The sequence below is a fragment of the Bos javanicus genome, chromosome 11, assembly GCF_032452875.1.
Source record: "Bos javanicus breed banteng chromosome 11, ARS-OSU_banteng_1.0, whole genome shotgun sequence".
Classification (NCBI taxonomy): domain Eukaryota; kingdom Metazoa; phylum Chordata; class Mammalia; order Artiodactyla; family Bovidae; genus Bos; species Bos javanicus.
Window position 1 is genome coordinate 2489873 of NC_083878.1, and position 111698 is coordinate 2601570.

Sequence of the window (111698 nt, forward strand, 5' to 3'; positions counted from 1 at the left end):
CTCCTTGATTCATAGGTCTTGATGCCAGTGAAGGCTCTGGGGCGGGGGTGGGGATGCCCAAGGAGACCACAGTGAACCTTCGGCGGTTTTGATGGGCTTCCAGCAGCCACGGGTGGCCTGAGAGCGAGCTCCAGCAGGCGGTGCAGCCCTGCCCCCTGCTGCCACCACAGTGAAGTGCAGGGCAGGTGACCCGGGCCAGGCAGGGCAGTCGCTCTGGAGGCCCTAAGGGGCCATTGCTTTTGCATGGGTTGTATTTGTTTAAGATTTTCTTTTCTTGATGTGGACCATTTTAAAAGACTTGTTGAATTTTTTACAATATTGCTTCTGCTTTATGTTTCGGTTTTGTGGCCCTGAGGCATGTAGGACCTTAGTTTCCCGACCAGGGATCGAACCCACACCCCCTGCATTGGAAGGCCCTGGACCACCAGCGAAGTCCCGGGAGGGCCAGTGCTTTTGAAAAGTCATTCTGAAGTTGAGTTCTCTGCAATCTTCCCTTGTTTTGGGTTGAATCGCGGCTCCCCAAGGTTCCGATGTTGAAGTCCTAACCCCCAGCACCAGGGAAGGTGATCTCATGTGGAAATAGTGCCATTGAGATGTCCTTTCTTAGGTTAAGATGAGATTATACTGAAATAGAATGGGCCTGTCACCAATACGACCGGTGTCCTTACAAAAAGGGAAAATCTGGACCTAGACACACACACAGGGGAAGAGGCCACATGAGCATGAAGGCCAAGCGTGGCGGGGGGTGGGGGGGTTACATCTTCAAGCCAAGGGAGGCCAGAGAGGGCCACTGACCACCAGTACCTGGGAGAGGCCCACCCTCCTGACACCTTGCTCCCAGACTTCTAGCCTCTTGAACTGGGAGACCATGCGTTTTTGTTGTTTAAGCCACCAGTTCGTGATACTTTTTTTTCTGCGGGGGGCGGGGGGTGTTTAGGATTTTCTTTTTTAGATTTATTTATTTATTCTTTGGCTACGGTGGGTCTTCATTGCTATACACGAGCCTTCTCTAGTTGCCGTGAGTGAGGACTACTTTCTAGCTGGGTGCTCAGGCTTCTCATTGTGGTGGCTTCTCTTGCTGCGGAACACAGTCTGTAGGCCCTCGGGCTTCACCAGTTGTGGCACATGGGCCTAACTGCCCCGCGGCATGTGGGATCTTCCCAGACCAGGGATCGAACCCTTGTCCCTTGCATTGTAAGGCAGATTCTTAAACACTGGACCACCAGGGAGGCCCTGATACTTTGCTTATTTGCTTTGCTTTGGTTTGTTTTTTTGGCCATGCTGCAAGGCATGCAGGACCTCAGTGCCCTGGGATCTTGTGAGAATAAACAAGGATGGCTCCAATTCTTTTGTGTGGCAAAAGGATCTTAGTTCCCCAACCAGGGATCAAACCGGGGTCCCTTGCAGTGGAAGCACAGAGTCCTAACGGCTGGACTGCCGGGGGATTTCCATGGTAGCCTTAGCAAACTAGAATACCTCCTACCATTACTGCCTTTTTAACGAAGTCCTGAGTCTTGGAAGTGACTGTAGCTCTATTTGAGCTATAAATTGGCAAAGCCTGCCAAATGCCCCCACTTCCGCTCTCTCCTTCTTCCTCACCAAAATGCCCTCTGAATTTTTACTGGGCACTTGTCAGCAGTGGGGCATGGTCTTTGGCCTAAGTTCTGGTCCCCAGCCTGTAAGTAGAAATGGTGCGCCACCCTGCCAAGTGTCCTCAGGGAAAAAATAGTCTCTTTTCCCCCTGCTGCCTCCTGCTGGCAGAGCACAGACACGATGGCGGGAGGAGGAATGGGCCTATGGGCAGTGAGCGAGTGAGCAGAGGCAGCCCCCTGCTCTAGTGACGCTCCTCTGCTAGGGAAGAGACTAGCGCCATTCTGGACTTCACCTTTTAGGATGAGCACTGACAAACTATAATACATCCTGAAGCGTAACGCAATACTCACGTCTCACCCTCCAGATTCTGATGTAACTGATTTCAACCCCCTGTGAGGCAGGAGCCTGGGTCTGGGAGGACCCACGGGACTCATGGGGAGCCGCCGTGTCTGGACCAGAGACATTCAGAAAAGAATATCAACGTCAGTCTTGTCCCTCAAAGCTGAACATAATCCTAATTCATGTGCTCAGCAGAGTTTTAAGATATGATAAAATGTGTTAACCATAAAAACACCCAAACACTACTGCTTTCAAACAGCCATGCTATCTTTTTAGGTGTGGTTAGGAGAAGGAAATGGCAACCCACCCCAGTGTTCTTGCCTGGAGAATCCCAGGGATGGGGGAGCCTGGTAGGCTGCCGTCTATGGGGTTGCACAGAGCCGGACACGACTGAAACGACTTAGCAGCAGCAGCAGCAGGCTCTTTAAAAATTGGGCTTACCTGGTGGCTCAGATGATAAAGAATCTGTCTGCAATGCAGGAGATCCAGGTTCAATCCCTGGGTGGGGAAGATCCCCTGAAGAAGGGAATACCAACCCACTCCAACATTCTTGCCTGGAGAATTCGGAGAGAGGAGCCTGGGGGGCTACAGTCCATGGCGTCACAAAGAGTTGGACACAACTGAGTGACGAACACTTTTCACTTTCAGGCTCTTTAAAAATAGATGATAAAGTTAGATCATTTGTAACTTATCTGTCTGAAAAAGTTTTTAAGTTCATCTATGGGCCAGAATCAACTAGAACGAGGTCATTAAAGCAACTGTGAGTGTGTATAGCCTAGGAGTTCCTTTGAAATGACACTCTTTCAAGTACTACTGAGGTTTATAGAAATAAGCACATTTTACATCAAAATCACTTCCATCGAGTTTAATTTTTTTGATTGATTTCAGGCTACACTGGGTCTTAATCGCTGCACACAGGCTTCTCATTGCAGTGACTTCTCTCGTCGTGGGCCACGGGCTCTCAGTGGGGCTTCAGTAGCTGCGGCCCACAGACTCAGTTGCTCCAAGGCATGTGAGATCTTCCCCAACCAGGAATCAAACCTGTGTCCCCCGCACTGGCCGGTGGATTCTCAACCACTGGACCACCAGGAAGTCCCTATAGTTTAAGATACTTCTCAAGGTTATTTGTTAGAAATCAGAGTTCTCACGTTTTCTGAAGGATGTTTTCATTTTAAAAAGAATTTCCAAACTCCTGTCCTACTATGCTGTGTTCAGAGACTAGTTTCTTTGTGAGTAAACATTTTTAGAAAATGCTACCTCACAAGGAGCCCAAGGAAACTGCCCCAGCTCTTCATATTAATCCATGTGTCACGCTAGTGGCGTATGTCCTGAAATTTTCAGAAGAGGTTATATTTATTGCTTCTAATACTCGTAGAAAGAGCACCAAGTACTGGTAACTGGATAATGGAGCTAGGCAGCAGAGCAAGACTAAAACCACATAATATTGAACACGGGGGATGAAAAGAAAGCCCACAATCCAGGTTCCAAGGTAAGTCAACAGCCCTGGGAAGGATTCCAACATGCCACCTATGAGAAACTGGCCCAGCTTGAAGCCATTTGCCCAAGGAGTCTTTGTAGGGTCAAAATTAGGTCCGCACCCTGGCTCGACTGTCACTTCCTGTGTGACTCTGAGTAGGAAAATTACTTAACCTCTGATGCCATTTCCTGCTTATAAAACAGGGAGAGCTACATTCTCGCAGAGCTGTCGTAGGTAGGATTATAAGAGACCTTGCACGAAAGCATGGAGCAGAGTGCTGGGCACAGCAGATGCTCAGTGACTGTGCCATCAAGCACAACAGAAGCCAACAGTGTGACGAGACAGGCGACAAATTAACGGCACTTTAGCTTATGTTAGCAGTATGCAGATCAAGGGGGCTGCCGCCTGTTGTATCCTTTAGGTTGCGGGACAGTGTACCGCTGTCAGCACCTGCGGTGCTGGAGTAAGTAGCCTGGGGTGGGGGCCAGCTATGGGAGTTCCCAGTTTGAAAACTACATTTCACTAAGGATTTCCCAGGTGGCGCAGTGGTAAAGAATCCGCCTGCCAGTGCGGAAGACACAAGAGACACGGGTTCGGTCCCTGGGTCGGGAAGATCCCCTGGAGGAGGAAATGGCAACCCTCTCCAGTATTCTTGCCTGAAAAATTTTCCAGGACAGAGGAGCCTGGGGGGTCTATAGTCCAAAGGGTCACAAAAAGTTGGACATAACTGAGCACGGGACAGGCAGGCACTAAATTATCTTAAGCACCCATGAAGCTACATTACAAAGGGCAGGCTGCCAACTTAGCTACTTGGCTGCTCTTGACAACGGACACAAATGCAACATATACTTAACAGGATATTAATTTGGGGGATGGGTTGCTAGTCATTTAGGGAGCAACCAAGGAAGTTTTAATATGAGCTATTAGATATTATGTGCGACAGCTTATCTGTATGCTATTTGCAGTGTAGTTTACACAGAATATCTTTATTATTTAAAAAAAAAAAAAAAAAGCGTGCTCAGGCACTTCCCGGGCAGTCCAGTGGCTAGGACTCCATGCTTCCACTGCATGGGCACAGGTTCGATCCCTGGTCAGGAACTAAGACACGGCATGCTGCACAGCAAGGCCAAAAAAAAACCATGGTCAAGTATTTAATGAAATATGTTTGCAATTTACTTTCAGATGGTCATGAAAAAGTATATTAGTCTAATCGGGGCACTGTAATGAAATGCCACAGACAAGAGTGACTTAAACAACAGATTTCTCACAATTCTGGAGGCTCAACAACCGAGGTTGAGATGCTGGTCTATTCTGTCCCTGATTAGAGTGCTCTGGCTTTTCATGTTCCTCCTGTGGTGGAGAGGGAGATCAACTTCTGCAGCAATTAGTATAAAGGGCACTAATCCCATCATGGGGCCCACCCTCAAGACCTCATCTAATCACTTCCCAAAGACCTATCTCCATCACGTTGAGGGTTAGGGCCCCAGCATGCATACACATTTGAGGACACAGTCCAGTCATAGCAGTGTATACAGCGAAGATAAAGCACACACGACAACAGGTTAACAGCCAGCAAAGGCAGGGGAAGGGTATACCAGGTTTTATTAGTACTCTTTCAACTTTTCTATATGTATAGAATTGTTCAAAATAAAAAGTTGAATTTTTTAAAACATTTTTTTGATGTGGACCATTTTCAAAGTCTCTATTGAATTGTTACAAAACTGCTTCTGCCTCTGTTTCACGTTTTTTGGTTACAAGGCATGGGGGATCTTAGCTCCCCACCAGGCATCAAATCCACACGCCCTGCATTGGAAGGCAGAGTCTTGACCACTGGACCGCCAGAGAAGTACTCAAAAAGTTGGAGGATTTTTAAAAGTTGCTGGTGACATAAAGCCTGGGAAAAGCTCTCACACGAGCACCGCCTTCAAGAAAATGAAGGGTTCTTCCACGGCAGAGTTTTCCAGTGTTGCGTCAAGCTCAGGGCTTTGACCCTTCAGTAGACAGGATGAGGCCCACCTGGCGTCAATGTAAAGAACTTCCTGAAAGCTGGAGCTGTCTGGCAGCACAAACGCTGCTCTGTTAGGAACCCAACTGCTTCTCCATGCAAGTGTTCACGTGTAGCCTGGACAGTGGCCAAGGTGCCAAGCAGGGCGAAGGCCAGCACCCAGCTCCCCAGTGAGGGGTTACGCAGACCCACGTGTACCCACAGTCCACGACCTCTAACAGGAGGTCTGCCAGCTGAGAGGACTTCACAGCAATGTGGAGGAGCCACCATAGTCTTGGGTGTGCATTTGTGTTCACCTCGTGTCTCCCACAGGCAACATCACACATACACTCAGAACTCATCGTGAGCTCGGAGTCTTCAATGGATCTTTCACCCGGCACCAACCTGCACCCCAGCAGAACTGCCTGTGTGACCTCACTTCCCGCCACACCCTGGGTTTTGGGGCTCACCCCACTCTCCAGCTCCAGACCCAGGCCAGAGGCCCTGCCGCTCTTCTAATGCTGCTCCCACCAAGTCCATCCTTTTAAAGCAAAGGGTGTGGGTTACCAGTGCATCCAGACAAGGAAGTGGAAATGGTGGTTTGTTTTCAATCGCCAATCTGGTTCCCTGGAAAGGCCTTATAGTCTGTAGGCAAGGTGGTGGGTGGTGTTTCAGTCACCGCCAGGGAAGACCAAACCTCGCTGCTTTCATGTGCCAACTCTGCTGGCGGGAATATGCTTTTTGATCAGGAAGAAGTAATAATCCCAATATGCAAGACTTCCTTGACAACGTACGTCCAAAGACACATTCCTTCATACCAATCCTTATGTATTTATTCACGCATTTGGTAAAAACATCACGGTCAGGAGTGAAATCATTACAATGACGTAAGTAACTATACAGACCAACACCAAGTGCAGAGTCAAACTGCCAAAAAGCACACGAGCAACGCACAGCTCCTCTGCTCGAGTGTCCTCACGGCACTCGCCCACACCACCCGTCCCAACAGTCACAGGCGCTCAGCTCCAATGCAACCCAGGGACTCATCCCTGGGGAAGAGGAGGGAGACACAACCGATGAAGAGAAGCGGGACTGTCTGAGGCACCCCTCTGGTCTGCCAACGACGCAGAGACTGCAAGACGTCAAAGAGTGGGGCAGGCATTTCTTTGGCACAAAACTTAGGCCATAAAAAGGTTAAGGGGCTTAATCTCAGCTTTTGCTCCTCTTTCAGCAACACAAAAGGGTAGCAAGTGGGGGTGGGGAAAATCTCGTCATTCATATTCTAAGAAATAAGGGGGAGGAGGAGGATCTGAAGCCCTGAAGCCTGTCCCGATACTCCCAGTCAGAGTGCAGCATGACCATAAGCCCCATTAGCCAGGCCAGGCTGATCCCATCTGATTGTGACTTTATCCAAACAGTGTGGTTTGCCTTAATTTTAGCTCAGAAGACGACGAAGTTTTTCACAGGGTCACATGAGTCACCTCCCCCTTATATGAGCATTTGGGACCGACTGCACCTGCCTGCTCACAAAGCTTGTCTGCAGCTCTGAGAGCTTCCAGGGAGGTGCCCGACCCCTACCCCTCTGCCTTCAGCCTTCCAAGATGGCCAATTTGCGGGCATCAAATCAAACCCAAAGTGTGATAATAATGCCTGAATCAAAACGGTGCTGTCTATACAGTCCAGACTATGGAACAAAAATCCTATTCCATTCCCTAATTCCACCCCCCATTTTTAACACAAAAGTTAAAAAAAACACAACACACAAAACTAAACTGGATAATGTTTTGAGCATCTCCACTGATGCTATCAAAAACACTGATGATAGAGTTACTGTCTGACAGCGTTAGTTTCCCGGTTCTTGGTAAATGGGCTACAGGGACGCAGTGGCCCAGATGGACACAGCACATGAATACCGAAGAACTGGCTGACTCAGGGAAACGGCTTTGCGTGGGGAAAGGAAACGGGAGGCGGAGACTGACATTTCTTGATACAAACTATGTCCCTAGAGACGGGAAGGTGAGGACAAGGCACTTACGCTGCCAAGCAACAGTTCACACCCCCTCAACACCAGGACTGTGACCAAGAGTGCCCCCGGCCATGACCCCTCATTGGAGACTCAACCGTCCACATGGTCCAGCTGGACCTTCAGAACCGAAGGAAACCCACCCAAAGTGCTGCAGAACCGAGGCTGAGAACGGAATGTGGGCAGAGAAAGCAAAGGATGCTGTCCCCTCTGGCCTGAGGCGAGGCTGGCTCCAGAGGAGCTCCAGGAAACACCAGTTTCAAAACGCTTGGCCCGAGAACGTGCCCAGGGTCTTCGAATGCCTCCTCCTCCTGTTCCAACACTGAGCAGCAGGGCTCTGAGTGCAGTACCGAATCAGCCTGCAGTGGTGTTCCGCAGCAGAGGGCGTGGCGACGCCGAGACAGGGCTGGAACCCGCCTGGCCCCGCTTCCCCCAGGGCCTGTCAAGCGTACTCGATGCGGGCAGGCCCACAGCTGCCCTCGCTCTTGCGCTCAGAAGATGGGGTGGCGGCTTTGGCCTCACTCCCCACTTCCAAAGGCTTAGATGAGATATAGTCCTTCACTTTGATCTCCATGTTCTTGGCTTTCAGAGTGGCCGTGTGCAGCTTCTCCAGGAAATCTGGCATGCCTGTCGGGAGAGAGGGCAGTCTGGGTGGGCGGGCACACCAGCCAGCAGGCTCAACATGTTTTCACTGTTTTACTTACTCAGTCGTGTCCGACTCTTTGCGACCTCATGGACTGTAAGTCTGTCCATGGGATTTCCATGCAAGAACATTGGAGTGAGTTACCGTTTCCCCATTTCCTTCTCTAGGCAATCTTCCAGACCCAGGGATCAAACCTGAGTCTCCTGCATCGGCAGGTGGATTCTCTACCGCTGAGCCACCAGGCTCAAAATTAGCAGGGCCTGTTTCTTTCCAGGCAGGAAGTCAATGCCTCCTTATAGAGATCACAGCCTCACGGACAGACAACAGACTTATAGGGAGTGAAAACCACCCAGGACCTCCGGGATCCTTTGAAAAGGGGCATTGATCAAACCACCTAAGTCCCCAAAGGCTCTCTTTTATGTGATTCAAATATCACTTATCAGTGGCACAGCCAATTTTGCTGAAAAATGTCTAACAGTAGAAACACCTAACCTCCTCTCCATACCCCCTGAAGGGTAAGACACCGCTTACAGAGAACAAGAGAGAAAATCTCATGAAGCTGTTTCTAAGGGAAGAGACTGGCCAGGAAAAATGCAGTCAATCACAGCAGTGATGTGCTGCTGCCTTTCTTAAGAAGGGTGGCGGCCCCTTTCTCCAGTGGACTGTCCTATAACCACATGTTTTAAGGCTTCCGACACGATCTAAGAAGAAAATCTGTAAATGCATTAATGTACACAGTGTGTATTAAGCAAACGTTCTTTGATTCACCTCTGGGCATAGGCTTCGTTTTGGGACCAGAATGCTCATCCCTCCCAACTGCAGCCGGAGGCTTCACTACCTTCCAGACAGTATTCAATAATGAACTCGGAAGGCCTCCCATGAAACAAGTGTTAACCTCCCTGAAGCCACTGAGAAGCTAGAGAAAAATAAAACGTTCAGCCCAAGTACCCAGCCCCGTGCACAAGCACCCACTCACCACTGGAAACCATCCAACTAACGCAGTAGCGAGGAAACACGGTCTGGGGGTTGTCACTATATGTCAGCAAGTAGTCAAAGCCGTTCTGGAAAAGAAAAACAGCAAAGATGAAGGTACCCAAATTACCCCTCACAGCCTCCGTACCCAGTGCCACAGAATAACCAAGATCGGACTCTGGGGTGGAGAGCGGCATTTTTTTTTACCCTGAGCAGAAAAGAGTTAACGCTGAAGACCTGAGAGGTTACTACCTAGTGAGGCTGGCCCAGTGGTGTCCAGGAACTTGGTGCCTGCCTGACCTCTGTCAATAGTTAAGTCCTCCAGGGCTCCCTGCGCCTCCTCTGTGCAAACAATGTGCTTCCTGCTGAGCCCCCGCTCTCCCCCTGGGGTCTGGGGTTGTAGGACGTGCTAGGCAGAGGGTGCCTGTGTGACCAGCCCCCAGTACAGACACTGGGCTTCTCCAGGCAGAATCATCACACGTGTTGCTGCTTTTCTGTGGCTGGGACAGGATGTGTTCCAAGAGCCCTCACGGGACAGGGAGTGTGGGGAGCCTGCAGGGATTCCTCCAGACCCCGCCTGCATCTCCACCTTTTGATCCAGCTGTGCATCCTCCCATCACTGTGATAAATCTTAGCTGTGAGTAGATTGTCAGCTGGGTCCTATGCGTCTTTCTAGTCAATCTTAGAATGTGGGAGTGGACCTCAACACATACCCCACCATGTTTAAATATTTTAATCGTTATTGAAATGATATTAACTCTTACTACTATCACTATTAACACTAGCATCAAACATTTACAGGGCACTTACAACTATGTGTCAGGAACTGCTTCAGCTCCTCACAACAATCCTATAATGTAGACGCTGCTAATCCCCATTTTACAGATGAAGAAACTGAGCACAAAAAGGTGAAGGGCTTTGCTCGAGCTCACCCACATATTCAACCAGAGCCAAGATGAACCCAGAATCCTGACCACAGGCCCAGGCACCCATTCTCGCTGACTCAGCCCTCTCACTGGTACACTGAAGACAAAGATTAAAGAGATTTACAGGGATCCCGATCCTCGGAGAGGTCTGAAGCAAATATGCTTCACCCAAAGGGTAAGAGAGAACCACTTTTAAAAACTTCTTATTGAATTTGTTATTGTTTCTATTTTATGTTCTGGGTTTTTGGCTACAGGATCTTAGCTCTACAATCAGGGATTAAACCCAAACCCCCTACACTGGAAGGCAAAATCTTAACCAATGGACTGCCACAAAGGCCCTAAGTCTGCACTTTTCAAAGCAAACTGGCCACAGCTGTAGACAGCAGCACTGTGACTCTCACGCCTTTCCACCAAAGCCCACCTTCTTCACTCCCTGGGTGAAATGTTGAGTCCTTTATTCATCTACTTAACAGTTCTCTGAACATCTGCTATGTGTTTGGGGACTGTGCTAGGCACTATACGGGAAATAAGAACATGCCAGTCCTTGCCCTCAGGAGCTTCCAATTAGCAGGACAGACAGGTGCTGTAACAGAGATATAGCCTGAATACCACGAAGTAAAGGAGAGGTGAAGCCTGCACAGCGGGAACAGTGACACCACAAAGGCTTGCCAGGAGGCTGCCTGAGCTAACACGTATAGAAAACTTGAAATGACCCTTCCCATTAAACACTTGGACTGAGAAGTCGAAGTCCTGGGTTCTCATAGACTACTGCCTATACTGAAAAAACTCAAAACTGAAAACAATTGCCGTCAGGAAGAAGAAATTAAATGGGTAGAAAGAACAGGGATGTAAGCTAAATTACTCTTAAGAGTGAACAGGCCCAGAAATATGAGAACTTCTAGATGCCAAAGGGTGGTATTAAGGCTCCTAGAAGAAATGCTCATTTTCAGATTCACACCTAAAATTATAGAAGGTGAACCTGAAACGTAGCACCAGAAGACAGGAGAGTTTCTGAGGTTAAGTCAAAAGGACTCTGGTCAATAAGAGGATCCTAGATAAAAGTGATTGCAAAACAAACCAAATATGCTTAAATTTTTGAGTTTCTAATAGCATGTCTTTTTTCTTTTGGCCGTACCACACAGCATGCGGGACTGAATCCAGGCCTCCTGTACTGGAAGTATGAGTCTTCCAATGAGACTTACCACCAGGTAAGTCCCATCATTTCTTTAAAAAATAAAAACTTTAACCTTTGGAGGATTGTTTGTTGAAAGAACTAATTCAACATTTTAAAAACTAGTAAATGAAGGAAACAAATCAGCATCTTTCTTATTTCCCTTTCCTCTGTGAACTATAGGAAATAAAACAGTCCATGTATAAACTTTCAAGTACTGGCTTCCCCGGTGGCTCAGCTGGTCAAGAATCCGCCTGCAATGCAGGAAACCTGCATTCGATCTCTGGGTTGGGAAGATCCCCTGGAGAAGGGAACGGCTACCCATTCCAGTCTTTTGGCCTGGAGAATTCCATGGACTGCATAGGCCATGCGGTTGCAAAGAGTTGGACATGACTAAGCAACTTTCAAGTATGTCATCTAATAAATGGAAATAAGAGAAGAAAGAATGAAGAGTTCATACAAATAGTATTTTGTAACTTCTAATAAAATAGTTGAGCTGAGTAATATTCATCAATCACCTCCAAATTCACAAAGAAAGGGATCAGAGCCTTGTCGTGGCGAAGGGGCTTGATAACTCCTTGAAGCTATGAACCATGCCACGCAGGGCCACGCAAGACCATTTGTTCATAGTGGAGAGTTCCGACAAAATGTGATCCACTGGAGGAGGGAACGGCAGGACAGGCCAGTGCACTTGCCGTGAGCACCCCATGAACCGTATAAAAAGGCAGTATCAGACATTATATACCTCTTAATAAAGCAGTCTTGCTCCAAGCAAATAACCTAAATCTGTTCAAGCCTCTAAGTACCCACATATAGGGAACACAGGGGACAGAAAAACACGTTAGATGACACTGTGATAACATAACCAGCAAAATCTAGAACAAAGAAACTGCTTCTTCAATAAATACAATTCCAAGGGGGAAAAAAGGAGGGAGAACTCAAGATATAGATGCAAAGCTACAGTGTGAACACATTTCAATACCTGGATCTCACCTGAAATCAGGAATCAAATAAATACAAAAAAATTCATGGATGATCAGGAAAGCTTAAACACTACAGATAATAGATATTAGGGAATACGATATTATGTTTTCAAAAAATCTCTTCTTTTTGAGATAAACACTAAAATATGTATAGAGGAATTCTTCGGTTCTTCTATAGCAAAACCAGAATCTGCTTCAAAAAAATCAGGGTTGTGGGAAAGTGACCAGAAAGAGTGCAGATAAAACAAGCCTGGCCAAGAGGGTGGTCACTGCCAGAGTCAAGGGAGGACAGAGTCCACGCCTGTTACTTTCTCTACTTGTCCATCTTTCGTCTACATCTCAAATTTTCCATAATAAAAAGGGAAACTGGGGAGTTCCACGATGGCCTGGCGGCGAGCATTCCAGGCTTTCACTGTCGTGGCCTGGGTTCAACCCCGGTCAGGGAACTGAGGTCCTGTAATCTGGCAGCACAGCCACAATAGAACAGAATACCACACCCTGGCTCAGGATCTACCTTCCATCTGGCAAATCCAAACTCAGCTGCCTGGCTTTCAGGCATCTTCTGTACACGGTCAAGGTAATCACCACTCCTCCCCAGACTCCGCCTTCCTTTCTAAGCACTGAGTCTCTCAACACCCACGTTCCCTCCTTCGTCTGCGGCTGAATCACGGAATCATGTCTTCTACCTCCAGGTCCTTCCTGTTTTCCTCTACCTAGAGGCTGCTTTTTTACAAGAACCAACTCCAGTCTTACCTTTCTCCTAAGAGCTTGCCACAACGTGCTGCAATACTTACAATTCATACTGTCCCCCACCTCAGCTGAAAGAAGCTACTTCCTGGTACAACACGCTCTGCTGGTGGCCCAACTCTGCCTTAGCTATCTCACGGTCAGGGTCTCCAAAGGCAGTAACGCTGGGACTCGAGCCACTTTTCCCCCCAAAGAGGAAATACGCGGACAAGGTTCAGACTTCAGAAGCAACATCAAAGCAAAGCAGGAGGCATAATTCCAACTCCCACAGGCCCAGCCTGCCCAGGCGATCGCAACATTCTTGCTTCTAATGCGAGGACTTTGAAACATGTTTAACTGTACTAACTTACAACACACTGGAAACAATACTTTCTACATTGCCAACCAAGTTCTTTCTTTCTCAGCCTCTCTCTCACATATACTTGTACATGTGTAATCAAACAAAAGTTTCATAAAATATGCTTACATTCAGTTTCTATTTATTCCTTTTCTAGCACTAATTAAGCCTGTCTTCCACTAGCGGGTAGCAACTCATGGTTTGAAGAACACTCTCTGGGACTTCACCAGTGGTCCACTGGTTAAGACTCTGAGCTTCCACTGCAGGGGTTCGATCCCTGGTGGTGAAGATCCCACGTGCAAAAAAAAACACAAAACCATCGCTCTAAAATGGGACAAACGTCAACATACAGCTCCCCCAAAACCACCACTGAGGCAAACCCCGGTTTCTGTCATGCTTAGAAGAGTCCCATTATGTAGGTGGTGTAAATAAAACAACTTGCAAAAACAAAAGCTCGGCTAAGAGAACAGTCATACAGCTCTAAAACACAGGTGACGGGGAGAAACAGTGATTTCAAAGTGAACAGGGCTAAAAACAGCAACCACCGCAATCAGTATGTACGCTCAACAGAGGTTTGGCTAAAACATCAAAACTAAAACACCACACTAAGTTGAAGAAAATATTCTTTGCAAAGAAAGGTCATAAAATGTTCAAGGAAGCAGACAGCATTGATAAGGAAACAGGAGTCCTTAAATGTGTTACGTGTTCTGCCCACTGTGGGGAAATTCTGATGGGAAGGAACAGTAGCTCGCTCTGGCTCCTAAGAACGCTGCCAACAAGCCTGTATGAGTCAGGGCCGCTGTCTTCCCATCACTGCCCCTCAGGTAACAGGAGCCAAGGGGTCATCACTGCTTTGTCTCAAGGGTCTTCCAGGTACACCACTTTAGGTGGGGTCCTGAAGTGTGGGTCGCAGGCCAGTAGCACCAGCCTCCCCTGGGAGCTTAAGACATGCAAATTCTCAGGCCACAGCCCAGCACTATTTAAGCAGGCTCCAGTGGATTCGATGCAAGCCAAACTAGAGAACCAGAATGCCCTCCCTAGTTCAGACAAAAGGCATACCTTGAGAAAATTCATAAACCACTAACCCATCACATCTCGGATGACATACAACTCACCTCATCAAATGACTTGTGTGGACGGATAACCATTTGGGACTCATATGATCGGACCCTGACGAATTCCGGAGACTCTGGCACACTCGGGTGCTCCACAGCACTGGCAAGGAAAGAAGCAAAAGAAACTGAGGACTGTCTACACACAGGACCACCGGAGCTGGAGTTACGGAGTAAAGGCAGCCTCTTAACTTTTAAATGACTACATCAGAAAAGTCATGAATGAATATACACTAACTTCTAAAAACAGAGTGAGTTAACTCGGTGTCTCTTTAATTATCACCATTAAGGAACTGAAGGATTATTCTGATGAAAGGTTTGCATCCCTTCAACCCTCTGAAATAGTCACATTCTCGCTGGGACGCACGGCGCCCTGGCTTCACTCACAAGACAAGCAGACTCCCACCAGACACGTGTGAATGAAGGCCAAGCTGCTCAGCATGCGTACCGTGACACCAACACCATCACGTTGTTTTCCTCATCCACGCTGTACCGCCGAACGTACACATAATCCCGTGAGTACATCGGGTACTAAAGAAGAGCAAGGGTGGGAGGATCAGGGCTCTGTCTCATGTGGACGTGATCAAAGCAAAACCAGAGGTACAATACTCACGGGAAAATGGGTCACCCAGTGAAGAACCTCAGAGCCACTGACCACATCCCTCTCGATCACTTCCAGCTTGATCACCAGGGCGTCCCACTTTTTCCTATATTCTGTATCCAGCTATAGAAAGAGCAAAGACCATGAAGACCCAAGAAATCCAGAACAAAGCTACAGAAGACTTCTCCAGAGGAGTGGGCCTCTTACCCAAGAGCCTTCTGAAACAGTGATCTGACCTAAGGACAGTGCCCAAGTGTCAAAGACACAGCTGTGTTACTACAGATGAGTCCTTTAATAAAATCCCTTCCTGTAGGCCAATCCCATTACTTTGAAAGTGAATCTTAAAAAAAAAACCCCACAAGTGTAAGAAAAAAATATTGTCATAGACATGTCTAGAGAAAATACAGTAGACAGTGATAGAAATTTGTAAGGGTGAAATAATTCCAAAAGGTTTTAAACAGACAAAACGTCCAAAAGTACGGGCAGACACCTCACACAAGTTGCTTTATTTTAAAAATTTCTAACATCATTAAGAACTAAGGAATCTCAAAGAAAGACACATATCATACACATTCAAATCAACAAAAATTCAATACAGATTGACAGAATTCAGTGCTTAGAGGAAAGCGTGCACTTGTGTGTTAGCAGTGGGTGTTATAATCACCAAACTAGTTACTCAAAGTCCAGTAAACCATGAGAACTCCAGGAAGGAAAAAACAATTTCTGTAGAACTCTAGGTGATCCCAGCTCCCCTTTTCTGTATTTCCCCGCAAGGAGGAGCAGTCTCTAAACACATACTCTTATCTTTATAACACCTTTACTGTGGACAAGTTCCAGATAGCGAAGTCCTGACTGCATCTGTATACTGCAGAGGAAGGACATCGCGAAGCCAACAAACAGGCAAAACTGGAATGCAAAGATTCTATCAGAGTTGCATCAGTTACATTTGCTGACTTTGATACTGGTACCATGGCTAGTTAGGAGAATATGTCCAGTTTTTTAGGAAATACACACTGAAGGGTTTTGGAACAAAGGGCATGTAACTTACCCTCAAATTGTTTAGGGGGAAAAAACTATGAAGTCTTATAAAATATATTAAAGCACTCAAATCCTTCCTCTATTTGCTCTTCCCAAAAGTCTTAAAAAGAGCAGAACTGGCCTCATCCCCAGAAGGCAAACTGTAAGTCAAAGGCTCACCCAGAGGCTAGCTGACGTGAAGTGTGGGGCAGAGAGATGGATGGACTGAAGCCAACATCTTGTAAGTCAGAGAAATCACTCATGTGGATGATGGCAAGAGGACTTCTAGGCTTAGCAGCTCCTGATCTGGGAGGAGAAACGTACTCACCTGAACATTGAAGAACTGCCGCGGTGTCACGTCCGTGTAGGTTCCAAACACTAGAACAAAGGATAAGCAATGTTTGCCACACTCATCTCCCACTCTATTCCTATCACTTAACTGCATTTGAACTGCAGAGTACTGACGTACAGATCTTAAAGGCAGATTCAGAAACAGAAGTCACACTGGGGCAGCAAAGTATGACAGAGACAACCTATAGCAGAGTAACAAAGACAATGAGACTCTTGTCATCAGTTCAGTTGCTCAGCTGTGTCTGACTCTTTGCAACCCCATGAACCGCAGCACGCCAGGCCTCCCTGTCCATCACCAACTCCCAGAGTCCACCCGAACCCATGTCCATCGAGTCGGTGATGCCATCCAACCATCTCATCCTCTGTCGTCCCCTTGTCCTCCTGCCCTCAATCTTTCCCAGCATCAGGGTCTTTTCCAGTGAGTCAGCTCTTCGCATCAGGTGGCCAAATTATTGGAGTCTCAGCTTCAACGTCAGTCCCTCCAATGAACACCCAGGACTGATCTCCTTTAGGATGGACTGGTTGGATCTCCTTGCAGTCCAAGGGACTCTCAAGACTCTTCTCCAACACCACAGTTCAAAAGCATCAATTCTTTGGGGCTCAGCTTTCTTTATAGTCCAACTCTCACATCCATACATGACCACTGGAAAAACCATAGCCTTGACTAGACGGACCTTTGTTGGCAAAGTAATGTCTCTGCTTTTTAACATGCTGTCTAGGTTGGTCATAACTTTCCTTTCAAGGAGCAAGCGTCTTTTAAATTCATGGCTGCAGTCACCATCTGCAGTGATTTTGGAGCCCAGAAAAATAAAGTCAGCCACTGTGTCCACTGTTTCCCCATCTATTTGCCATGAAGTGATGGGACCGGATGCCATGATCCCTTATTATCAGGGAGAGGAAAAACAACAGCACAGCAGGGCAGTGTTCCCGGAACAAAACCAGAATGGAGAGTATAAGAGAACAGAGTGCCATGTACCTGCCGGGGCGAAACACACCCCCAGCAGCCAGGTGGGACTCACCTCGGTACTGGTAAAGGGGGGTGCCTGAAATGGGACGCCGCCACAGCTTGAAGTGTTTCTTATCCATCACCATCTCCCATGGCTGCTCGGTGCCTCCTGAATCTTCAACCCCTTCTGTCTGGGATTTTGGTTCTGGGGGGTGGCGCTCAACTCCAGAGCTCCGAAACATACCTGACATTTCCTCCAACCGTTTCATCTCATCAATGGATCTGGAGAGGAGAAAAACAACAGGCATGGTGGGGTGGTTGGAGTCAGCCCTGAAAAATGAACTGGCCACACAAAGACTTACACAGAGCGGAGCGGGTTTAAAACGGTATAAAGTGTAGGGAATAAAAATATGAGTTCCTGAGTCTGAATCCCAGTCTAACATTCATCAATGAGAATATTAAATTACTTAACAATCCCTATTTCTTAACCTGTAAATTGGGGATGATAATAGTACCTACTTCAAAGGTTGATTATAAAAATTAAATTTACATGTAAAGTGCTTAATACTAGCCATATAATTAGCCCTCATATTTTATGCCTATGAAATGTCATTTGATATCGTTTGCCCATTTTTTAATTCGGTTGTCTTCCTACCATATTTTAAGAGTACTCACGTATTTTTCCTCCTTTATTTTAAAGAGAGATAATTCACTTGCTATAAAAATTTATACTTTTACTATATACAAATCAGTGCTTTTTAGTATAGTCCCAAGGTTGTACAACCATCACCACCAATTCCAGAACATTGTCACCAACCCCCAAAGAAATCTTTACCCACAGCAGTTACTTTCTATAGCCCCTGACAACTACTAACCTACTTCTGTCTCCATGAGTTTGCCTCACTGGACAATTCATATAAATGAAATCTTACAAAATATGGCCTCTTGGGTCTGGCTCTTTTCACTTAGTAGTATATACAATTTCACTCACGCTCTGGTGTATTGCTTTTACGGCTGAATGATACTCCACTGTACGGATACACCATATGGGTGTATCACGCTTTGTTTACCCATTCATCAGGTAATGGACATGCAGGGGTTTCCTACTTTTTGGCTATCATGCATAATATTGCTACAGATATCTGCATACAACTTGTGTACAGATGAAAGCTTTCAGTTTCCTTGGTAAATTCCTAGCGTGGACTTACTGGGCCTGGGAAACTAACTTTTTTGATTCCAGCAATCCTAGCGGGTATAATGACTAATGACGTTGAGCATATTTTTATGTGCTTATGAGCTATTTGTGTATCTTCTCTGGAGAAAAGATGTATTGAAATCTTTGTTTTAAATTGGGTTGTCTTTACTGTCAAGTTTTAAAAGTTCTTCATATATTCTGAACTAAAGTCTCCTGTTAAATATTTACAAATATTTTCTCTGAAACTGTGGGCCGTCTTCCCACTTTATTGATAGTAACTTTTGCTGTACAGAAGTTTTCAATTTTGATGAAGTCAAATTAATCTATTTTTTCTTTGACTGCTCATGTTTTTGGTGTTCTAGCTAAGAAACCACTGCCTAACCCAGTATCGTAAGAACTTATGCCTATATTTTCTTCTACAAGTTTTAGTTTACACTTAGGTCTCTGACCCATTTTAATTTTTGTGTACAGTGTGAGGTGTGGGGTGTAAATTCACTATTTTACAAATGCATCTCCAGTTGTCCCAGCACCATTTAAAAAAAACAAAACAAAACACGATTTTCCCTTTAATCTTTAAAGAGCAGTTAGCAAAGCAAGACTGCTAGCTGACTCTGTCACTTTTACAGTTCAAGACTGAAGATACCACCTACTGATATGTTCTGTTTGAAATGCCCTTTCTTACTCCTCTTTAACCTTCAGAAACTGCACAAAGGGATTTGCCTGGTGGTGCAGCGGCTAAGTCTCTGTGCTCCCAATGCCAAGGGACACGGTTCAATCCCTGGTCAGGGAACTAGGTCCCACATGTAAGAGTTCATATGGCACAACTAAAGATCCCATGTGCTGTAACCGAGACACAGTGCAGTCAATAAATAAAAATATAAATTAAAAAAAACCCATAAAGTTCAAGGTTAACTCCAAGAAAGGGTTAACCAGACACATTTACTTTTATTCCTCTACAGAAACATACTGCACTATATTATAATTAATCTACCTTTATGCCTATCCTCCTTACTAAAATGGCTCTTAGCAAGTACCTGGTAAACATTACATGCTCAGTAAGTGTTCACAGAATAAACTGAGTAAAATAAATATGGGGGTAGGCCTCAATAATTCAAATTCTTACTAAAAGATTACATTAATACTAGTTTAGAAGTCGAAAATTCAAAATCATACCAGTAACCCCCGATTAAAAGTTTAGAGCCATCCAAACGATAGTGCAGAGATCTGGGTTCTAGTCCCAGCTCTGCCAACATGAGCTGTGATTACAAGTCATTTTACCTCAAAGGCTCCCTAGTTCCACCTGTAACATGAGCACATTATTTCTTTTTTTTTTTTTTTTTGAGCACATTATTTCTTGAAGGTCTATTCCAATTCTATTATTTTTAAACTTTGAACTTCAATGAAAGTATTTATGTACGAGGACATTCATGTTTTGACCACCTGAAATCTTTTCCTATTGAGGAGAACCCCCAAATAGGTGAGATACAGCCCAGTCCCCCTCTTGCGCCCTAGCAGTGATCAAATGACGTTAATCAGAGACTTCTGGTAGAGGAAATAGGTCCGAGGCACAGGACCTTTCAGATTTCCTCACCTATCTGGAGGGAAAAATGCAACAGATCTGGGGAAACTAAACCAGCAACACTGTCCGAAGCAGAGCATTCCTGTAGCGGCCGTGGCTGTCCTCCCAGCCAACCTGGGGTCTCCCTGGCCTTCAATGCTCTGTGTGTCCTAACACCTTTCTGATTACACCCTTTTTGAAGAAAGTTAACCAGTATCAGTTTCTCTGTTTGCAACTGATAACCCTAGCCAGTCAATTTATATTGATGTTCTGATGAAAAATGTTTAACCTTTTAAAAGTTTCAGTGTGAATTAAACATTGCAAAACGGGATTGACTGCTACCATTGCAAAAACCATAGAGAAATAGGGAAGGAAATTTAGAGTAGGCAATAGGTCTTGCAGAGGAGAAAGCAAAAGTAAAGACACAGCTAGCTGTGGCTGTGAGAACAACAATGCAGGCATCATGCAGACCAGTCATGGCCTGCTGAGGACTAGTAAAGCACCCTTCAAAAAAAATTAAGCCGGACTCTTCAATGTCCTTATCACATAATGAAGAGGGGCAGGAACGTCTTGAGAAAAATACATCAGAGGCTCACAAAATTATATAGTAATATGGTTTTAAGAAAATTAAACTATATGACTATAGGCAATATTTTTAATGGCCTTCTAAGACTCAAAGTGGTACAGAGTTTCTGACCCACTGCTTAATCAGCCTCTTAAGATTAAAGGTCACTGGGTGAGACTGAGTGCCTTCGGGGGACAGCAATGCCCTGTGAAGGCGTGACACTCACTCTTTGTACAGCACAGTATGAATGCTAGAAGGAGACTGCATCATGAAAATGCCAATGAGCACTGTCCCAGGTTTAAGAATCCAGAAGGGTCTCAATTTCTAAATGCTGACATGACAGACATCATCAGCTCAGTCACTATTATTTGTGTGAAGAAAAAAAAAACTTCTCACTATGTATCCCATTATTCTGCTGTGTCAAATCTTATCTGGAGGGGATGGTTGCCTACACCTTGTTATCTGACAGACAAGTAACAAGGGAGAAAGAAGGACAAAAGAGATTAAACCCAAAATAGCAGCACAACCAGATTAGTAAGAGGATCAAAGAAAGACAGTCAATGCTTTCCTTTCTTCAAAACTAAAGTCATCTCAACATTTAAGAAAAGCTGTATGGAAAGCTATGGAAATTGAAGGCATAAAATCATGAAAACAGAAAGTATTATCATATTAGGCTCATCTAGGGGAATCCTACCCTAAGTGCAGAGCTTAATATAAGGCCCCAAAGAGTCAAATGAAGCCATTCCTGTAATGAGTAATTTAACAAAGTAACACTGCTTTGTTTCAATGATCCCCTCCTCAAATTCCCAATTACTGTCAAAGTTAAAGACTTTGAAGAACAACTGTCATAGGACATACCCAAAAATGAGACATCAACAGCTCCCTGCAATTCTGAGCCAACTGGTTAACCATCAAATAATGAAGACAATCTCAAAAAAAAAAAAAAAAACCCTCAGTTTTTACATAGTTCTGATTATCTAAGAATGTATGAGAGTAAAAACATCGTTAAGTGACGGGGGGGAAAAAAAAGTCCCTTTAAGTCAAAAGGACTTTTTGTTGATCATTTATCTAATTAATAGCACAGTGAAAAGTTTAAAGGCTGAAATAGGAAAATGGCCAATTTTCTTCATGCAACTTTATTGGTACATATTTATTCAAATTTCGAGCAATGAATTGTAAGTTTTTTTTAAAAGAGGAGGGAAATTAATGGAACACTTTCCGCTAGTCTTTCATATTTCTTAACTTCCTTTTTGTTCCTGTAATTTTTTTTAATGTTCCAAAATAATAATAATTAAAAAAATTACTATTAGTATTTTTCCATAAGATTTGCCCTGCACTCACAGAATGCCAGTCAGCACCAAAAACAGTGGTTAAAAGTTATTTTGTCTGGTCATTTAATTAAAGTCAATCAGGTAAGAAAGCTAGACTAAGCATTAAAATACCTGATTTCTATACCTGGACCATCAATGAGTACAATTTACTTCTTTCCTCAAATGTCCGTGCTGATTCTCAATTAATGATGTTCACATCTATTTAAGATGTTCACATTCCAAAAGGGAGCCTTACGGCCCATCACTGTGTGGCAACAGCCATATGAGAATGAGCGTGTACCAGGACAAGCTGGTACAGGAATGGCACAGAAGACCCAAAGGCTGTGATTCAGGGGCCACGGGACAATCACGCTCTTCTTCCACGAACAATGAAAGAAATGCACATGTCCCGAGGCACAGGCACTATGCTCATTCTGGAAGCTACCCCAAATCATCCAACCAGTGCCAACAGAATCTAAGATCTTCTAACCTCAGCAGTGCATCCTGTAAAGCAAACAAAATAAAGCACCAAGCCTAAGCTTGGATGGGAAGGGAGTCTGGGGGGAGAATGGATACGTGTACATGTATGTCTGAGTCCCTTTGCTGTTCACCTGAAACTACCACAACATTGTTAATTGGCTACACACCAATATAAAAGTTTAAAATATACATAAAACCCACCAAACCTAAAAAGGCTAACCTGTACCCGGAACACCTTATTTAATAAAATACTGGCAATTCCCTAGTAGTCCAGTAGTTAAGATCCCTTGCTTTCGTTGCCATTGGATCCCCAGCCAGGAAACTAAGACCCAGCAAGCGGCACACAGTGCGACCAGAATTAATTAATTAATAATAAAATACAAACAGGACCAGCTAGGAGAACAAAGACCTTTGAAATCACCGTACAACCTACATACAGCTGACAGCATATCACCTGCCCCCCCATCAAGGTAACATTTCTAAAAATCCTCAAAATGGACTTGATCAAATTTTAAGTGTATGACTGAACTCAAGCATGAACTGGACATGGAGAGTCAAATGAGGGCCTTTGCTGGAACAACAAGGCTGGAGAGGGTCAAAAAGGGCACCTTAAGTGCTCTTACTGGCCTTTGTCTAAGCTTCTGTATTAACCCCAAGTGGGTTAATACAGAACAATACCTCTTTAGGAGCTGGATTAGAATCAAGTGCTTCAACTGTCTGATTTCTTTCTCCCACGGCAGGTAGTTGACTATGGACTCAAATGTTTACCACATCTATTTCTTATCCTATTTTCCCCCTCCAGTTCCTGGAAAGGGGAGACCTACTGAACAGAGGTTCTAGAACATATCATCAATAAAAATACATGACCAAAAAGTATGAAATCTATCACCCGGGCCTCAACACTACTCAACTCCTATTCCCAGCAGGGCACCCAGAGGCCCTTTCCTGGTCTTTCTCTTTCCCAAACCAAATCCAACTAGGAATTTTCCCCTCAAACTTCATGACTGTGGAACATGGGTATTCCATCATCATCAAAAAACAGAATGCAAATTCAAACAGTCGACTGGTAATTTTACAACTAAAAAGTTACCTTTCCATATTTCTTACACCTGAGAACAAAATACCCCAAAACACTAACAGAAACTAGGCAGACCACCTCTCATGCTTTGATACCTTAACGTTTTTGAGTAAGGTTGTTCATGGTTATGAGTTTAAAGTGCATTTGTAAAACAGTCCTTTTTACTGCTAGGAAAATTATTACCAGCTCTAAAGATACACTTTGCGTTTACCGACAACTCACAATGTTGCCTGGCATCTGGGTCCTACACTTCCAGAGAGATCACAGTATTAACTTCACTGAAATATTTCCACTTTCACCCAATCAAAAGTGTGAAATAACAGAAGAAATGACCAGAACAGACTTGTATTGGAATTTATGTGAGGTAGGGGGACTATCGGAGGTTCTTGAAATCAGTTTCAGAGTTCGGGGGCAGAATATGTGGAGAGACACATTTTGTCAAAAAAAAAAAAAATACAGCGACACTGTAAAGCAAGACCCAAAGCAAGGTTTCCTCATATTGCATGAAAACTGTAAGGGCTCAGTTTAGAACCACAGATGAGCGGATTCCACTAATGGTACTATACTTCTCACAGAAGTTTTTGATGATGACAACATGATTACAGAGCCTAATGAAACTCTCGGAGTTCTAGTGGAAGTAGCAAGAAAAACTGACCTAATTCTTCCAGGTTAAAATGTGTGGGCTACTAGTTTGTCCCCGGAGGGCAAAATCTCCAGTCTCATAATCCTGCCATGAGTCACAATGACAAAAGAGCTCTTCTGGCATATCTCACGAAATCCCATTTGGAACAATGTAACTTTGTAAATTGCATATCTACATCCTCAGGTCCATTTTAAAACCTGTTTGGTTTTTGGACCTTCTATGCGTGCGTGCTTGCTCAGCAGTCTTAATCTCTGCGACCCTAGGCCCCTCTATCCATGGAATTTTCCAGGCAAGAATACTGGAGTGGGATGCCATTTCCTTCTCCAGGGGATCTTCCCCAACCAGGGATCGAACCCACGTCTCCTGCATTGGTAGGCGGATCCTTTACCACTGTGCCACCTGAGCAGCCTTTGCATCTTCCTGAAACAATGTAAGATGACATGAGCAATAGCTTACATGTCTTCAATACCAACTTCCCACGTTATTTTTTTTAATTAGTCAAAAAAAAAAAAAAAAAATTGGCCGCACCCTGCGGCATATGAGATTTTAGTTCCCTGACCAGGGATGGAACCTAAGCCTCCTGCATTAGAAACGCATTCTTTTTAATCACTGGACCACCAGGGGAGTCCCCAAAACGTTATTTCTATAGTGGCACGCTCCCCCAAAGTCCCCCTCTCCACTAGCCTACACCTGCAGTTATTTCTAATTCAACAAATCAAGTTAACCCGCAGAAGCAACGTAGAAACGTGGGTTTGCTACAACATGATCGAACTACTTGCATCGTCACTTCCAGTACCACAGGGTCAACAGGAGACAGTGATCACCAAGGCCGGCCCCAGGTTTTAAGGTTTCCACCTCCCAGCCCCACCGCCCCGACCCTCCCCCCACCCCAGAGAGGAAGCACGACCTCGCCACCATGCCCACCTCTGCAACTCCTCCTCCCGGATCCTCTCCTCGTCCCACACGAACACGCCGGCGAGCGCCGCCATCAAGGCAGATGCATGGCCCGGGCGTCCGCGCAGCCGGCGCCAGAGGCGACCGAGGAGGACGCGGCGCGAGCTCTCCGAGTACAGGCGGCCGTAGAGCTGCGCGATCTGCTGCGCGCGCCGCACGCGCAGGCCCGTCACGAAGCGGCACTGATTGGCCAGCAAGGCGAGCAGGCCCCCGCCCCGCGCGCCCGCGCGCCCGGCCGCCGCCGCCGCGCCCACCAGCCAGGCAGCCAGGCCGGTCGGCGGCCTGCGCGGAAACATGCCGCCCGATCGCCCCGCCGGGGCCGCGTGCACACGCCGCGCGCCCGGAGGAGAGCGACACCTCGCTCACGGCGCCAAAGGAACAAGGCCGGGAGGGTGCGGGCGCCCTCTCGCCGAGTCCTCCTAGTTGGCCGACCCCGAAGTCGCCTCACGGTCTAACAGGTCCTTCATCTCCCTGGGCAGCAACCGCTGAGGAGAAGTCTCCTTTAAGAGAGTCGGTCAAGGCACCGGCCGCGGCGGTGGGCCTGCGACCACTGCAGCAGGCTCTCCGCGGTTCCGGCCGCAACGCCGGAGGGCCGACCGCCCTTTCGGCCACCTGCCTCCTCGGCCTCCTCAGGCCGGCGACAGGGGCCGGGGTACAGAACGCGCGAAAAGCGGCGAAGCTGGCGCAGAGATCCCGAGCGTTCCGCGTCCACCACATGCGCTGCCAACTTGCACCCTATACCCCCAAGTCTCCGCCTCCCGGCCCTGATTGGGCGCGGTCGAGACTCCGGGTTCTGATTGGTGGCGCCAGGTGCTCGTCACTGCCCCCTCGCGCGGCGAGCCTGGAACCCTCGCTAGCAAGGTAGGTGGCGCGGCGGCGAGAACTAGTCAAGGGCGGCTCGGAGAGTGACCGGCGGACCCCGCCGCCACCGCCATCTTCCGGCCGCCCGACCCCGCCCCGCTAGGGTCGGTGGCCAGGTGCCTTAGAACCCGGCTCAGTGCCCTCTCGATTGTTTTAAGAGGCTTGTGATCGTCGCCTCTAATTTGAGTCGAGGGTGAGGGTGGGATCTTGGCTTTGCGTCCGCGAGGCGCTGGGGATATCCAGATTGGGGACTGGGGGCGGGACAGCGTAGATGCCTTTGGTGAATGGAGACCCTGCCGAGCCTTCCTCGGCCTCCCCGCTAGCTTTCCCGGAAGCGCTGTACGAGCCAAGACCCCTGAGCACCGACCCTCTCTCTGCGACACCTCGACCGAGAGCGGGCCAGCGGGACATCCTTAGAGCCTAGGACACGGTCAAGAGAGCTGCTTGGGCAGGTGACCCACCTCAATGTGGAAATGCGGTAGCCCTTTCGTAAAAGGGCAGCAGAATGGAGTTATCTGGGGCAGATGGCCCTGGTCGCTTAGTAGCTGTCCTTCTGCCTTTGACCCGAAGGTGACAGCGTGAGAAGGTAAACAAGTTTCCTAAAACCTACTTGGCAGTATCCAAGAACAGCCTGGCTAAATGATCTTGAAGAGTATTTAATGACCATTCTGTGCACAACCTCGTTAAAACGAAAGGGCTGGATGTCCAGTAGGAAAACCTACACGAAATTGTTTTATTTTTTAAACTTATATTAAGCTTATATGTTACAGTACTGTAAAAGGAAGTCTTCATGTGAGAAACTGCTCATTCCAAGGCAGTGAGTGCATTTAGAAATTTCACACTTAATGCACCTACGTGAGCAGTTTTATGTGGTCTTAATAAAAGATATTTCTCCAAAAAGAAAAAAATTGCTTTACTGGGAGCTGAAATTTAGATCTATCCAGACTGTCTGCTTTGACTCTGGGGATGTTTATTTTCCATTGAAATAAGGAGAAATGGGTATATAATAGAAAATGGTATTTGATGCTTTGTGGAGCCAAGCTTTTCTCACTGGTGGTAGGATAGCTGGAAGCGGATGTGAGGGTGTATGGTCAGGCCACTCAGGATGGTGGTTGACCTCTCTGTGCATGCTCTGCGAGACCTGTACCTGCTTCACCTACACCCTACTCACATGATTGACCTTGCTACACACCTCCTAGGTACTTGCCCCAGGCCCCAGCTAGTGATAGCTTATCAAAGGGGTGGTGAACGGCATGTCCCTTTGCTGTTTTCCCTGGTAACTAATGAGCCCACCTGAAATCAGTTCCCCTACAACTGGCCATCTCCCCTTCCCTGCGACAGCCAAGCCTGCCACCATGTCCTGTCTGCCCTGCACTTCACAGGGTGGGGTGTCACTTCAGAACCTTGCTTCAGACGTGTAAGCTCCCCCGTCCATTAAACCAATGATGTCTCTGTTGCTGACTCCGTGCTCTTCCGTTTGGAAGCTGGGCAAGCACAGAAGCAGTCCAACAAAGGGGGAAAGGTTGGATTTTCCTTCTCTCCGGCTTCCTTTGATTTTAAGGAGCTTAGGGCTTCTGCTTTTGTTCTTTTTTTTTTTTTTTTTTTTCTGTTTACCAAAATGAGTTCTCAGCAATGCCAGCTGCGCAGCTCCGATCCAGCCATTTTCCGTCCTTTGTTGCCTCTTTCTGCCCAGTACATAAACACTGTCAAGTTCACTGTGAAGAAGGAGACCTGAACTCTTCCTTTTTTCAGACACCACCCCTCTCCTTCCTTTTGCAGCTGTGGTTTGTTTTTGAAAGTGATGCCAAGCTGGACCCTGTGGGGCTCCCGGGTGAGTAGGCTTTGCAACCCCACGGACTGTAGCCTATCGGCCTCCTCCATCCATGGGATTTTCCAGGCAAGAGTGCTGGAGTGGATTGCCATTTCCTTCTTCAGGGGATCTTCCCAACCCAGGAATCGAACCCAGGTCTCCCGCATTGCAGGCAGATGCTTTACTGTCTGAGCCACCAGGGAAGCCCAAAGGGCAAAAGACTTGCTAATCAAGGGAGGAGCAGTCACAAAAGGACCCGGGGCAAAATTAAAGGGACCAGAGAGATTCAACAAGATTAGCAGACTAGACCACCTATGACCTTGCGTTGTGTTCAGTTGCTAAATCCGACTCTTTATAACCCCATGTGGACTGCACCGTGCCAGGCTTCCCTGTCCTTCACTATCTCCCCAAGTTTGCTCAAATTCACGCCCAATGAGTCAGGGATGCTATCTGACCATCTCATCCTCTGCCACCCTCTTCTCCTTTTGCCTTCAATCTTTCCTAGCACAGACCCTAATTTGTCAACAACCTCGCCCTTTTTGAAACTTCCAGAAGGATGGGTTAGGGTTAGATCCCGATCACATACCCTGCCTGACTGTATAAGCTCTCCCTGTTCACCAGGGAGGGGAGCACAGTTCTTGAAGGGCTAGCCTACTGTGTTCCCCCTTTGCCTGGCAAAGCAATAAAGCCACTTTTCCTTCTCCTCCCCATAACTCTTTCTCCGTATTTCTGTTTGGTCTTGGTGCACAGAGAGCCAAGATTTTGGCATTAAAAGGACGACCTGAACATGCTTGCTGTCTCCATTGCTGTACCTACCTATCCATTCAGCTTCAGAAGTTTCAAAATCCATTTCTTCTCTACCATCTTCTCTACCACTTTGTTGTTCAGACCCTAACAGTACTCTCTAGCCTAACCTCTCTTCCAGTCCATCAGCAAACTTTGTTTTGCTTGTGTATTCCCAGAACAACATTGAAAAAACGTATTCCCTTTGTATAATTTTGACTTGATCCAAAATTCTTAATCATTAGCTTGTCTTATATAAGTTAGGTCCTGCCTATTAGACCCACTAAAACATAAAGCTGAGTAGGCATAATAATCCATAGTAAGTGGTGCATGCAGAATTGGGATGAGAGGCCAGGGGCACAGTAAGCCACACAAACAGATGCCCTGGACGTCCGTGTCACCTAGCATTTATGCACTGAAAACAGGAAGACGCAGGGTACAGCCTTCCAAAGAGCGGCATAGCCGTTGAGGACACAACATAAACTGGTTAGAACTGACTAGATCCAACACAGCAGACAAGTCGACTTCTACTTGAGCCTCAGTATACGCTCCTAATACATCAGCTACATGACACACCCGTAAGTGCCATGACAGCTCCAAGGCCCAGCACAGAAGACCAGAAAGTGGGTGGTGACCCAATTCTGGGGCCCCTCTCCAGAAATAGTAGGAATAATCCTCCCACCTCATTAGCCTATGAAATTACCCAGCCCATAAACCGCCCCCCCATATTTCAGGGCCTCTCACCTGAGATGGCCCACCCTCTTGTCTATGGAGTATCTCCCTGAACAAACCTGCTTTCACTTTACTATGACTTGATCTTGAATTCTTGCCTGCACGAAGCCAAAAACCCACCCTTGTCGGCCATCCCAAGGACTCGCCTGATATCTGGGACGTGAGCATCCTTTCACCTACACATTCTCTTTCCTGGTACACATTGATGCCTCTCCCTCAGCCCTGCCTATGGCTGCATAGAAGGTGGAGTCTCTTTATGACCATCTGGCCAAGGAGGAAAAAAAGCAAAGCTTGGACTTCTCTGGTAGTACAGGGGTTAGGACTCTATGCTTCCACTGCAGGGAGTGCAGGTTTGATCCCTGGTCCAGGAAGTTCCACATGCCACTTGATGTGGCAAAAAAAAAAAGCTTGATTTGCTTATGACACTTTGCTTTTTACAAAGGTCAAAGTGGTGTGTGGGTGCAAGCTGAAAAAGAACCGCAGCTGCACTACAGCCCCACCCTAGGGTGATCTTGAAAGATGGTGCCAAGGGAAATTGTCCCAGTGAATAATTCCTCTCACACTTGGTGTAAACAGAAATGTAGGCAAGGTTGGAATATATATGGATTTAAGGCAGTAGCAATAACCTCAGCTATGCAGAAGACACCACCCTTATGTCAGAAAGCAAAGAAGAACTAAAGAGCCTCTTGATGAAAGTGAAAGAGGAGAGTGAAAAAGCTGGCTTAAAATTCAACATTCATAAAATGAAGATCATAGCAAATAGATGGGGAAACAATGGAAACAGTGACAGACTTTATTTTCTTGGGCTCCAAAATCACTGCAGAGGGTGACTGCAGCCATGAAATTAAAAGATGCTCCTTGGAAGAAAAGCTATGACCAACCTAGACAGCATATTAAAAAGCAGAGACATTGCTTTGCCAATGGAGGTCTGTCTAGTCAAAGCTGTGGTTTTTCCAGTAGTCATGTATGGATGTGAGAGCCAGACTATAAAGAAAGCTGAGAACCAAAGAATTGATGCTTTTGAACTGTGGTGTTGGAGAAGACTCTTGAGAGTGCCTTGTACTGCAAGGAGATCAAACCAGTCGATCCTAAAGAAAATCAGTCCTGAATATTCATTGGAAGGACTGATGTTGAAGCTGAAGCTCCAGTACTTTGGCCACCTGATGTGAAGGACTGACTCATTGGAAAAGATCCTGAAGCTGGAAAAGATTGAAGACAGGAGGGGAATGGGACAAGAGAGGATGAGATGGTTGGATGGCATCACCAACTCGATGGACATGAGTTTGAGTAAGCTCCGGGAGTTGGTGAAGGACAGGGAAGCCTGGCATGCTGTGTGGTCCATGGGGTCGCAAAGAGTCAGACAGGACCGAGCGACTGAACTGAACTGAACTGATGGTACTAGCATGGCTTGGCTGGTTGCACAGGAGCCCGGGAGGAGAGAGAAGACCAAGGACGAGGAGGTGTTGGATACAGGCATGCGGTTGGATTATGTGTTTGGGCAAGAAATGAGCAGATGCCCAGCAGAGGGCACCTACTGTGCAAGAGGCAGTAAATAGCCAAATAGAAAGAATGACTCACCAATCGATATCAGCCAGATGCTGTGACCACCTCGTACTGGCAATGAATGGAGTAGCCACAGTGGCAGGGATGGGAGCAACATGTGGACCCAAGAACATGGGCTCCCATTCACAAAGGCTGATAAAGTTCCTGCCATTGCTGAACGTCCAGTCTACCAGCAACGAAATCAATGCCGAGCCCCTAGAATCAGTATTCCTCATAGAACACAGTCAGCTGCTTGATGCCAAGTTGACTACAATAGATAACTTCCATCCTGGGAACGGGCAGCAATTGATTTTGATTGGAGTTGCTGTGTTCTGGGTATGGTTGGCCTTTTTTGCCTGCCAGGTGTCAGCCAGCACTGCTATCTTGAGTGTTTACGGAGTGTCTGACACATTGTCACAGGGTCCCACATATCATCAAATCAAGACCAAAGGACCCACTGCACAGCCAAGGAGGTATGTGACAGTGACACATGACCATGGAATCCACTGGCCCTACCACATTCTATACCACCCAAAAGACACCAGCCTGAACAGAGAGGAGGAGTAGCCTGTGAGGGCATAGCTGGGTGCCAGCACAGAGATGCTGCAAACTAAGGATGGAGCAGCACCTTCCAGGACATAGTTTGCGCTCTGTCAGTCAGTCAGCATGGCGCTGTGTCCCAACAGGAAGGATAGAGAGGTTCAGGAACCAAGGGGTCGAAGCAGGAGTGGCTCCATTTCCCATTAGTCCCATTATTCCATTTGGGTATTTATGTCACCAGAACTCTGAACTTTGAGGATTTTGAGGTCCTGTTTCCCAAAGAGGAAGTATTTCCATCAGGAGATACAGCAAAAGTCCCATGGAACTCATTCACAGTTGGCACCAGGCACTTTGAGCCAAAGGACCAGCAGGCAAGAAGCAGCAGTCACCATCCTGACAGCAATGCTAAATAGGCAAGTGCAGCAGCCGTGGCCTAGAACGGGCATGGTGACCAGGAGCTCAGCAGAGGTGCTTCCTGCCAGTGAGAACAGAAAATGGGGAGTAGGGGAGGGAGACGATGAGTATTAGTTGGGGCCTCAAGCTCAGCTGCAGGGGTGGGGGCTGTGGTTCGTCCCATTAACCATCCGTTTCTGCTCCCAGAACTTACACAAAATGGGCCTAAGAGGCATGAGGAGCAGCAGACACGAGGACGCGCGACCCGGGTTGCCCTTCACGGGGGAAGGTCTTCTGCCCCTTGCTGCTGAGAAGGGGCTGGCTTCTAGGCCCCAGTTATCAGCCCTCTCCAGGAATTCCCCTCAAGTGAAAGGAGAACTTCACCCAAAGTCACAACCTCCACCCTGGGGATAGCATGCATCAAATGACTGGCTGAAGCTGGAATCTAAAGGCCTGGGCCCCTCACCCCAACTCAGGACAACTCAAAAAGCCATCCCAGGACTTCCCTGGAGGTCCAGTGGTTAAGAATCCGCACTTCTATTGCAGGGGTCACAGGTTTGATCCCTGGGTCAAGGAACTATGATCCTACAAGCTGTGGGTGTGGCCAAAAAGAGAAAAAAAAGGTGATCCCAGCTTCAGAACTCCCACCTTCTCCACCTGACAAAAGCTGTGTATGAAACTCCCAATCCACATGCTAGTCTCTGTCTCGAAGCCTGCTGCCCAGGGAACCCTGCCTGAATCAGGCTATGTCATGGAGCTCAATAGAGTACTCCTCTCCAGAGAGTGGGCTTCCTAGGTGGCTCAGTGGTAATAGAATCCGCCTGCCAATGCAGGAGACACAGGAGATGTGGGCTCAATCCCTAGGTCAGGAAGATCCCCTGGAGAAGGTGATGGCAACCCACTCCAGTATTCTTGCTGGGAAATCCCGTGGGCAGAGGAGCCTGGTGGGCTACAGTCTGTGGGGTCACAAAAGAGTCAGACAACTGAGCACGCACCACGCACGGACGTCCTGAGAGCTGGCATGGGGAGTTAGGTCGTGGGCCCTCTCTCTGCCTGGTTGGGGCGCTGAAACGCCCATCCAGCGGTCCCTCCGTGCTGTCCCTTAGCACACGCCCTTACCCCCTGTTCTGTGCTTCCTTAGGGCCTGCAGGTTTCAGGTCCTAAACTGGGCATCATCCTAATTTCAGGATGTGGCAGAGAGACAGAAAGCACCTATTTATTGGCTTAGTGATGGTGTGTAGAATTTAGTTACAGCATTACACCTGAGGATAGGCATTCCTGAAGGTTAAATGGACCCACTCTAAGTGAATTAGGGTTGTTGTTGTTCAGTCACTAAGTCGTGTCTGACTCTTTGCGACCCCATGAACTGCAACACACCAGGCCTCCCTGTCCATCACCAACTCCTGGAGTTTACCCAAACTCATGACCATTGAGTCGGTGATGCCATCCAACCATCTCATCCTTTGTCGTCCCCTTCTCCTCCTGCCCTCAATCTTTCCCAGCATCGGGGTCTTTTCAAATGAGTCAGCTCTTCGTATCAGGTGGTCAAAGGATTGGAGCTTCAGCTTCATCATCAGTCCTTCCAATGAATATTCAGGGTTTATTTCCTTTAGGATGGACTGGTTTGATCTCCTTGCTGTCCAAGGGACTCTCAAGAGTCTTCTCCAGCACCACAATTGGAAAGCATCACTTCTTCGGCACGCAGCCTTCTTTATGGTCCAACTCTCATATCTTTACATGACTACTGGAAAAACCATAACTTTGACTAGAAGGACCTTTGTCCCAAAGTGATGTCTCTGCTTTTTACTATGCTGTCCAGGTTTGTCATAGCTTTTCTTCCAAGGAGCAAGCGTCTTTTAATTTCATGGCTGCAGTCAACCTCTGCAGTGATTTTGGAGCCCAAGAAAATAAAATCTGTCACTTTTCCCTCATCTGTTTGCCATGCGGTGATGGGACCAGATGCCACGATCTTAGTTTTTTGAATGTTGAGTTTTAAGCCAGATTTTTCACTGTCCTCTTTCACCCTCATCAAGAGGCTCTTAGTTCCTCTTCACTTTCTGCCATTAGAGTGGTATCATTTGCATATCTAGAGTTAGCTTTTTTTTTTTTTTGGCTGTGCCGGGTCTCAGTTGCAGCATGCAGGATCATGGGTCTTCATGGCAGCATGCAGGATCTCTTAATTGTATCATATAGGATCTAGTTCCATGACTAGGCATGGAGCCCAGGCCCCCTGCATTGGGAACTCGGAGTCTTAGCCACTGGATCACCAGGGAAGTTCTGAGGGTTAGCTTTGATGCCTATGGCTTTAGTCCCTTTCCCCCAAGAACTTGGAAATTAATCTGCTTGAATCTGATGCAACCCCTGGGCTCCAACTGTCAGGCCAAAAGATAGCAGTAATTACCTTCTTTCCCTTCAAAATGATACACAACCCAAAGCTCTATTCATCTATTGTTTAGAATGGGAAGAGTTTGCAGTATTCACCCACTTATTCATCAGTATGTGAAATCTTTTCAGAGCAGGCAATTTCCCCCTAATTCATAACCTAGAAGCAGTGCATGAAAGCATCTCTTTGTGTCATCAAGATGGGCTGCACATGTACTGCAAGACCAAAGACATCTCGGATCAACTCGTCCCAGAAGCACATCAAAATCCCTGATGAGTACCATGTTCAGGCAACCTCCAGGAAGCCTGCCTTTGGAGCAAGCGCTCCCTGCCTCGTGGAGGCAAGAATTGTTCCCCTTTTCCCAGCTGGACAGTGGAGGGCCTGGAGCCCAGGGCGTGAAGTGGCACATGACTCCTACTGCTAGGCCTTCCCTCCTAGCAACCAGTGCGTTTCTGGCTCAGCTCAGGTTGCCCGCATCTTCAGCCTGGCCCAGGTCACAGCGGGAAGAAACCCAACTACAGGGGCCGCTGCACCTGGGAATGGACTGCTCATTGCATTGTAGGCTGGGACAGGACCAGAGATGCACAACTGTGCAGGCAAGTCAAGACCCGAGGAGCCCAGCTGGAAGGCAAGCAGGAGAGCAGTCATTTAGGACCATGAGACAGAGCGGTGACTAGAAACTGCATCTTAACTTCCCTGGTGGTCCAGGGGCTAAGATTGCCCCCTCCCAGTGCAGGGGGCCCCGGGTTTGCTCCCTGGTCGGGAACTAGAGCCCACATGCTGCAACTGCGAGTCTGCATGCCACAGTTAAAGATCCTGCGTGCTGCAGCGAGGGCCTGGTGCAACCAAAGAAATACATGTGAAAGAAAGAAACTGCAGCTAAGAGTGTCGGCCTGAAGCCTCTTCAGTGCCTCCTGCTTGGAACCCAGTAGACCATCTTAAGTACCACCTTCCGTAAGGCCATTTCCACCTTAGGAAACCTTACCTGTTTCCTTCCATGTGCAAGGAACTCCACGAGGGGTCATACTCCTGTCCTGTCTCTACCCCTTTTTTACTTTCAATTCTGAGGACTTCCCTGGCAGTCCAGTGGTTAAGACTCCGACCTTCCAATGCAGGGGGGTAAGTTTGATCCCTAGTCAGGGAACTAACCAGAGAAGGCAATGGCACCCCACTCCAGTACTCTTGCCTGGGAAATCCCAAGGATGGAGGAGCCTGGTAGGCTGCAGTCCATGAGGTCGCTAAGAGTCAGGCACGACTGAATGACTTCACTTTGACTTTTCACTTTCATGCACTGGAGAAGGACATGGCAACCCACTCCAGTGTTCTTGCCTGGAGAATCCCAGGGACAGGGGAGCCTGGTGGGCTGCTGTCTATGGGGTCGCACACGGTCGGACACAACTGAAGTGACTTAGCAGCTTAGCAGCAGAGAACTAAGATCCCACAGGCTGCACAGCACAGCCAAAAAACTAATGACAAGTTTTCAAAGTCTGTAAAGCTGCCCGTTCTGGTGGAGGTGTGGGGTAAAGAGGGGCACTGGCCATGCATAGGGCAGCTCCACCCCTCCTTGGTCTTGGCAGTGAGCTGCCTGCATGGTACAGCACCCTGCTGCTCTTGCTGATATAGCTCTACCCTCTAGAGCTCAAGGGCCAGGCAGGCTTTCTCTCGGTCTCCTGTTGCCGTGACTGAGTGGGTTCAGATCAGATCAGATCAGATCAGTCGCTCAGTCGTGCCCGACTCTTTGCGACCCCATGAATCGCAGCACGCCAGGCCTCCCTGTCCATCACCAACTCCCGGAGTTCACTGAGACTCACGTCCATCGACTCAGTGATGCCATCCAGCCATCTCATCCTCTGTCGTCCCCTTCTCCTCCTGCCCTCAATCCCTCCCAGCATCAGAATCTTTTCCAATGAGTCAACTCTTTGCATGAAGTGGCCAAAGTACTGGAGTTTCAGCTTTAGCATCATTCCTTCCAAAGAAATCCCAGGGCTGATCTCCTTTAGAATGGACTGGTTGGATCTCCTTGCAGTCCAAGGGACTCTCAAGAGTCTTCTCCAACACCACAGTTCAAAAGCATCAATTCTTCAGCGCTCAGCCTTCTTCAGAGTCCAACTCTCACATCCATACATGACCACAGGAAAAACCATAGCCTTGACTAGACGAACCTTTGTTGGCAAAGTAATGTCTCTGCTTTTGAATATGCTATCTAGGTTGGTCATAACTTTCTGAGTGGGTTAGTCAGCCTCATTATGGGATCTGTAGTAACAGCCCACTTAGTGAACAAACCTAAAACCATATCCTCCAACTCAGCCTCTCTGCCAGTAATAAAGGAGATATTTTGACCTCTGTTGGCCACTCCTTTATTTCTTAGACCCACAGAGACACCTTAGTATAGCTTTCCTGACCCCATCATCTTGCCCTTCTCTGAATTCCCACTGCACTTTTTTGTTGGAACTCTAGAATGACCTTCCATCACTTGGGTTTCCCTTCCCTTCTCAGCTGAGAAGATCTCAGAGAAGACACTGGAGATCAGCTGGGGAAACAAAGATGAATAAAATGAAAAGCTTGAGGCAGACATGGAAACAAACGATGACAAGGCCATGTCATGAGGGTGCTCAAGGGGATTTTGGACAAGGGTCCCTCAGGGGTGCTGGGGAACGGAGCCTGACCCTGCAGGGGAGGGAAAGTTCAGCATGTAGATTCACCAGTTCAGCATCCTCTCCATTTCTGGGAACCACCGTGTCTCAGCTGCTCAGCCTCCATCCCACCTTCTCTTAGTGAAATACTTTGGTTTCCTTTTCATGGAACCATCCCTCCCTACCCCTCCTTCCTTTCATCCATATGATCCTATTCCCAGGATCAGGGCTTGACGAGTGACCCTCGACCAAGCCAGTCAGGTCATCCAATCCTCCTGGCCAGGAGTGTGAACCCTGGGTCCTGAAGCGTGAACCCTGAGGTATTTGGAAACGGCAAGAAAGAAAAGTTTGCTGTGTCTTCAGCTGGACCTGGTGCTCGGAGGAAAGTCTGAAGCTAGCCGGTCCCTGTATCACCATCAGGGAAGAGCCTGGCTGGGGAATGAGTGGGGCCGAGAGAGATAGAGGTGGTCCAGGGAGCACCCGTGGAGCCCCAAATTCACTGCATTACTTGACTTTCCTGGTCCTCAGCCAGTAAATTCCTTTCTTGCATGACCAATTTGAATTTTGAGTCATTTTTCAACTTCGGTAATATCAGAAAAGATGTTTCAACATGAATAAGGAAAAACAAGTATTGGTGAGAATGTGGAGACATTAGAAACCTCGTATGTTGCTGATAGGAACATGAAATGGTGTGGCTACTTTAGAAAACAGCCTGGCAGTTCCTCAAAGTCTTAAGCATGAGAGTCACCATGACCCAGCAGTTCCTCTCTTAGGCATGTATGCAAGAGGACTGAGAACATGTTCACAATAAGGCTTGGACAGAAATGTTCATGGCAGCATTATTTACAGTAGCCAAAAAACAGAAACATGTGTCACTTGCCTGATTGATGGATAAACAAAGTGCAGTATGTAACTATGGTGGAATAGTCCCCACACAAATCAGTGAAGGATTGACATATGTTACAACATGGATGACCCTTGAAAGCATTATGCTAAGTGATAGAGACAGTGAGTGAAGTTGCTCAGTCGTGTCCAACTCTTTGCAACCCCATGGACTGTAGCCGGCCAGGTCCCTCCATCCATGGGATTTTCCAGACAAGCATACTGAAGTGGGTTGCCGTTTCCTTCTCCAGGGGATCTTCCCGACCAGATACAAAAGGACACACAGTCCATTTACACTAAATGTCCAGAACAGGCAAATCCACTGAGACAGAAAATAGATTAGTGGTTGTAAAGGGCTGGGGCAGGGACAGGAATGGGAAGTGACTGCTGATAGCCACAGGTTTCTTGGGGGGGGGGTGTGATAAAAATGTTCTGGAATTAGTGGTGATGATTGCATAACCTTGTGAATATATTAAAAAGTACTGAATTATACGTCACAAGGGTGCATTTCACGGTACGTGAATTATGTTACCATTTAAGTCACTTCAGTCGTGTCTGACTCTTTGCGACTCCACAGACTGTAGCCCACCAGGCTCCTCTGTCCATGGGATTCTCCAGGCAAGAATACTGGAGTGGGTTGCCATCCCCTTCTCCAGGGGATCTCTCCGACCCAGGGACTGAACCCATGTCTCTTGCATCTCCTGCACTGGCAGGTGGATTCTTTATCACTGGGCTACCTGGGAGGTCAGGTGTGTGAATTTTATCTTAATAAAAATTAAATGTGACAAGAATGTTGCCATTTGGTACATCTAGCTGAAAGGTATATGCGAATTCCTCATCCCATCCTTGCAACTTTTCAGCAAGTACACATTTTTTTTCAAAACTTTTTTTTTTTAATGTACATTTTTTTAAATGTACATACTTTTTTAAAAAGTAAATTCAAAGTCATTCTGTCTTGCTTCCCCCAGAGTGGATATAGAAGGTGGCACCTCCTTCTGAGGAAGCTGGAGATTAGGATGACAAGAACATTAAAGTTATTCAGTTCTGCTCCTCATTTACAGATAAGGAAACTGAGTCCCAGAGGGCAGTGCTGACTCTGTGCGACCCCATGGACTGTAGCCCACCAGGCCCTGTCCATGGACTTCTCCAGGCAAGAATACTGGCGTAGGTTGCCTTTCCCTCCTCCAGGGGATCTTCCTGACCTTAGGGATCAAACCCCAGGTCTCTGGCACTGCAAACAGATTCTTAAACTGTCTGAGCCACCAGGGAAACCCTTTTAAGGTCCCACATCTTTTTTTTAATTGGCTACAAGATGTGGCATGTGAGTCTTAGTTCCCTGACCAGGGATGGAACCTGCGCCCCCTGCAGTAGAAGGCAAAGACTTAACCACTGGACTGCCGAGGAAGTCCCAAAGGGCACACATCTCATTGGTAACTATCTCCTCACACATTTCAGATTGTTATTGCATCCTTTTCTCTAGAGATGTTTATTTTTCTCCTAGTCTTTCATCCATGTAGAATGCTTACCTTGACTCTCTCCAATTTCTCATCATCTTTCTGAAATACGTAGGTCCCACATTAGGGGATGGAAACCCACCTTACAGACATGGGTATTAGCTGTTGAACATGTGTCAAAGAAGGCATCGTTCCTTCAGATGGCATTTCAGGAGCTCTGGTGTCAGCCCCTGCCTGTGCCCTGGAGCCTGCTCCCTCCCCACCCCACTGGGCTGACTAGCAGTGGGACTGGGGTGAGGTAGGTGGTTTCCCCAAACAGCTGGATGCACGCAGGCTGTGTGTGTCTTCAGGGGTGCCAGGCACTACTCAAGCAGAGCACTGAGCTCAAAGTAGACAAGAACAAAGTTGGGAAAGTCAGAAGCCAGGTGGACCCAGGAATGAAGGTGAAAGAAAAGGGCAGAGCATCAGAGAGAAGGAAAAATAACAATTCCTGAGAATGAGCCAGGGTGATCCAGGCCGTTGGCCTGTTTGAGTGTGGGCCAGCCTGATTTCAAGGCTCAGCCCTGTTCGAAGATGGGACACACAGAACTTCTGCAAGAGAGCAGAGCTGGCCGGTTTTCACGTGTCGCAGTGTCCCAGTCAGGAGGGCTGGGGGCCAGGGGGCGGGGGCATTTCATCTCCATTGTGTAGGCCAGTGCCGGCAAAGGGTCTCTTCACTGGTGTAGGCCTCATACATCCCAACCAACACTGTAGTGCCATTGCTGAACCCAAGATCCCAAATGTCGCCATCCCCATCTGGACCATAGGCTAGAGCTCCAAACCCTCAGCCACAGTGGAGGGGAAGGGCCATGATCTCGGCTGGGCAAGAGACTCATCCTGGTCTTTCAAAAAGAGGTTAGTGTGCACCTGCGGCTGCCGTCTTCACTGTCGTTGGAGGGAGACTGCCTGAGCCCACGCACGGAGCAGAGGCATGGAGAGCAACCACGCCTCCACGTCATTGTCTGAGGCCCCTTGCCACCAGTCCTGCTGGCTCAGATGGTAAAGAACCTGCCTGCAGTGCAGGAGACCCAGGTTCAATCCCTGGGTCGGGAAGATCCCCTGGAGAAGGAAATGGCAACCCACTCCAGTATTCTTGTCTGGAGGATCCCTGGCAGACTACAGTCTACGGGGTTGCAGAGTCGGACACGACTGAGCGACTAACATACACACAGTCACCAGCCACCTAACCTTTCAGTTATGGAACCAACAAATTCCACTTAATCACGATGGCTCTGTGTTAAGTGTTCGGTATCTCACAACCATGTTCTGATAATAAGGTTAACATTCCAGACCCACACAGGCTGGGTCCAGCCACTAACCAACCCCCTCCATGGGTATCTCAGAACACCAGCTCGCTGTTCCCTAAAAGCCCTGTCCCTCTCCACTGACTACCTCATTGTCTCAGGAAAGCCTACCCATTCTTCAAGGACCATGTTAAGTGTCTCTGTCTCTATGAAGCTCTCCTGTCTCAAGGCTGAGCCTACAGTCTCAAGGGGCATCCAGTGCCCCCTGCCAGGTTTCTGCCTTCCTGACAGCTGGGTCGGAGGGCCTTGGTGGGAACAGAAGCTTGTGACCCATTTAGTGGCTGAGACACCTGTGGGCAAGATGTCAGCTGAAAAGATTCTCTAGTTAAGTAAACTGCTCTCCCACAAGATGCAACAGCCTCTTCCTCTTGCTCCCAAGGTCCTCTCCCTGCTGCCCTTCACCTCACACACACAGCCTTCTAGCTGTGATGGGTCAGCAGGAACTGGGGCTCCTGTGTTCCCAACCCCGGAGGCCCTGCCTTTCAGGGTCCCGGCCTCCACATGCTCTCAGATTCTCCCACTTGCCAGGCTGACCCTCCTTAAGTCACCAGTCATTCAGATAAACCCTCTTTCTCTTCACAAAATCCTTCCAGGGCTTCCCACTGCTTCTGGCCCCTGCAACGGGCCCCCATGCCTTTCTGGCTTCTTCTCTCACCACATCCGGGCCACCAGCTGTTCCTCGGTGCTTTCCCTCAGCAGCAGTCCCCGCCACCCCACTTCCAACAGCCCCTCACACAAAGCTGCCTCATGCAGCCTCCCCTCTGGGCCCCGCACTTCCCCTGCTGTCCATTAGTCACTTACTTCTGTCTTTCCACGGACAAGTCCATCTCCTAGACTAAGAATATAAAATCTTTGGCGAACGGCCTCTGAATGTCATCACATTTCACTCATGGAGACTAAATGGTGCTTTTTATGCAAAGCACCTTTCATTAAGTGTCTGAAATGAAATGAGAGAAGAAAAGAACACATTCCCAGCTCCTGAGAGACATGTGTACTCTCCCCAGTAATAATAATAATAATAATAATAATGAAAAGGCCAAGTGGGCTGCTCCTTCCAGGGAGCCCTGAGCTCTGTCGCTGTGATGCACACTGGGGCCCGGGTGCCAGCTGACACTGTGAATGGATAAAGGGAATGTGGGGAACCATCAGGGATCATTCCCCATGGCTTCTAAAGAACGTGCATCTTCTTCTGCGAGTCCTGGCCCTGAAGTCTGTGCACACAAGGGCTGGACTTCTGAAGCCATGCTCTTCTGCAGCTCATGGGATATAGAGGGAAGAGCTCAGGGTCTGAAGTCAAGACCTGGGGGGAGGCATCCTTGGTTCCCAGCCTTGGAACCTCGGGGTGGAAGCTGTCAGGATTAGAGGACTGTTTAGGTGCGGATGCCTCGCATGGAACAAGCAGGGTCAAGTTCCTTCTAACTTTTTAAAAATTATGGCACACTTCCTCAATTTGTTTTGTGTGTGTGTGTGGCCATGCCACAGAGGATCTTAGTTTCCTGACTAGGGACTGAACTTGTGCACCTGCAGTGGAAGTGCGGAGTCCCAGTCACAGGACCGCCGGGGAACTCCCTTCTTCAATTTCTCCTGCTTCTCCCACAGGCAGGGAACAAACCAAATTGGGGAAACTGGGACAGAAAAATGACAGGGAGCCACTGGCAACTGCATTCTTATTTGTGGTTTCTGGTTTTTTGTTTTGTTTTGCTTTTTAATTTTTTTTTCTAGGAAAAAAAAAAAAACACAACCAGGGGAGTTTATATGACAACTATCAGTGTCAGGAGGGCAAGGGAAAGAGAAAGAAAGGCTAGAGGCTTGGGGAGCGAATAAAAACTGGATTCTGAACCACGTGGAACGGCTCACAGGGTCCTGGGTGTGGGTCCTCGTGAGATGACCGGTCACTTTGGCATGCGTGTTCAGTGCCCGGTCTCCTGTCTGCCAGCTCAGACCCCCAGGGTCAGAGAGAGCTGTCCACGCCCTGGAAATCCTCCAAAGACAAACTCGCACGTTACAGCAAGATGAGACTGATTTGAGCTCCATAACTGTGCTCAGGTATCACGCATTCTTGCCTGAGAGAAAAGTCCGGAAGAGTGTGAGTCGCCATGGGACGCTCTGGCATCACACTGAGCCCCAGGAGGCCGCTCACTCAGGCACAGGCACGGCTTTCACCGCCCACACGGACATCTGTCTAGACACCTGTGGGCAGTCTGGCCATGGAAGGACAGGGGACATGGCAGTCCCTTCGAGCCACAGGTCAACGATGGTGTCCGTTCTCCAGTCTTACTCTGTCTATGGCCTGTGAAGGACACGAAGATCTGTCTGCTTTTCTGCTCAACCCTGGACACTGATTCCCAAGAAGCGTGGCCATCTGGATCCGCACCGAAGCGCTCAGATTTCTCCCACTTGATGCCCCAGGTCTCAGGGCAGAAAACTCAGCTGATCCAGGGCCATGTGTGGCAAACAGGACAGCCGGTGACGGCCGGGCAAGAAAGAGCTGGTAGCGCACTGTGAGACCAGAGTACATTCAAGAAGGGGAGGGGGTGTGCAGCAAGCCACCGCCCCAAGTCACAGTCCAGGGGACCCGCCGAGCTTGAAGGACACAGGCAGGTCTGCTCGTCTTGACCAGGCGGCTCTGACGCCTCACGCAGCTGGGGTCCCCTGGTTGTGGTTCCTATGTGGAGGGCGGTGGGCTTCCTGCCCTGCTGCAGCCCCTGTTTCTACTTGGAGGCCAGGTTATGTCTCAGCGCTGCAGTCCTGAGGAGCACCACGCTGGCCAGCCAGCCAGGCCACAGTCCTCAGCCCACCGCCGGGCAATGATGCAGCTCTGGGTCCCACAGGAAGGCCCCCAGGGGCCACGGTCACTGGGAGGGAGGGAGAGGGGGACGGAGGAGGGCTGCATTCTGTCGGGAGAGATTCGGGGAGCAATGGCCAGGGACTGGAAGGGACAGTGGCCCCAAATGCTGCAGGGCCAGAAGGAATGGGATCAACAGACGACGTTCTCGTCACTAGTTTAAAAAGAGAGTATTGGTGGTGTTGCTTGGCTGTTTTTCCCTTTTAAAACCACTCACATTTTAAGAGGTGATGGGGCTGGGGAGATGCGGCCCTCTTCACACTGGTCCTTTCCAGGCCTCAGGAGACCCACTGTCCCCACCGGGTCTCGGGCCACCAGCAGGGATGGGCGGGGCGGGCACGTGCTCTGCTTCCTGGAGGCCATCCCTTCTTCCCGCAAAAACAGGACCCATGTGACGGGCAGTCCAAAGACTAAAGTGCAGAGAAATCCACAGAGTGGGCGGCCCTGTGCTGGGTTTTCCCAGAAGGGGCGGGAGAGGGGCTCGGTCCAGAGTTACCGCTAGGGGACACATGGGGACAGCTACAAGGCGAGCCTGCGGGGCATGGTCCCCTTTCTCTTGAGCTCTAGGGATGCTTCTTCCATCAGGGACTGTCCACTGCTAACAGCACCCCAGGGAAAAATCTCAGCCTCAGAGATCAGGCCCACAAAGGGGGAAACGTGTATGACCGTCCCTGGTTGGTAATGACTAGTGACCGTGGAGGGAGAGGCAGGTTCAAGAGGGAAAAGAGTGTGTTATCTAAAATCAGTGAACCCCAGGTTTCGAGAGTGGGGATCTAGGAACAGCCCCAAAGGTAGAGCCTCTCCCGGGGAAGGTTGGTGGCGGTGGTCAGGATCCTACCAGTGAGACCTGCTGGGGAAAGGAGCACCTCTGGGTGGGGGCGGCGCTGTAGAGTGGGGAGGGCGGCCCAGGACCAAAGCCCATGGTGGGCACTACGGTGTATAGGCCGGGGGCGGCTGGAACTGGTTGATGACCTCGTACTCTGCCGGGTAGGGCTCGTTCTCCTCCATCTCCGAGAGCAGCTCCAGCGCTTGCTCCTCCTCCTCCGTGGGGTAGTGGCGCAGGAGGTTGGCCGCTGTGGCCAGGATGGAGGCCCCGCCAGCGCCAGCCACCAGGTAGAAGCTAACGGCAAAGGTGACGTAAACCTGGGACCCGTGGTACTTCTTATGCTGCTGCTGCTGGGCCAGGATGAGTTCGGAAGCCCAGTAAGAGAAGCCGATGACTGTGGCACACTGCAGGACTGGGGGGACAGAGGGAAAAGGGGGCTGGCAGGCACCCTGCAGCCTGGGTGCTTGAACCAGCTGCAGCCTTCCCACCCAAACCCCATTCTCAGAGAAGCTGCCTGCCCCCACACCCAGTGCCGGGGAGCTCGTATGGCCAGGGTTGGGGACAGAGGCCTGACCCTGCCGAGGCCGGTCAGATTCTCTCTGTCTTAAGAATTCGGAATTGGGCTGCTAGGCCTGCTGGAGGTCATTGGATGCCTAAGAGGAATAGGTATCAGAGTCAGTACTAACCCAGGTCAAATCAACACAGCAGCCCCGTCATGAGGGACAAGAGAAGCCTTTTACCAGCAGAGCAGCCTGGTCTACAGGAATGGTGAGGAGAGGGAATCTGAAACCATGCGTTCCAGGGAGACACAGTGTTTCCTCTCTGGCTCCTTCTGGGCCCCATGAGCCCAGCCGAGCTTCAGATCCCATTCTTGGAGAATGATGACAGCTCTTAGAAGTTCTAACAACATTTGCTCCCTCCGGCTCAGCCGAGTGGGTCTGCCCTGCTGCCCCATGCCGCCCCTCTGTGAAAGGCCATAGCTGGAACGAGCAGCAGGAACTGTCTGCGCGTGGAAAGCCCTCGGTCCCCACTTGCGACTCCAGACAGGATGCCCCAGCCCCGTGGCAGTCGGTTCCACACTGGGAGTGGCCCAGGCTTACCCGTGAGGATGTGGGCGAAGGCATAGCGACGGGTGATCTTCAGGGCGGGATGCTTGGGCCCGAAGACATCCAGAAGGAACGCAGAGAGGCTGCACAGGATGCCCAGGAAGCAGAAGGCGGCGATGACCCGCAGGAGCAGGACTGTCTGGGGATTCATGCAGAAGTCTGCAGGGGAAGAACCAAATCCTCAGGGCTCCCAGGAACACCCTGGGGCAGGAAGTCCCCACCTGGGAGGAGTTCTCCCCACACCACAATCCAGGGGAGCTAGGAGATGACCCAGGGAATCTGCAAAGAAGGGGGAGGATCCTCTATTAGCAGACAGGACTGCTGGGTCACTGCTCCCATGAGCCTCGAGTCCTTCCCCCTTCCCCCTCGGGACTAGTCCAAGTGCAGCACCCGACTTCAGTGGACAGTGGACCCTTGAACAATATGAGGGTCCACTCATATGTGGATTCTTTCTCAAGAGTACTATACGATCAGAGTTGGTTAAATCTGAGACGTGGAATCACAGATCCAGAGGTCAACTATAAATTACATAAATCATACATGATTTTCAACTGCTGGGAGGGTCACCATCCCTAACCCCATTGTTGTTCAAGGGTTAACTGTACTTGCCACGCTGTTCTAATCATCTTTAAAGACTCTGAGAATTAATGTGACATATTAACCCATTCTGCTAAAGTGTGCTTCCAGCTGGCAGGAGAAGCCCCTTGACTTCTGAGCTGAGACAGCCAAAGGGACAAGGGCCAGAGTCCCCTTTGAGTCCATTCTCTATCCAGTCACTCCGTCCTCTTTTTCACTCAAAAAGACACTGAAGGGACTTCCCTGTCTGTCTAGCAGTTAAGACTCTGTGCTTTCACTGCAGGGGGCATGGGTTTGATCCCTAGTTAGGGAACTAAGATCCCACATGCCACACAGTGTGGCCAAAATAAGTAAATAAATAAGAAGCTGAAGCAGTTTAGAGAACCATAGAATTACAAGCGAGAACTAAACACATGAGGAAATCTGGTAGACTGGACCTCCTTATTTATTTTTGCTCCTCCCCAAATCCTACTAAAACAAAAAAAATTTTTAAGACCTAGACCTGCACAAAGAGAGGAAGGGCAAAACAGAATTCTGAAAACTGGGAAGTAAAGGGTCTCAGAACTAGAATGGACTTGACACAAGAGATAAGCTGAAGTATAAGCCAGAAATGGGAAAAGCTAAGAAGCAGATTTATACCACAAAAGCGTGAAAGGTTCAGAAGCCGACAGCACCAAACACCTTCTAAAATGAGGGCAAAGCCTTTGGGGGCTGCTCGCTCTAGCAAAAACGAGGGAAGGGACCAAGAAAAAGGAAGATGCTAAAAAGGAGACCCAACGTTCAAAGAGTGAGGAGGCCCCAGGGTCCTGGTGAAAGACCCCAGGACGACAACTGCACACCAGACACAGCGAGCAGCCTACATGTTCTTCTGGGACTTCAACATCGTTCTTGCTTTCTTTAAAAAAATATTTTTTTTTTATTCCATCTAGACTGCACTGTCAGTTCCCTTTGATATCTATGCAACCTGCCACAGTTCTAGAAACACAGACAGGACAAAGGCTGATCCAAAAAGAAACCATTTTAAGCTTTGATAAAAAGTAGAAAATGGGCCTTAACTTCCCCTATTCAGCCACCAGCAAGTTCTTCTTTTATTTAGACCATGGATCACCAAAATGGACTTGGAAAATTTTGAAAAGGGCTGACGAGATTTACACTGTCCACTCCTTTCCTGAGTTTGGATCTCAGGCCAAGAGGCTGTGGGATGGTGGTTATCCCTCTCAGGTGCACAGAGAAACAGCAGAGTGCTGGCTGAGAGCATGTGCCCAAGCTGCAGAGGATCTGAGCTCTTGGTTTGGAGCAGGGCCTGGGAATCTGAATTGCCACAAGAGGCACAGGCGGCTTGAGCCTTACACTCCAGGAAACACTGGATCCAAAGGAAGAGTCCAAAAGCTGGGGAGGGCACCTGAGCTCAATCAAGCTGACTGGAATCACCAGACGTTGACTAGCCTCATGGGGTCACCTGGCCTGAGGCCTGGCCTCCCACAGAAAAACCAGACCAGATACCCAGGGGACCTGGGCCTTTGTGACAGCGCACACTTCTGCCTCGGGCACAAAATTCGCCAGGCAGATGTTGGCTGAGCCCACATGACTCATATGCCTTGATCTGGCTTCAGGTCACCTGCCAAGCTGCCCTCAGAGCTATCTGTCACTCTCCTGTCAGCTGACCATCTGTTTGGAGCCCACTCATCCAGCCTGGGTGATCGCCTGCTGCCAGGAGGCCTGCCTGTGCCTAAGCTCTGCCAGCAACAAAGTCCAGCCTTCACTTACTCTGGCCCTGCGGGCCTGAAGGAGTCTAGAAGCCCACAGGGCCTCTCTGAAACAAAAGCTCCCAGACACGGGCCGTGTCCTGGCTGCACTGTGAACGTTGCTAAAAGCTCTACGCCACAGTTCCAGGGGTCCACGTAGCACACGGCAGGGACCCGGCAGGATGCAAGTATTGTTCTAGTGCCCCCAAGAATAACTTCTGAGCAGCAGGGTGGAAGGGTTTACATCACACTCTGCTCTGCAGCAGGCTGAGTTCAGATTCCTCCCACATTACTCAACATGGCCAGGCCCTCTGAGTGATGCTTTAATTGCGCTACTCGGTTTTAATTTAACAACTAGTTTCAACTGAAAAATGGAACACCCAGGGCTTCAGAGATCCTTTCTTTGGTGGCATAGTGACTACAGGATGTCCACTGTATTAGCATCCTTTTACAACGTACAGGATCCTTTACACACGTCCAGGGGCCTTATGTTTCAGAATATCCTTATTTCAGTCACAAGGAAGACTTTCACAGATGTTCAGCTGCCCCTCCCAAGAGATAAACATCTTTTTTTTTTAATTTTATTTTGGCCCCACCATACGGCATGCGGGATCTTAGTCCCCAAGCAGGGATTGAATCCAAGCCCCTCCAGTGGAGGTGCAGTGTCTGAACCGCTGGACCTCCAGGGAAGCCTCTCAGCTTCCTTGTTGGCAGTTTCTTGCATTGCCCTCCAGGGATGCCTGCCCTCGCACACAGGTGGGGCAAATGTTATCTTAGTTAAGCCTCACTCCACTCCAGGGGATTCGTCATCCGGTTCAGATGAGGAATCAGAGGCTCCAAGAGGTTGTGACTTCCTGCAGGTCACACACAGCACAGAGCTAGGCTGCGAACCAGTGTCAGGCTCCCTCGCACTGTGATGCTCACCATCACCAAGCACCAGAGTCAGCCGCTTTACATTTCCCCGATGGAGCTAATCGATCAAATCCTGAAGAGCTGGATTTGAGTGAGAAGTCAAAAAGGACCGTGGATGCTGGCAGAGCCCCGTCAGCACGAGTGGCCGCTGAGCTCACTACGGAAACAGCTGGAAGCATGAAATCTCTTCTAGGCCAAAAAGGTTTGGGTTGTTAAGCAATAAATGGAGCTCCTCCTGGGAATTATTGGGCCAAACCTGTTGGGTGTGGTCTAAGCTTCAGCAACCATCAGAGCCTGGTTCTTTTTTTTTTTTTTTTTAATTAAAAAAATACATATACTGTGTACTTTATTTATTTTTGGTTGCTCTGGGTCTTCGTTGCCGTGTGCGGGCTTTTCTCCTCTTGCAGCGAGCAGGGGCTACTCTCATGGCGCCTGGGCTTTTCTCACTGCAGTGCCATCTTGTGTTGCAGAGCATGGGCCTAAGGCCTTGGGCTTCAGCAGTTGCAGCTCCCGGGCTCTAGAGCACAGGCTCAGTAGTTGTGGCATATGGCAGGTGAGATCTTCCCGGATCAGGGATCGAACCCGTGTCTCCTGCATTGGCAGGTGGATTCTTTTCCACTTGGCCATCAGGGAAGGCCAGAGTCTTGACTCTTAAAAGCAGAAGGCAGGGGACTTCCCTCGTGGCCCAGTGGCTAAGACTTCGAGCTCCCACCACAGAGGGCCTGGGTTCAATTCCTGGTCAGGGAACTAGATCCCACATGCCACGACTTAAAAGACTCGCATGCTGCAACCAAGACCTGGTGCAGCCAAACAAAGAAATATTAAAAAAAAAAAAAAAAGCAGAAGGCATATAAACTGGGCACCCAGTCTCAGTCCCACCACAGGTCATGCATCACCTCGAGCAAGTTGGCCTTGACATCTGCCCGCTCACCTGTCAATGGAAGCAATGACACCTGCCCCATCTGCACAGGGGCCCTTGAGGGCAGCCAGACCCCAAAGTGCCAGGAAAGAGCAGCCCCACTCCCTCTGTGCTGGGTGGCCACAGCAGTGTCTTCCTTGGCATGCCTTTCCTCCCAACACCAAGAACTGCCCCGTCCACGCACATCAGCCAGTGGGGGCTAGAGGATCAGCACCACGGGGGTGATGACATGGTTCAGAGAAGGGGCTTTGCACCCACAGTTCAAATAGGTTTTGTTTCCACCTGACTGCTTTATGCTTTTCTCCACTCTAAAGTTCTGAGCAAACCTTCCGGGTCAAGGGGGAAAGCCAATGGAAGCTTCCCTTGGAGTGATGCCGACAGATACCCCAGAGCCCTGCCCCACGCCCCCGCGGTGCTCTCATCAGAGGGTCTCAGAGCACGCAGCAGAGACAGGCAGCGTTACCCCAGCCCTCCTTGGAACCCTGCTCAGGCTCTCCTGGGGTCGGGATCTCAATGTCCCTTTCTCTCCTCCCCTGCCAGACATCGGTGTGGCAGGGAGGGCAATGAATATCTGCTTTGTTGAGAGGGCTGCCTAAAAGAAGCCCATCCTCAAATGCTGTGTGTATGTTGTTTTATTTATGAAGAGAAATGGCAGGTGGAGCTGAATTTAGATCCCACCAGCGCCGCATCCACTACACCCTGGTCAGACTGAATGCACCCTGTGCTCCAGTTGTGCGGTGGCCTGTTTACTTCCGTAACCATTGCTTGCCTGTCCCCTCCAGTCACCGGGGAAGAAGGCAGCTGCTGTGTAATAGGATCCCACAGACCTGACTTTGCCCAAGGTCATTGGTGAGTCACTGGGCTGGATTTGTTTGGAAGGCCCCTGCTCTTCCTGTCTACCTGCCCATGGCTCTCATCCCCTCCTGACCCAGAGAGGCAGCAGGCAGGAAGCTTCTAGTGGCTTCTCGCCAGTTCCCTTCTGTTCCTTCTCCTATTCCCCCCTCACTGGAGTCCTTGAGTCAGTCCTTCCAGCATTCATCCACCCACTTTATACAGCTGCACCCTACTCTTGACTTTTTAGCTTCCAGACAAGACTTCTGACACAAGACTCCAAGAGGGCCCTCCACTGCCCAGCTGGGTCGTCCCACAGATCCCAAGGGTCCTGGCCAAGCTGCCTCCAAGGATATGCCCCTACAGGATCTGGAAATGCCAGCTGCATTGGTCACCACCCCTCAGACACGCCAGCCCTTCCCAGAAGGCCTTTGACCTTCCCATGGCTTGCTGTCAATCATGATCCCCCCAACTTCACATCTTACACTCCCTCATTCTCCAGAGATGTTTCCTGAGCCTCTGGTCCCGGCTGCCCCCTTGCTGGGCACACTTGAGGGGCAGAGAGGGCTTGAGGCTCAGAAGGAATGGTTATCTGGGCTGCCTTGTTGGGGGCCACCAGAGGTCTGGGCGTGTCTCTGGCCCCCTGGCCCAGGCTGAAGAGCTGTGTGAGAAGGGGGCAGCCCCGGGGAGCAGAGGAATTCCCAACAGGATCTTTCAAGCCGTGGCGTTTGTAAAAGCCTTCAGGGCTCTGGGAATGAGAGAGGATGATGGGCTTTGACTCAGCCCAGCAATGAGAGGGGAAGAGGAATAAAGAACATAGTTTTGCCTGGGCTTGTGAGAAAAACTCAGCCAGAATGGGGAAGTAAGAGGCCCGGGACAGCTCGGACGGAGGAACAGTCTAGTGTGCACTGAGGCGCAGTGGTGAGGGTGGAGTCCATGCCACTCGGAGCAGCTGGGTACCCCTTAGCAAGAGACCAGCCTGGGCCCGAGACCTGAGAGTGTTTGTGTGTGTATGATGGGGGTGATGATAGTTACCTACCAAATAAAGAAGTCGTTTAGGTGACACTACAGCCAGGCATGAAGGGTGCTTAGCGTGATGCCTGGTACTCAGGCAAGGGGCCAAGAAACGGGAAGGCATCATGCCAAAGCCTGTTGGCCCGCTCCACTCCCCATCACCTGCAGAGACCTGGCAGGGTCTGCTCTCCGTCTGGAAGCACCCACAGGCACGAGGCCTGTACCCCACAGCTCTGGCCTCTCCTGAGATGGGGAATAGCGAGGCTTCCACAGTAGGATTTCTGCTAGACCCTGAGGCTTGGCACAGCCCTACAGAGTAGCAAACGACTGAAGGCCCAGCGGGCACCCAAAAGCCAACTGGTACAGAGAAGAAGGAGGCTTCCCTGGTGGACCAGAAGGTAAAGAATCCACCTGCAATGCAGGAGACCTGGGTTCGATCCCTGGGTTGGGAAGATCCCCTGCAGAAGGAAATGACAACCCACTCCAGTATTCTTGACTGGAGAATCCCGTGGACAGAGGAGTCTGGCGGGTTACAGTCCATGGGGTCACAGAGAGTCAGACATGACTGAACAACTAAGCACGCACCAAGAAGAAGCAATCAGGGACCTTCAGATTCTTTACCACCTTCTGTGACAGCTCATGAGGCAGCACTGTCAGCTTTGTTACGGGACACCAAGCGCTCCCAGCTTGCAATGGCCGCCGAGACCAAGGTAAACCAGGCTGAAACCATTCGTGGGCTGAGACCCCTAAACACATGGACGGGCAGGCACCATGTAAAGGTGGAGGCGACCTGCCTTATAAAAGACAAAATCCAGCTTGGATAATTTCTCAGAAAAGGTAGATACGTGTGTGAAGATACGTGTGTGAACAGAGGAGAACAGAACCAATAATTTATTTTTGATGTGCCTTTGACAAGGATGTAGGCCAAAGTGAGATAAACCATCGTGAGGTCGTTCCTTACGACAGCTAAAGTAAAGCAAACATAACGAGATGGCATCACTTTATACTGATGTCAAAAGTGAGGTGAACTCAACTCTGCCGTTCCCAGCTGTGTGCCCCTGCAGAGATCATTTCACTTCTCTGAGACACAGTTTCCTGGACCTTTGGAATGAAGACATGGAATCAGATGGGCCCCTCCCTCCATCGCAGGAATTTTACAAGCCTTCCTAGGAACGATCTGAAATAGAGAGGCATCATGAATTCCCTTTCAGCTTGGGGGCTTTCCAGGAAGCTAGTGGTAAAGAATCCACCTGCCAATGAAGAAGATACAGGAGATTCGGGTTCAATCCCTGGGTCGGGAAGATTCCCTAGAGAAGGAAATGGCAACCCACTCCAGTATTCTTGAGGAGCCTGGCAGGCTACAGTCCGTGGGGTTACAAAAAGTAGGGCACGACTGAGCATGCACGTACACTCCCGGTTTTGATGCGACACCAAGCACCTGAAATACTGACCACCAAGGGGATCAACTGCAAGGTCTGGATGAAGCGGTGCAAAGTGGCAGCTGTGCCTCAAGGCAAGTTCTGGGGAACGTGCTAACAGAAAAGTCACCCTGACTCGACTCAAGCTTGATGGGCTTTTTGCCACAGAGAAAGCTGCATAGCACGTGGTCTCCATCCTGTGGGTAAGTGTTAGTGTTAGTTGCTAAGTCGTGTCTCTCTGTGACCCCAGGAAATGTAGCCTGTGAGCTTCTCTGTCCATGGTATTTCCCAGGCAGGAATACTGGAGTGGGCTGCCATTTCCTTCTCCAGGGGATCTTCCCCATCCAGGAATCGAACCTGGGTCTCCTGCATTGCAGGTGGATTCTTTACTATCTGAGCCACCAGCGAAGCCCATAGGTCTTAGTGAGCCAACACATTGAAAGCTATCATCACGGTGATACCTGGAAATAAACCAGAAGCCCCCATCCTGTTCTCTACAAAATCATCCGAAAGCTTTGAAAACTCAAGAGAAATGCGAACCAGCAAGAGAACTCTCAGAGAAAGACAACATTAGGCCACAAGGACAGGGCTTTTCAGCCTCGACCTGCACAAGTGGTGTATGATCCAAGGCACTCAAAGAGAACTTGACCTTTTCACCAAACCCCAGGCAGTGTGAATCCTTAAACAGACAATGTTAAAGATACCTAACAGGAACAGGAATCCGAGATATGGGGCAACACACATCTGGAATGAATTACAGCCAGGAGTGGCACATGGAGAAAACCTTCAGGAATGGTTCAAAAGGCCTTGAGGGTAATGAACTCTGCTGTTAATAAGGGCTGTTTGCAATCCACTGACCATTTTCCCTGTAAAAACCAGGCAGTGCAATACTGCCCCCACACCACACAGCCTGTACCTTCATTACCAGAGAGGAGGGCTGGGAAGGATGGGCTACAGGCCTCCCCTGTATCCAGTAAAGATGATGGTCTGGTTCCCCTTTCTTCTGCTTCCCTGGCCGGGAAGCACCATAATGAACAAAGCAAACTTACCTCATTCCGTCACACTTGTGAGGGTTCCACGAGCCAAACTCCTATTGTTTTACTGAGGGTAGCAATGGAACTGACTTCTGGTTATTGAAAATACCGCAGACTCCCTTTTTCTCTAACAATCCAAAGACTGCAGAACTCACAAACATCTTTTAAAATCTTTAAAAATTTTAAAGTTCCTTTTTCTCAAGCTGACCACCCCGCCCCCCGCCCCGACCCAAAAAAAAAAAAAAAATCTTCCTGTATCTCGGGCTCCTTAGAAGGAGACAGGTAATTGTGATGCCTAGCACCCTTATCTTCTCTCTGATATACAGCGCCCTTCCCCCAAAAGAAGCCGAAAATAGCAGTCCAGATTACCATGGAGTTGAGGAGTGGGTGCTTGGCTGAATAACATCAGAATTAATGAGGGGCCGGACCCCAAACAGAGCCACCTGGTGGGCAAGAACATCAGGCAGCAATGGGCTGTTTCCTTCAACCAGGTGCCTACCCCAGGCTATCTCAGCTCCAGTCCGCACCTTTCCGAGGATGCCCGGGCGCCCAGAAAGAAGAGGGCTGGCGCGCAGCGCCCTCACCTTTCAGCAGGTCCGGGTGCACGTAGCCTAGGACGTCGGAGACCCCCAGCTCTTGGCGGGAACAGGTGCCACCGTGGATGTGCAGCCAGGCAGGCTCGGCGAGAGCGGTGCACAGCGCGGTGATGGACAGGGCACCCGGCAGGGCCGAGGCCAGACTACGCTCCGGCTGCTTGGGCAGAGTGCTGCCTCCCGGGCTCCTCCGCCGGCGCCCGCCGGGTAGCCCTGCGCCTCCGGGGGCGTACATGTCCGGGGCCGCCCGCCGTCGCTCAGCGGTCGCTGCTGGTAGCCGCCGACCTCCGCGGGGCGCAGAGAGCCTGCCTGTCCGGGGGGAGGAGAGCAACGTACTGGGTTCGTAGCAGGTGAGGCTGGAGGAAGGCGGTCAGGGCCGACCCCAGGGGATGGGGGTGGGACCGAGGGCTGAGCAGAGACAGGAGAGCTGCAGAGGTTCGGGGGGCGGGGACGGGGTCCCCGGAGTGGAGCTGCGGAGGTGCGAGACGATGACCCGGAGAGGGCTGGGGGCCCGCTGGACCTTGGCAGAATACAGTAGGGAGAGGGGCTGGGGCGGAGGTATCCGTTACTGGTGGAAGAAAGAGCCGGACTCGGGGTCCTGGCCAGAGGGTGCCCGGGGGCGGAGGGCCAAGCTGGGCCGCAAGGATCGGGGACCCAGGATCTGGGAACTGCGCTCTGCGGTGCGATCTCTGCCCAGATAGGACCCACCCCTCAACGACTCCTGATCCTCACCAGTCAGCAGGCTTCAGTGCCGGGATGGCGTCGTTCCGTCCCGGTCACGGGCTCCTCAGTTACCCCGACCCGAGAGATCTCAGGGCCCAAACCCGCAACGCCCGGACAGACCCCTGCCCGATCCACTTCCGGCTTCCTCCACCTCTGACCCCGCCTCCTCCGGCTCCCCGCCCCGTTCCCGGCGCGCGACACAGCCCGGGCGCGCCGCCGGCTCCCTGCGCAAGGCCTCACGGGACTGGTAGTTCCAGGCCGTGCCGTGATGCTTTTCGTTGAGGTGGGGCCGCGGTTGGGGGAGTAGGGTGGGGAAAGGACGACTACAACTCCCAGAAGGCAGCGCAGCCGAAGCAGCGGGCGCTTCATTTCCAGGGTGGACCCTGGCAGTCGGGCCCAAGGGGTTTGCTCTGTGGGAACCGCAGTCGGAGCGGCTGGCTCTGCTCATTTTTGTCTCCTCCTGCGCCGGGCAGCCATGAAGGACTCGCTGGTGCTGCTTAGCCGTATCCTGGCGCACCCGGACTCCCGCTGCTGGTTCCTGGCCTGGAACCCCGCGGGAACTTTGCTGGCCTCGTGCGGTGGCGACCGCAGCGTCCGCATCTGGGGCAGGGAGGGTAAGCCCCGATCCGGCTGCACGACCCCTGCCGCCAAGGGGTCTCCTTGCGCTTGATGTGGGTGCCAGTCTCGGGGAGTACGCAGCCTGCGGGACAGGCAGACCCTGGACGATGGTCACGGGCCGAGGGAGAGGATGGAGGGGTTTTCTTAGAGTTGAACCTTAGCCACTTTGAGAACGGGTTTTCCGGTGAAGGAGTCAGCAACTACTAGAAGCTAAAATGTCAATAGAGAGACTGAAACTGTTAGGGAAATTGTGATAATTGCTGAGGCAGGAAAATGAGAAGAGAAGGAAGAAAGTAGGCTTCAAAGTAATTTGCAGCAGTTGAAGAAGTTTAAATTTAACCCGAGGGCATTTACCAGGTGGCAACTGCCAACACAAGAGAGGCCAGTTGGATCCCTGGGTCAGGAAGATCCCCTGGAGGTCGGAATGGCTATCCACTCCAGTATTCTTGCCTGGAAAATTCCATGGACAGAGGAGCCTGGCAGTCTATGGTCCATGGGGTCGCAAAGAGTCAGAGGTGACTGAAGTGGCTTAGGGCGGGTGCACACACACACACACACACACACACACACGCACGCACGCATGTAGGTACTCTTGACAATTTTAAATCAGGAGGGTGATTCCTCAGATTTGTTTCAGAAGGATGCCTCCAGCTTTCTGTAACTGTAACTGGAGTCAGTTAAAGCCTGTTGTTCAATACACTCACTGAGCTCTGACCCCCAGCCTGGCTCTGATGCTGGACCCTGTTACCCAACGGCACAGCTAGTGTTCAGCACCTTCTTGTGCACCCAGCTCCAGAGCCTGACCTGTCCTCTGCTTTCAGGTGACAGCTGGATCTGCAAATCTGTCCTTTGTGAAGGCCACCAGCGCACCGTGCGGAAGGTGGCCTGGTCTCCATGCGGAAATTACCTGGCCTCGGCCAGCTTTGATGCCACCACTTGCATTTGGAAGAAGAATGAGGATGACTTTGAGGTAAATAGATGGGACCAGGATTGTTGCCTGTTTGATCCCCAGGGCTGGTTTAGGAACGTTTTTTTATTCTAATATTTTATTTTCGGCTGTGCTGAGTCTCCGCTGCTTCGCGTGGGCTTTCTCCAGTTGTGGCAAGTGGGGGCTGCTCTTTGTTGCGGTGCGTGGACCTCTCCTTGTGGTGGCTTCTTTTGCTTCGGAGTAAAGGCGTAGAGCTCTTGGGCTTCAGTAGTTGCGGTGGACGGGCTTAGTTGCTCCAGGGCGTGTGGAGGCTTCTGGGGACCAGTGTTGGAACCTGTGTGCGTTGCACTGGCAGGCTGATTCTTAACCACCGGACCACCAGGGATGTTCCTGGTTTAGGAACCAGAGCCGGCCCGGGTCAGTGGGAGTGGACTTGCAAGGACCACAGGGGTCTGAGCTGGCACTGATTTTAGTCCCTCTTCACTGTTCGCAGTGTGTAACCACTCTGGAGGGCCATGAAAATGAGGTCAAATCAGTGGCCTGGGCTCCATCTGGCAACCTCCTTGCCACCTGCAGCCGAGACAAGAGTGTGTGGGTCTGGGAAGGTGAGTCCAGATCCCTCCAGGTGCACTTGGGAGCCTGCCACCCAGTCTCCGCGCCCCACCCTTGTGCCCCTGACGGTCAGCTTGTGTGCCCCTTCTTTTCTTCTCCACAGTTGATGAAGAGGATGAGTATGAGTGTGTCAGTGTCCTCAACTCCCACACACAGGATGTCAAGCATGTGGTTTGGCACCCGAGCCAGGAGGTAAGAGCCAGGTGTCTTGGTGGGAAGTAATTGTGATGTTGGAGGGTTGTACCCAGCTGCCTTCTGCTCTTCAGCCTCAACCTGGCTTTCCCAGGAATCTCTATCTGTGACCAGAAGATGTCAGTGAGTCCCTTTATAAAAGCACATCCCTGGGACTGTCCTGTCCCGGGAGGGAGAAGTCTTGGAACCGCAGACACTCCCGGGCCCTACACATACATACGGTGCTGTCCTTGGCCTCCCCTACAGCTGCTGGCCTCCGCCAGCTACGACGACACAGTGAAGCTCTACCGGGAGGAAGAGGATGACTGGGTGTGCTGCGCCACCCTCGAAGGCCACGAGTCCACCGTGTGGAGCTTGGCCTTTGACCCCAGTGGCCAGCGCCTGGCGTCCTGCAGCGACGACCGCACCGTGCGCATCTGGCGCCAGTACCTTCCAGGCAACGAGCAAGGTGAGGGCCCAGCCTAGGGGCTGAAGGCCCATCTCTGCGGAGGGGCTGAGACACATGGATGAGTCACAGAAAACTGGGCCCTTCATAGATGTGCCGTGGGAGGGCTCCAGGGAAAGTGCTGGAAGAGTCCAGGGAGGCTCTGGGGAAGGGGGCCTAGACTGAAAGGAATGTGTAGCATTTTAACATAAGAGACTTCTGTGACTTCCGGTGGTTAAGACTCCATGCTTCCAATGCAGGGGGCACTGGTTTGATCCCTGGTCAGGGAACTAAGCTCCCACATGTTGCCAGACATAGCCACAAAAGAAAAAAAGGAAATTCTAGATGCAAAGAGGACCACATGAGCAAAGGCATTGAAAGTAAAGGCGGCCTACGTTTACACCAGGAACAGGGATTTGCATAGGGTAGATGGAGCATAGGGCATAAGGAGTTTGGAGAGAAATAAGGTAGGTTGGGCTGGGTGCCTGATGTTGTTTAGTCACTAAGTCGTGTCTGACTCTTTGCAACTCCATGAACTGTAGCACGTGAGACTTCCCTGTCCTTCACCATCTCCCAGAGCTTGCTGAAACTCATGTCCATTGAGTCAGTGATGCCATCCAACCATCTCATCCCTTGTTGTCCCCTTCTCCTCCTGCCCTCAGTCTTTCCCAGCATCAAGGTCTTTTCCAGTGAGTCAGTTTTTCGCATCAGGTGGCCAAAGTATTGGAGCTTCACCTTCAGCATCAGTCTTTCCAATGAGCATTCAGGGTTGATTTCCTTTAGGATTGACTGGTTAGATCTCCTTGCTGTCCAAAGGACTCTCAAGAGTCTTCTCCAAAAAGGCAGGATAAGTTGTCAGACATAGTCTGTAGCAAAAGGGATTTTGAGGAGCAGGACGTCTTCTTCTCCGAACCCTGGTGTGAAAATGCCAGTCTGGCTGCAGTGTCTAAGGCAGATCAGGGTGGATGGGGACAGGAGTGAGCATGAGGCCTCAGGTGGTGCGGATGGGGGAGGGCAAGTCAGGGTCTCCTCTGCAGCGGGGCAGGTTCTCCCCTGAGGTGCCCAGGGCATGGATACGCCCAAGGCTCAAGAGAAGTCTGTCACGCAGGGGTTGCATGCAGCGGCTCCGAGGCCAGCTGGAAGTGTGTCTGCACCTTGTCAGGCTTCCACTCCAGGACCATTTATGACGTCGCTTGGTAAGACCGCCACTCCTCCCCTCCACCCTGCCCACCCATTCTAGTGATTTTCGAGAAGTCAGGGTGCTCTTTCGCCTTTGGGAATACGTGGGGATATAGAGCAGCCACCCTCATGTCATCAGATCAGGCTAGACTGTCTCCATGCTGGTTTAGCACTGGCTGGCCCAGGGTTCACAGGAGCAGGGGACAGACTTAGACCCAGGCTGAGGGTAGCTCCATACCATCCACAGCATCAAACCATCCAGAAATACGTATTCTTGAAACTGTGGCTTCATGGCTCGGGTTTTATGGTTTGGTAACACTGCTTCTACCTTAGGGAGCCTAGGAAAGCCATACCGTTCACATAGGAGAGTCGGTCAGAGGGCAGTTCGGGCCCTGAGAATCTCTCCTCAGGAAATAACCCTAAATAACTGAAAAAGTTGACGTGCATCTAAGTTTTATTTATACTATCAAACATTTGGAAATAGCAAAAATGGACTAAGTATGGTAAAATTAAGTGACCTGTCGCATCAGTTTAAAAAAACGGTCAGGAACACTTCATGTCAGGGCAACTGCTGTGCCAAGTGAGAAAAGTACAATTCAGAGTTATATGTAGTTTTTTAGGTTAATTACATGGAAAGAGACCTAGATGGCAGCACTTGAAGCTTGGGGTGATGTTTGCAGCTACGTTTGTTAGAGGCTCTAGGGTAAGAGACTTACAGCTGCGTCCTCGAGTTTGAGACTAGCACCAGCCCCTCGCCCCTGACTTGCCAGGTGGGGAGGGAGGAGCCACCTGCACGCCACCGACGCACCTGTTCCCCCCACCCCCCAGGTGTCAGCTGACAGGGACCCTGGCTACCGCCTGTGGGGATGATGCTATCCGAGTATTTGAGGAGGATCCCGGCTCAGACCCGCAGCAGCCCACCTTCTCGCTGACAGCCCACGTGCCTCAGGCCCACTCCCAGGATGTCAACTGCGTGGCCTGGAACCCCAAGGAACGGGGGCTTCTGGCCTCCTGCAGTGACGATGGAGAGTTGGCCTTCTGGAAGTATCAGCCGTCTGAAGGCATCTGAGCCACTTTGGCTTTGGATAGAATCGTGCTTCCCCAGAAAATGTCCTCGGACTTCCCCAGTCCCTAAGAGGACCAGGAGCATCCTTGACCTTCCTTTATTTGGCCCTCCTGCATTCAGACTTGGGGAGAGGCTCAGGGCCACCGGCCCACTCACTCTTCCCCCTTTGACACGGAGCCCTGGTAAAGAGCTGCAGAATATCTGTGCCTTGTACTTAAGGCAGATTTTGCTTTAGGGCAGTGTTCAATTGGAGAGCAGAGGTTAAGTATACTATTTATAATCATTGTATCTTTATGTAGGAGGGATGTAGCTCAGCCCTTTCTGAGACTATAAGCTTTATACAAATAATCCGAGTCCCAAGTCCTATTTTATGTTATAGGGACATTCACAATTTAAAAGAATTTCATGGTGAGTCCTTCTCTGAAGTAGGCCCTGTCTTCCCAGTTTCTGGGTAAATCCTTGCATTTAAGACATGCAGCCAGTACTGAAATTAATTCCTTAATGTACGTTTGTTAGAATAAGAGACCCCTCTGCTTTCCCTTAGAAACCCTTGCATACCTTCTGTGCCAGGTGCTGTGATGACAGTCGGGGAGTGCTGAGAAATAAACGGAGAGAATGTGAACCCTAGCAGCAAGTTACTGTTGGCCACAAGTCATACAGTCTTAGTGGGGGTGAAAATTGGGTCCTGCTGCTGCTGCTGCTGCTAAGTCGCTTCAGTCGTGTCTGACTCTGTGCGACCCCATAGACGGCAGCCCATCAGGCTCCACTGTCCTTGGGATTCTCCAGGCAAGAACACTGGAGTGGGTTGCCATTTCCTTCTCCAATGCGTGAAAGTGAAAAGTGAAAATGAAGTCGCTCAGTCGTGTCCAACTCTTAGCGACCTCATGGACTGCAGCCCACCAGACTCCTCCATCCATGGGATTTTCCAGGCAAGAGTACTGGAGTGGGGTGCCATTGCCTTCTCCGAATTGGGTCTTGGGTGAGGGGCAAAATAATCCTAAAGGGACAGTATGTGCCCTCTAAAGAACCACAGTACATAAATACTCTGTGGTCTGTCATGTTAGATTTCCATAGTGGGGGCGAGTGGTAAGAAGCAGCCCCTTAGGGAAATAATGCTGAAAGAGGTAGAAAAACAGGCACAGGCCGGCAGCGCTGGGGTCTCAGGCTGTCCTCAGACAGGCACGACCAAGTGGGTTTTGACTTGAGGACCATCCTCAAGGCCATGGCCTTCAGTTCAGTTTTATACCACAGAAATCATGACCTTAGATTTTGAAGACAGCTGGGGCAGTATCTAGAGCCGTGGTTCTCAAAATGTGCCTGCCAGTCAATAGAAATCCCTAGAGTGCTTCAGGGCATGTAGAGAGGTCAGCACCTCCGAAGCAAGGGAATGGCACCAGATACTGCAGTCGGGTCTCCATGCCTTGCCCTCAGTGAAAATACTGCCAACTCCACTGAGAAACATCCTCAGTAGAACCAATACAAATAAATTGTATTAGATCTCCACCCTTGAGCACACAGCATTCTGTCGGAAGCAGGCATGCTGCGGCCATGCTGCACACGGAGGTGAGGCTGTCCCGAGGAAAAGCAGTTGTGCGGTTGCGTGCTCCATCAGCCGTGTCCATGGCGTAACCATTTCTACTTGCAAGAATGAGCAAACTGTAGTGTTTAGACTTGGCTATTTGGGAGACATTTTCTGGGAGACATTTTCTGGGAAATGAATGGAATGAGCCTGTCACTTCAAGGGAAACTGATCGTGTTGCCAATGATAAAACAAGCTTTCCAGCAAAAATTCAAATTTGTGAAAACCCATATTGACATCAGGAGCTTGACATCTTCTCAATGCTTAGGCTTTTCTGAGGGGATTGGTGGTGATAGGAATACATGATTTATGATGAAGTGTATTAAAGAAAGATTTGCATAATTTAGTGAGTGAGCATTTTCCAAGTGACTAAGGCACGTTACAAAGACACTCATGGGCAAGACTCATTAAAAGTGTAAGAGACAAGTGGGTTTTAATGCAAGTGTTGCTCTTGGTAAGTATGCTCACTGATAAGGTTTCACATCCACATTGCCTTTAAGAATCTACCACCTGTGTAGTGACGTATCTCATAGCCCCTATTATCTGAGAAGCCAATTTAGAAACTTCTTCCAACTCCCTACCTGTGTGAAGTCAGCTTTACATCAATTCACACAACAGGTTTTGAAAACAGTTGTGAGAATCCAACTGTCTTATTAAGCTGGTCATGAAAGAGATTTACAAAAATGTAAAATGCTGTTCTCCCTGAATTTGTTTTCGAAGTTGTTCTTCATAAAATGTTAATTAAGTTACTTTAAAATGCGTTTACTCTAGTAAATAAACATCAGTGGCTATAACCCAAATAATAAAAGCTGTTTGGAGTTCTTTTTTGTAGCGTAGAGGGGTCCTAAGACTAGAAAATTGCCAACCTAGGGAAATTATCCTATCAGAATCATCTTCCAGTTTTATGCACATTTACTCCTAAAAAGGGCTTTTCTGGTGGCTCAGTGGTAAAGAATACACCTGCCAATGCAGGAAATGTGGGTTTGATCCCTGGGTTGGGGGAGGAAATGGCTGCCCACTCCAGTATTCTTGCCTGGAGAATTTCACGGACAGAGGAGCCTGGAGAGCTACAGTCCATGGGGTCACAAGGAGTCAGACACGCCTTAACACACAAAAAACAATATTCCCAGAAAACAACAGAAGGCAAGAATCTCAGAAGAAAATTTATAGATCTGAATCTTGGAACTGCTCTAAGCATGCAGCTGCCACTGCCTCCTTACGGGAGGGGACACTGCAGATCTTGAGAAAGCGCTAACCTGTTGGTTTCCACCAACGATCAGTGTTAGCTCTGCAGCGATGCCGACACAGAAGGGCCCAGAGGCCCAGTCCTGACAGGACAGGGCACCAACACTGCCCTCTGTGCTGGCTGAACGCGTGCAGCTCGACTGAAGAGCAGCCTCAGCCTCTAGAAGTAGTGTGCACTCTAAGCAAGCTCACAGGCTGAAAAACCAATCCTAAGACTGGGGAAAGGAAACTTTTAACTTGGAATCACTGCAAAGACACATAGTTTCTCCAAGTCATTTTATTAGACTGAAAAGGAACTACAAAGAACACGCCTCAAAATGCTGTACACGGTTTGTGCCCGACACCTGCAGACACTGGAGCCAGGGTGTGGACGGCAAGGGAGCCGGGGGAAAGCAGGAGGGTGGGGTGGGGCCAGGTCTCCACAGAGGTCCCATGCACTGCACACGCCCCTAACTCGGGTTCGGCTCTCCTCTGTGCAAGAGTGAATGCCTCTGGACTCAATCTGAGTCACTGTCTGTCTCGGCTTCTTTCACATCCACGCTGAATTTGTACTCCTGGTCACACCCCATGTAAGCGTCACTCATGAAATACAGGGTGTAGTTGTGGGCGCCGGTGGCCGGGGCCACGAAGTCGAGTTTCACCTGGAGAGAGCAAGCACAACTCAGGGCCCGCTCAGATACCTGCCCCCTCTGGCAACCCGCAGGGGCCAGCGGACACACTCACCTTGGCCTTCTGCTGCAGGGTCAGCCTCTTGATGGAGATGAGACTGTTGGACTTGGCGTCTCCGATCACCACCCACCAGCCCTCTTCACGTTTCTGTAGTGACCAAAACCCAACAAAGTCAGTGAGTAAAACCTGATGGCTGTGACACCAGGCAAAAAGTTACAAAAACAGGAAACCAGAAAGCAAGCTTGCAAAATCTTCATACCAAAAGATAATCGGATACAGGATTTTAAACTAAGGTTTCTCATGTGAACTCAATTTTTAAGTAGACAGGTGAGCTCATTTGTTGGTTCTTCCTTGCCCCAGAGTACCTTCCCGTTCAGTGCCTGACACTAGGTCAAGACTCCACTATCAGACATCTAGTCTTTGAGGCTGGCAGCTTTGAGTTCCTCAGAGACGCTTTTAGGTAAAAGGCAGACATGTCAGAGGACAAAAACATGTTAACATGAGGTGAGCCTGCCAGCAGAGTGGGTCCAAAGTAGGCCTTGTGCCAGGACTTCCCTCAGCAGCCAGTCAGCTAAACTGCCTTAAAGCAAAAAAACTACAGACTTCCATAAAAAGCACTCACAGCCCCCAAATTAACCCCCAGCCTTGTGACATCATCACTGCTCTAGACCGCCCCCGCTGACGACTATGTGCCCTCGCAGCACAGACCATACACAGCCAATGGCAGGGCCTCGAGGGGACCCCAGGAGGCCAGTCCCAGCACATACCTGCGGGAAGAGAGGCGCGATCACAGGGCCCGTGACTTCCTCCTCCCGCTCCAGCTGCACCAGCACGACGACTGGCCCGCCACTGTGGGGAGACACCCGGGGCGCATCACAGCTGTGCCCGCTGGGGGCTGACCCGGGGCGGCGCACCCGGCCCGCGTGGCTCACCTGCGGATGGCATCCTTGTCCACCACCTCATAGGACAGCTCGATGTTGGGGTAGCGGTTACAGAAGCGGGCCACGTCCGCGATCTGGCTGTCCGACAGCTGCAGCAAGGCGTTGCGCTCTTCGTCCTCCATTTCCATGATGTCGAAAACACTTTCCACCCCCTGGGCGGGCATCAGGGAGGTCAGGGAAGGAGAAGGCAAACCGCAGAGGAAACTGGCTCCGGTGACTCATCCTCAGCCAGGTGACTCCCTGAGTACTCTAAACTTCCCTCCCCGGTGACTTCAGCCCAGACTCCAGCCGATGGAGAGAGTCCACAGGCTCCACAGAGTGGCCTTTTTTATTCCTATGCTATCAGATCATCCAAAGAACACAGCTCACAACAATCAGGCTCCCTGGCGCCTTCTTGGGTAACACCTTCAGAGAAGCCAAACGTGACGTCTCCCCTCCCACAACCAACCCCAGTGCAGGACACCCGGCCTCCAGACTTGGCCACCCAACACTGCGATGCAGGCCCGGCTCACCTTGTCTGTGCAACGTTTGATGTGCTCGGAGGTGAAGTGCGGCAGCTGTTTCAGGTAGGAGTCCTTGGACCACATGGCTTGGGTGGCCATCTGGGCCAGCTCCATGGCCGCCAGGGCGGGGCTGAGCCACCCATTGCTAGAGAGGACGTCTACACAGGCCTGGATGAGCCGGATGGCCTGCAGAGGGACCAGAGAGCATAAGCAGGAGTGGGCACTGCTGCCTCACAGGCCACACTCAGGCCTCCACGCCCCCAGTGCCCTGCCTCCGTACCTTGCTGAGGATCTCCTCTGTATCCGACTGCAGCTCGGCACTCAGCTGCATGCGGGACAGGTGGGCCTGCAGAAGCAGGTTGGTCTTGACGTGTGGGTCGTTGAACTTAGGGTTATTCAGCTTGTGGGGGACCTTCTGGGCCAGCTGGAAAGCGGAAGAAAGAGCGGTTGGTGAACGGGTGACCCTGCCTGAGACCCACACTCAGGCCCAAAGCACCACCCGCCCCAGGCCCACAACCATTCCACACTCGGGGTAGACGATGGCTGTGGGTGGTGGGGCTTGAGATGTGTGTGGAGTGTGTGAGGAGCTCGGGGGTGGGGGAGTGGGTGTTTTCCTGACCCGACTGTGGGATCCTGTGCTCTGGGCATGGGGGCCGAGTTTCACCCAGCTCGGAAGATGCGCTCACCTGCCGCAGGAGGCTGTCCTCGTGGTGCCGGATGGGGATGTTCTCATACTCAGCCGCGTTGGAGATGATCTCGATGAGTCCTCGCACCTTGGTCTTGGCGTTCAGGGACATGCTGAAGAGCTCTGAGAGAGGAAAGGAAGGACATTTGGAGGGATCAGAGCAGGCAGAGGAGGAGCAGAGTTAACCGCTGGGCTAGCCCGGCTCCACCCTGCAACGCGTCCCTCTGACGAGCACACGAGGCCCTGGAAGCCTCGCCGTGTCGTCCCCGTGGCTGCAGGCCCCGCCGGCCCTCACCGATGGTGGTGTAGTTGATGTAATAGTAGGCGGCGATCATGCCCAGGTTCAGGGGCGCCACGTCCATCTCGTCCTCGACGCTGATGCACTTGGACTGCTCCAGGTCACTCAGGGTCTGCTCCACGAGCTCCGACAAGTGGTCAGACAGGTGACGATGGGAGATGCCTGTGAAGGTGAGAGGTAAGCAGGGGTGTCCCAGGGAGACGGCGGACGAGGGCTATGCCAACCTCCGGAGGATGCTGCGCGCAGCGCCGCCACCGACCCTGCAGGTTGTAGTAGTTGGGGTTCTGCGTCATGCGGCGGTACAGGAAGGTCCAGGTGAGGTAGTCCACGGCGTCCTGCTTGTTCTCGATGGTCTTGGTGACGATCTCGGCGTTGAAGTGGTCGTGCATGCAGTGGTCCAGGTGAGACTCCACCGGCAAAGGCTCATACAAGAACTTCTTGAAGAAATCCTACGGGCAAGAACGTCAGTGACAGTACAGTCGCAAAGAAAGGCCAAGGGCAAACAGGGCCGCTGTGCAACAGGCACGGCTCGTACGAAACGGAAGAAACCAGCTGCACAGACAGGGTGAGCTGCGTCTGCACCTGCAGAGTTGGGTGTGTGTGCCTGTTCCCCCTGGCATCACTGGTTATTTCTACCATGGAGGAAGGTACACCAAGCCCCACGGGCTGAGCAGGGCATGAGGAAGACAGACCCAGCCAGAGGGTTAAGATCTCAATATACAGAGTCAACAGCAGTAGCAAAAATCAAAGGCTGCAAAATTCTATGCAGAGAAAGGCTTGTTACAAAAAACAATGTGGAAAAGAAAAGAAAACAGAGAGAATATAAGAAAGTAAGTAAAGACACCTATAGAGAGAGAGATTAAAGAATCTGTTCTGAGACCCAGGCTCAGAAGCCCGCGCAGAGGCCGGGGCTGACCTTCTTGGAGCCCTGGCACATGATGACGCAGCGCCCCTCATCATCCTGCAGAGGGCGGTTGGCATGGCCCACCATCTGCAGAACATCGTAGATGGGGTAATCCACGTACCTGGAGATGCAGGGAAAGAGGACTCAGGACGCTGCCTCCCTGAAGGTCGAAGGATAAAATGCAGACACAGGGAGACGTGGGAAATCCCAGCAAACCTCTGTGAGTGTGCTCAGTCCCTAGCGTCATGGGTTATCTATACATCAATTTAGTTTTCAAGTGTAAGAGTCATGACTTTGTTGCTCAGGGTCTGTGAACCAAAGGTATTAACCCATCTAAAGTGTGTCTGTGTTCCCTCATGTCCATCTCCTTGCGACCCCATGGACTACAGCCCGCCAGGCCCCTCTGTCCATGAAACTTTCCAGGCAAGAATACTGGAGTGGGCTAACATTTCCTCTTCCAGGGGATCTTCCTGACCCAGGATCGAACCTGTGTCTCCTGCGTTGGCGGGTGGATTCTTCACCACTGCGCCACCTGGGAAGTCAACCCACCAAATGGCAATAGCCAGATAACTCCATATTAAAGCATCTGATATGTAAGGCAGGCTCCCAAACCTCACAGCCATATAGTTTATAAGTGATCAAGTCCACCCCACTCAAATCCAAACCTAGAAGCAGGTTCAAGCATCAAAAATAAGTCTGCACAAATAAAACCCTAGCTGGGGTGGAATCTCAGCTATTTATTTCCCTAACACCTTTTCTTCACAATAGTGATCTTCTGGATCTGCAGAGGTTACACTCATCTTAGGAGAAAGGGGCCCATTAACACACAGCACACTGGACTCACGCGTGGATCTTGCCGTTGTAGTACTGGGTGTCCATGATGATCACCAGGTGCGCGGCCACATTCATGCCCCAGCAGAGACTCCGAGAAGCGACCACCACCTGGATGGCCCCTGAGCGGCAGAGGGGAGGAGCAGACTGAGCACAGGGCTCCCCAGGAGGGCAGAACCTGCTGCCTCCAGGGCAAACAGTGGCTTACCCTACTCTACACTTCAGAACTCAGTGCAAAGCTGGGCGGAGACAAGGTTTCAGGACTAAGAGGCTAACGCGGTACTACAGGAGGGTCTGCCTGTCACTGCTGCTCTGCTGGGGGGCTACCCTATAGGAAACAAGGTCACCGTGGAACAGACCCCCAAGCCCAGAGAAAGTCAGGCTCACACTCCTGCCTGACAGGCAGGCTGTGCCGACTGGAACATGCTACCACCAACTCAGCCACAGGCTGGCCAGTCCGTGGCAGCAAAATCGAGCTCTAAGGGTGCCCCAAACCACACAGATTCAGGAGTCAGAGTGACAAGTGATTCTGGCAGGAGCACTGCCACTGCAGCTCCCTAAGCACTGTCAAAATACTACTCTGCACGAAATGCCTAACGTCAACGAGAGACAAAAGCACACAGCCACCCAAGGGAGACGCACAGAATGGACTCCTTCTCTAAAGCCCAACTACCCTGCTGAGTCCGTATCATGGAAAATTAGGTCTAGAGGCCAAAGGTCCAGGTCTAAAAACCCAGGTTCTAAAAGAGCACGACTTGATGTGCCTGCCTGCTTTCTCCTCTACCAAGTAGACTGTTCCACCTTCATCTCAAGGACATTGAGCTCAAATAAAAGTATTATGAAAATGACAGGCGTGCCTGCTGCCGAGAAACATCACCCACACGGGAAAGTGTACTCCACACCCCGCCGACACCTGGAGCGGGTCTCACTCTGCACCTCAAGGCCTGCTTTCTACCTGAGCTGAAGAGCTGCTCCACCAGGCGCCGCTCTAGGGGGCTGAGCCCCTCATGCAGGTAGCCGACTCCGTTCAGCAGCGTCTCCTTGAGCGTGCTGTCGCTCAGCTTCTCCAGGTACGGGATCAGGTCCTTCTCAGTGCAGTGCAGGAATCTGGGTGGAGGAGCGCTGACTCAGCCCGGAGCAGGGCCACACCCCCAGGGCCCCTCCCAGGGGTGCTGGCTCAGCACCCAGCCAGGTGGGGGCTGCCCCACGGCACACACGGCACCCGGCAGTGGGCCACCCACCTCTGGCGCTGGATGTCGGCTGCGCACGTGGTGAGGATGTCGATGGCGGTGAGGCGCGTCTGCTTGCGGGAGGGCACGAAGACGATGACGGGCTTCTTGGGCGAGTGCTTGGTGATGGCGTGGTACACGGGCTTGGCCATGGACAGCAGGCGAGTCTGCGTGTGGCTGATGTTGAAGCCCTGAGGCCGGGGAGGGAGAAGAGGTTAGGACCCCGGGGAAGCTGGGCGGTGGGGCCGCGCGGGAGCCGGAAGCATGGGCCCCACCTGGATGTGCAGCTCCAAGGGCACAGGGCGCACGTTCGGGTGGAAGTTGAAGGTGGAGGTGGCGCTGCAGCCCAGCCAGTGGGCCACGTCCTTCGCGTTGGAGAGCGAGGAGCTGAGAGCCACGATGCGGATGGGCCGCTCGATCTGGGAGGAGATGTAGCGCATCCGGGAACAGATGACCTCCAGGACGGGCTGTGGAGAGGGGCAACGATCACTGCAGGCCTGGGTGCTCTGGCCTCAGCCCTGAGCGCCTCCGTGGGCAGCCCGACGTCCTCAAGAGGATCTCCTAATTCTCCCTTCCGATCAGGGCTCTCCCGTCTCTGGGGGCACCTGTCCCCAGCCAATCTCCACTAAGCTATGCTGGTCTCAAAAACACCTACTAAAAAATCTCAGGTCCTCCTTTTGAGACAAGGGGACAGGCAGAAGCAGCCCCGCACCTGTGGCCTACACTTAAGGCCCAGGACCAAGGCTGCACTGCGGCCCAGCCCCGCCTCTGTGCGGCGAGGCCAGCCGTACCCCGTTCTCGCCCCCGATGAGGTGGACCTCGTCCACCACGAAGAGGTTAATGTTCTGCACGTTCTTGCGCTGCTTCCACCGCCGGGAGAGGATGTCCCACTTCTCGGGTGTGCTGATGATGACGTTGCCTTTGCCCAGGAGCTTCAGGTCCGTGCTGGTCTCCCCCGTCAGGAGCACCACCTTCTTGCTGAGCCTGTCCTGGAACTTCTCGTACCAGTCCATGTACACCTGGCAGAAAGACGGCAGGACTCATTCATTTGGAGAAAACCTGAGAGGCCGAACACAGAGACCTGTCGCCCTTCAGATCTCAACCGACTAGACCAAGTGACCGGAGAGCTTTTCTTTAGAGTGCAAACTGAGGAAAACGGCCCCCAGCAGGTAAAGCCTGGCCCCAGTTGGCTCCCCAAGTTTTAGGGCTCTGAAAAACCTCCATCTGGACTCGAGATGAGAACGGCTGCTAGGAAAACGCACCCAGGACGCACCTGTTCGGCGAGGGCCTCCATGGGGGTGATGTAGACACAGCGGCCCTCCGAGTTCTGCAGCAGCATCCGCAGGATGGCAAACTCCGCACAGATGGTCTTCCCGCTGCCCGTGGGGGCCCCCACAAACACGTTGTCATCGCTGTTGTACACAGTGTTGAACACTGAGAAGCGACAGAGAGGCAGTGAGACCCCGAGGGAGGCTCGACGGAGGCCACGTGGGAGACCTCTGCCCACAGGTCCAGAGAGGCAGCCAGCAGGGGCGAGGGAACGGCGCCCCGCTGCAGGCAGGCCTGCGCCTTCTCTCCCTCTCACCTGCCCCTCCCAACACGAGGAGGAGAGAGACCCCGGTAAGGAGCTCAGGTCTCCTGGAGGTCTGCCGGAGGACACAGGAGCAAAGGAGGCCGGGGCTCCCTCCTCGCTTCTCCGCCGGTCTTCTCAGTGACCAGGGTGCCAAACCAGAGGGGCCCAGCTCCCCCACTCTGGCCCTCCAAGTCCTGCCCACGCCTTCTGGGCAGCAGCTAATACACAGTGAAGCTAAACATCTAACCCCAGCCCTCACACTGGATAAAGCCCAGTCCCACTATTCACTAGGGTCTCCGCTGGCGCGCCTCTCTTGTCCTCCATTCCTCATCCACAGAACAGGACCAAGACAGCAGTGTCTCCAAAGGGAAACCATGCATAGCACCGGTGGGAGGAAGGAACCACTCAGGCTGCACCCAGCCCAGAGAACCTGGAACACGGGGCATGCTCCGGGAACACAGCTGTCATTTCAAGCAGTGAAGCAGAGGAGGCCTCAAAGTCTTCCCACTCTGGCTCAATACTGGAATCTCCAAAGCCTGAGGAATAGCCGTGCACCGTAAGACCTGCTCGACCAACCCTCTGCAGGGAGACGTGCAACGACGTGAAGCAAATCTAAGTCACCAAGGCCGGCTGAGGACAGAAAACGCCCTGGCTGCTCCCACACTTGACGCTGAGCTCCCACACCTGCCAAGCCCCTGGGCGCCCCCTCCCTCTCTTCCTGCAGAACCTACCTGTCTCCGGGGGACCTTTAAATGTCCCCAAAGGAACTGCCCGCCTGGAAATGCAAACACCTACCCTGGGTCTGGATGGGGTTGAAGAAAGGAAATTTATCCTGGTAGAGGCTCTCAAAGGCGCTATTTCTCAGGGCAGACACAGGCAAGGGCTGAAGGTCTAGCAGCTCGGTTGGGGGCGGGTACTTCTCTGGCAGGATCAGGTGCCGGAAAGAGACGGGCAGCTGGGTCTCACAAGCTGCCAGCAGAGAAACGGGAAGGGCTGTGAGCACGCTGGAAACCCCAAGGCAGCCTGCGTGTCACTCTCCCCAGCTAAGGCCAGCCCAGCACGAGGGGCCAGATCTCATCTAAGAGCCCCAGGGGGAACCTGGCCCCGGGGACCCCACGGACCCCGCGGAGCAGGCACACTCACAAAGCCAGCGGTCAGACACCACACGGATGAAGTACTGAGGGGGCAGCGGCTCAAAGACAGGCACGAAGAACGTGATGAGGTGCTCGTCCTGGGCATACTTGGCCTTGAGCAGGAAGTACTCGTGGTGAAGGATCACCTCACTGTCCACATCTTCCACAAGAATCCAGAAGGCCTCCGACGAACCGTGGACCTGCCCACCCAAGCACGAGGGACGGGAACATGAGCCAAGAGGTGGGCGAGGGGGACTCACCCTCCCCCTCCTCTCGCCTCCAGGCCCCGAGGCCTGCCCCTGGGGCTCCCAGCCGGACCTTCTCATCCCACTGGAAGTCGGGCGTGATGGTCAGCTCCACCTTCAGGGTGGAGCGCGTGATTGGCTGGAGGTGCACCGACAGCTCCAGCTTGGGGAAGAGGTGGACGTACTTGTGGATGGTCTTCCCCATCTTGGGCATGCGGATGAGCTCGCCTGTGAGGACACGAGGGTGCACACAGCTGCAGCCCAGCCTGATGGCCGGTCTGGTGAACCCGGCCCTGAGGGAAATGGGCGGGTTCCACTCCAGGCATGGGCTCTTCCCTCCACTCAGTGGGGCCCAGGGGATTCAAAGCTCTGAGACCAAGGGCAAGGAGCCTAGCAGTAATGGGACAAGACACACGAGCGTAGGGCTTGGGGCCAGGAACAGAGAAGCAGGCACAGGGAGACATCTGAGCCGTGCAGATGAGGAGGCAAAGATGGCTTCCCACACACCTATCTCATTGTGATTCAGGTCGTACAGACGCTCAAAGGGGAAGTTCTTCTTCTCAATCTTCTTCACGACCTCCTCAGGGAGCTTCCGGAACTGGCGCAGAGGACACATGGACTGCCACCTGTCCAGGAAGGAACGGGACCTTCTTGGTCTCAACTTCTACCCCGGTGCACACATCACACGTCAGGTTGTGCTCTAAGGCTTTCCCACCAGGCCCTCGGCCGGAGGACCCCCAACGCAGGACCACGTTCCAGCTCACGGGGACTTACATGCGTTTGTCGATCATCTTGCAGAGGTTCAGGGTCTTGTCTGTAAGCTGTGCCCACCCGCGGTTCAGGACAATTTCAAAGATGGCCCGCATCAAGCGGCCAGCCGACTGGGGAAAGAGGAAGCATTTCCTCTGTTAAGTACCCATCGTCCCCAGACCTAATGAAGCCACTCTGCTGCTGCTGCTAAGTCGCTTCAGTCGTGTCCGACTCTGTGCGACCCCAGAGATGGCAGGCCACCAGGCTCCCCCGTCCCTGGGATTCTCCAGGCAAGAACACTGGAGTGGGCTGCCATTTCCTTGTGCTCTACACACAGCTTAATCACCTCGAGCTTTGATATAATCAGCCACATCAACTCAAAAACCAAGTCCCCCAGAGATGCTTCGGGACACAACAGAAACGGGGCTCGAGCTCACTGCCCAGTATTTAACATACTGTTCTCTGCGTGACTTTACAGTTTTTGGCCCACTTAGCATTTAGGATCCCAGCAAGTGTAAAGGTGCTAGTGACTTGCCCTGAGGAAAAGACAGAGTAGCTAATGAAGCCTTTGGCCATTTCTAGGTTTATTTAGGAGCCCAGCGGTTATAGTGAGAAGTGCTTCTCTGCAGAGAAGCAGACATGTGGAGCCTCCCAGACCTCTCTAATGGCCTCACCTTCCCAAGAGCTCAAGATGAGCAAAACAGAGTATCCACACCATACACACAGCAGCCAACAAGCCAGCTGAGGCACAACTCAGCATTCTTCTCCCTCGCTAGTATCGGCCTCCTTTCTACCAGACACACTCAGCACAGAGGACCTGACGTATCAGGGCAGCACAACCGCACCCTCACCTGAGTAACATAGACCATGTCGGCCATCAGCGCAAAGCCCTCCAGCTTCAGCTGCGAGATGAAAGCCTGGAGCAGCACATTGATCTGGGAAAAGCAAGGAGGGCAATTACTGAACCATCCAAGGTGACTAACGTTCCTGCTCCGGGCCTCCGTGCCAGGTAAGATCTAAAGCTCTTCGTCTACAGACATTGAGTAACTGATATTCTATGCAAAAAGAAGATGTGAGAAAGATGCAGAGACTGGGAGAAGGGAGCAGGTTACCAAGCCCAAGCCCAAGCCCCAGGCTCATCTTTTAGAAGATGAGGAGAACCACCTGACTCTGTCCCGAGCAGAGAGGAGCCGGGCTCACCTTTGCACTGGGCTCCTCAATGCTCTCCTTGACGGGGATGGGCACCCTCTCCAGCAACTTCTGCAGCTCCAGTTTCTCCTCCTGCCACAAGCAGGAAGCAGGTCAAGGAAAAGCCCAGAGGTCAAGGAGAGAACCACCCGGTGACACGGTGGTGAGCACCAGCTTCCGGTTTCCACATGCTGGGTGGACTCACCTCTCTCACAGTGATGTTCTTGAACTCTGAAGACAACGAGAAGACTCTGAAGAGCTCGATCTCGCTCAGGGTGGGCTTTAGAAGCTGGTTATAAGTCTGCACCGTGTCATTGGTGATGTAGTAGTGGCTGGCTATACGGCCCAGTTCTGTCACCTATGAAGAAGGAAGACTCAATTCAAGGGCGATCATTAACAAGCAATAACCTCTCACTGGACGAGAGATGCCTACAGAATGAACTCACAGCAATACAAGTGCCTGGCTCGTGTGTGGGAAGAAAGACAGCACAGGGATTTCCCTGGTGGGCCAGTGGCTAAGACCCTGAGCTCCCAATGCAGGGGGATCAGGTTCAATCCCTGGTCAGGGAACTAGATCCTGCATACTCCAGCTAAAAACCCCCCATGCCACAACTCAAAAGATGCTGCATGCTGCAACGAAGAGCAAAGATCCTGCATGCCGCAGCTAAGACCTGGCACCGCCAAATAAATTTATTTTTAAAGAAAGATGGCCCAATAAGCTGACCTACAGTGACCTGATGCCCACCCAGAAAAGAGAGCACGATCAGCTACCACAGCTTAAGATGCAGAAAGGAGGCACCATCAGGTTGTACACCGCTTTAGAAGCTCCTAAGTGCAAAGGGCACAGTCCAATACTGCCTGTTTTTCCGCTCTTCCAAGCAAAGGGTAAGTAGACAGGCAGGCCTCCAATCAAGAAAGCCATCTGAAAGGCTATCTCCAGGGGCTCCAACTTTTGTGGGGATCTGTGCCTCCCTTCCGTGGCCCACTCACCTGGAAGTTGCCTGTCTTCTTGTCGTACTTGACCAGGTTGTTCTTATCCAGCATCAAGGCAGCGGTATGAACCAGATCCAGTCGGCGCTGGTCTAGCAGTGGGTCTCCCTTGAGGTCATCATGAGAGATGCCATAGAGGGTCGGGGACCGGAGCATTCGGATGTACAGGTAGGCGTAGCCCAGCCAGTTCACTGCATCCTATCAGAGATAGAACATGGGTCTCTGCATCCAGAACTGATGTCCACATGAAAAGCTCCCATGGAGGACTTCAGAATTAATTCCCAACTATGAAAATATGTCTTACACCGCCTCATGAATGTCCATGATATTCCGTTATTTAAGAACACAGTCCTTACTGAGATTCTGGCAACAAGGGGGACTGTCACAGAGCCGCCTGAAAGCACACTCACATGGAGGACGTGGCGCCCAGGGCTGGAGGACCCCGGTGCCTATGGCCCACACCACCGCACTCCTGGTGCCCCGGCCCCTCTGGAAAAGGTCAGAGGCGCTGAACGCAGAGGCCACCCACCTTTGCGTTCTGCACGTTCCCCAGTACAACCTCGGCATTGAGCATGTCGGGCAGCTTGGACACCATCTGGCTCTCAATGGGAAGCTGCTGGTTGAGCAGCGACAGGTAGTACTGCAGCTCCCCGTGCGAGGTGATGAGGATGCCTTCGCCCTTGGTGTCGTACTGCGGCCGGCCCGCTCGTCCCAGCATCTGGGAGGAGACAGCAACCAGAGGGCCACGGCTCAGAGCTTCCGGCTCCTGACTCCGGGCTCCTACACCACAGAACCTCGCCCTCCACCTGCCCCTTTGGGTTTTGCTGGCATCTTATACACAGCATGCTTTCCCCACCAAGAATAACTCAGAAGCTCCGTACTTGCAGGATGTCCAGTGCTCCCAGCTCAGTCCAGCGGCCCTTCTCGGGACTGTACACCTGGGTGCCTTTGATGATGACGGTGTGGGCAGGGAGGTTCACACCCCAAGCCAGGGTTGCCGTGGAAACTAAAACCTACAGAGCCAGGGCAAGGCAGTAAGGAAAACCAACCTTGCCACCAAGGGTACCTTTCCTCAACTTCCCTAGGCACCTGGCCTCAGGGCTTCCAGCAGGACTGAGGTTGGTCCCATACTTGTCAATAAAACATCAGAATAAAGAGGAAAGGAGTCTTTGGGTTCCTCATCTCTTCAAGAATCAACATTTCAAGGCTCTAGAGACACTTAAGAGGCAGTAATGCGACCTATCTGAATCAAGGTTGTGGTTAGTCACTCGGTCGTATCCAATTTCTTGTGACCCCATAAACTGCAGCCCGCCAGGCTCGTCTGTCCATGGGATTCTCCAGGCAAGAATACTGAAGTGGGTTGCCATGCCCTCCTCCAGGGGATCTTTCCAACCCAGGGACTGAACCCAGGTCTCCCACGCTGTGGGCGGACTCTACCGTCTGAGCCACCAGGGAAGCCTGAATCAAGGTTACTAGACAATTAAAAATACAGACTGTCTTGAGAGAGGGACTGAACAAGGTCCTGACCTTATGGGGCCTCGTGTGACAGTATCTGGAGTCACCCACATCCTGGCTTTGCTGCGCTTCTCAGACGCCTTCCTAAACTTCCTCAGCTTCCCTCACGTATGACGGGAAGAGCTGAGAGAGGCGGTGTGAAGTTCCACTGACTGTACCTACCACAGCCCTCTGACCTGGGCCACCCGCGCCAGAAACAACAGAGCGCCGGGCACGAGCACGCGGCCCAGTGCCCAGCATTTCCAGTCTCCCTGCCTTAGCTCTGCCCACCCTCACCTGGATGTGTTTATCAGCAAAGAGATCCTCGACAAGTGTCCGGTCAACTCTGGTCATGCCCGCGTGATGGATAGCAAAGCCATAGGGCAGCAGGTCCTTCAGCTCCAGGTTCTGGGCAGCAGAGAAAGAACAGGTGACGAGGCAAGCCTGCCGGAGGGGACTCTCCCGGAGAGGAAGCAAACCTCCTCAGCCAAGACCTTGCCCCTTGTCCAGTCCACAGACACAGCCAGTTACACCCTGCCCTGTGAAGCAGCAATGCCAGGCAGCCCCGGAGGACGGCCCAGCCAATGTGGATGGAGCCAGTGACCAGGGAGGAACAAGGGACCCGGGCCTGCCCCCCTCACCTTGCACTGCTCAGCTTCTGTCCGGAGGACCTCTGTGGAGGCCGAGCCCTCTCTCAGAAACAGACCCAGCGTGTCCTTCTCCAGGCACATGTCCCGGATGGCCCTGGCTGTCTTCCCGGTCTCCTTCCGGGAGTGCACAAATACCAGTACCTGCAGAGAAGCCACAGTTGGCCACAGTCAAGGGACACCACTCCAAGAGCCACTCCCCGGCCTCAGGGAGTCGGCAGCAGGAAGCAGAGGCTGCACCATTAGCAGGCCAGAAACTGAGGTCTTGAAGAGGGGAGATGGTAGGAACGCACACCAGCTTGGAGCCTAACGGAGCCCTCAAGACCCTAAGCAAACAAACCTACCAAGTATGAGGGTCCTGGCTCATGACGAGGACGAGGGTCCTGTTACTAGGAAACCCAACTAACTCCTAACACTTTGTCTTTAATAGCAAGTTTAAATATAGCATAGATGAAAATTCAGGAGTCTCAATTAAAAATTTGTGTTCAGGTATCTGATGAGATTCTAAACAGCTGAGACACGTAACAGGCACTGGCCTACATAAGCGGACTTAGGAAATAAGTCTCAGTAGAAAACTAGCACCATTTTATAGAAAATAAAAGTCGTCCGTTTTTCTTGCCAAGAAAAGATTTGTCCCTTCCTCTAAATCCTTATACTTCTTTTTATGAGACCAAATACAGTGTTCAATTAAAAAATTACATCACACTGTCCAGCAAAACGCCCTTTCACTAAGTTTCCATTTTTATCTTTATTTTTGGAATATTTTTAGTGTAAGCCACTCAAATCTTTCATGGAAGAACCTTTGATAATCTAAATAGATAGACTGCTTATCTGTGCATGGGGATTCCTTTTCTGGGCGTTTTATAATTACAGATTCAGTTTCATGTTTTATCTATTTCTTCAAGGCTGTTTTGCTAGTTGGTAGTTTCTAGGAGACTAGCTCACTTCTTTAAGGTTGTCAAATGTAAGTGTAAGGCTGTTCACAGTATTCCTTTAACAGCCTTTCAAACGCAAAGGTAACGGGTCCTGTAGTAACATCCCACTGCATCTCTGGTGCTGGTGATTTGCTTTGTTTCTTTCTTTGTCTCTATCAGTGCTGCCCAGTTATCAGTAAGTCAAACATTCAAAGAGGTCAGGAGTGACAAGAAACCATGACAGACCTGATTTTTTCCAGCATGTTCCATGATTTTCTCATAGACAATTTCATTCATGATTTGGAAACGCTTGATGGCTTTCTTCTCCGTGATGCCCACATACGTCTGTTCTAGAGGCACTGGGCGGAAGCTAAAAGTTTAATAGTCAAATCAATGAGACTTGGGCACAAAACACTGAATAAAAAGTCCTTTTCACTGCCAGGAGTGATAGGCCTCTTTTAGGATTTGTACCACATCAAAACTAAGGGCCATTCTAAAACTCGAATCTAACAGAGCTCCTTGGCAAAGAAGGAAGACACCAGGAAGGTCACCCTGCTTAAACTTCTTCCCGTCTCTTCTCTTACCTGTTGTCAAAGTAGAAGAGGCCCTTGGCAGGATCTACACGTAGAAAGGTAGCCACATCTTCATAGTTGGGGAGGGTGGCGCTAAGGCCAATGAGGCGGACGTCCTCCTGGGTCATTTCAATGTTCCGGATGGCCCTGGCCACCAACGCTTCTAGGACAGGACCTCTGTCATCATGGAGAAGATGGATCTCATCCTAAGGAATGGGAGGGCAGCAAATTACCTTTGGGACCAGAGAAATGAGGCCCCCTTTCCTGACAGCAGTCCCGTTTTTTAAATACATAACTACTATTGCAAATGAAGAAGACAAGAAAAGGGATCCCAAGCCAGGGACCCTCAAAGGATGAGGCAGTATTCACCGTGAAACATCCCAGCAAACGTGCTGAGCATGAGCTGCTTTGCTCAAGTTCAGGGGGACAATGCGTTACGGTCAGGGAAATCTGACACTTGGGTAAATGAATTCCTAGCTCACCTCAAAGATAGATTTCTTTACTAAAAATGAAGCTTCTGATGAGACCAAATTTGTATCAAATTAAGTCTCACCTCTAGGCAGTTATCTTTACCAAGAGCAAACAATATGATGGATCAAATAAAGAACCCACATAGCCTAAGGCAGTGCATCCCAAATCTCAGCAGGCATTCAAAGCAAACGGAGCCCTTACTAAAAGGCAGACTGTGCTTCAGTAGGTGGGAGTGGGGCCAGGGACTCTGTATTTCTAACAACACTTGGAGTAGCAGGCTCTAGGCAGGGGTTGGCCAACTCTTTCTTGAAGGCCAGAGAGTCAACATGTAAGGTCTCCTTTCTGCTTCGCTGGAAAACCTAAAGAAACTACTCTCAGACTGCCGTTCCTCCCTGGGGGCCTCTGAGTATTCAGAACACCATATCCTGACTCCTACTCGTTCCCTGTGAAAAGGGATTGCTTATAAAGCCCATTTAGTTCTGGGAATACGCAAGCAGCTTTCTAAATTGTCTGTTTACGTTTATTTCAAAATATTTCAGACATAAAAAGCCACAAACGATACGGCAGACACCATGCCCTTCCTGGGAAGTGTTTCCACTTCGTGCAGACCCTCACTTAGCAGTAAGAGCAATGCTGACAGCAGCCGCTGTTACAAAGGCCAGTGACTGGGGGACAGGCCCTGAGGGACACAGAGTGAGAGCCCGGCAAGCCCTCCTCGCTGGCCGGCCTCCACGTCCCCGCCAGGCCGCCCTGCTCACCAGGATGACGAGCCGCACGAGCTGGGTGTAGGTGCGTTCCCCGCCCTTGCGGGTAATGATGTCCCACTTCTCGGGGGTGCAGACGATGATCTGGGTGGCGCTGATCTCCTCCTTACACAGCTGGTGGTCGCCAGTCAGCTCCGCAACAGTGATGCCATATGTGGCCAGGCGCTGGGTGAAGGAAAGGCACGTCAGGCAAGAATGCTGGGGGGTGGGGTGGGGGCCAGACTCCACAGTCTCTGTGAAGTCTGAGTGCGGGGTGTTAGAGGCAGGCATCAGCCCTTCAGAGAAATACCAAGTGTATGAGATCAGTGATACGAACGCTTACTTCTAAGACAAATCTGGACTTCCCTCGTGGACCAGTGGTTTAGACTCTGTGGTTCCATTGCAGAGGGGCTAGGTTCGATCCTGGTCGGGGAACTAAAATCCCACATGCCACACAGCATGGCCAAAAACTAAAAATTAGTAAAATAATAAAGATTCTCTGGGAGCTCTACACACAAGAGCGGAAATGGAAGCTTACAGAAAACAGACCTGGAGCAACATCAGGCCTGTTACCAAGCACTCATGTGAGTGCTTCATAAATATTCCAATAATGCAAATGATACCAACTGCAGAAAACGGCTAAAAAGGAGATTAAAAAAATAGTAAACCCTTGTTAAAACCCAAAACAGACCCAGGACTTTCTTACTTCATAAACACTCTATATGGGTCAAGCTCCATCTTTGAAGGAAGAAAGAAATACCACATGAGGTGTTCTGGAAATGCAACGAGAATGTAAGGCGAGAAGCAGAGAAGCACCAGAGCTGTCCCCAGGACTTTGAGAGCTGCACCCAACACCTTCTGGAGGGAAGTTCCACCCTCTTACCTTTCCAAAACTGCCCACCATCTCCTGCACCAGAGACCGCATGGGGGCGATATAGATGATCTTGAAGTCATCCACGTTGATGGTGCCGTCCATGTTAATGTGCTTGCCTATCTCTCGGAGCATACACATCAGGGCCACGTTGGTCTTCCCGGCACCCTAGGGGTAGGGACAGGAAGGCCTGTGTACCTAGTATACTCACTGCCCCAACTTCCAAGGGCTTATCACCAAAACAGAGTGTGTCTGGGGAATTTTATCTTACCATTTAACACCTCTTCCGCCAAAGGATACAGAATTAAGGAGTAAGGATGGAGAGGAACCTAAAACACACACCACGCTCCACAAGAAAAAGGCAGCTAGGGCAATGCTTACTGTAGGAGCGCAGAGCAGCAGATTTTCATCCGTCTCCAGGGCGGCACGGTAGAGCTTACTCTGGATCCGATTCAGGGTTTTGAAGCCCTCAAAGCCAGCCTGGGCATACTTGGGCAGCTTCTCCACTGGAAGAAGTTGCTAGAAAAAAGAAAGGCCGTGTGCATCATATTAGCAACATCCCTGAGCAGGCCATGGCTTTGCAAGATTATACTTCCTGGAAAGCTCTGTGTGTAACTCTCCTCTGAAAGTCAGACCAGAGAGACCAATACTGTCCCCTGGGCTCAAAATCAAAATGGGAAACCCAGCAGCAGCTTCCACCTCTGGAATAAATCTATAAGACAAGGCCACGTGGAATGGGTTGAAATACAAACTAGAAGGGAGGCAAAGTGAGCAGAAAACTGAGAACAGCAATCCCCTCACTTCTTCAGAGCCGAAGGGCTTGGGCTTCAGGGCAGGCACGTGCACCTCTTCGTAGCCCTTGCGCTGGCGCCGGAAGGACCCGTCAGGAAGCTGGCAGCGTTTGTTGGCCATAAAGTGGCTCCCCTGGGTAAATACAAGGTCCTCCAAGTCCAGAACCTGCCGCGGAGCCAGTGCCTGGTAGTATGTGAAGAACAAGAACACACAGGAAGTGAGTGAGCTGCGCAAACGAGTTTCCACCCTCCACGGCCTTGGACATGACCCTGGTCCCTACCTCTCCGCCCTGGTCCAGATCCATGGTTTCCAGGTCCGTGTCCATCCGGGACTGACGTACTCGCTCTCTGCGGGACCGTTCCTCCTGGGGTGGGGAAGACAGAAACAATAGCAACAGTTCATCACCACCCCAGCTTCTTGTCCTTTTCAGTCCCTTAGCTGAACTTGACTCACAGCTACTGACTAGCAAGTCCTGAAACAGACAGATGGCCCTTTATGTTCAGACACCTGCCATGGGGACCACCAGAATGACAGTATCAAATCATTTTCAAGGGACTATACATAGTGTAGAGGTCTCAAAAGTCAACATTCAACACCCAGCACCAAGGGCTACCCCTGAGGGGCAGAGTGTGGGTTCTGTGTTCAGCAAACATGTGTTGTGTTCCTGTGCTGTCAGCAGACACGACTTATTGTGTGAAAAGAGGAAGACCCAGGTGCTGGTGATGACAGCAACAGGTCAGTGGTCTCTCAACAACATCAGTGTGAAGGCACTGGTGCCACTCTGTACCGAGGACCACACTCAGAGCATCTGGAGAAACACTTCACTTCTTCAACTGCCTCCTTTAATAGGAATTTGGCTTTATGCTGTAAGCTTCTAACTGGTGTCTCTTTTCCAAAGCAAACACTCTAGCTCAGCAATTGGAGAGATAAACAACCCAGCCCTCACCCGGATTAGGTCCTCCTTCTCCGTTTCGTGCAGCTGGTAGAGGAACTTGGACAGCTCTGGGTCAGCCTCCATCTTGCCCATGATCCTCTCCTTTTCAGCTTCGCTCTGTGCACTGGCCAGCAAGGTGCAGTACAAAACTGCCAACAACAAAAGGAAAAAGGGAAGACAAGATATAAAAACAACCTTCAACCTCGGGGTAGAAAGAAAACTAACCAAGTGAGCTGTGAAAGCAACACAACCTCCATCTCTCTCTCTCTCACACACAGAAACACGTACAGAAGGGTCCACAGTCTACTCACTCATCATCCTGTGCTGCCGCAACACCTTGATAAAATCAAAAGTGTTGAAACCAAGGAGCAGAACCAGCTGGTTCTCACACTCCCGGTCGTCGCTGGCCGTCTGCAGAGAGAAGGTAACACCACGATTAAGGCCACAGCCACCCGCTTCCTACACTGCCCCATCTCCTAAGCTACAGGGACACAAGAACGGAATCCTAGCCGTACCTTCAAAATCTCCAACACCTCATCTGCCTTCTTCTGTGACACAATGGCATCATCGTAGAAGCGACTGAGCTGCCGCTGAAGCCAAAAGGCATCAATGTCCCGAGGGTGCAGATCCTTCTTCTTGGAACTCATCAGTTCCCCTGAGGCCACAAGCTACGAAGGAACCATGCACTGGGCTCACCCTGTTGCCCTCTGCCCCAAGCGCTTTCTCACCGTCCTGCAACAAAGCTCTGCAGCCTACTCACAGCCTACCCTCTTCTGAGGGCTTTCTGATGGGAAGCACGGGATGGGGGGCGGGGGGAACTCTGCTATATTGAATTCAGAAGCACACCAACCCAAGATTTCATCAACACATGCCTTTCAGAAGCAGGGTGCATCGACATATATACAATACACATGTAAAGCAGACAGCTAGTGGGACGTTGCTGTTGAGCACAGGGAGTTCAGCTCTGTGCTCTGTGACGACCTAGAGGGGGTGGGATGGGATGCGGGGTGGGAGCAAGGCTCAGGGAGGGGACATATGTACACATATAGCTGATTCACGCTACTGTGTAGCAGAAACGAATACAACATTGTAAAGCAATATCTTCGAATTAAAATAAATAAACCAGTTACATGGGGGGAGTGACTGAAATCTTAACGAAAATCAAGACTCTACACATTTATTACAGCTCACCCTATAAAAGGGTAGCTCAATAATAAGAGGACCAAGGTACGGGACAAAGTGCTTCACCCAGAATTCACCTGCACTGCGCCAACGGGCAAGGGTAACCTTCACTCACATTAGCTGAGAGGGTGCAGCGCACCACGGCCTCATCCCCTTCCATGTCGTCGTCAGACGCCTCTTCACGAACCTCCCCGTACACATCTTCATCACCTTCCTGTGGAAAGAGCCCCAAGCCCAGCGCTTCTGAAGCTGATCCTGGCATCCCCAAAGAACCTCCCCTTTGCGTCTCACTTAAAAGCGCGCTCCAGGGTTACAGCAAAGGCGTCTGTGGTGAAACCAAGCTCACTGGAAGTAGGGTCAGCCTCACTTCAGAGCACGTTTAATGGACGGATAATAGAGAAGCACGCACGGGAAAGCAGCAGTGACCAGGAGTGTGCAGACCACACTTCACCTGCTCACTACTGTCCTTACTCACACTGTACTGTGTACTGAGCACACGGTCGTGTGAAAAGCAAGTCCGTGATAACAAGCATTTACTCTTTGAATAAATGCTCTCAGCAAAGCATTCTTCCAATTTGTTGCTACTTGAAATCATAAAATCCTACTGACTATTGCAGGAGGGGACTTAGCAGTTTTCTGTTTCAATCATCTCATTTGATAGATGGAGACACGGAAGCAAAATGACCTCCCTGAGATACAAGATCAAAACTCAGCCCTCCTGGCTCCCAAGTCAGTGCTCTTTCCTCTGACTCTCCTGTGCAATCCCTTCCTCCTGTCCTAGTTTATGATACTGCAAAGTCAGCATTAATGATCAGGAGTCAAACGCACCCACTGAGAATTCAAATGCAACTCTGCACATTTTTTTCAAGTGTTCCACTGGTTCCTATTTTTATTTATAGTCAAGAAATCCTAGTTAGATGGTAAACCTCAGTCGCTGCTGCAACTGTTACTGAAACAACCACGCACAAAATACAGGCGTGTTTTTGGGCAAACGTGCATTCTTTTGAAACTGGCAGTAGTACTAAGAAGAAGAAAACTAACACAAGGTGAAAAAGCACCAAAACGCGACAGCGTGTTCCGCAGTGAAACATACACTGTTCTTTCTTCTTCTTGCTGATCCACTTGGTTTATCGTCAATTATCATACAATTAATGTAAGTTCAAGTTTGCTTTACAGTATCAAAAGACAACCACAACAATTTCTCAGCAAAATACTACTGATGCCCAAGTGTGACATCCACACAACACCGTAAAACTTACCTGGCTTAAGTTAGGTAGCTTCTTTACACTAGAAGTGGTCCCCTCACCATAACAATTTAAAAAAGACTAGTCTGGGTTTGTTTATCACTTACCTCCTCATCAGACTCAAACTGTACATTCACACCATATGTCTCATCAATGTTGTCGTCTGAAACAGTGAGGGATTAGAAAAAGACAAGGAACAGTTAGTGAAATGAGGCACTCGGGAGCTAATTTCCTCCCTAACTGCCTGATGGGCCTCTCCTCAGGACACATCTAAGGTCTAAAGACTCACAAATGATCAACAATAGAGGGCCTTCTGCGCTGCCACCATGAGGCTTGCTCCAACCTGCCAGCTTCGGACACAACCGCTCTGCCTCCTCAACCACGTGCACACCACCCCCATCCAGGCGCTGGCCAAGTTTTCTCCCACGTTCCATACAATAAAAGGGTCTCAGAGTAAGAAATAGTGGCTGGAATCTAGGGATGCTGGTATCCACCAATCGTAACTCCTCCAAAAACAGCAAATAGGATACGGGACACTTTTAAGGCATCTTTCAGCTGCTTTAATAACTGAGGTTGGATCATGTTGAGGGGTCAACAAGCAGCCAGGTAACACGGTCTGGACACCAAGAGCTCCTTACCCATATTCTGGATCTCCTTGTCTCCACCGTAGTCTGTGATCTTTTTGCCCAAGTTTACTAGCACATGGTATCTGGTATCATCTGTCTGACCCAGTAGCAGATCAATCTCCTTTCTCCTTTCCTTGTCCCGAAGCTTTTCATTCTTTAAAACAGCGAGAACTTCATCTGCTGCCCCACAAAGAATATCACGTGGCTGGAGGCAAAAAAAAAAAAAAAAAAACTTAGAAAGAAGAGACCAAGACGAAGAACATCACTGATGGGCTTTACACAACAACAGGATGTGGAGAGCCATACGTCTCTTAAAGCCTACATACCAGGTTCTGATTATTTTCACTCATGTTAATTTAAAAATGCCACCAAGGGTCACACAATTGAAGGGAGACCCCTCTGTTTCAAAAAAAGATTACATTCAAAAAAGAAGGGGGGCTTCCTGGTGGTCGAGTGGTTGGGACTCCACATTTCCACTGCAGGGAGAAAGGGTTTAACCCCTGGCTGGGGAACTAAGATCCCACAAGCCATACAATGTAGCAAAAAAATAAATAAATAATTTTTTTAAAAAAAAGAACTTGCACAGCCATCTGCCACATTCCTCCAGATGACAGAGGCACTTGGCAGGCTTGCTCTGGCCTGCTGAGCTTTTGGTAATTCTTTCTCCTCACCTCCTCTAGCAACCACCTCACCAGAGTCTCTCAGAGACTCACAGAGGGCCTTAATCTAATCACGGACAATCTTAAGAGCACAGATTCTGAATACAGACTACCTGGGCTCATACCCTAGCTCTGCCAAACACTACTTCCATGACTTGGGAAAGTTACTTAAGTATCCTTTGCCTCACATCTCTCCTGCAAAATAAAAAATGAATATTAATAGCACCTAGTCACAGAGCCAACGAGACTGAAAGAGGTGCTACCTCACGTAAAGTAAACATCAGCCACTTCTGCACACACAGGAAAAATCCACAAACAAGGTTCCTCTGGGGCCTCCTAGCTCTGACTTCCTCCCTCTCCAAAAACACGTGGCTTCGCCCTCTGGCTGCCTCACCTGGTCCCCAAGGGCAGCCTGGATGAAACTGAGCAGCACTTCATAGGTCTCCCGGGTCTCCTTGGTCTTGGGCTTATAGATGATGCCCACCATCTCATCGATGCCCTCTGAGAGCAGAGTATAGCCCTTCATCTTGTTGATGTCGTGCCGGTCCTCATCACGCTTTCTTCGCCTAACAAACACATAGTATGACACTGAACAGGCAGAACCTTCCCTGTTAATGTAAGACTCAAGCCCACCCTCCTCTCCTCAGCTTCATGATTCACAGGTAGTATTTAAAACCACAAATGTGTGCCTCAGCAAATGATGCCCATTTGGCCTTGGTCACTTGCAGGAGTATCTCTGTGGGAACACAGTAAGAGCAAGGGGATCCCGTCATCCTCTCACTAGATCACTGCATGCTATGAGACATCCTCCCCATTCATTTAAAAAGACAACCCTTTCTACTTTGTATGACAACATTATATGATTGGATTTGACTAGTTTTCATCCCTCAGACACATCTTCCTTTCTCTGCAAGACAACTGAAGCGCCAAAGGAATCTACTGCCATTGATTCCTGGAAAAGAAGTCATACTCTTGCAAAATGGAGGACCAATGATATGTAACTCATCTCAAACATAACTGCTTTAATCAAAACTGGACCTACAAATTTTTGAAACTTCATCATGGGACAGATGATGATCAGGTTCGAAGGATAACCGTGAGATAAAGTTCAATGATTCTTTAAAGTCTGGAAAAATATCACCCTTCCCCAAAGTAAAAAACCAACTAAAAAGCAAAACAAAACACCAGCCTTTCAGGCTCGAATGGTAGTTTATAACAACAAAAGAAAAAGCAGGCAAGAGCAAACAAAAGTAGAGGAAAGTTAGTAATAGAAGAGTTACTGTGACAAGAGTTTACCAAGTCTTGAAAATACCATGAAGAAAATTAACATCTCTCTATGGATGAGATACACATGCTGGAAAAGGGCCTAAAAGCTGTTTCCCACTTCAGGTACACTTGTTAAGGCCAAGGAATCTTTCAATTCTTATGTTTTTACCTTCACTGAGTTGTCTTAATGCCACTGATGGCTCATCCTGCACCAAGCAATTCAGCAAAACCACTGCTCAAATACCAAGGGAAAATGGATTCTGCATCTGAAGAAAAATCATGTTTTCCCTTTGATACTCACTTAGCTCGTCTTTCCTCTTGCATCTGTGGTTTGGTTCGTTGAGCCTTATCTCCCATCCGGGTACCCTCCAGCTTCCCAACCAGGGATAGCACTTCTCCTGTGGGTTCATCCCGGCGGGTCCGGTCAATGAGAGAGCGATCAGCTTGGAGAACAAGATTCGAGTTCTGAAAAGACCACAATATTATTGAAGCTCTGAGGTAAGCAGGACTCAACGCCTATATCACAGGGATACCAGCTGACAACAAAGGAAGAATCGGAGCGACCAAGTGTCGATAATCACTAGTCGGAATAAAAAGATGTTTTCCTTGAGAAGCACATCGTATAATCGCGCATGAGCAAAGGGCAAACAAATCAATATAATAATCACTGCTTCTAACACTGCTCATAATAATTCCCACCTGGGAGAAGCGTCGGGCATGTTGGGGATGACACATGGAAGGGGGCGGGAAGAGCGCTGACGGGACCGGGACAGACACTCTTAACAGAGCTCTTACCCATCCCGGTAAGAATTGAGCCCCAATCACCAGTGGGGTTATTCACATCGCCGTGTACCCCCACCTTCGCCGGGTTCTGATTTCTCCTCTGCTTTCGCGGTTGTCGCGTACACCTTTAGACTGAAAACTCCCTTCTTCAGCCTCCAGCTCCCTATCGGACTCCCCCGCCCAGAGCCCTCCGCCGAGCCCATACGCACCGCTTTGTACTCGTACTGCAGGCTACGGGCGGTTACATCCGCCATGGCCGCGGCTGCTCAAGAGTCTCAGAGCTCCGCTCCCCGGACCACACGCTACGAACGGTCGCCGATCTCCGTTACCACCGTGCCGGAACGACGCAGGAGAGACGCACTGCAGCGGACAAAGAGGGAGAGATGGATTCCCTTCCGCTTCCGGGTCGGACGCCGGAAGTGCAGTCGGGAAATAGACCGGGCGTGTGATCTCCGGTTTGGGACCGGCGAATCCTGGTACCCTCGAACGATCGTTCCGGAACCACGGCCCGTACTCCCCTGGGCTCTGGCCTTCGGCTCCCGAAGACTTCCCACATTAAAGCGAAATGTATGCCTGCTTAGCACCCTATCCTGTCCCAAGTGCTTTTCTAACCCCTTCTTCCTCTGGTAACAGTCCTATGAGCTATGCAGACATGGAGGGGCTAATGAGCCAGATTTCTGTCTGAGGAAACTCTCGCACCTTGCAAGAGACTGAACCGTGTGTGTGTGCGTGTGCGAGTGCGTGCGTATGTGTTATCTTCCTTTCGGTTTTTCCTCTGTATTAAACAATTGATACAAAGCTCTGTTCCTCACCTACCCCCACCTAGAACCCATGCTTCCGCGACCCTCGTTCTGGGCACCCAGGCGGCTCCCCTTTGCCCCCAAATGCTTGTCACATTCCGCAGCAGGGCCGTTTCCAAGGCCCCAGAAACATCAGTGAAGAAAGTAGCTGCCCGCCCGCCAGGGCCAACTCATTGAAGACAGTGACTTAATTTCTTCTCCAACAATGAAGCGCCCCCCACCCTCACCCCCCGCCACGGAGAGGGGCAAGAGGCACCTCTGCCCTCCTACCACTAGTCAACCAGTTCTAGTCTGTAAAAAAGACCCTGATGCTGGGAAAGATTGAGGGCAGGAGGAGAAGGGTTAGTTAACTACGCAGGATGAGATGGTTGGATGGCATCACCAACTCAATGGACATGAGTTTGCACAAACTCAGGGACATAGTGAAAGATAGGGAAGCCTGGCACGCTGGGATCACAAAGGGTCAGACACGAACAAGACTGAATAAGAACAATTCAAGACTGAACAAGAACAATTCTGTGGAATGGTGTTGAACAGCTGAATGGTTACAGCCTTCTTGCCTTTTTTTTTTTTAATTGCTTTATTAAGTTTATATTTTTCCATGCAAATGGGTGAAACTTTACTGTTGAGAGAAACTTAGATTGTGTGCCAAGGCAACACAAAACCCACCTGACACATGGAAATTACATAAGGGCCACAGAAAACAGATTAGTAAAGGCATTATTAGGAAAATGCAAGGAAAAAGAGAACAACAGTGGGAATCACAGTAATAATCTCATGGAAATGACAGGAGCCAGGGCATAAGGCAAAATTCATCATGATAGTCATGCTGATTAGAGATCCCCATAAGGATATGCAGACAATTCCTGAATTGCAGCTCCCAAAGTTTTCTCCTGATTTCTCTCATCTCTTCCATGAACTCTTCCATATCATCTCCATCTCCACCCATCCCATTGTTGACCTGCCTATTGGGTATGGCCCATCAGGCTGCCCAGGTGGCACTAGTGATAAAGAACCCTCCTGCCAATTCAGGAGACATAGGGACATGGGTTTGATCCTTGGGTCAGGAAGATCCCCTGGAGGAGAGCCTGGCAACCCACTCCAATGTTCTTGCCTGGAGAATCCCATGGACAGAGGAGCCTGGCAGGCTATGGCCCATAGGGTCGCAAAGAGTCGGACGCAACTTAGCATGCTCGCACACTGGGAATTAGGGGCAAGTCTGCAAGCCTGTCCCCGTCTATGATTTCTTTCTGGCTGGTGGCCTTCATCCCCTCCCAAAGGGTGGCCTTCCTCTCCATTCTGCACAGGCTGCTCCATTTCTTCATTTCCCTGGTTGATATTTGCCATGATGAGACTTTTTTCCCCCTTGGCTATTTTTCTGGGCCTCTCCTCACTGTCTTCTGCTCCTTCCAGTTCTTGCCTCAAGTGTGCGGCTATCACGTTTAGTTTCGTAGACCTGCTCAGCTTGCCCCGCTCCTGATGCCATCCCACTGTGTGCAGGGCAGCGCGGAGCTTGTACCCAGACGGGAATTGCCTGTTTGCTTTTGAAAAATGAATTAAAGGAGGCTTAAGGAATTCATCCTCAATGGCCATCTGCTGGGCCAAAATTGGACCTATGGAGATATTTTGACTCCAGTATTGGTGCCTAATTTAAAAATGGCAATAGTTCGCACCATGTGGATTTCTGGGATCTAGGGAAGAGTCAGAATACCAGCCACATGGGACCCACATGCAGCAGCTGCCAGCCTTAGTAGGTGCACATGCGTCTCTCACTGAACCTGTCTTCTTTCTCTTGAATCCCTCACTCCTTGGTGTTAGCTGCCTGGCCCCCGTAGGCAAGGAATTTGCAGCCCTGGCTGTGTTTTGATATATCTGACTGGGCCTTCCAAGGGACAGTCAAGTCCTGTGACAGCTCTGCTTCTCAGCAGCTGTGTGACTTGTAGCTACCTTGTCTCTTTAGGTGAGTGTCATGTTGTCATCCTTAAAATTCAGGCAAGTGCCTTCCCTGGTGGTCCAATGGCTAAGACTCTGCCCTCCTGATGCAGTGGGCCCGGGTTCGATCCCTGGACAGGGAACTGGATCACTAAGAGTTTTAATGCCACAACTAAAAAAAAAAAAGATCCCACATGCTGCAACTAAGACAGCCATTTGGAAACTTGCATATTGGATCATGGAGTGGCTCCTGAACGAACTTTTTGGCCAACCCAATAAACAAGTGGTTGTCGATGAGGTGGGAATAGAGTGAGGGAGACAGATGGGGTGCAGGAGAGGATGGATGGTGGGAAACTGCTAATGGGAACACATTTTCTTGTTGTGATAAAAATATTCTAAAATGCAACTGTGGTGATTAGTGCACGTTTTTTTTTTTTTGTCCACACCATGTGCCATGTGGGATCTTAGTTCCCTGACCAGGGAATGAAAGGGTTTTTTTGAAAAAATTTAAAATAAATTTTAAATTTATTTGAAAAATAAAGATTTTTTGAAAACATTTAAAAACAGAATTATTCCCAGGACGCTGAAGGACCTGGAAGCACTCCGAAAGGCACAGACCGTTGAGGGGGCATTAGTTAGCAAGTTGGGCTCAGCTCTAGCCTCATTTCAGTTTGTGTGGGTCACGTTGTGTGGCCTCTCTCCAAAGATGACCTTCAGGAGTCACTACTTCTTAAGCCTGAAACCGGACATAGGGTTACTCAGGCTCCTGGGCCCTGTATGTCTGCACCTTAAGACCTGTCACCTCATTTAGTCACCTCTGAAATATGTATATGTGCATTAAACCCCATGAGCATTTATGGGTACACAGAGAAAAATGAGACCCAATTAGAAACCTTGAGAACCAGTCTTACAGGAAGAGTAAAACCTGAGGACTGCAAATAAAAAGCAGAATGTACAAGGGGTACCACCAGGGGGCACTGGACGATCAGTGTTCTCTTCTGATTTAGGAGTCAGAGTGAGGCTTTGTTGTGGTGATGTAAAAATGCCCACCAGGATTTCAGTAGAGGCAGGGAGTGGGAAAGATTTCAGGGAGACACAGAGAAAGCAACTGCACAAGGGCAGAAAGACGGAGGCAAGTCCCAAGAAGAGTTAAGAGCTCGATTCAGCTGCGTGGGCGCCTGCTCAGTTGTGTCCGATTCTTTGTGACCCTGTGGACTGTAGCTCAGCAGGCTTTGTCCATGGGATTTCCCAGGCAAGAATACTGGAGTGGGTTGTCATTTCCTCCTCCAGGGGATCTTTCTGACCCAGGGATAGAACTGGCATCTCCTGTGTCTCCAGCATTGCAGGCAGATTCTTTACCTACTAAGCCACTGAGGAATTCAGCTGAGTGCAGGGCAAATGTAAGAAATGGAACAACAATGTGATATAATTTGGGTGGGCTTCCCTGGTAGCTCAGCTAGTAAAGAATCCCCTGCAATGCAGGAGACCCCGGTTAGATTTCTGAGTTGGGAACATCCTCTGGAGAAGGGATAGCCTACCCACTCCAGTATTCTTGCCTGGAGAATCCCCATGGACAGAGGAGCCTAGCAGGCTATAGTCCATGGGGTCGGACATGACTGAGCGACTTATGTTGTTGTTACAACTTAGAATCTCTTGAAAAAACAATGCCATTGTAAAGAGATTTTGCTTTTTCCTAAGAGACAATGGGGCTTCCCAGGTGGCAATAGTGGTAAAGAATCCACTTGCCAATGCAGGAGACATAAGAGACGCAGATTCAATCCCTGGGTTGGGAAGATCCACTGGAGAAGGAAATGGCAACCCTCTCCAGTATGCTTGGAGCTTCCCAGGTGGCTCAGTGGCATAGCACCCACCTGCCAATGCAAGAGATGCAGGTTTGATCTCTGGGTCAGGAAGATCCCCTGGAGTAGGAAATAGCATCCCATTCCAGTATTCTTACCCAGAAAATTCCATGAGCAAAGGAGTGTGGTGGGTTACAGTCAAAAGAGTCACAGAGTCAGACACGACTGAGCAACTAGGCACACACAGCAGACAATGGGAAGCCAGAGCAGATTTCTGGTTTGGGAGGAACTTTATAGCAGGTGTTTGATTAGAAGGACCAACATGTAGATTAAGCAAAAATGAAACCATACTATTTATCATGCATTTGGCAAGCATTTGCAAAGTACCATTTTAGCATACATTATCTCATTTAATTCCCACAAAGTCCTCTGAAATATATTGATTTTTTCCCCATTATAACAAGGAAGAAACTGAGGCCCAGAGAAGATAACTGATTTGCCTGGCCTCCCTTGCCTCAAAGGCAGGCCATGTTACTCCAGATGCTCTTTAGAGGGGTTTCCTCGCAGAGCTAGTTATGGGGAAGGTGATACTTGGATGGATAGTGGAAGGGTCAGGGTAGGGGACCGGAGATAGGGAGTACGGCTGGGAGGCTATTGCAGGAGGTGGAGCAGGAGACTAGGGGTGTCTGATGGAGGGACCACGGGCAGGGATTATGGAATGCTAGAAATGAGATTGAAACACCAGGGAACTAGGTGATTAGTGTGTCCAGGGAACCCCAAACTCTTGGGGCTGGTAAAGAGGAGTTCTGGGTTACCCGAAAGCCCTTTGGTAACTTGCATGTTGGATGGTGAAATGGGTCCTGACCTGGAATTGAACATACACCTTATAGTTAGAATGAGGTTAAATCAAGTGACTCCAGAAAACACAGTGTCCTACAAGGACATTTATTGATTCCCAAGGACATTTATTATTTATTGATTCCCTTCTACAAGGAGAAGAGACTCAATAAATGATACCTCCCTCTCTGCCTAGAACACCCTGCTGCTGCTGCTGCTAAGTCGCTTCAGTCGTGTCCAACTCTGTGCGACCCCATAGACGGCAGCCCACCAGGCTCCCGCATCCCTGGGATTCTCCAGGCAAGAACACTGGAGTGGGTTGCCATTTCCTTCTCCAGTGCATGAAAGTGAAAAGTGAAAGTGAAGTCGCTCAGTCGTATCCAACTCCTAGCGACCCCATGGACTGCAGCCTAGAACACCCATTCACCCATTAACGCACACTTTATTCATTCATTCACATCTTCATTTAGCAAAATTTATTGTCTCCTATGTGCCAGTCGCTGTACTAGGTTCCAGGGCTGTACCAGTAAACCAGACAGATTTTATATATATAAACATAAATATACATTATATATGCAATATATTTATATATAATGTATATACATTATACATAACATTTATATATAATGTGTATATATATTATATATAAATATATGGTTTAGATATGTAGAGGCAAAATTGATTTTCTAACTCTTTCATTTGGTGTATGTTTCTAAGAAAGATTTGTTCTCTTCCGAGTCTTCACCTTAGGAGGCAATGCCCTTGTTTTAACCAAGAGGCAACTTGTAGCGATTAAAAGCATGCAGTCTTGGGCTTCCCTTGTGGCCCAGAGGTTAAGAATCCACCTTGCAATGCAAGGGACGCAGGTTCAATACCTAGTCCAGGAAGATCCCACATCCAACTCCCCATGAATCACAATTACTGAGCCCATGCTCTAGAGCCTTCAAGCCCCAACTACCGAGCCTGTGTGCTGCAACTGCTGAAGACCCAGGTGCCTAGAGCCTGTGCTCAACACTAGACAAGCCCCCTGCTCACTGCCACTAGAGAAAGCCCACACACAGCAGCAGAGACCAGCACAGCCAAAAATAAATTAAAAAAAAATTTTTTTTTTAAAGCATGGTGTCTTGTGTCAAACCGCCTGGGTTCAAATCCAAACTTCACCCCTTACTAGCTGTGCAATCTTGGGTAAGTTCTTAGAGACTCTGGGCCTCAGGTGCATTGTCTGTGTAACGGGGTAGTTTTACCTACTCCCTAGGCCTGCTGGGCGCCTGGAACCGTGCAGGAAGTAATGTTTCTCAAAAGCATCTATGGAATGCTGTATTTGGAGGCAGTTTGTAACATAAACACAGGAAGACTGTCTCATTCTTTGTCATATCCTTCTTTTCTTATCCCATATGGCCCTATGAAACCTGATGGCCCTTCGACACAGCACACTCGGTTTTTTCTTTATTTTTTTTCGCCATACTGAGCTGTTTGTGGGATCCTGGAGTTGGGTCACTGCAGTGAAAACACTGAGTCCTGATCACCGGTTTGTCAGGGAATGCCTCAGTGCACCTGGTTCTGAATGGCTGTTGGCTCTTCCGCACATTCTAGCACTCACAAAGATAACGGGTTGCCGGCATTTGGTGTGTCTAGCAGCGTGGCTGTAGGTTGGATGGCTGTGCCGGAATGCATTGTGAGGCTGACTGTGCAGCCCCAGCTCACCAAGTGGCTGCTTTGTAGGGACTGAGAGTTCATTCTGGCCTGCAGGTTTCCATATGCTCATTTTAAAATGAGATAATATCATGACTACGTGTAAATGCAGACTCCTGCAAAGGCAGTCATGTGTCAAGGCACGGCTTGGCATTCGAAACAATACTGATTCTGTGACGGATCCATCCCAAGCCAGGTGGGGGGTGACTTGCCATTTTGAGGAGTGGCTCCTGCCACAGATGGAGGAGAGACTCTTCTTGACTGGCTTATCTCCTCCTTATACTGGGCAGATCCTCCGTTAGGCTTCCTACTCCAGACCATGCTATCCCCTGCAATTTCTATGGCCAAAAAAAAAAAAAAAAACCCTGCACTGCACTCCTGCCCACCTTTCTCTCTAGAGTCTGATTTTGGTTTCAACTCGGCAGCTCCAATTCTTGCCTATTAATCCCCCCCAGCCCAGACCGCTGGTTAGGAGCAGTCCCAAGTTCTAATCATTTTTTTTTTCCCCAGGCACCATAGTTTTCCCAACTGTGTATCCAACCGGCTTATTATTATTATTATTTCAACCTCTCTGTGCAGCATCTCAGTTCCCTGACCAGGGATAGAACCCGCACGCCCTGCAGTGGAAGCTCAGAGTCCTAACCACTGGACGGCCAGGGCAGTCCCCAGCCAGCTTTTTAGCAAGCCAACAAGCATGGGCACAGCACCTCCACAATCGGGCCCGTGTGACGGGGATCACCAATCTCTTCTCAGAGGCAGACACACAGCTGGGGGCAGGCTTCAGGAAGGCTTGGAACACAAACTGCTGCCTGAGACCAACATGCCAAGGAGACAGGAGAAGAGATCATACACCTATGATGTGCCCATCACCCTAGCACCTCAGAAACCCTGTGGAGGGGCTCCAGTGGTTCCTCCCACCATCCCCCTACCAAAAGTAACCACTTCGCTGATTTTTATGTTAGCTATTCTTTTGCTTTTCTTTATAAATTTACTACTTATGTATGATCTCTAATCAATATATTTCGAGATCACTGAGCCACCAGAGAAGCCCCATATATATACACATATACACATATATATTCTTTATAGGTTATTACAAGATATCGAATATGGTTCCCTATGGTGTGCTGTGATTCATGGGCTCGCAAAGAGTCGGACACGACTGAGCGACTGATCTGATCTGATCAGTTCTTTTTATTTGTTTTATATATATACTAGTGTGGATCTGTTAATCCCAAACTCCTAATTTATCCCTCCCTTCCCAGGACTCTTATTTTTTTAAGGGTGTCTTATTCTAGTTTTATGGATAAAATGTTTTCTCAAAAGTCTTTGAGGGTATTAATAGTTCATTCATGAAGCATTCTTCTCACTGCTTTGTAATGAATTCAGAATTAATTGAAATATGTAATAGTGGTTGAGTTAATTTCATTAATCTATAGAATATGATATTATAATGATTATATTTATAGAAAAGACTAATAACTTAGGACTATCATGATACATCTTAGAGCAAAAAGAGTAAGTTAAACAGTACCACAGTATTATATACTTTTCCCCATATTTTATATATTATAAAAATTTTTATTGTGAAAAATACCAAAAGTTGAAAGAATTTTATGATGAACACTATGTCAATTCTAACATTAACATTTTAGTATACTTGCTTTATTGTATTTGTATCCCTCTATTAACCCTCTATCCATCCATCAATCTACCTCATTTTTCGATGCATTTCAAAGTAAATTGCACACGCCAGTATTGTTGTTGTTGTTGTTCAGTCACTAAATCAGGTCCAACTCTTTGCAACCCCATGGACTGCAGCACGCCAGGCTCCCCTGTCCTTCACTGTCTCCCAGAGTTTGCTCAGATTCATGTCCGTTGAGTCAGTGATGTCATCCAACCATCTCATCCTCTGCTGCCCTCTTCTCCACACCAATTTCAGTTCAGTTCAGTTCAGTTCAGTCGCTCAGTCGTGTCCGACTCTTTGCGACCCCATGAATCGTAGCACGTCAGGCCTCCCTGTCCATCACCAACTCCTGGAGTTCACTCAAACTCACTTCCATCAAGTCGGTGATGCCATCCAGCCATCTCATCCTCTGTCATCCCCTTCTCCTCCTGCCCCCAATCCCTCCCAGCATCAGAGTCTCCACACCAGTATACTCTCCCCTAAATACTTTAGCATGAACATCATTAACAATATTTCAATATTTGCTTCCAGTGCTTATTCATCTAAAATAAAATTTACATATAATGAAATACATAAACCTTAAAAGTGTAAAATTTTGAGTTTAGACAAACTCACAATCTGTGTCAAGTCAAATGCTTCCCCAGGTGTAAACATTATTCATTACACCAGAAATTTCCCTCATACCCTTCTTAATCAATGTCTGTCCCCAGGGGGAATCACTGCTTTGATTTTTTTTTTCTACCTTAGGTTAGTTTTGCCTGTTATTTCAGTTTTAAACAAAGAAGAGAAAAAGAAAATTATGTAATATGCATGTTGTTTTACCATATGGGTGGCATGTGCCAGTACTTGTTCTAAGTGCTTTAGAAATATGAACTCACCTACCCATATCAACACTTTGAGCAAGGTAGTATCTTTTTCTCCATTTTACAGATAAGGAAACTGAGATGTAAAGTAGCCAAACAGCTTAATCAATGCCTCATTACTGAGGAGTAGGGCTTGGGCCCCGCAGTCCGCACTGTTAACCACACATCAGCCTCTGTGTGAACATCTTCCAGACCTACGTCAACTTCAAGATGCTGGCAGCAGTTCTCTTGGGTAGTAGGGTTGTGGGTGACTTTTGTTTTCTTCCTTTTGCTTACCTGTATTTTCTAAGCCCTGAATAATCATTGGAGGGACTGATGCTGAAGTTGAAGCTCCAATATTTTGGTCACCTGATGCGAACTCACTGGAAAAGACCCTAATACTGGGAAAGATGGAGGGCAGGAGAAGAGGGCATCAGAGGATGAGATGGCTGGATGGCATCACTGATGCAGCGGACATGAACTTGGGCAAACTCCAGGGCAGAGTGAGGGACAGGGAGGTCTGGTGTGCTGCAGTCCATGGGGTTACTGAATCAGAATCAGTGTCACTGAATGAGAATCAGAAATGACTGAGCAACTGAACAACATTTTCTAAGATTTTTTCAATGAACGTATATTACATCTCTTGCTTGTATACCTAAAACTTTAAAAAGTATTTTAAAATATTTCCTGGAGAAGGAAATGGCAACCCACTCCAGTATTCTTGCCTGGGAAAACCCACAGACAGAGGAGCCTGGCAGGCTGCAGTCCATGAATTCGAGAAAGAGTCAGATACAACTTAGGAACTAAACAACAAACAGACTACTGAAGAAATTACTGAGAAGTCCCTGTAATTCCAAGACACAGATGCCTTTGAACAGAACAAAAGTTTTTACATCACTTAAACAAGAAAGAAAAAAACTATGGATTTATAGTTTAAAATTGTATACCTATTTACACTGAATTTCAAATAAAGGGACTTTGTTATTTTTCCTTAAGGGCTGCAACATATATATATATATACATATAAATATTTCTGTTTTTAAATAAAAGTTATTCTTAATGTGTTAAGAAAATAAAATATTCTCAACATGGCCTAACACTACTCTTTTCTGAGTCATGACACCCCCTCAGCTGAGCTCTCTTCACACTCACAGCCAAACCCTTGAATACCGACAGGCTAAAGCATGGGCACTTTCTGCATCACACTGTGTCTCCCCAGGGTTCACTTATTTGACTATCTCAACAAAGAACAAGCAGGCATCCGGTGTCACATAAGAACTACGTCTATGAGTTGACATGTGAACACGGGTGGGCGAGAGGCAGGAAGTGACTCATTCACCATGGTTTCTGAGTTTGCTCTTCTTGAAATTATGCGTAGGATTTCAATAGATGTGCTCAGCATCTTGAAATCAGTAGAGTCTGCTTATATTTCTGAAATCTCCATTTAATCATCAGCATCTATTTGCTGTCCTCCTAGCAGTACGAGCGCTACATCTGAGAGGAAAGAGCCTGCTGTTCAATGTGCGATGAGATGCCATTCAGACTGATGAAGCAGGAGTTGCAGTCTATGCACAAGTAGCAGCTCTGCTATTCATGATTCTCCTCCTTTACAGGGCATTCCGGGCTGACTGGAAACAAGGCAGAGAATTTTTACTTTCCCTCCATGTTCAGCAGCATCAGCAGCGTACAGCTCTGTCCACACAGGCTTTGACTGCACAGCAAACTTTGAAAACTGTTTGTCACCAGAGCAAGCTAGCTCTTCCAGCTTGTTATAACAAGAAGTTAGTTCAATGAAAACCTTGCAGTTGTTGAAAAATTGATTTTTTTGAAATTTCTGGTTGAGAAAAAATGGTTTTTACTGTATCATGATTATTTTGCCTTAGCTTCCTTGATGCCCAAACCTGGTATTTTATTTAAGATCCAAATGTTTATTGGATCTTAAATGTTTACACCTCCCTGGTATTCAGTGATTAAGACTCCTTGCTCCCAATGCAGGAGGCCTGGGTTCATCCCTGGTCAGGGAACTATGCCCCACAAGCCATACCTAAGATCCAGTGCAGCCAAATAAACAAGTAAATAAATTAAAAAATAAATGTTTATTTGCTTATCTAATTCTTGGCCATCGACTCAATTTCTACATCATCCTGGTCAGGATTCTGTGTGGATCTTAGGCATGTTTCCTGTAAATTATCCCCAACTTCCAAAGAGCCTATAAAAACAAAAAGATACCTATCCAAACAGTCTCCTATTCTTCGTAGCTGGAACACTCGGGATAATGAATGAATGTGTCATTCTTTTATTCCATCCATTCATTCCAAGACACAGCTGTTGTAAAACCAGCATAGAATTAAGTTTAATTTTAGTCTTTGCCCTTAAGAGTCCCAGAATTTCATTAGTGATACCGAAACTTAGTGGGGCTTCTCTAGGTATCCACCTGCCATTGCAGGAGACGCAAGAGACTCAGGTCTGATCCTTGGGTCAGGAAGATCCCTTGGAGAAGGAAATAGCAACCCACTCAAGTATTATTGCCTGGAAAATTCCACGGACAGAGGAGCCTGGCAGGCTGCCATCCGTGGAGTCACAGAGTCTGACAGTCTGACAGTGACACACACACACACACACACACACACACACACACACGACTAAGCAAGGTGCAGATTTCTGTGGTAAGTACCGTATTTTGTAATGTGAATATGGATGACAGATACCAACACCCAGGAGGGTGGGTGGCTACTCCCTGAGCAAGGCGCTCTAAATATATGGGGTTATTTAATCCTCATGTTGTAGCCACGCGTTCCGGGAAACGAACTCACTCAGAAGGACAATGCAGATAGTGGAGTGCAGTTTATTACACCGGCGGGCCCAAAGCAGAGTCTCCTCTTAGCCAAGGACCCCGACCAGTTTTTGTGAAAACCTTATATACCCTAAGTGTATGTGGCCAAACCCACCTCCCCAAATTCCCTTAAACTAGTCTGACCAAAGGAAAAAGAAAGATACAATCAAAGTTAACCCGTGATTCATATGCCTTAAGCTTAGATAGTTAACAGTAGACAATAGGCTTGTGGTCATACCCCAATAAGCATAAGAGAATGTATGATTCTATTTGGTTACACAGATAAGTAGGGTATTCTTTGAGGCAATAGAGAGCCCTGGGGCCCTTCCTTGCAGGGGCCTGGTTTTCCAGTTGGTTTGTCGTTTCCACAGTTACTGGGCATAGAGCTCAAAGTCCACAGTCCGGCCCAAGACGGAGTCCTGCTTTCAAGATACAGCCTGTTCTGTTTCCTCCTTCACTCACACTAACCTTAAGAGAAAAGGAGTTTTATCATCGTGTTTATCACATGAGGAAGCTGGGGCTCTGGGAGGGTCAGAACTTTTCAGGCCTCAGACAATAGGCAGCAAGACAGGGCTCTGAGTCTTGGTACTGTTCTCTTTCTCCTGCCACACCAATCTGCGTCCATGGGGGAAGGATGGATCATGCAAAGTGTTAGGCACTCAGTCTTATCTGACTTCTTGAGACCCTTTAGACTATAGCCCGCCAGGCACCTCTGCCCACGGAATTCTCCAGGCAAGAATACTGGGCTGGGGGTGATGGGTGGGGTGGGGCTGGGGTGGGCCAGAATTCCAGGAAAGTGCCAATGTTCCCCTTGCAACAGTGCTCTGCTCATATGTGCAACTCTGGGAAGTACTGTCTCAGACATTCATTTACAGGCTCTACACCCTGGGGCGGGGAGGATGGGGGGTGGGGCTGCAAGCTTCTCTCAACCACGCACCCCAGTCACTGTGCACCCCCATACTCTCCCGAGGTGACCTCAGTGTCCTGATAAGCAGACTCCGCTGAGAGAGTGTAGAGGTGGGGGGATGGTTCCTGGGAGGGTGCAGGAGCCACTGGGGGCACAGTTGGTGGTGAAGGGCTGAAGGGAGAGTGCTCATGGAGCCCCCAACACTGATCTGGAGGAGGAAGCCCCTTCCTGAGTCTCTGGAACCAAGTGGACAAAGCCCAGAGATACACAGGCCAGCGTGGGAGCACCTGTTTCAGTTCAGTTCAGTCCCTCAGTCGTGTCCGACTCTTTGTGACCCCATGGACTGCAGCACACCAGGCCTCCCTGTCCATCACCAACTCCCAGAGTTTACTCAAACTCAAGTCCATCCAGTGGGTGATGCCATCCAGTCATCTCATCCTCTGTCGTCCCCTTCTGCTCCCGCCTTCAGTCTTTCCCAGCATCAGGGTCTTTTCCAATGAGTCAGTTCTTCCCATGAGGTGGCCAAAGTATTGGAGTTTCAGCTTCAGCATCAGTCCTTCCAATGAACATCCAGGACTAATCTCCTTTAGGATGGACTGGTTGGAACTCCTTGCAGTCCAAGGGACTCTCAAGAGTCTTCTCCAACACCACAGTTCAAAAGCATCAATTCTTTGGTGCTCAGCTTTCTTTATAGTCCAACTATCACATCCATACACGACTACTGGGAAAACCATAGCTTTGACTAGACAGACTTTTGTCAGTAAAGTAATGTCTCTCTGTTGTCTAGGTTGGTCATAACTTTTCTTCCAAGGAGCAAGTGTCTTTTAATTTCATGGCTGCATACACCATCTGCAGTAATTTTGGAGCCCCCCAAAATAAAGTCTGTCTCTGTTTCCACTGTTTTCCCATCTATAAAATTCATTTTGAGCACCATCCAACCAAGACACACGACCCCATTTAATATTTTATGATTTATTTTCCATGTTAATATATATTTACATTATATTTTTTATATATACAGTATATTTCTATCTTTTTAATAGGTGTATTGTGTGATGATCAAAGCATAAGATTTGTGTAGTGAATTCAGAGAAGACAATGGCACCCCACTCCAGTACTCTTGCCTGGAAAATCCCATGGACAGAGGAGCTTGGTAGGCTGCGGTCCAGGGGTCGCTAAGAGTCGGACACGACTGAGCGGCTTCACTTTCACTTTTCACTTTCATGCATTGGAGGAGGAAATGGCAACCCACTCCAGTGTTCTTGCCTGGAGAATCTCAGGGACAGGGGAGGCTGGTTGGATGTCGTCTATGGGGTCACACAGAGTCAGACACAACTGAAGCAACTTAGCAGCAATTTTGGTAAACATATTTCAGACACATGGGTTCATGACAAGACACTTTTACAAAAACTTTATCATTTTAAAAAATCTTCACAGATCTGTGGCTGAGCTTATCCCAATGATCATAGTTATCTTTTCATGCATAATCTGCCGTTTCCTCTAGCTGTGGGAGTCTTTGTGTGGCCTCTGGGCACTTTCTCTAAGGTCATCTGAGACCGTCTACTGATGGCTCCCTCACTTTAAAGATCAGCAAGATGTCCTAGGCTTGCCACACCTTTTTGGATATCCTGACAAATTGTGCTGTCACCCTCCAAAGAATTCTGACTCTTTTTAGTGAAGAACAGCAGCGCAGTGGGCTTCCCTGGTGGCTCAACGGTAAAGAATCTGCCTGCAATGTACAAGACCCAGGTTCGATCCGTGGGTCAGGAAGATCCCCTGGAGGCATGCATGGCAACCCACTCTAGTATTCTTGCCTAGAGAATCCTATGGGCAGAGGACCCTGGCAGTCTGCAGACCACAGGACATGACTGAAGTGACTAGGCGGCAGCAGCAGGACAGTGAACCCAAATCTGGTCTTAAACATATGGATTCAGGGACTTCCTCGGTGGTCCAGTAGTTAAGTCTTTGTGTTTCTGATCTAGGGGCTGTGGGTTCAATTCCTGGTCAGGGAACTAAAATCCCACATACTGCATAGCACAGCAAAAAAAAAAAAATCATGGATTCAAACGTGTTTGTGTAACACAGCAAGTGGGCTTGTTGCCCACTGCACACAAAAGCCCAAATACCATTTTGGGCAATTTTGTTTTTTGCTGAAAGAAAAAGGCTTTATTGCAGGGCAGCCAAGCAGGGAGTGAAACCAGTCCATCCTAAAGGAAATCAACCTTGAGTATTCATTGGAAGGACTGATGCTGAAGCTGAAGCTCCAATACTTTGGACACCTGATGGGAAGAGCCGACTCACTGGGAAAGCCCCTAATGCTGGGAAATATTGAAAGCAAAAGAAGAGGGTGACAGAAGATAAGATGGTTAGATAGCATCATCAACTCAATGGACATAAGTTTCAGCTAACTCTGGGAGATAGTGAAGGACAGGGAAGCACGGCATTCTGTAGTCCATGGGGTCCCAAGTGTTGAACACTCTTAGTGACTGAACAACAGCAAGCAGGGAGACAGGAGGCAAAGTTCAGATCTGTCTCTCCCGTGGCTTGTGACTGGGATGTCTATTCTGAAAGTGGCGACTTATAAAGGGAGGGGCCTGGCAAATGATTGGTGGAAAGTAGGTTTACCTTACTATGTAAACTGCAAGAGTTCTCTATGGGGACATCCCTGGTGGTCCAATGGTTAAGACTTCACCTTCCAATGCAGGGGGTATAGTTGGATCCCTGGTCGGGGAGCTCAGATCCCACATGCCTCATAGCTGAAAAGCCAAAACATAAAAAACAGAAACAATAAGGTAATACATTCAATACAGACTTTTTAAATGGTCCATATTTTAAAAAATCTTTTAAAAAAAGTTCTCTGTGCAGGTCCTTGAAGCCTCTTCACGGATTGCATGTGCAGCTTGCGGGGAGCAGTTCCTATGTAACACATGGTGGATTTTTGGCCTGTGGCAGCCAAAGTTCACCATCAGTCACTCTAGTCCCTCAACTCATCTGCACGATGCTCAGTCAGGAGGAGCTGTCAGCAAGTTGTTTACTTAGCTTTCTCTGTGTGCCAAGTCACTTCAGTCGTGTCCAACTCTTTGTGACCCTATGGACTGTAGCCCACCAGGCAGCTCTGTCCATGGGATTCTCTAGGCAAGGATACTGGAGTGGGTGGCCATGCCCTTCTCCAGGGGATCTTCCCAACCCAGGTATCAAACCCAGGTCTCTTACATCTACCTGAGTTGGCAGGTGGGTTCTTTACCACTAGTGCCACCTGGGAAGCTGGTACTCTGCAAAATAAGCTTGGTGCTCTTGGTGCATCATTTTGTTTCTATCTTGTTTCTACCTTAAGCTACAGGGTGTAGGGTGTGGTTTCATCTGCCTGTATGAGGTGGCTGGTTGCAGTGCGAATTCACAGACTGGCACTTGTTTGGGACGAACTTGGGTACCTTTGGCAGTGACGTGCATCTTCTCTGTCTGCCCCTGCCCACCCTCTCTCACCTTTCTCTCCCTGCTCTGTGCCCTGGGGAACTGGCCCTGAAGGATTAAATCAGAGACTCCCTTGTCCACTGGCTTCCAACTGGTTTTGGCCAGTCAGAAATCAGTCTTGAGAGAACTCAGCTCTTTTCCTATGGGGTCCCAGAGGCACAGTTTCATCCTCTCAACTGAAGGCCACATTTTTTTAAAAATCAGATTTTCTCCAAATAACTACTCTTCTCAAGTTCTAGTAACAGATCACCCCACCCTCCTAACCCGTACCCAGAGCTGGGCTGGCTTCAGGAACAATAGTCATCCCTTGCATGCATGCATGCTAATTCACTTTAATCGTGCATGACTGGGTTTGAACCTGTGAACTGTAGCCTGCCAGGCTCTTCTGTTCATGGGATTCTCCAGGTAAGAATACTTGAGTGTGTTGCCATGCCCTCCTCCAGGGGATCTTCCCGACCCAGGCATCGATTCCAAGTCTCTTAGGTTTCCTGTATTGGCAGGCAGGTTCTTTACCACTAGCGCCACCTGGGAACCCCGTTATCCCTTGCAGCTTTCCCCAAATCCCCACCCTTTTTGTTCCTTTATTAAATTCTTCTCAATTACTCAGCATGAGGATGCCATCAAATCCCGCTGGGAACCCTGATACCAGTTTCAGGACTTATTTTTAAAAAAAAAACAACTGATTTTTTAAAACTTTTCTATATTTTCTAAGCTTTTCAAAATTACCATGGTTTGCCCTTATGAGTTGTTAAAATATTATCCAGAAACATCATACACATTCTTTTTTGAGGGTCATCTTGAGCAACTGGTGTTCCAAAAGATACATTTTTGGAAATATTAGCAAAAATCACTTCTAGAAGTTACTCCCCAAATCTCTAACACTTGTCTCTGGGTCAGGGGGTGTGACGGTAGCTTCTTTATTCTGTTCCTCCTATGTATTTTTACAATGAGCACGTACCATTTTTACAAAAAGATACAAACTTGAAAATTTTCTAGGGAAATGCGTATATTTTGATGCTTAAAAGCAAAAGTGAGTGAACGTTTTCTGTAAATGACCAGATGGTAAATGTTTTAGAGTTGCTAGCCAGGAGGCAAAATGGAGAATATTATGTAAGTGCTTACATAATCAGAGAAAATAATTTTCCACGTAATTTTCTACAAAGTTCATATAAAAATAATCAAGTGCAATTTTTTTGGTAATATGGGTCTACTAATGGAAGAATTATTCCATGATTATACAGTGGAAGTGACAAATAGATTCAAGGGGTTAGATCTGATAGCGTACCTGAAGAACTATGGACGGAGGTTCGTAACATTGTACAGGAAGCACTGATCAAGACCATCCCAAAGAAAAAGAAATGCAAAAAGGCAAAATGGTTGTCCAAGGAGGCCTTACAAATAGCTGAGAAAAGAAGAGAAGCTAAAGGCAAATGAGAAAAGGAAAGATATACCCATTTGAATGCAGAGTTCCAAAGAATAGCAAGGAGAGATAAGAAAGCCTTCCTCAGTGATCAGTGCAAAGAAATAGAGGAAAACAATAGAACGGGAAAGACTAGAGATCTCTTCAAGAAAATTAGAGATATCAAGGGAACATTTCATGCAAAGATGGGCACAATAAAGAACATAAATGGTATGGACCTAACAGAAGCACAAGATATTAAGAAGAGGTGGCAACAATACACAGAAGAACTATACAAAAAAGATCTTCACGACTCATAACCACGATGGTGTGATCACTCACCTAGAGCCAGACATCCTGGAATGGGAAGTCAAGCGGGCCTTAGGAAGCATAACTACAAACAAAGCTAATGGAGGTGATGGAATTCCAGTTGAGCTATTTCAAATCCTAAAAGATGATGCTGTGAAAGTGCTGCACTCAATATGCCAGCAAATTTAAAAAACTTAGCAGTGACCACAGGACTGGAAAGTCAGTTTTCATTCCAATCCCAAAGAAGGGCAATGCCAAAGAATGTTCAAATTACCACTCAATTGCACTCATCTCACATGCTAGCTTAAAATTCTCTAAGAGAGGACTCAACAGTACATGAACTATGAACTTCCAGATGTTCAAGCTGGATTTAGAAAAAGACAGAGGAATCGGAGATCAAATTGCCAACATCTGTTGGACCACAGAAAAAGCAAGACAGTTCCAGAAAAACTCTACTTCTGCTGTATTGATTACACCAAAGCCTTTGACTGTGTGGATCACAACAAACTGTGGAAAATTCTTCAAGAGATGGGAATTCCAGACCACCTTATCTGCTTCCTGAGAAACCTGTATACAGGTTAAGAAGCAACAGTTAGAACTGGATATGGAACAACACACTGGTTCCAAATCAGGAAAGGAGTATGTCAAGGGTGTATATTGTCACCCTGCTTATTTAACTTGTATGCAGAGTACATCATGCAAAATGCTGAGCTGGATGAAGCATAAGGTGGCATCAAGATTCCCAGGAGAAATATCAATAACCTTAGATATGCAGATGACATCACCCTTATGGCAGAAAGTAAAGAGGAACTAAAGAGCCTCTTGATGAAAGTGAAAGAGGAAAGTGAAAAGGCTGGCTTAAAACTCAACATTTAAAAAACTAAGATCATGGCATCCAGTTCCATCACTTCATGGCAAATAGATGGGGAAACAATGGAAACAGTGACAGACTTGATTTTCTTGGATTCCAAAATCACTGCAGATGGTGACTGCAGCCATGAAATTAAAAGACGCTTGCTCCTTGGAAGAAAAGCCAACCTAGACAGCATATTAAAAAGCAGAGACATTACTTTGCCAACAAAGGTCCGTCTAGTTAAAGCTATGGTTTTTCCAGTAGTCATGTATGGATCTGAGAGTTGGACTGTGAAGAAGGCTAAGCGCTGAAGAACTGATGCTTTTGAACTGTGGTGTTGGAGAAGACTCTTGAGAATCCTTTGGACTGGAAGGAGATCCAACCAGTCCATCCTAAAGGAAATCAGTCCTGAATATTCATTGGAAGGACTGATGCCGAAGTTGAAGCTCCAATACTTTGGCCATCTGATGCGAAGAACTGACTCATCTGAAAAGACCCTGATGCTGGGAAAGATTGAAGGGGATGACAGAGGATGAAATAGTTAGATAGCATCACTGACTCAATGGACATGAGTTTGAGCAAGCTCCAGGAGTTGGTGATGGACAGGGAGGCCTGGCGTGCTGTGATTCATGGGGTTGCAAAGAGTCGGACATGACTGAGCGACTGATCTGATCTGATCATCCAAATTGATTGCAAATTTCATCTGTAAGTGCTGATCTGTAATGAAATATTACATATTGCTTCTTTTTCTGTTGAGGTGTGGTTGATGTACAGTATTATATGCTTCAGGTGTATGACACAGTGATTCACAGTTCTAAAGGTAACATTTCATTTACAGTTATTGTAAAATATTAGCTATATTCCCTGTGTAGTACATAGTGATTCTTTGAAAATATTTTTCAATACAGATAAAGATTGTTAATTGATATTAATCCACAACTTATGATTTTAATTGAGCATATTTATTCTTATATGGAGAAGGAAATGGCAACCCACTCCAGTATTCTTGCCTAGAGAATTCCATGGACAGAGGAGCCTGGTGGGCTGCTGTCCATGGGGTCACAAAGAGTCGAACACGACTGAAGAGACTTAGCAGCAGCAGCATTCTTATATAATTAGATTTATCTCAATATTTGACTTTTAGTATGTCATTATACTGCAGATTAATCACTCATTAGAGATTACCTGGAAGATCCTCAATTAAAAGTTAAAAACAAAGTTAAATGGATTTTGAAATATGGAACTGTTCTTTCCAATTGCACCAGTATCTGGCAAACTGCTGGAACTGCAGTTCAGAAATAATTCAGAAAATATATCTACTGCAGATTTATGTGGGAATGGACATCCTGCTTCTTGTTTCATCTTTCGACAGTATGGGAAGTGTATTGAGCAGCTTGCTATTACTTGTGATTCAGTTTGTTGAAATGACTTTATCACAGAATAAATTTCACATATGCCATTTTGCCTTGTAATTTTAGGTTGACCTCACTAAGAAACAATATCAAGTCTGCAGCAAAAACTAATTTCCAAAGCCACTCAGTGTTTGAGCAAAGTAGTTGAGGACAGTTTCAGAGAGAAAAATGTTACTCTCAGCTCCAAGCTTGAAAAAATTGCAAACTGCTGTGTGGTAGGGCAAGTCAGTATATTCAGCTTCAATTTCTAAAGAAAATTGGCAGAACTGATGATTTTTAAGTCCATGAGAATAAACTAAGTTCACCGTTGACACTGTTGATCAATGAAACATGAGGGATTCAAATATTTTCCACAAAGTACCTGCCGATGAATAATAGGATGAATAACCATGGACTTTAAACACCTGTTTGCTAGTTTTGTAAATTTGTTCACCAAAGGCTTTTCCTGTTCCACAAACATTTTTCCCACCATCAGATGTAACACATATTAGCAGATTCTACTTCAGGTTGTACTGAATTAGTGTTTTCTCAACTTTGAAATATTCCTGCCTCTAGCTGGTCCATGAAGATATTCATGAAGTCTACTTCTTCAGTAACTACAAACTCTGCTCTGGCTTCTTGAATAAACAGCAACAATTGAACAGTGTCAATAATACCTGTATGTTCATCAATTCTGGGAAGACCACTCAAAATCGTTTGCCTTGTTTTTTAATTATTGATCTCTCTGCGAATGTTTTCAAGTCTTTGAGCAACTGTTCTCATCGGTATAATAGTTTTCAATAAGTTTTAGATTTTACAGGCTAGGAGGCAGAATCGAATAAATTATTTAGGTACTTTCTGCATATTTATTTTTAATGATGAAAATAAATTTATTTTGGGGGAAAGCTACTATATATTTTTTAAATGAGTGACTGCTGCTACAGTTTATTCTTGTGTCATTCGTGTACAGTCACCAATTAGTGTGACTGACAAGGCGGCCGAACAACTTGGTTTGGACCAACTTCATCATGTTGAAGAAGAAAAATCACTAGAAATCAGACCAAGAAGTGTTCACCGCTAGAGGGCTTTTTGTTGATGTGCAATTTATGGAATTCTCCAGGCAAGAATACTGGAGTGGGTTGCTATTCACTTCTCCAGGGGATCTTCCCAAAATAGGGATCAAACATGCATGTCTTGCATTGGCAGGGACTTCTTTACCATCTGAGCTACCAGGGAAGCTCTTAAATGGATTAGTAGGTCTCTAATTTGGAGTCTCTAATTTGGTATAACATCTAACTTCATTTCTGTGCAGACCATCAATTAGCAAATGTCTTCTAACCTGACAATCATTTTAAAAACAAACCCTGGCCGTCGCTCTCCAACACCAGCGCCGCCTCTACTCGCCGAGCTCCAGCCGAAGGAGAAGGGGGGTAAGTAAGGAGGTCTCTATACCATGGCTCGTACAAAGCAGACTGCCCGAAAATCGACCGGTGGTAAAGCACCGAGGAAGCAAGCAGCTACAAAAGCCACTCGCAAGAGTGCGCCCTCTACTGGAGGGGTGAAGAAACCTCATCGTTTCAGGCCTGGTACTGTGGCACTCCGTGAAATTAGTTGTTATCAGAAGTCCACTGAACTTCTGATTCGCAAACTTCCCTTCCAGCGTCTGGTGCGGGAAATTGCTCAGGACTTCAAAACAGATCTGCGCTTCCAGAGTGCAGCTATTGGTGCTTTGCAGGAGGCAAGTGAGGCTTATCTGGTTGGCCTTTTTGAAGACACCAACCTGTGTGCTATCCATGCCAAACGTGTAACAATTATGCCAAAAGACATCCAGCTAGCACGCCGCATACCTGGAGAACGTGCTTAAGAATCCGCTATGATGGGAAACATTTCATTCTTTGAAAGAAAAAAAAATTATCTTCTTCCTGTTATTGGTAGTTCTGAACGTTAGATATTTTTTTTTTCATGGGGTCAAAAGGTACCTAAGTATATGACTGCAAGTGGAAAATAGGGGACAGAAATCAGGTATTGGCAGTTTTTCCATTTTCATTTGTGTGTGAATTTTTAATATAAATGTGGGGACATAAAGCATTAAGGAAAGTCAAAATGTTTCAGTGAACAAGTTTCAGCAGTTCAACTTTATAACAATTATAAATAAACCTGTTAAATTTTTCTGGACAATGCCAGCATTTGGATTTTTTTAAAACAAGTAAATTTCTTATTGACTGCAACTAAGTGGTGTTTGTAGCATTTTTATCATACAGTAGATTCCACCCACTCACTATACTTTTCTAACTGAGTTGCCCTACGTGCAAGTACATGTTTTTCATATTGTCTGTCTTCTGTGCTGTTCCTGTAAGTTTGCTATTAAAATACATTAAACTATAAAAAAAAAACCCTTAGTTGATCATGAAAACACACCTTTAAACACATGACTTTAAAACCCATTGTTTTGCCCACTTTGAAATGTATTTTTTTTTACCCTGACATTGTCATGGCATCAGTTTTAAAATAATAATTTCATTATCACTGATTGATTGCACTGATGCTTAGTAGCAGGAGCCTGTGGTCTATTCTTCATCATGAAAGTTTGTAAAGAGTAACTTTGGAACTTCACTAATGGCCAGTGAGAAGAATCTTTCCCCCTCCACCATAAGTCAGTATTTTTGGAAGTACCGTCCAAGTTGTTTGACATCCCTTCTGCATAGGGACATTCTGCATCCCTAACCACTGGCTGCTGCTGCTGCTGCTGCTGCTAAGTCGCTTCAGTCGTGTCCGACTCTGTGCGACCCCCATAGATGGCAGCCCACCAGGCTTCCCCGTCCCTGGGATTCTCCAGCCAAGAACACTGGAGTGGGTTGCCATTTCCTTCTCCAGTGCATGAAAGTGAAAAGTGAAAGTGAAGTTGCTCATTTGTGTCCAGCTCTTCGAAACCCCATGGACTGCAGCCTACCAGGCTCCTCCGTCCATGGGATTTTCTAGGCAAAAGTACTGGAGTGGGGTGCCATTGCCTTTTCCGAACCACTGGCTAGGAGGTGTGAAATTTATCCTTCAGCAGAAGGATTT

General features: G+C 48.9%; 5 protein-coding genes and 1 long non-coding RNA gene across 6 annotated transcripts; 3 read left to right on the top strand and 3 right to left on the bottom strand.

Moving 5' to 3' along the window:
• Positions 1-6204: 6204 nt before the first annotated feature.
• STARD7 (StAR related lipid transfer domain containing 7) lies at positions 6205-25700 on the bottom strand. The gene is made up of 8 exons (XM_061431498.1): positions 24976-25700; positions 17296-17504; positions 16254-16303; positions 14921-15031; positions 14756-14838; positions 14311-14410; positions 9036-9120; positions 6205-8043 (listed from the first exon to the last, which is right to left on the bottom strand). Exons 1-8 carry the CDS (start codon positions 25299-25301, stop codon positions 7859-7861), a joined length of 1149 nt encoding a protein of 382 aa, XP_061287482.1. The 5' UTR covers positions 25302-25700; the 3' UTR covers positions 6205-7858.
• Positions 25701-25789: 89 nt separating this feature from the next.
• LOC133256680 (uncharacterized) lies at positions 25790-37238 on the top strand. Its single transcript, XR_009739259.1, has 3 exons — positions 25790-26452; positions 27646-27697; positions 31874-37238. It is a non-coding gene; the product is annotated as an uncharacterized LOC133256680 (long non-coding RNA).
• Positions 37239-42021: 4783 nt separating this feature from the next.
• On the bottom strand, positions 42022-55071 carry TMEM127 (transmembrane protein 127). Its single transcript, XM_061431500.1, has 4 exons — positions 54913-55071; positions 54172-54489; positions 45133-45297; positions 42022-44444 (listed from the first exon to the last, which is right to left on the bottom strand). The coding sequence occupies exons 2-4, from the start codon at positions 54413-54415 to the stop codon at positions 44137-44139; spliced, it is 717 nt and encodes a 238-aa protein (XP_061287484.1). The 5' UTR covers positions 54416-54489; positions 54913-55071; the 3' UTR covers positions 42022-44136.
• Positions 55072-55168: 97 nt separating this feature from the next.
• CIAO1 (cytosolic iron-sulfur assembly component 1) lies at positions 55169-62309 on the top strand. Its single transcript, XM_061431499.1, has 7 exons — positions 55169-55517; positions 56343-56491; positions 56943-57054; positions 57165-57253; positions 57500-57701; positions 58786-58873; positions 59685-62309. The coding sequence occupies exons 1-7, from the start codon at positions 55379-55381 to the stop codon at positions 59923-59925; spliced, it is 1020 nt and encodes a 339-aa protein (XP_061287483.1). The 5' UTR covers positions 55169-55378; the 3' UTR covers positions 59926-62309.
• A 699-nt stretch (positions 62310-63008) lies between these two features.
• On the bottom strand, positions 63009-88294 carry SNRNP200 (small nuclear ribonucleoprotein U5 subunit 200). The gene is made up of 45 exons (XM_061431497.1): positions 88093-88294; positions 87402-87565; positions 86229-86400; positions 85188-85380; positions 84657-84712; positions 83421-83519; positions 82639-82791; positions 82435-82534; positions 82136-82272; positions 81470-81553; positions 81199-81372; positions 80779-80916; positions 80410-80565; positions 79542-79712; positions 78325-78518; positions 77987-78110; positions 76821-76970; positions 76477-76587; positions 75567-75698; positions 75215-75403; positions 74686-74883; positions 73901-74053; positions 73708-73788; positions 73359-73442; positions 72532-72638; positions 72265-72383; positions 71831-71985; positions 71523-71712; positions 71175-71348; positions 70080-70240; positions 69598-69825; positions 69082-69273; positions 68819-68997; positions 68533-68684; positions 67591-67699; positions 66759-66867; positions 66102-66291; positions 65840-66004; positions 65546-65667; positions 65140-65283; positions 64869-65045; positions 64348-64508; positions 64183-64264; positions 63470-63562; positions 63009-63387 (listed from the first exon to the last, which is right to left on the bottom strand). The coding sequence occupies exons 1-45, from the start codon at positions 88135-88137 to the stop codon at positions 63244-63246; spliced, it is 6411 nt and encodes a 2136-aa protein (XP_061287481.1). The 5' UTR covers positions 88138-88294; the 3' UTR covers positions 63009-63243.
• A 21722-nt stretch (positions 88295-110016) lies between these two features.
• Positions 110017-110813, top strand: LOC133256684 (histone H3.3A-like). The gene has a single exon (XM_061431507.1). It carries the CDS (start codon positions 110089-110091, stop codon positions 110497-110499), a length of 411 nt encoding a protein of 136 aa, XP_061287491.1. The 5' UTR covers positions 110017-110088; the 3' UTR covers positions 110500-110813.
• Positions 110814-111698: the final 885 nt, after the last annotated feature.

What these genes read in the sequence shown, in the direction of transcription:
- STARD7 (XM_061431498.1), bottom strand. Translation starts at nt 25,301, where the DNA reads ATGTTTCCGCGCAGGCCGCCGACCGGCCTGGCTGCCTGGCTGGTGGGC. An exon ending in CCCCCTTTACCAGTACCGAG is followed by an intron (nt 16,304 to 17,295) that starts GTGAGTCCCACC and finishes CCTTTGTTCTAG; the next exon opens with TGTTTGGAACCTACACGGAC. An exon ending in ACTGGGTGACCCATTTTCCC is followed by an intron (nt 14,839 to 14,920) that starts GTGAGTATTGTA and finishes GCTCTTCTTTAG; the next exon opens with TACCCGATGTACTCACGGGA.
- TMEM127 (XM_061431500.1), bottom strand. Translation starts at nt 54,415, where the DNA reads ATGTACGCCCCCGGAGGCGCAGGGCTACCCGGCGGGCGCCGGCGGAGG. An exon ending in GCACCCGGACCTGCTGAAAG is followed by an intron (nt 45,298 to 54,171) that starts GTGAGGGCGCTG and finishes CTTCCCCTGCAG; the next exon opens with ACTTCTGCATGAATCCCCAG. An exon ending in CTTCGCCCACATCCTCACGG is followed by an intron (nt 44,445 to 45,132) that starts GTAAGCCTGGGC and finishes CTGTCCCCCCAG; the next exon opens with TCCTGCAGTGTGCCACAGTC.
- CIAO1 (XM_061431499.1), top strand. Translation starts at nt 55,379, where the DNA reads ATGAAGGACTCGCTGGTGCTGCTTAGCCGTATCCTGGCGCACCCGGAC. An exon ending in CCGCATCTGGGGCAGGGAGG is followed by an intron (nt 55,518 to 56,342) that starts GTAAGCCCCGAT and finishes CTCTGCTTTCAG; the next exon opens with GTGACAGCTGGATCTGCAAA. An exon ending in TTTGGCACCCGAGCCAGGAG is followed by an intron (nt 57,254 to 57,499) that starts GTAAGAGCCAGG and finishes CCTCCCCTACAG; the next exon opens with CTGCTGGCCTCCGCCAGCTA.
- SNRNP200 (XM_061431497.1), bottom strand. Translation starts at nt 88,137, where the DNA reads ATGGCGGATGTAACCGCCCGTAGCCTGCAGTACGAGTACAAAGCG. An exon ending in GAGCACTGGACATCCTGCAA is followed by an intron (nt 75,404 to 75,566) that starts GTACGGAGCTTC and finishes GTCTCCTCCCAG; the next exon opens with ATGCTGGGACGAGCGGGCCG. An exon ending in ACATGGTCTATGTTACTCAG is followed by an intron (nt 72,639 to 73,358) that starts GTGAGGGTGCGG and finishes CTCTTTCCCCAG; the next exon opens with TCGGCTGGCCGCTTGATGCG.
- LOC133256684 (XM_061431507.1), top strand. Translation starts at nt 110,089, where the DNA reads ATGGCTCGTACAAAGCAGACTGCCCGAAAATCGACCGGTGGTAAAGCA.